Source organism: Mustela nivalis (assembly GCF_964662115.1).
Source record: "Mustela nivalis genome assembly, chromosome: 10".
NCBI lineage: Eukaryota > Metazoa > Chordata > Mammalia > Carnivora > Mustelidae > Mustela > Mustela nivalis.
The window spans coordinates 79904940-80049118 of NC_139029.1; the positions used below are offsets into that span (position 1 = coordinate 79904940).

The 144179-nt window shown below is 36.1% G+C and overlaps 1 long non-coding RNA gene across 1 annotated transcript; it reads right to left on the minus strand.

The window, feature by feature from the left end:
* Positions 1-3372: 3372 nt before the first annotated feature.
* LOC309841777 lies at positions 3373-120990 on the minus strand. Its single transcript, XR_014299306.1, has 4 exons — positions 120776-120990; positions 51504-51595; positions 25702-25772; positions 3373-3505 (listed from the first exon to the last, which is right to left on the minus strand). It is a non-coding gene; the product is annotated as an uncharacterized lncRNA (long non-coding RNA).
* Positions 120991-144179: the final 23189 nt, after the last annotated feature.

Sequence of the window (144179 nt, forward strand, 5' to 3'; positions counted from 1 at the left end):
ACTTTTTGGGTGGAAATGATAAATGACAAGTAGGAAGCACAAAAGAAGTAAAATTAAATATATCTACAAATATCAGTTATGGGATTCACAAAATGATGTAAAGTATGACACCTTATAACTAAAAGGTAAGGGGAGGGGAGTAAAGAATGGGTTCAAACTTAAGAGACAATCAACTTAATATAGATTTCTCTATATAGTAGATGATGTATATAAACCTAATGGTAATCATGCATCAAAAGACAGTAACAAATATGTAAAAAATAAAAAGAAATCTATATATATCTCTAACCAGTGTACCATGAGAAAAGAATGCAAGAGAACAGAGAACTATAAAAACCAGTGTAAAACAAGTAACAAAATGTCAGTAAGTATATACCTATCAATAAATAATTTGAAAGTAAATCAAAAGACATAGGGCATCAGAATAGATTAAAAAAAAAAGGAAACCCATCTATGAGCTACTTATAAGAGACTCATTACAGACCTAAGGACAGATGCAGATTGAAAGTGAAGGGATAGAAAAGCATTTATCATGCAAATGGAAATGAAAAGAAAGCAAGGGTAGCAATTCTTATATTGAACCAAATAAACTTTAAAACAAAGACCATAACAAAAGAAAAAGAAGGAACTTCTTTGTATAAATATTTATTCACCCAACATGGGAACACATAAAGGAAGTAATCAATAAAGAAAGTATTCAATAGTAATATAACAATGGTAGGTGACTTTAGCACCCCACTTACATCAATGGATAAATTATCCAAACAAAAATCAACAAGGAAACTGTGGCTTTGAATGACACGTTGGGCCAGAGGAACCTAACAGATACATTCAGAACCTCCACCCAAAACGAACAGAATACACATTCTTTTCCAGTGCACATGGAGCATTCCCCAGAAGCAATCACATATTAGGTCACAAAAAAAATCTCTACAAATACAAAAAGACTAAACTGATTCCATTCATCTTTTCTGATCACAATGCTATGAAACTAGAAATCAACCACCAAAAAAAAGGGCAGGGGAGAACAATACATAGAGGTAAAATAACACGCTACTCAACAATGAATGTGTTGACCTAGAAATCAAAGAGGAAATAAAAAAATACAGGGAGATGAATGAAAATGAAAACACAAGGTCAAAAATCTTCAGGATGTAGGGAAAACTGTTCTTAAAGGGAAGTTTACAGTAATACAGGTCTACCTCAAGAAACAAGAAAAAATCTCAAACAACCTAACCTTACACCCAGAGCCTAGAGGAGGTTAAAAAAATAAAAATAAAATAAACCCAAAACCAGTAGAAGGAAGGAAATAATAAAGATCAGAACAAAAATAAATGAAATAGAAACTAAAAAGATACCATAGAACAGATCAATGAAACCACGAGCCAGTTCTTTGAAAAGTTTAACAAACTGGACAAACCTTTAGCCAAATGCTTCAGAAAGAGAGAGACAGGATTCAAATCAGCAAAATCATAAATGAAAGAAGAGAAATAATTGACACCACAGAAATACAAAGAAGTAGAAGAGAACATTATAAGAAATTATATGCCAGGGAGCCTAGGTGGCTCAATTGATTAAATATCTAACTCTTGGTTCTGGTTCAGGTCATGGTCTCAGGGTTGTGGGATTGATCCCTGAGTTGGCCTCTGCCTTCAGTGTGGAGTCTGCTTGAGATTGTCTCTCTCCCCCTGTTGCTCTATTTCTAAAATAAATAAATAAAATCTTTTAGAGCTCCTACCTGGTCCTTTTTCCAGATACCACCACTCAGAAAGAGTCAAATTTCTCTTCTGGTCTAAAGCTCACACCTAAAGGCTTTCTTTAGTTTGAACGGCAGGAAACCTTTCTGTTGGTTCCAACCAGATTGAGGTAGTGAGATAAAGGCCTGCCATATCATGGCTCACTTTCATCCCATGTGAAGCAGAGTCCCTTGCGGACCTTCAGTGCTGTCACAGTGCATCCCTTCAGCTATCCCACTGATGCACTGCCCGAGTTCTCATCCCTTTTTCTTCTACTCTTCTCCCCAGGAATCATGTTATGATAAAATGCCAATGATATTTTGAAATACTAGCTGATATTCTTCCTGGAATATGCTATTGTTATGCTTTTATACTCTCCCAGTATACTCTCTTCTTCCTGAAGTGCAATAGATAAGAGAGTCAAATACTTGACATTTCTTAAAGCTGAGATACAAAGATAAAATAATAGATTTGGAAGAGAAAGTCATCTGTTAAAGCCAGGATTCTCTTGTCCCCAAGACTTGGGACAAAGAAATGATTAAAGGAAAAGTAAAGAGATTAGAAAGTTAGAAGGGCACAATAAGAATTATGTATCCTGCCCCTAAAAGTAAATTGAGATTTGGGGATAGGAGAGCCAACCTCTATAGATTTGTGGATTTAAGAATAGAGAATTTCTGTCTTTTAATCCCCAGGAAAAAAAAAGGCAGAGTCTGCAGACTGCCCCACAAGCCAGTTGTCTGTTTTGTAAATATATACCCATTCATTTATATATTACTTATTGTTGCTTTTATGTTAAAATGGCAGAGTTGAATAGTTGCAACAGAGACCTTATAGCTTACATATAGCTTGCATAGCCTAAAATACTTACTACATAGCCCTTCACAGAAAACCTTAGCCAACCCTTGGCCCAGGGCATTGGCAGATTCCAGTTCCCAAGTAGAAGTGCAAAGTATTTTATGGGAATAGAATAAATGGTTAGTACACTTAGTTGAATGCGCTTAAAACAGCTAGCATGGTACATAACAGTCAAAAGATTTACCATGACTAATATCATTATAGGTGTCAGTCTGGACTGAGAAGTTGTACCACAGACCAGATGCCCCTTCATAAACTTCCTTTAACAAATTGCAGGGACAGGAGGATGGAGGCCTACATCCATTCCTTCATTCATTCATTCAATAAATTCTTACAGAACTCCTGTTATTTTTCTATAAAAACAGAATTAAACAAAATAGTGTTGATTTTCCCCCAAATATCACCAGGCATCCTGTTAGCAAAGCAGAGATAAATTTGTTAGAACTTGCTGCAGTAAGGGAGTAAACTACCTTGATGGAGTTTTAAGAGTGTCTCAATAAAGAGAAGTCAAACTAAAATGGTATTAAGACTTTGGGGTCTGAACTCGAGTAGTTTAAGTAGGCCTTTCAAAGTGGTGAATGGAATGGAATTTAACAGAGATTGTGTTATAATCTTTCAGGATTGCTTATCACAGAGAAGTCCAGTCTTGAAGCGAGTCTTGCTAAGTAAACCATCACTGATGAGTAAACTGTTTGTCCAGGTGAGCAGGCCATTGTCTTTGATAAATTGTTCTAAGGGAATTTTCTGAAGTAAACCATAAAGTTATTTATTGGCTTATATATTTGGCTTTTCTGGGCAAAGTTTTTCAGTAAAAAAACAACTAAGTCATGCTGACATATATGGTCTACTGTCATCTAAGTTGTACTGCCACAGGTGTTCTTGATTCTCAACACAATCTTCATGAGGCTTCAATTCTAGTGGGGAGAGATAAACAAAAAAAAAATTATATAGAGGTATATCAAGTGGTACTAATGCAATGGAAAAAAAATAAAGCAGAACAACATAAAAGGAGATTGGAATAGGGTTGAGGCTGATATTTTATATAGTGTGATTAGGAAAGGCTTCATTGATAAGGCAGCATTTGGGAAATCCCTGTAGTGTGTATGTGAGAAAGCCACAAAGACTGGAACGGGAACTACTTGAGGGTATCTCTACCACTTTTAAACTAGGGGCTCAATAGTTAGTTCAGTGAGAGAAAATACTGTTGCATTTCTTTTTCACCTCAGTTGGTGGTGAAATTTTTACCAATAAAAGAGGTAACCTGCTATTTCTTTTTCCTTCCCTTCCTATGTAACATTCTCCATCCTGCCTCAACTGTTGATCTTTTTCTGAGTATATCACAACCCTCCCAGGTCTACTGCTGGAAAAGCAGCTCTGGCATTGCAGACTCCCATGTTTATATTTTACATTTCGCCAAGTTTCATTCTCTTCCACTTCTTGAACTTCTTGCAGGTATTCTGTACAGATAACACTCCTGTTCCCTTGGGAACAAGTAGCCTCCTTGCCTATACAAATCACTGGATGAGGCAGCTAAAGCCATGATACTCTTGAAAGAAGACGAGACTGAGGCACAGATTGGTGAAAGAACTTTCCTATCACACAATATTAGAGCTGAATAAGCAGATGGGCTTTCCTGATATCTAGCTTCCCACCTTCTGAAAGAAGACTCTTCCAAGCCATGTGTGGAGTGTGGTACCTCTCTCTAAGAGCTACTTATTATGGTTTTACATAGTCTGGGATATCTCAGACTCTCAGATCTGAACTTTTTATTAAAAGTAATTATAACTTACATTCATGTAGTTCTTTGCAGTTTGGAATGAATTTCTATACTCATTTGTGCTTTACACAAAACTCTCAGGGATAGTCCGGAAGATAATGATAAATATCTGGAAGATATTTGATTAGATAAAACTAACCTTTGATGGACCACTAACTATAGGTCCCCATCAGTTCTAAGTGATTTATATATATAATCATTTCATCTGCACAGCATTCCCTATGATTATTACATTCCTGCTCTATTGGCTAGAAAACAGAAGTCACTCATGCCAGTTATGTTAGCTGTATGTGATTCAGCCAGGAATTAAACACAACGTTTGATCTGAAGCCTGCAAATTCTTGATTCTATTGTAGGTCTCTATAGTGTCACTGTTTCACAGGTTTGGAAACAGATTCCACCATGCTGTTATATTTCTATCTATAATGATGTTATATTTCTATCTACAATGATGTAGATAGAAATATAATCCTAGTTTTGTACTCTTTCAACTTCCTTCGACTTCCTGTTTAAAACCTAGTACTCTTTTTTTTTGGGGGGGGGGTGTTAAGTTCAGAATGGAAGCCCTAGGAAACTGCTTTGTTTAACCTGCAAGAAGAGATACATGTGAACTTAGAATAAAGGTAGTTTTTCACTATTATAGACAGTGGAGGAAGTGTACAACTTCACTATCTAGTGCCTTTCATCTTCCCATAGCTTTTGGTAATGAGTCTTTGCTCATGTAAACTACTGCATTTTATGAGCTTGGTGTAAGGGCTGAAATCCCCTGAAGGAGAACCAATATCCTTGAGGTAAAGTCAAGATATTTAAAAACACCGGGGAAGGGAGGGTCCAAGATGGTGACATGGGAAGTTACTGAACTCATCTCCTCCATGGATACAACAAATCTACCTCTACTTATAAAGTAAATCCTCCTGAAGAACTCAGGGCTGACCGAACAGTTTCTGCACAACAACAGATAGAAAGACCACATAAAGAATGCTAAGAGAGATAGAAAGATGGTTTAAAAAAAAAAAAAAAAAGGGGAACCCTGCCCTGGGGTTGAGCCCACTCCTGGCTCATATCTCTTTGGCTCTGGATGTCAGGAACCCTAGATGCACAGTGCCCTTGACACCCTGGCCTGAGCCTACCTAGGTTCCCATCAGCATGCCCACTGTGCAAAGTGCCTAAGATACTCAGAGTTGCATCTACTTCAGCTACAGCTGTCTTGCCAGGGTACCTTTTTCTGGAGAGCCCAGTACTCCCAGAGTTGCACTTAGTTCAGATTCAGCTGTCCTGCCAGGGTGCCCTCTGTGCTAAGAGCCACAAGATCACCCTGACCCACTTATAATTTAGCTCTGGTCCAGCACTGTATGCCCTGAGACTCTCAGCCAGCCAGCAAGCCAAAGTCACCAAGTACTCACAGTCTACATGGGGGATGAGCATACACAAAACCATTCCTTTAAGTTTAGGAGAAGTAGGTGTTCAGCCTCATTCATAGAAACAAACCCAGAAAGTCAAGCAAAATGAGACAGGAATATTCTGAAAATGAAAGAATAAGACAAAATGAGAAAGAACTAAATGGAACAGCAGTCTACCAGATAAAGAATTCAAAGTAATGGCTATAAAGATGCTCATCAGACTGGATAGAAAAATGAATGAGTTCAGTGATAACTTCAGAGATATAAAATATAAGATATATTTTTGGAAAAAAGCAACCAGAGTTGAAGAATATAATAACTGAAATGAAAAATACACTGGAGGGAATAAACAATAGATTAGAGGATGCAGACAAATGGATCAGTGTTCTAGAAAACAGAGTAATGGAAAGTGCATAGCTAAATTTAAAATAGAAAAAATTAATTAAAAAAGAGGATAAGTTAAGAGTTTTTTTGGACAACATCAAGCAAACAAACATTCATGTTATAGGAATCCCAGAAGAGAAAAGAGAGAAAACTAACTTGAAAAAATAATAGCTGAAAAATTCCCCAGTATGGGGAAAATAAAAGATATCCAGTCTCAGGAATCACAGGAAACTCCAAACAAGATGAACCTAGAGAGATCCATGCCATGAAACATAATAATTAAAATGTCAAAGATAAAAAGAATTTTAAATACAGCAAGAGAAAAGGAAACAGCTATATACAAGGGAAATCCCCTAAGGTTTCAGCCAACTTTTCAGCAGAAACTTTGTGGGCCAGAAGGGAGTGGCCACATTATATATAATATTCCACCAAAAAGCAATATCTTTTTTCATGTGCACATGGAATATTCTCCAGGATAGATCACATGTTAGGAGACAAAAGAAATCCCAGTAAATTTAAGTAGACTGAAATAATATCAAGCATCCTTTCTAATCACAAATGGTATAAAACAGGAAACCAATTATAAGACAAAAACAGGAAAAAACACAAACATGTGGAGGTTAATCAAATGCTACTAAACTACCAATAGGTCAACCAAGAAATCAAAGGGGAAAGAAAATAAAATACATGGAGACAAATAAAAATGAAAACACAACTGTCTAAAATCTTTGGGATACAACAAAAGAGAGAAATTTGTAACCATACAGGCCTAGGTCAAGAAACAAGAAAAATATCAAATATAAAAATCTAATCTGACACTTAAAGGAACTAGAAAAAGAGAATAAACAAAGCCCAAAGTTAATAGATAGCAGGAAGCAATAAAGATTAGAGTGAAAATGAATGAAATGGAGACTAAAAGCAACAATACAAAAGATCAAAGAAACCAAATTTGGTTCTTTGAAAAGATTAATAAAATTGATAAACTTTAGCCCGACCCATCAAAAGGAGAGAGGACTCAAATAAATCAAGTCAGGAGTGAAAGAGAAGTAATCACCACCACCACAGAAATACAAAGGTTTATATGAGACCATATTGACAAATTATATGCCAACAACCTAGAAGAAATGGATAAATTCCTAAAAAATACAATCTTCCAAAACTTAACCTGGAGGAGGTATAACATCTCAACAGACCAATTACTAGTAATGAAATTGAAGTAGTAATAAAAATTCCCAAGAAGCAGAAGCCCAGGACCAGATGAATTCACAGATGAAGTCTCCCAAACATTTAAAGAAGAGTTCATACGTGTTCTCCTCAAACTATTAAAAGAAGAAGAAGAAGACAGAGGAGGGGGAGGGGGAGGGGGAAGGAAAGCTGCCAGATACATTCTATGAGGCCAGCATTATCCTGACAGCAAAAGCAGACAAAAATATTACAAAAAACAAATTAAAAAAAAAAACCTACAAATCAATATCCCTAATGAACAGAGAACCAAAAATCCTCAACAAAGTAAGCAAACTGCATTCAAAAACACATTAAAGGATCATTTACCATTATCAAGTGGGATTTATTCCAGGGATAAAAGGGTGGTTCGATATCCACAATTTAATCAAGGTGATATACTACATAAACAAAATGAAGAATAATCATATGGTCATCTCAATAGATGCAGAAAAAGTATTTGACAAAATTCAACATCTACTTAACAAAGCGGATTTAGAGGAAACATACCTCAACATATTAGTCCCAGAATGACAATCCTACAGCTAATGCCATATTCAATGGTGAGAAACAGTTTTTCCTCAAAGATCAAGAATATGACAAGGATGTCTACGTCAGTCATTTTCATTCATCTTGGTATTAGAAGTCCTAGTCATAGCAATCAGACAAGAAAAAGAAACAGAAAGCATCCAAATTGATAAGGAAGAAGTAAAACTGTTAGTATTTGTAGATTATATGAAGTAGCAGAAAGGGAAATTAAGAAAACAATCTCATGGGACGCCTGGGTGGCTCAGTTGGTTAAGCAGCTGCCTTCAGCTCAGGTCATGATCCCAGCGTCCTGGGATCGAGTCCCACATCGGGCTCCTTGCTCAGCAGGGAGCCTGCTTCTCCCTCTGCCTCTGCCTGCCATTCTGTCTGCCTGTGCTCGCTCTCTCCCCCCCCCCTCTGATAAATAAATAAAATCTTTAAAAAAAAAAAGAAAACAATCTCATTTGTAATTCCACCAAAAAGAATAAATTACCTAGGAATAAACTTAACCAAGTTGGTAAAAGATCTGTACTCTGCAAACTATAAAACAGTTAATGAAAGAAATTGAAGATAGCTCTAATGATAGAAAGAAATAATATGTTTATGGATATTGTTATAATATCCATACTACCCAAAGCAATCAGCAGATCCAATCCAATGCATACCAGTAGCACCTTTCACAGGAGAACAAATAGTCCTAAAATTCATACGTAACCACAGAAGACTCTGAATAGCCAAGACAATCCTAAGAAAGAACAAAGCAGAGGTATCACATCCCAGATTTCAAACTATACTATGAAGCTATAATAATCAAAACACATATAGCACAAAAACAGACACATAGATCAATGGAACAGGATAGAAAGCCCAGAAGTAAACCTATGCACATATGGTCAATTAATCTATGACAAAAAGAGGCAAATATACATAATGAGGAAACTAAAGTCTCCTTAATAAATGGTGTCAGGAAAACTGGACAGCTTTGTTCAGAAGAATGAAACTGTGCCACTTCCTCCAGCCATATGCAAAAATAAAATCAAAATGGATTAAACACTAAATGTGAGACCTGAAGCCATAAAACCCCTAGAAGAAAACATAGGCAGTAATCTCTTTAGCATTGGCTTTAGCAACATTTTTCTAGGTATGTCTCCTCAGGCAAGGGAGACAAAAGCAAAAACAAACTATTGTTAGCTATACCAAAATCAAAAGCTTTTGCATAGCAAAGGAAATCATCAATAAAATGCAAAGGTGGGGTGCCTGGGTGGCTTAGTGTGTTAAAGCCTCTGCCTTCGGCTCAGGTCTTGATCTCAGGGCCCTGGGATCGAGCCCCTCATCGGGCTCTCTGCTCAGTGGGGAGCCTGCTTCCTCCTCTCTCTCTGCCTGCCTCTCTGCCTACTTGTGATTTCTGTCTGTCAAATAAATAAATAAAATCTTTAAAAAAAATAAAATAAAATGCAAAGGTAACCTAATGAATGGGAGAAGATATTTGCAAGTGATATATTTATTAAAGGGCCAATATCCAAACTACACAAACACCTTATCTAACTCAATGCTAAAGAAAAACAATCCAATTAAAAAATGGACCCAAATAGACACTTTTCCAAAGAAGATGTGAACGTGGCCAAGGGACACATGAAAAGATGCTCAACATGACTCATCATTAGGAAAATGCAAATCAAACCACAATGAGACAACTTACACCTACCTGTCAGAATTGGTAGTATCAAAGTAACAGTGAAATAACAAGTGTTGGTGAGGATGTGAGAAAAAGGAAGCCTTGTGTACTCTTGATAGGAATACAAATTGGTACAGTCATCATGAAAAACAGTTTGGATATTCCCTAAAAATTAAAAATAGAAATACTGCATGGTCCAATATTACCACTACTTGGTATTTACCCAAAGAAAACAAAAACACTAACTCAAAAAGACTTACACACTCTTATATTTTATTGCAGCTTTATTAATGATAGTCAAGACATTGGAACAACTAAGTGTCTGTTGTTTGATGAATAGATAACACAGATGGGGTATACACACACACACACACAATGAGATATTACTCAGCCATAACAAAGCTTGCCATTTGTCACAACATGGATGGATCTAGAGGGTATTATACTAAGTGAAATTCAGCCCAACATGCAATTTCACTTATATCTGGGATTTTTAAAAAACGGCAAAGATAAAAAGCAGAAACAGACTCACAATACAGAGAACACACTGGTACTTGCTAGAGAGGAGGAGGTTAGGGTGGGGATGAGCAAAATGGGTGAAGGGGAGGCAGGAGCGATCTTACAGTTATGAATAAGTCACATATAGGGAATAGGCAATGGTATTGTGTGGTGACAAATGGTACGTACACTTGTGGTGAGCATAGTACAAAAGAGTTGTCAAATCACTATGTTATATACCGGAAACTAATGTAACAATGTGTGTCAATTCTTCAATAAAAAGAAAAAAGAAAAATCAACAATGCAAATATAAAACATTTGCCTGGTTGAAAAAAGAGGCAATGGTTGACTAATACAAATTTTCTGGTTTTGTCATTGTACTCTATCAAAGATTATATAAGTAAATACTGTGTTCTCATAGACTGAACATGAACCATGCTCCTCCCTGAGGACTGCTTGCTCTATGACTGTTGGAATTCTAATTTCTGTCATTTGTGTTTTCTTGCCATAGGAATAGTTTGAATTTAGAAGTTAAAGCAAAAAAGTTGGGAGATAGATATATAGAATAAATTTATCCGGGCATTGGCTTCAATTTGGAATACATAGCTTGTCAGTGAGCAGCTTTAGTTTTAGAGTAAGCTGCTTTATTATCCTGAGTTTTCTTTTGCTCTCCTGGTTTATGAGTGCATGTACTTCATACGTAGCACCCTGAGCTGCTAGAATGGAATGAACACTGTCCTTACATAATTCCACTTGTGCATGTTCTCCCTCTGTGCAGGCTTTTGCTCACAGGTGCAAGTGTTGCATTGCCCATTTTTGTCTTCAAATAACTTTTCTAAATAGTTAATGACTAATCCTTAAAACCCTTAGAACTCTTTTAATTCTCTCTCTTTCGTGGGTAAAGAAACAGAAGTAGATGAGTTAGGAAATTAAGACATTTGCCAAAAGCTAAAGAGGGTGTTTTAATGAGAGTTGAGATTAAGATGAGGCCAGATCTCGGTCTCAAGTTCTGTGGTTATAGTTCTCCTGCTCCATGAAAAATACATGCCATTTAAATATTTACATTTTGCTAACAGGAGCAGAAGTAATGCCAACAAATGTTAATTAAGCAGCCACAAGATGATTAAAACACTGGTACGGGCCTCCCCAGTGAGAGGAAATCTATTAGCATTTTCTTATTGACTTTCGAAAGCCTCACTGTGATCTGTCTCCATGAGCTGAAACAAAACAAAATTTCTGATCAAAGAGATTGGTCTCAAGGGGGATCAACTTTGCCAGAAGATACTGATCAGGAGACTGGTAGGGAGTGGATGTTTATCTGATGGCAGTCAGAAATAGCAGCATGAGTCTTAGAAGGATTTGTAGTCAAGAACAGCAACCCTCTGGGGGTCAGGCGACAGCTAGGGCCTCCTGGCTTCTGCCATTATTTATTTCTACTGTTTTTCAGAAAGGGGCCATTTTTGTTTGTTGCTTTCATAGATGAGGTCTCTACAAATACAAGTAGTCTTATGTTCCTTACCTGGGGCCACAAGATACCAGGTGAGGACTATGCACAGGGGTGTGTGTGTGTGTGTGTGTGTGTGTGTGTGCTGGGGTGGGGGTCAGCTTTATCTCTCTTCCTTTGTCCAGTTCTTTATCTAGTCCCCAGCAAAGTTGGAAACTGTCTTCATTGCCCCCACTAAACATAGAGGCTAACTGCCTGCATTCTGTTTCCTGTCCAGAGATTTTCCCCAGACCTTTTTCTTTGCATTCCCACATGTTACTACTGCATCTTTGCTTTCCTGCTCCCTCCTGCCCACACTGGCAAAGACACCATGGGGAGTCTTTGTTTCCTCTTTAAGGCAACCCTGTGAACATTGTCAGATGAAGACCTCCTTTATGGCCTGGAGTCTCTTCTTTGCAGTTTTACACTGAGAATTCAGGGGTGTGCTTGGTAGATAGGCAGCCCCTGGTTTGCATGCCAGGAGATCACTCACAGGCTGGCATTCTAGCATTGCCTAAGGCCACAGACTCTTGTTGTTAAAGGAAAGGGAGCTTTTCTAATAGAAAAGATTTGTTACAAGCAAGAATCTATAGGAAGAAGAATCTTAAAACAAGAAACACCTCATTTATTCAGTCTGAAAGTATTCTCACAGATGCTGGGACTAAAAATGCCACAATGCCGACACTAATCAAACTCATAAGAGACATAGGTAACCCATGCTCACAATGCAGAAGGTGGGTGTCCTGACAGATGGATCCATCAAGGGCACCAAAATAAAACTATTGGGTTCGGGAAGCCTGCCTGGAGGAAGTGATGCTCCAAATGAGTTTTGAAAGATGAAGGGTAACTATAGATAAGATTGTACTTAGGAGGTCTTTACACTTATCAGGTGAAACAATAATCTAAGTGGGCTGATTATAGTCATAAAAAACCTGTATCTTATGGTTCACTGCCTTGGAGAGGAAGTGGGGTCGGTAATGAGAGAGATGGGAACATTAGGAATGGCTGTTGGATTTTCTCTTTTGAGTATCTGGCTGCTGAAGGTACCAGTCATTGAGGTGACGATACAGGAAGGGTATTGAGCTAGTCAGAAGAAAGGAATTTGGTTTTGGATGTGTTTTCTTTGAGGCAATTGATGGTCATCAAGAGAAGACATTCTACTCGCCTGTGTGTTTCACAGACCCAGGTGCAGACTCAAAGTAAGGGACATATTGCCAGCTCCTAGCAAGGAAGCTTCCCATTAGCAGGAAGTCTTAGCATTTCTTGAGCAGTAGAAAAGTTTTCAAGTTCTTATGGATGTGTAGACTTTTAGAAATGGAAGAATCCTTAGAGAACAACACCTAGCCTCATTTTGTAGATTTGTCTAACCTTAGCTGCCAATACTGGGGCACCATTAGAAGAAAGAATGACTGCTCTAGGAAGGATGAAAAAGATCAAACAAATATTTCTGCTGCCCATAACACAGAATGCTAGGGATAATGAGGTCTTTTTGTGCGCCAGTTCTGAGCTTTTTATTCATACATGAATAAGAATCCAGAAAACACATATTTACGAAAACATGTCATGAATAAATGACTTTGAGGAAAAGAGACCATTCTTTGTTTCAGTGCTCTGAGTTAGAAATCCTCAATAGTCTAGGATAACCTTTAGGCTCCTGGGCAAGGTCATGGAGAAATTAGAATCAGAATCTGAATAACTGGGACTATCACCCAGATATTTTACCTCATACTTAACTGTATAAAATAAAGCAATTCAACACTGAGAATCTCTTCTGCACTGGTCATTGTGCTAAGTCCATAACTCAGAGACAGGAAGGAAAATTACAGAGTATCATCTTGACCTTCAAGTTGCTTATGGCCTAGAAAAAGAAAGATGTATTTAAAGAAAACATTATGACATTAATCTTTGACTTGTTCTTTCAGCGGTTTTATTTACCAAAAGGTTAAGAAAGCAATGAGAAGAACCAATGCTTTGGGTCTACCTGTGAGAGATACAAAAAAGAATCATTAAACTAATTTTAGCCTCTTTTTATTATTTTATTTTATTGTCCACTCAAAGAAAATGAATCTTACCAGAAAATATTAGATTCAACATATGCAAGAGGGAATTAGGACTGAGGGAGAGAAAAGTTCAAGGGTTCCAACATGGAGGAACTTCAGCCCAGATTATTCACAGAATTTACAGATATAACCCTCCAATGCTACTCAGTGATTTTTTGAGGAAATGAGAAGTCCTAGAGAGATACCCCAAGCTGAAGGCAATAGTATTGGATTAAAAAAAAAGGGGAGAGAAGGGTAGGTTTTCAAACTATAAGCATTGAGCTTAATGGTTGATGTAGGAAACTAAGACAGAAGAATAATTATTAAATTTCCTTACTACATACCCTTGAAACAGATGGAGTGACGTTCCTCTAGGGACTCAACTGCCTCGATGTTAATATTTTGCTAAGGGCAAAAGGCAATCCTAGACTGACACCCCTCCTCCTTTCCCCCCACCCCAGTCACCAGGATCCTGTAAGTCTACTTTAACATACAAAAGTTCCTTTGGAAGCTTCTTTTATTTCTAAAGCCCCCCAAGGTATGTGCTGGCAATCATCCCCCAAGCATATGGCCCACTGAGATACATCTGAAGGGTCTCATGACTAAGGGTTTTTTTTTTTTTTTTTTTTTAAAGATTTTATTTATTTATTTGACATAGACACAGAGAGAGAGAGAGTGAATACGAGCTTCTTGCTGATCAGGGAGCCCGGTGCAGAGATCAGTCGCAGGACCCTGGGATCGTGACCTGAGCTGCTGCAGATGCTTATTAACAATGGAGCCACCCAGGCGCCCCTCATGACTAAGGTTTTATTAGACAGGAATAAATGACCTCTTCCCAACAATAGCTAGCTCGCTCAAGGTCCTAGAAACCTTGCTTCAAAATTCCCGAGACTTATGCTCTCCCTAACCCCCTCCCAACATGAAAGTATGTAATGAGCCACTCCTCAAGACCCCCTTGCTGCTCTTTCTGCCCCTGAGTTCTGTCCTGGTGATTTAATAAAATCACCTCTCTGCACCAAAGACGTCTCAAGAATTCTTTCTTGGCCGTCAGCTTCAAACCCTGACATTGTCTTTCCTACATCAATAGCAGTGCAGGGCAATGTTCTAGACTGAATTTGATTTTTAAAAAATGCTTTCAAATCTCAGAAAAGAAAGCACAATTAAAGTGAATCAACTCTGCTAATTAAGAGTAAATAATGCCAAGCTCATTCCACTTCCTTTTTGATATGGCTATTGTGCTAACACATCATGAAAACACAGTAGACATTGTGTATCCAATTTATTTGGGAACACCACATGTGGTTTTAGAGCCATATTGCAAGAACATTAAAAATTCTCAGAACATAGCCTTTTAGAGCCCTTCTTTTAGGTGTAATTAAATTCCCATGTATTTGCAATGTCCTAGTACCCAATCAACTGAGAGCCATCATACAGCCCAGGAGGCTATTAGAGAGAGCCCAGCAGTTACATTTTAGTTATTTATTCACTTTATCTCATGCTACCCTCTCTCAACTCTTCAACCTTTCCATTAATCTGTTAGCCTGTCCTCAGACTCTGTTTGCTTTAAGTTGCTTTTTTCAGACCCTGGAACTTGATTAAGGAAAATATCTATGCAATTCATCAAAGCCGGAGGAAAAGCCAGGCAGTCTTTCAAGTCTTAAGTATAATGTCACCTTTTGCTTTTCCTCCACATTTATTAACTAGGTCAAGTGGTGGACATGGGCCTCTGAGGGTCTCTGTTTGACCTTGCTTTGGGCCTGGCTGCCTTGAGAAAAACAATCTGGACTCTGAGAATAGATTGCTTTTGATTTTGGTGACACGAAATCACTGGCTTTCCAATTTTTTCTGCTTCAACTCATATTGTAAATAGCCTTTATATGGACCACCCTCTAATGGTTGTACCCTGATCATAGGGTGTCAAGGCAAGAGTCAGACTGGGGGCAGTCCAGTTCTGGGCAGCCTAGTTCTAGGTCTCCTTTTTTTTTTTTTTTTTCTCCTTTCAAGAGGACATATTGAGTTATGAGTGAAAATCATGTTATTTTGGTGATATAATCTTGATTCTGGTTTAATGTTTATTAAAAATCTAATTGTCCATATACCTTGGTATTTATTGAAGGTGACAAATTACAGCCTCTCTTAACTGAACCAAGTGAGTTGTGATAGTAGGCCAGAGAACTGGGCTAAATACAGTGTTGCAGCCAGTGGTTTAAATCTGCAACATAAATTCCCTATTTTATTACAGGGGCAGGGAAGGAATATAGTTCCCTTTGTTTCAAATAGTTGATCACGTCCCAACACACTGGTGAAAAAGATGTCTTTATCTACCTAATTATTTTTGAGATTGAAGCAAATGAACAACAAACACGCTTATCTTTGGCCTTTCTATTAACTAAACTACCCCATGCCTCTACTCCCTTTTCTTCCTCCTATCAATCTGCCCTCATCAAAAGATCTGACATCACTCATAAGCACTGTAGTATACATTTAAGTGTACTTTGTTTTTCCAGAAAATTTCATATCATTTGCATTTTTGTCTTGTTTCAACTGTAGAGGTAAAAGTATTCCTATCCAAAAGTTGTAATTTTGTGTCCCTGGCCTAAAATCAGACTGTTTGAAGCGTCAATCTGGAGGCAAGATGAGTTACCCTTTTTTGAAATCATACAAAACAAGCAGCTGCCAAGGAAGTCACCCTGAGTCACAAACTCCTCTGCTAGTGGCTTTTAGAGTTTGCTGGCCTAGATCAGTTAGTTACTCCTTTCCCACTGCTGCAGTAAGCCCTCAATAAAACGTCCAGTTCACTGAAATGTAAAAATCACCCCTCTTTCTAGGAAGAACACTTTGATTCTGCCCATTTCCCCAGACTAACTCTTTCAGATAAGAGTATTATAAGTTGAATAATGAAAGCAAATCTCAAAGAGAAAGAAAGAAAAGAAAAGAAAAAAGAAAAGGAAAGAAAAAAAAAAAGAAAATTGAGGCTTATATCAACTCCAACCCATACAGGGACATAGGATCTCTCCTCAGTAATCCTTTTATAATTCTATCTACAACTTTTCTGAATTAAATACATGTGGTAAGCAACTAATCATGGTTTTGTTTTTTAATTAAAAATTAGGGCTGGACACGAGAGAAATCTCTCATTGACTCATCTAAGCACTTAGACACTCAAATTCAGTTTAAAACAAAACATACTCTGATTAGATATTTGATTCATTTTAATTCCTTTAACTTGAGAAGTCAAATTGGAGATAATAACCACCATTTAAATTAAAAGAGTCTAAAATATTCCACAGACATTTCTGAAGAAGATAAATACAACACAGAATTTAAAGGAGTAAGTATCAAAGTTTCCCTCTGGTGTGCCACTCTCAAGCCTGCATGCCTGTGTTACTTTTGAGGAATCCAGTTAGCATATGTAACAGGACTGTTTCTGGCAGTGTTTCTAATCTGTGAAACTCCGTTCTGTTCAGTGTAGCTGCGGACCCCCTGTTCTGTGCGTCAGTACTAGGATCGCGGGAAACCCAGAAAAGGTTGAGGCCTGGTGGCTGTTCTCCTGGTGCCCGGACAATCGTCCTAAAACACAAATTCATTCATCAGCTCAGGCTACCGTAACAAAATTCTTCAAACTGAATGACTTAAACAGATGTGGTGGCTGTAAGTCTAAGATCGGCAGTCAGCGTGGTCAGGTTCAAGTGAGCTCTCTCTTCCTGGCTTGCAGGTAGCTACATCCTTATTGTGCCCTCATGGGACTCTTCTTCTTCTAAGAGTGCTAATCCCATCACGGGACTCCACTCTCAGGATCTCATCCAAATCATATACCCTCCCAACTGCCATGGCAGACCCTAATACTATTACAGTAGGGTTTAGGGCTTCAAGGTAAGAACTTTGGAGGGAGGCGTGTCATAGACATTCAGTCCATAATAACCACCTCTCTTAAAAGCCCTTGAAAATATCTCTCACCTTGAATTAGAAACCTCACAACTGCTCCCTGACTCTTCCCCTACTTTCCAGCCCATCTCTCATCCCTTATCTTACAGGTAACTTTGATCTATTCTAAACCATCTGCAATGTGTTTTCTGGTGATCTTTTTCTAAATATTTATTTATTTATTCTGAGCGAGCGAGAGAGAGAGAGAATGCACGCACATGAGTGGGGGTGGGGACATACAGAAGAACCTCAAGCAGACTGAGTCCATTGATGAAGCCACCAGAGATGAGTTATCTTCTATTTGGGAAGGATGGAGTGGAGCAGACATGAAGAGTGAGTAAGCAGTGGGGGAGGGTCCCAGGAAAAGGAAAGATGGATGGGGGAAGCAGATCTCTTAGAAAGGTGTATGTGTGTGTGTGCCTGCTGAGCTGGGAGTCTGATGCAGGGCTCTATCTCACGACCTTGAAATCATGATCTCAGCCAAAATTAAGAGCTGCTGCTCAATGGACTGAGACACCCATGTGCCCCTCAATGATCTTTTATACGTCATGTTCCATCAGCCTGGGATCCCTTCCTTGTTTACCTGAACAATTCTTACTCTTAAAATATTGAATATAGCCTCTCTCTTCTCCTATTTTACTCCATGACTTTTCCTTATTCAGTCAGCTGGGCCATTTGTTCTCAAGAATAAGTTATCTCAGGCATTACTGTCTCAGGAAAAGCAGAAAATAAAAGACAAAGAAGTCCATTCTTGCCTTTTGATTTTTAAAAGCCTTAGCCCCTAAGGGGAAGAGAAGCCATGGGTTTGAGAAAATAATAAAGCATAAAAGCAGTTTTCCCCCTGTCACAGATGAAGCCACCAGAGATGAGTTCTCTTCTATTTGGGAAGGATGGAGTGGAGCAGACATGAAGAGTGAGTAAGCAGTGGGGGAGGGTCCCAGGAAAAGGAAAGATGGATGGGGAAAGCAGATCTCTTAGAAAGGTGTATGTGTGTGTGTGCCTGAGAGCCTAGGAGGCTGTGTCTCACCCTGCAGGGAGCAGCTGTAAGGTCCGTCTCAGCCCAAGAGGCCACAGGAGCCTCCAGTCCAAGGAGCTGTAGTATCTCAGAATGGTCACATGAAGGAAAGTGCCATAGGACTTTAGGACGCATAGTTTCCCATAGTGCAGCAGCAGGAAGGCCATTGCCAGAGGAAGTTCCTAGATTGGATATGGCCTTTTACTGGACATGAAGGATGGCCTACCTGGCTGTGACCTGCATGTACTCAACCTTTGGAGCAGGTATGAAGATGAATGCCCCCATGGATACCAGCTACCCTCTCCACCTCTCTAACGTCTAGACACTATGAACATTCCCAGAAGGTGACTTCATTCCTGAACTGATAGAGAGGAAGTTTCCGTCATCTGGCAGAATGGGCAAGAAAGTTAGAAATTAAGTTGAATTCCTAAAAAAAATAAAATGTTACTGCACATCAGAGTTTGTGGACAGAGATTCCAAAGCATACAAGTATTTAAGACTCAGCTTTGACAATATTCTTAATGAATCACCTTCTGATAACTCTCCTTGAGAAAGCGAGGGGTCCTTTCATTTAAAAAAGGAAGAAATCCTTCTTCAAAAGGTTATTATAAGGTTTAATGATAGCATGTTTATAAAAGACATAGTATAGTGCCTGATTTTTTGATAGCCCTCAGTAATTGGTGGATTGTATTCCAGTGTTTCTGGCTCACCTTTGCATAGTGCCTGGCACAAAGCAGACACTCATATGCTCACCAAATCAAATCAATCTAATGCTCTAATTCATAGAGAAGTCGGCAAATATATAAAAAAAAATCTATTATCGGGGCACCTGGGTGCCTCAGTGGGTTAAAGCCTCTGCCTTCGGTTCAGGTCATGATCCTAGGGTCCTGGGATCGAGCCCTGCATCGGGCTCTCTGCTCCATGGGGAGCCTGCTTCCTCCTCTCTCTCTGCCTGCCTCTCTGCCTACTTGTGATCTCTGTCTGTCAAATAAATAAATAAAATCTTTAAAAAAATCTATTATCTATCTATCTATCTATCTATCTATCATCTGTCTATCTTCTAAGGTGCTACTCTCTATATATTTGTAGATATATAACCTGTATGCAGTAATAGTACAGAATGGAAGGAGAGATTAGTTTTGTTAATCACCAGTTTTCTAAAATCTGAACTGCAGGGAAGAAGAAAGTTTGCTTGGTGAAGAAATCAGATACCCTTATTGAGAATATGAAATCAATGATTCCCCCATTTCCTGGACCAAAGAAAACTTAGGCTCTGATCCCAGCTTAAGAATGTACAATAACTTTTAGTGATACTCTTTTCACACATGGATCTAGACACCCATCAAAATTCTTTCTGGCATTTAGTTAAATTTGAAAATAATATTTAGAGAAGACTGTGAGAAATCCAAGGCTATATCACAGTGGGAGATGTCAGTGGCTGTTAAAAGATGACAGGAAGCAGAAGTCTTATGTTGACAGGAGAAAGAAAGGAACGGCTGTAGATCCCAGAAAGAGGGAGTAGGAGAACAGCATCTTCCCTCATGCTACTATCCACCCCTCCTGGCTCTGAATCACAGGTTGCCCCCCGCCCCCTTCTGGGGTACCTGCTGGGACATGAGACCATAGTGCAGGATGTTAAACTCCTTGGAGAGTACTGGCTGTGATTGTTTGGCAGCAACAAGGAAAGTAACACCAGTACCACTAATCAGATACTTGGTGTCTTTATCTGCATGAGGTAGAAAATTAATTGGAGAACAGAACCACAGTGAAGGTGTGAGAAAACCAGGTGGGTGACTTGATGTATGCTGCACTTGGTTAGAAAAGAGAAAAAAAATCTGTGAATTAATTGCTGGGTAGGAATGAAATGAAATGCTCTATCTGATCCAGCAGCACTTCCCTTCCCTCTCCTCCTCATTCTTCTCCTCCTCCCTCTTTTCTCACCAACCAGCCCCCTCTACCCCTTATTTGATATTCATTAGTTGAATAGCTTTGGAGCAGCCACAGGTTAGGGAACTTCTGTCCAAGGGTGACCCCCTAAAACCTTCAAAGGGATCCAGAAGAGAGAAAGGGGAAAGAAATGATTTTTGTAAAAGGCTCTAGATCTACAGAAATGGAAATTAAGAGACTCTTAATGAATCTTTAGTGCTAAGAAAGGGTTATGACTATGTGGAGTGGTGGCATCTATTTTTTTTCCACAGGGAGTAGGAACAGGATGTAATAGGCAATTACAGTGGGGTGGAGTGGAAGATTAGGTAAAATACTATGAGTTTGGTGGGAGACACTGAGAACTATAGCACTGAGATTTGTAGATTCAGTTCAATTGTCTTGCTGGGTGTTTTTTGTTTATTTGTTTTTAGTAGTGTAATGTTGCAAAGACATTAGACAAGGTTTCTCATTGTTGACATTTTGGGACATAGGGCTGTCCTGTGTATTATAGGATGTTTAGCAGCATCTCTGGTCTCTACCTACTAGATGCCAGAAGCACTCTCCCAAGTTCTATATTAGAGTATAGGCTAGTTGGACCTACACTGAGGTTTTTAGCCTGTGATTTCTATAGTCTAAAGTGGAGCAGGAAACTTCTTCATAGTAAACAGGCACTGATTCCAGGTTGTTTCAAGTTCCGCAGTAGAGTGAATTGAAATTTTATACCGTTTGTTGAGAAATTCCTCAACTTCTCTAGATATAACAGGTACACTGATAAAACTGCATCTCAAATGAATGTTGTCAAAAACAATTATTTAAAAAGTCTAAGGAAAAGGGTGTGAAAATGCCAGAGATGTGGATTTTAAATAGAGAATAAAGATTGAAATAAGAGCCATTTCATTTCTTCTGTCAAAATTTATAGATCAGCAATGTTAATATCCATAGAAATTAAAAATGCTACACAATACTAAAAATACTATAAAATCACTACTCAATATTAAAAAAATTCAATTTAAAAAAAGCCAAAGTATCTGAATAGACATTTGTCCGAAGATATTCAAATGGCCAACTAGTATGTGTAAAGGTGTTCAACATCACTAATCAGCAGGTAAATGCAAATCAAAACCACAATGAGATACCACTTCACATCTGTTAAAATGGCCATTATCTGAAACACAAGAGATTAACAAATGCTGATGACAATGTGGGAAAAATGGAATCCCTGTGCACTATTGGGAGGAATGTAAATTGTACGGCCATTAGGGAAAATAGTATAGAAATGCCTCAAAAATTAAAAATAGAAATTACATACAATCCAGTAATTCCTCTACCAAGAAAATATGTGAGGAAACAAAAACACTATGTTGAAGAGATATCTGCATTCTCATATTTATAAATGTTATTATTTACAGTAGCCAAGACATGGAAACAAGTTGTGTCCATCAACAGAAGAATGGATCAAGAAGATGTGATACACACGCACACACACAACATGCACATGCAGAGGAATATTAACAGAGTATAAAAGAGAGGGAAATCCCACCATTTGTGGCAACATGGATGGACCTTGAGGGTATTATGCTAAGTAAAATAAGAAAGACAGATACTGTATGATATCACTTATGTGTGGAATATCAGTTATGTATCTCCTCCCTAAAACCCCAAACACATAGAAAAAGAAATCAGATGTGTGGTTACCACAAATGGGGAATGGAAGTCTGGGGGAATTAGGGGAAGGTGGTCAAAAGATACAAACTTCTGGTTTTAAGATAAATAAATCCTAGAGATTAATGTACAATATGATGACTATAGCTAAAACTTCCATATAGTATATTGGAAAACTGCTAAGGGAGTAAATTTCAAAAGTTCTTATCATAAGGAAAAATACTTTTTTTCCCTTTTTTACATTTTTGTATCTATAGGAGTTACTGGATGTTAACTAAACTGTGATAATCATTTCACAATATGTGTAAGTCAAGTCACTCATTATCCTGCATACCTTAAATTTATATAGTACTGTATATCAATTAATCTGAATAAAACAAGGACAAAAATAAAATACAATTCAAAAAAATTACTACAAAGTTCACCTTCATGGCAAAAAAAAAACACTCAATGTCCCCATGACAGGGGAGAAGAAGGAAGATGAATGGAACGGAGGCCACAGCAATACCCAATCACAGCCTGTTGTCTTTAACCCCTCCAGCCACTGAGGACAGGCTAGAGCTCTGCTTCCCAATCAAGGAATTCCAAGTTGCATGTAGTGCTACCAACGGAGGCCACAGCAATACCCAATCACAGCCTGTTGTCTTTAACCCCTCCAGCCACTGAGGACAGGCTAGAGCATTAAAGGAAATACAGTAGCAGAAGGAATTGATATGAGAATTCCCAGTTGCAGGAATTCCAAGTTGCATGTAGTGCTACCATCTTCAGACTCCAAATGCACAGGGAAAGAAAGAGCATTTGAATTGGATTTGGAAATTGGAATACACCTGAGATAAAGTGATAAACACAGCAGATAAACACATCTGAGGAGTAACATAAGCATTCAGCGTCAAGTTAATCCCATGATGGCCTCTAAGAGAAGAAAGTACAGATCCTGAATTTTAAAAGCCGAAGAGTAGAGTTAAAGCAACCAACACATGAAATGGCCTTAACAATGACCTAAATGGTGTTCATTCTTATAATACCTGTATTGAGAGGTTAAAAACAGTTTGGACATTGTATTCCACTTTGTCCATTTCACTTTGGTTCTTGTAATAGTTTTGATGCTTTTCTACTTTCCCCAGGGCATTTGACCCCTGATCACACACAACTTACTGAGAGATTAGAGAAGTATTGTCTGGAGAACAATAAGAGTTGGTGGATAATCTGGGAAGGTTTACAAAGAGAATACAAAGAGTGGTTATCATAGGGGTAGCACAGGAGTCGGATGTAGGTCCTGTGTGTTCCATCAGGGTACGAGCCTGAGCCCATTATTGCCATCTAGCCCTTTCTACAATTGACCTTGAATAGAAGGTCAGTGTGATATTGACCAAATTTGCAAGTAGCACAAAGCTTGCAGGTAGGGGAGATAAAACACGATGACATATTACAAACCCAGCAGGATACAGATAATTCAGATCACTGGTTGAACAAAAGTGAGATGAGGTCTAATATAAAGACATGCAAGATAATATATGCACCCGAGAGAAAATAACTCTCAGCACAGATTCAAATTACGGGGGTATTACTCAGGAAGCTGTCATGCTGACCGAGATTTGGGGAGGATGGTGGATAACAAATTGAATAGAAGTTCACAGTGCAATGCCACAGCAAAAAAAGGGCAGTGCTATTTTGAGATGTTTAGACAATATAAAATGATCTTTGAAAATACAAGAGGGGACAGAGAATTGCTTTTTACACCAGTAAAATCTCACCTTGAACTCCCTGGTCCCCTGACTTTAACAAAGACAGCAATGAGAAGGGAGATTAAGCAAAGATAGTTATTTGAATGCTATTCAAAATGATGCACAGGTCTCCCTAGGAGAAGCCGAATTGTCTTCTTATGCCAGGCAAACACGCATTTATAAAAAGTTTTCTCATATCAATTCCTTCTGCTACTGTATTTCCTTTAATGCCTTGTTGACTTTCAGAAAGGAAAAAAAATAACCAAAAATTCCTATAGGGAGCATAAAATTTAGGATCTTTCATATGTTTAGTAATATGTATTAGGTATAAATTCTTGCCTGCTAAAATCTTTGACTCTAATAGAAGAGAGATGACAAAATTATGCATACAAGGACAAATCAGTCCTTATATTAGACTAATATTAAACTCATCCCAGAACAATAAAGGTTCAAAAGGGAAGTCAATTAGGGAAGATTTCAAAGTGATCTCCCCTCCCCATTCATACTACTGAAAGATGAGTAGCAGCGAGAGGGGACAGATGATTCAATGGAGAGAAACTGGAGCCTGGAAGGCACATGAGAGGGAAACGCTTGGCACCTGAGCTTGTCACTGGAGGTGTCAGGAATGGAAAAAACAGAAGAGTAGAGAATGTGTGAAGGAAAAAATTAGTAATACTACAGAAGATAAGGTGTTGGCATCAGAATAACTGGGTTTTAATCTAGAATCTAGTACTCTGTAGATACACACATACCATTTATTTAATCTCTGTGACTGAAATGTTTTAAATCCAATTATAAAAACTACTTTGCAAGGCTATTTTGAGAACTAAAAATAATATATATGTGACTCACTTAGAGGTCAAACATGTATTAGGTTCCTGATAAATGTTTACAATTTTAGTGACTGATTAGTTGTTGAAGCAATAGAGGAAAAAGAATAAAAGAGTCTGAGGTTTTATTCCTGGGTGGATTTTTATACAATTTTTAGAAATACAGCAGATAGGAGAGGAATTTATTACTTTGACAAGGCAGTAGAATACTGAGTTTCACCCATGTTGAGTTTGAAGAGATGATAGAATGCACTGGATTTTGAATTTTGCCAGAGTATGCCTCTTGAGGTGTTTTATGCACTACCAAATGTGGTGAGAGTAGAATCATTAAAATAGTACAGTTGCGTAAAAATTCTGAACCCGGTTTTCAATACTTGGAAGAGTAGGGATGTATTAGCATTTCTGTTGAACAGATTTTGAATGTTTTGATGAGCCTAGGTCAATCTGAAATAGAACTCAGGGCTAAAAATTCTCAGCTCATTGGACCACACATGATTTTTTTAAAACACAAGTATCTAGCTAAAGTTATAGAAATTACTCATGCTCAGTTTCTAATTCACATTTAATTCCACACATATAATGGCAATGTTTTTATGTAAGCAAAGAGTATGTATAGTGGGAAAATTTCCATATGACTGTAACCAGATAAATAAACAAAACTATAACAACAATCCAAATGGAGGATGTAGTGAGCATATCTACCTTGCATTACGATTTATCTTGTCTTAACTTCTATGTCTAGGAATACTATTGGTTGTCATTGAATGGTCTATAGCCACAGGAACAAGATAGAAATACCTTAAAATAGTCACAGTATGATGCTTCTTTGCACACGCATTTACTTCATTTTGTCATCATTCAAAAGACATTTTATTTCTGTCATTCAAACTAATAATCACCTCTAAAACTTAAAATGTTATATTAAAATATTAAATATAACAAACACCATGTTGGCTGAAGCATACCTAATTTTACTGATAACAGCTTACTGATAAAAAAGAGAAAGGTTAACATTAATACTTACAATTATCTTCCCAGTTACCCAAACTTATTCTCACACCTTGATATTCTAGAGCAGAGATCAGCAAACTTTTTCTGTAAAGGAGCAGATAGTAAATATTTTATTTTGTGGGCCAAGAGCTAAAATATAGGATATTATATAGGCACTCATATAGAGAAAATAGATGTCCACAAATTTTTAAAATAATAATTGAATATTATTAATCAATATAACTCAGTTGGTATATAATCATAATTAAATACAATTTTTTGTAATATAGGTCTTTTAATGAGAAAAATGGAATTTTGGAGTGAGGTGACAGTTTGCTTAATTGGGGTTCAGTTAGTATACCCTGTCATCCTGGTAGGAATGTGACTTATTCCTTCTACAAAGCCTTCCCGGGCCTCTTTGAACACAGAGATCTTTTTTTTCAAGGAATGCTCCAGAATGTGTCGCCAGTACCTCTCTTTTGGCACTTTTTTACTACTCTCATAGTGTTGAACACTTTTCAATGCAGGGAGGCAGGTTTAGAGCACAAGCTCTGGGCTAAGATTCCCTGAATGTGAATTCTAGCAGAATTGAAATTTTTGAGTTTTATGATCTTTGACTACTTCATTTTGCTTATCTATAAAATGGATATTAGTGCCTACTTTACAGATTGCCATGAAGATGAAATGAATTAATAAAAGCAAAGATTTAGAAGAATACATGGCATATTATAAAGCTCTTGATATATTATCCTTTTAATTTTTTTTTAGTTTTTAAAAATTTTTAAATTTTATTTTAAATTCCAGTAACAAATTTCTTTTGCTATTTTTCATTTATGATTGAAGTATGATTAAAATACAAGATTGTATTAGATTCAGGTGTACAACATATTAATTTGACAATTGTGTACAGTACTCAATGCTCACCATACAAGATTATCATGATGTTGACCATATTATCTATGCTGTACTTTTCATCTCTGTGACTTATATATCACTGGAAGTTTGTACCCCTTAATAGCCTTCATATATTTTGTGCACTGCCTACCCAATTCCCCTCTGGTAAGTTTCAGTTTTTTTCCTCTGTATTTAAGAGTCTTTTTTGATTTTTGTTTGTTCATTATTTTAAGATTCCACATATAAGTGAAATCATATGGTATTTGTTTTTCTTGGACTTATTTCACTCAGCATAATACCCTCTAGGTCCATCAGTGCTGTGGCAAATGGCAAGGTCTTGTTCTTTTTTATGACTGAGTAATAATCTATCCATATATACAAACCACATCTTCTTTATTCATTCATCTATCAAATAGACATTTGGGTTGTTTCCGTATGTTAGCTGTTGTAAATAATGGTGCAATAAATAGAGTGCATGTATTTTTTCAAATTACATTTTTAAAAAAATTATTTATTTATTTGAGAGACAGAGAGAGAGGGAGAGAGTACATGCATGAGTAGGGGGAAAAGGCAGAGGGAGAGGGAGAAACAGGCTCCCTGCTGAGGAGAGAGCCTGATGCAGGGATCTATCCCAGGACCCTGGGATCATGACCTGAGCCAAAGACAGACACTCAATGGACTGAGCCACCCAGGTACCTCTCAAATTAGTGTTTTTTTGTTTTTGTTTTTGTTTTTTGATAAATATCCAGTAGTGGAATTACCTGATCACATAGTATTTCCATTATTAATTTTTTGAGGAACTTCCACACTATTTTCCAACGTGGTTGCACCAATATCCATTTCCAGAAACAGTACAGAATGGTTTCTTTTTCTCCACATCCTTGACAGTATTTATTATCTTATTGTTTTGATACTAGCCATTCTCTCAGGTGTGAGAGGATATCTCATTGTAGTTTTAATTTGTATTTTCCTGATGACCAGTGATGCTAAGCATCATCTCATGTGTCTGTTGGCCATTTCTATGTCTTCTTTGGAAAATGTCTATTTAGGTCCTCTGCCCATTTCTTAATTGGATCTTTTACTGGTGTCGACCCTTATAAGATATATTATTTAAAAATATCTTTCCCCATTTGGTAGGTTGCTTTTTCATTTTGTTAACAATTTTCTTTGCTGAGCAAAAGCCTTTTATTTTAGTGTAATTCCAATATTTATTTTTGCTTTTATTTCTCTTGCCTGAGGGACACATTCATAAATACTTTGCTAAGGCTGATGTCCAAGATGATTGCTTGGGTTTTCTTCTAAGAGTGTTGTGGTTTCAGGTCTCACATTTAGGTCTTTAATCCATTTTGAGTTTATTTTTGTGCATGGTGTAAGAAATTCTCAGTTTTATTCTTTTGCATGTAGCTGTGCGATTTTCCCAAAACCATTTATTGAATAGACTGTCTTTTCCCTATATTCTTCTCTTCTTTGCCATAGATTAATTGGCTATATATGCATGGATTTCTGGGCACTCTATCCTGTTCCACTGATCTATGTGTCTATTTTTGTGCCAGTACCATACTGTTGTGATTACTATAGATTTGTAGTATAGTTTTAAATCTGGAGTTGTGATATTTCCAAATTTATTCTTTTTCAAGATTCTTTTAGTTATTTGAGATCTTTTGTGGTTCAATACAAATTTTAGGAGTTTTCATTCTAGTTCTGTAAAAAAAAATGCTGCTGGTATTTTGATAGGGATTGTACTGAATCTTTTGATTGCTTTGGGTAAAATGGATATTTTAATGACATTAAATCTTCCAATCTATGAGCATGGCTTATCATTCCATTTGCTTGCATCATCTTCAATTGCTTTCTTCAGGTCTTATAGTTTTCAAAGTATAGATCTTTCACACCCTTGGTTAACTTTATTTCTAGGTAATTTATTATTTTTGGTACAATTGAAAATGTGATTGTTTTCTTATTTTCTCTTTCTGATATTTTTATTAGGGTATAGAAATGTAAGAAATTTCTGTATATGAATTTTGTATCCTGCAACTTTACTGTATTTATGTGTTCTAATAGGTTTTTTTGTTTTGTTTTGTTTTGTTTTGTTTTTTGGTGGAGTCTTTAGTTTTCTACATACAGTATTACATCATCTGCACCTAGTAACCATTTTACTTCTTCCTTATTATTTGGTATGTCTTTTATTTCTTTTACTTATCTGATCATTGCAGCTAAGACTTCCAGTACTATGTTAATAAAAGTGGTGAGAGTGGACATCCTTGTCTTGTTCCTGGATCTTAGAAGAAAAGCTCTCAGTTTTTCACCTTTGAGTATGAAGCTAACTGTGAGTTTTCCATATATGTCATTTATTATTGAGGTATGTTTCCTCTAAACCCACTTCATTGAAAGTTTTTGTCATGAACACATACTTTACCAAATGATTATATTGAATCTACTGAGATATTCTTCTGATTTTTATCTTTCCTCTTGTTAATGTGATTTATCATATTGATTGATTTGTGAATGTTGAGCCACCCTTGTATCCCTGGCATAAATCCAACTTGATTGTTGTATCAGTAAATTTAATTTGCTAATATTTTGTTGAGGATTTTTGCATTCAAGTTCACCAGAAATATTGGTATGAAGTTTTTTTGTAGTGTCTATCTGGTTTTGGCACTATGCCTTCAGAATGTATTGGAAGTTTTCCTTTTCTAATTTTTGGAATAGGTTGAGAAGGATAGGAATTAATTCGTCCTTAATTGTTTGATAGAATTCACCTGTGAAGCCATCTGATCCTGAACTTACATTTGTTGGAAGTTTTTATTACTGATTCAATTTTTGTTACTAGTAACAAGTATGTTCAAATTTTCTATTTCTTTCTGATTTAGTTTTGGGAGATTGTATGTTTTCTATTTCTTTCTGATTTAGTTTTGGGAGATTGTATGTTTTCTATTTCTTTCTGATTTAGTTTGGGAGATTGTATGTTTCTAGGAACTTATCCGTATCTTCTAGATTGATGAATTTGTTGGCATATAATTTTTCATAATACCCTCATAATTCTTTGGATTTCTGTGGTGTCAATTGTTATTTCTCCTCTATTTTTAACTTTGAGTTCTCTCTCTCTCTCTCTTTTTTTTAAATACTCTTGCTAAGGGCTTAACACTTTTATCTTTTCAAAGAATTAGCCCTTAGTATCAGTGATCTGTTCTACTGTTTTGTTTTTGTTCCGTCTGTATTTATTTCTACTCTAATCTTTATTATTTTCTTCCTATGTCCTTTGGCATTGTTCTTCTTACTCAGTTCCTTTTGTAGTATGATTAGATTGTTTGAGATTTTTCTCATTTCTTGGGGCATGCCCATATTGCTATAAACTTCCCTCTTAGAACTGCTTTTAATGTTCAAAGTACAAAGATCTTGGACTGTTTGCCTTTATTTTCACTTATCTCCATGTATCTTTTCATTTCCTCTTTGATTTCTTCAACGACCGATGTTGATTAGTCTCCATCTGTTTGTGGGGTTTTTTTTCCCCCTCAGTTTTTCCTTTTAATTGATTTCTAGTAACATACCATTGTGCTTGATATTATTTCAATCTTCTTAAATTTTTGAGACTTGTTTTATGGCCTATTATTGATCTATCCTGGAGAATATTCCATATGCACTTGAAAAAGAATTTGTATTCTTCTGTTTTTAGATGAAATGTTCTGTATATGTTAAGTCCATCTAGTCTAATGTGTCATTAAAAGCCACTGTTTTCTTATTGATTTTTCTGTCTGGACGATCATCCTTTGATGTGAGTGGGGTGTTAAACCCCTACTATTATTGTATTACTGTTCATTTCTCTCTTTATATCTGTTAATGTTTGCCTTATATATTTAGATGCTTCTATGTTGGGTGCATAAATATAACTGTTACCTACTTTTGTTGGATTGATCCCTCTTTCATTGTGTAGAGCCATTTTTTTGTCTCCTGCTACAGTTTTTATTTTAAAATCTACTTTGTTTGATATAAGCATTGTTACCCTGGCTTGTTTTTGCTTCCATTTCTGAAGTGTATGTTTTTCCATCCTCTCACTTTCAGTCTGTATGTATCTTTTAGTCTTGAGTGTTCTATAGGTAGCATATGTTTGGGGTTTGTTTATCTATTCAGTCACCATACCTCTTTTGATTTGTCTATATATATTTAAAGTAATTACTTACAAGTATGTACATTGCCATTTTGTTAATTTTTTTCTGGTTGTTTCTGTAGTTTTCTGTTCCCTTCTTCTTCTCTTGCTCTTTTCCCTTGTGATTTCCTAGCTTTCTTTAAGTGTTATGCTTGGATTCTTTTCTCTTTATTTGTGTATCTATTAGAGGCTTTTGATTTGTGGTTACCATTGAGTTTGTATATAACATATGTGTACAGCAGTCTATATTAAGTTGATGGTTGTTTAAACACATATAAAGTACTAAATTTTATTCCCCCTCCATGTTTTATGCATTTGACATTACATTTTACATCTTTTAATTTTGTGTTCCCCTTGACTAATATATGTAGTTATAAATGATTTTACTACTTTTGTGTTTTAATCTCCAAAAGGGCTTTGTAAATGGTTAAGCTTCTACCTTTACCATATGTTTGCTTTTACCTACCAAAACTTTTCCCTTCCTAACTTTCTTATTTCTATTTATGACCTTTTCTTTCCACTTAAAGAAAGAAGTCCCTTTAGCACTTCTTGTAGGCTGGCTTAGCAGTGACAAACTCCTTTACCTTTTGTCTGGGAAACTCTACCCTTCAATTCAGAATGATAACCTTGCTGGGTAGAGCTTCCTTGGTTGTAGGCTTTCCCCCCTCCCCTTTTTTCTCCTCCCCTCCCCCGCTTTCAGCTTTGAATATATCATGCCACTCCCTTTTGGCCTGGAAATTTTATGATAAAAGATCATCTGATAGTTTTATGGGATTTCCCCTGTATGTAACTATTTTCTTTTCTGTTTTTAAAACTATCCTTATTATTACACTTTGTCATTTTAATCATTATGTATCTTGGTGGACCTCCTTGAGTTAATCTTGTTCAGGATTTTCTGTGCTTCTTAGATCTGGATGTCAGTTTCCTCCCCCAGGTTAGGGAATTTTTCAGCCATTATTTCTTTGGATAACTTTTTACCCCCTTCTCTCTCTTCTTCTTCTTCTTCTAAAACCCCTGTAATGTGAATGTTATGCTTGATGATGTCACAGAGTTCCCTTAACCTAATCTCAGTTTTTATTATTCTTTTTTCTTTTCATTATTCACCTTGGTGGCTTTCCATTACCCAGTCTTCCAGATCACTGGTCTATATTTTGCATTCTCTTATCTGCTCTTTATTTCTTATAGTGTATTTTTTTCACTTCAGTTATTGTATTTTCAGCTCCGACTAGTTCTCTTTTATATTTTCTTTGTGCAGTTCTCCAAGTTCTTTCACTCTTTCCTCAAGTTCCATGAGTATCTTTAAGACCATTACTCTGAAATTTTTTAAAAATATATATTTTTTTATTTATTTGACAGAGATCACAAGTAGGCGGGGGTGGGAAACAGTCTCTCTACGGAGTAGAGAGACTGATGCAAGGCGTGATTCTAGGACCCTGAGATCATGATCTGAGCTGAAGGCAGAGGCCTAAGCCACTAAGCCACCCAGGTACCCCTTGAAATTATTTTTAAGCGAGAGAAAGAACATATGAGTGGGGGGTGGGGGAAGAGGGAGAGGGAAAGAGTAAATCTTAAGCAGACTCCATGACCAGCTCAGAGCCTGACACAGGGCTTGATCTCACAATCCTGAGATCATGACCGGAGCCAAAATTGAGAGTCAGATGCTAAACCAACTGAGCCACCCAGGTGTCCTGCTTTGAAAACTTTATCACATATATTGCTTACCCTTGTTGCATCTAGCTCTTTTTCTGCGGTTTTGCCTAGCTCACTGTGTTTGTTTATATACATTAGGTATGCTATCTTCTGGCCTTGCAATAGTGGCCTTCTTTAGAAGAGGTTCTGTGTGCCTCAAAATACTATTCCCCATGGTCACCAGAAACGGGTTCTATGGGGTATGCCCCATGTGGGCTAGGTGGGCTTTCTGCTGTGACTAAGTTTTGATTGCTTTCAGTCCAGCTGGTTGCAATGACTTGCTTTATCTGCTCTGAACATAGTGAATGGGGTTTGTTCCCCACACTTTTGAGACATTTGTCTATGGCTGTCACAGGTTCATTTGTAGGGGGACCAACACTCATCCTGGCTGTCTGTAATTCCTTCTCTGCCATTGCTTAATCACACTCAAGGACAGGACTTATTTTCTGCATAGCAAGCTATGAGGCCCGGGGATAACAACTGTGAGTGTGCTAGGGTGTAGGGTTATAGTCCCCTTTCCACAGGAAAGGAGTCATTTTGGAGTGGCACTGGTTTAGTGAGGCCTATCTGGTAGAGATGGCAGGGCAGGAGCTGCTTTTGAGGTATACATGCTGAGGTGGGTAGTTGGATGGTGTGAGTCTACAGGTGAATGAAGGGCCCACTGTGTTAGCAAAGTAGATGGAGAGTGTTAGTGCTGGCCCCTGTGAGAAATGCAAGGCGTGATTCTAGGACCCTGAATGCACTTGGGGAAGGGAAAGAGAAATGGTACCTGCCAGAAACAAAGTACCTTCAGCACTTTGTTTCTGAAAAAGCTTCTGCACATCCCTGCTATTCTAACATACATCCTAAGATTAGTAAATAAATCTGCATCACTATATGCCAGGTGTCTTTCAAACTGCTGCTTCTGTGCTATGTCTTGGGCCAGGTTATTTTGTATGCTGGCTCTTTAACAATAGGCACTAATTTTTCTATTTCCCGTTGGCTTTCCTGGAGTTAAATCAGCTGCTTTTTAAAGTTTCCAGAGTTAAGTCCCTCTGGTTTTCAATACGACGTTGTAGAAACACATCTTCTCAGTGTGGGTCCCCAGTGCTGGACATGCCTGGTGTGGGTTCTGATCCTCTTGCTTTTCTGTGCTTGTGATGATGCTCCTGTTTGTAATTAGTCATGCTGGGGGTTTGATTCCCAACCATATCTCTGTCCCTCTTATCCTTGTTGATGTGGCTTTCTATAACTAACTGTGAAAGGTTTGTTCTGTCAATCTTCAGGTCACTCTCAGCATTAGTTATATAGATATAGCAGCTGCCTGGGGTTTCTGTAGAGGAGCTCAGAATCCTCCTACTTCACCATCTTCTCTCCTTTCTTTTGATTTTTAAAATGCCATTTAAAAATGTAAAACTATTCTTAGCTCATGAGTTGTATAAAAAGAGGCAGTGGCTAGATTTGGATCATGGACCATATTTTGCCAGATTTTTTTCTTTCCCTTAAACCATCACTATCTGTGTATTAGCACTGAAATATAAGAGCCAGAATATATCTTAGCTGTTGTCAAAGTTATCTCACTCATTGTATAGATAAACTGAGACCCAATAGTAAACCAACATGCCCTTACAAAGTCAGGGTCATAGGTCCCATAGTGGAAACTACATCCCAGAGACTTCCTACAATTGCAAGTCAAAGAGGGCAGCCTGATTTGGTGGTGAGAACACCAAGGCAGAAGTTGACTAGAGTCTGAACTGGTTAGTTCAACATTTAAGTCTTGCTTGGCTTCAAAAAGGAGATCCAATGTGCTAGACTCCTGCCTGAATCAAAGCAAATGTGAGGACTTTGGAATTACTACTTCAGACTACAAGAATCTAAGGAGAAGTCAAGATTTACAATATACAACTCTTTCTGCTTCAGGATGCAAACTTCCAGAGTGTTAGTGTGCTAGGGATGCCATAACAAAATACCATAGATCAGGTGTTTTAAGCAACAGAAAATTATTTAGTCACAGTTCTGGATCCTAGAAGTTTGAGATCAAATTTTTGGTGGGGTTAGTTTCTTGGCTGACCTCTCTTCTTGGCTTGTAGATGTTTTTACCTTCTCCCTGCTTTACATCTGTAAAAGTCTGTTTTACATCTCTGTAAAGTCTGTTTCCTAATCTCCTCTTCTTATAAGGATACCAGTCATATTGGGTTAGAGCCCATCCTAATGACCTCATAAAAAAATGAAGTTAAAATTAAATTACCTCTTTAAAGGCCCTGTCTCCAGATAGAGTCACATTCTGAAGGACTAAGAGTTAGAACATCAACATTGAATTTTAGGGGGACACATTTCAGCCCATAATAGGATCTGAACTCTGATACTTTAGAAAGGTATTTTTTGTACCTATGTAGTTCTATAACACCTGAATCAAGCATAGGAAGGTAGATTGATTTAAAAAAATGAATGTGAATAACTTTATAAAATCTTCTCCCTTTCAGTGTTAGAAGTAAGAAGGACTGTTATGATTGAGTCTCTCAAATACTCCATTGGTCTTAGTTTTCTCATCAATAAAACAAAACCTGACCTGACTTATAGAACCAGAGCAGAGGTGAATAAATGTTTGCCAAGTACCTTGAGGTCCTAGAGGAAAGTAATTCCATCTGCCCAAACATTCAGATTATATATTACAGTTTCAGAATTATATTTTTAACCAAGTAATATTTCACAGGGATAACATAATCACCTAATGAATGCCCCTTGAATGTTAATTATGCAGCAGTATTGAAATGCACCAGCATGATTTATTTTGTCTGAAATATCCTTTACTTTTTCATACTATGCAATTTAGAGAACATTGTGACTACAGCACTCTATTCAAAGTCACCTTCACAAAATCCTGTCCTGCTAGAAAAATACTCAAATTAGTGCATGGTGTTTAGATTTTCACCTGACAGAAGTGTCTGTGCCTTTCTGATTGAATTATGAGTAGAGATAAGCATTTCTAGGGAAAGCATCAAATGGCAAAATTTGTCAACATTGCTCTGCACTTCTTTAATAAGAATCCCTGATTTTTGTCTAAACGTACTTATCTTCATTTGAAATAGGGTAGATATCTTACAGATGAGGAAACTGACATTCCGAGATATTTAGTAGCTTGCCGAAGACCACAGAGTTTGTAAGTGTTGGAGTCAAAACTAACATATAAGTTTGTCTGACTCTAATAGTTTTATTATAGCACTGCTTTATCTTTCAGAAGCCCTCCCTTTTACCATAAAAACCTAGTAATAACCTGAAATATAAATAATTTTGTATAAGTACTTTGGATTTTTTTTAGTATACTTTTGTCTGCAAGTAATAAAAACTTAGCTCAAATTGATTTAGCTCCTTCCCAGCATGGCAGCTGGATAGCTGCCAGTAACAATGGAACTAAATTGGACAAAATTAAGGATGGCTCTTTTAGAGTAAAGGAAAACTATCTTTTACTATTCTAGCAAACCTTTCCATTTGTCTTATTGGTTGGAATTAACTCACATGCTCTAAATCAATCAAGTGATGGGATTAAACTCAAACACCTCAGGTTCAGCCTTCATGCTCAGATTAATTTCCTAATCTATATAGATTCTGCTCTGTGGAGAACCTGTCAAGACTGGGGAGTAACTTGCAGTTCTGCTCCTTTCCAAGAGTCCTGGTGTTAACCAGGCTCTTAATATTTTAAGATTCTCTTTCTGCATATTTGAATTTACCATGACTAAAACCCATGTACATTATCAGCATCCTCCAGTCTCCCCTGCTTATTATTCCTTCAGTGGAAAAAGAGGGCCCAGGGTAGGCATTCAGCTCCCTCAGCACTGTGAGTCATTCTTGGGAACCTCCACTCGGGTCTGGCCCCACAGAGATTCCAGGGGAATCTGTGTGTCTTGGCCAATAGCAATCTGATTATGAAGGAGAAATGGAGGACTTGCAGCAGCCAGGATCTGGATCTTGGCACAACATGTTCCTACCTGCACACACAAGTAGCAGTCCTAACCAGCAATTTTGTTCATCTGCAGAGCCAAGATGGTGGCTGATTAGGGAAATTGTTAGTCTACAGATTTGGCTGATTCAGATCCTCAAAAAAAAGAACATTGCTCTCCCTACAACTTGACTTGTCCCTGCACAGCAGAGGAGCTGAGTGATAGTCCAGCCTATTACTGAGTGTAGTTCACAGCTCCACCTCCCCAAAATGATTGGGCTGAACAGTTGGAAACAGTTGGCAACTGAACAGTTGGAAACTTGAGTTGAGAGTATGGCAAATAAGGCTGATCATCTATAGAGCAAAGCCAGTGATCTTGTTTGGTTAGGGAACTAGCTTGATTTAAGACCGTAGACAATAAGTTTTGCTGGCCTTGTAGCCAGTTCTCATGCTTTGCTGGGGCTCATGCTAACCAGAATACATGAGGAACTATGTAGTCTATCTAATGGCCTTGCTTACAGTGGCACTTGAACACAGAACACAGCCTGTGGCTTTCCCCATGTACAGATCAAAACTAGTGGCCCCATCTGGTCTGGAAATTCAGTGCACAGTTTTGCCGATTCAGGTTTCAAAACAATGAGCTGTGCAGGCCTGGGGCCCATCCTGATATCCCTCCGACATGCCCAGGGCAGAGAATCTAATTCATAACATCATCTGCTACTGAGTATAGTACATAGACCTGGCCATCTAGCATGTCTGACGAGAGGACACAGGCCACCACAGAGCACATCCTGCAGCCTTGCTTAAGGAAGAAACCAAGGCATCTGTCCTATCCAACTGTTCTCAGCCCAGAGCAAGCCACCTAAGCTCAGATTTCTGGCAGTGGTCATGGAAAACAAAACAAAACAAACAAACAAACAAACAAACCAAAAAACCCCACTGATATCAAGACATACCTACCCAGGCCATTACTGCAGATATGTCAAAAAAAAAAAAAAAAAAAAAACAAACAAAAAAAACAAAACAACAACAAAAAAAAAACGAAACAACTGACTGGTAAAGAACTTTTTCTGCCAAATAAACCTGTAAAGTCTGGAAGAGAAAATTGCTTACATAAATGCATAGATACAAATTTAAGAAATCAAGGATCTTGAAAAATTAGGTAAATATGACAACACCAAAGAAAATTAATAAAGCTCCACTAACTGATCCTAAAGAAATGGAGATCTAGGGGCTCCTGGGTGGCCCAGTCATTAAGCATCTTCCTTTGGCTTGTGATCCCAGCGTCCCAGGATTAGGCCCTACATCTGGCTCCCTACTTAGCGGGAAGACTTCTTCTCCCCTCACCCCATCCTGCTTGTGTTCCTTCTCTTGCTCTCTCTCTCTCTCTCTCTCCTGTCAAATAAGTAAAAAAAAGAAAAAAAAAAAAGAAATGGAGATCTATGAATTGTTACATAAATATTTCAGAATACCCCTCTTAAAGTAGCTTAGTGAACTACAAGTACACACAGACTACTAAACAAAATTGGGGAAACAATTCATGAACAAAATGAGAAGCTCAATAAAACTTTAATTAACATCATAAAGTCACAAGAAAGTAGAATAAAATTCACTGACAATGCTAAATATCTAGTCAAAGTTAGCTTCTGTAATATGGTAATAGAGGCACATAATTAACTTACAAATGAAGTTTAAAAGTAAAAAAATAAAGGTAGTAAAAATAACCATAGCTAGAATAATCTGTTATTGATTGCACAATATAAAAAATATGAAAGCTCTGCCATCAATAACTCATATTGTGAAGGGAGACACAAAAGTTTGGGAATGCTATTGAAGTAAGGTTGTTAACAGCTGAAAATAGGTTGTTAGAATTTTAAGATACTTTTTGTATGCCTCATGGTAACTACAAGGAAAAAACCGGAAGTAATCACACAAAAGAATATGATAAATAAACCAAAGCCTACTGATCAAAAGTCATCAAAACATAAAACATAGCAGAACAAGAAACATGGAACAATTAAACTATAAAACATCCAGGAAACAATTAACAACATAGCAATAATAAATCCTTTCCTAACAATAATTACCTTAAACGTAAATGGATTAAATTTTCCAGTCAAAGACATAGAATGGCTAAAGGGGTAAAAGAACAAGATCCCACAATATCTGCCTATATGAGATTCACTTTAACTTGAATTGGCTGAAATGAAGAGATGGGAAAAGGTATTTCAAGCCAATGTCAACCAAAACAAAGCAGAAGTAGATATACTTATAGTAGACAAAATAGATCTTAAGCTAAAATGGTAAAAAAGACAAAGAAAGTCATCGTATAATGAAAAGTGAATCAATCCTTTAAAAACATATAATAATTGTAAATATTTATGCACCCAACATTGGAGCATCTAAGGGTATAAAGCAAAAAGTAACAGAGATTAAAGGAGAAATAAATGGTAAAACAATGATGGGAGCTTTAAATGTTCCACTCTCAACAATGAACAGGTTATGCAGACAGAGAATCAGTAAGGAAAGAGCAGTTTGAATAACACTATAAACCAAATGGACCTAGTAGCCATATACAGAATATTCTCTCCAACAACAGCAGAATACATTCTTCTCAAGTGCACATGGAACAATTCATAGTATAGACCTTATGTTAGGCCACAAAACAAGTCTTAGGAAATTCAAGAAGATTGAATCATACTAAGTATCTTCTCTGACCACAATGGTATGAAACTAAAAATCAACAAGAGAAAAACTGGAAATTATATGAATACATGGAACTTAAACAACACTCTCCCTAAAAGACAATGGATCAAAGATTAAATTAAAGGGTAAATAAAAAAAATATTTGAAAACAAAAAAAATGGAAGCAAAACATAACAAAACTTATGGAGCACAGCAATAGCAATTATCAGAGGGAAATCTATAGCAAAAAATACCCACATTAAGAAACAAATAAGCAACCTAACTCTATACCTTAAGGAACTAGAAAGAAGAACTAACTGAGCCCAAAGTTAGCAGAAGGAAAGAAAAATAAAGATTAGAGCAGAAATAAATGAAATAGAGATTTGGTTACATCAGAAGACTGAACTCACTTCCTCCAGAAGACACACCAAATTACACTACTAACAAAAAAATTCCTCCTGAAGAACGGATGGCTGACTGAACAGATACTGAACACCAAAGAGAGAGTATGACAAAAGAATGGTAAGAAAGGCAGACATGATAACAAAGGGAAGACCCACCCCCAAAACTGTGAACAGCAATGGGCAGGAATTGTACTGGGGAAGAGGAAACAGATCCTTCTGTCCTTGCACACTGAAAAAAAGGCACAGTTTAAAAGAAACTCATATATTTAAAAAAGGTGATACTAGAACTCTGCCAAGTGGTGGAGGAGCTATGGGAAAACTGTCTTGGTCAGAGGCAATGGAAAATAAAATGGTTTATATTCCCACCCCACCTTAAAAGCCTAGACTGTAGCAGGGTATGGAAACCATAATGGGTGTGTCCAGTCCTCTCATGAGCTTTCAACTTAAGTGAGTCTAGGGTCCACAAGCCCATATCAGCACTAATTGCACTGGAACACAGGAGAAGAAGCCACAGCTTAGAAGGGTAGAAGAGCTATGGAATCACTCTCTACCCCTCCACCTCAAAAGCCCAAACTGGGTCAGGGTCTATGCCATAATTAATGGTTCCTGATATAACTAGCAGCTTAGATTGGCATAGAAAGTTTGCCACCTCCAGGATCCATAGATCCATACCTGCCTTAGCAACACTAAAACAAGAAATAAAGCTGCAGTTTAAAAGGGCTGAGGAACTGCAAGATATTCTCTCGCCCTTCATCTTAAAAGACCAGACCACAAGGGGTTTGCAACCTCACAGTGAGCCCAGGGTTCTCAGCCCACACCAGCAACCCTGTGGTGCTGGGCACAGAAAACATGCTATGATTGTGCGTGCATGTGTGTGTGTGTATTTTACATTTTTATTTATTTATTTTGTAGGATTTATGTTTTGTTTTGTTTTGTTCTCTCTTTTCTCAAATTTTAAATTAATTAATTAATTTTTATTTTAAGTAAACTCTATGCCACACATGGAGCTTGAACTCATGACCCTGTGATCAAGAGTCTCATGTTGTATTGACTGAGCCAAGAAAGAGCCCTTTTCCTTCTTGTTCTTTTTCTTCTCTTCTTCTTTTTACTTCCCTTTTTTTTCTTTTTTTTCCTCTTTTTTCTTCTTCTATTATTTTTCTTTTTTCTTTTATTCTTTTTTCCTTATTCTTTGTATTTAAAAAAAAAAACATAGTTTAAAAGAGTAACTAGCATATATAGACACGGCTCCAGCTAGCCAGCAAAAGTCAGCAAACATATATAATCCACATCGTTGACACCATATGCAAGAACATTCCTTAAAGTTTAGAAGTAGCCATTCTGCCTAATCCATATAAACAAACAGAAAATCATGCAAAATGGGTAGACAGAGAAATATGTTCTGAAAGAAAGATCAAGGAAAAAAAACTCAAAAAAAGAACTAGATGAAACAGAGATAAGCAACATGCCTGATAAAGAAGTTAAAGTAATGATCATAAAAATACTCACTGGACTGTAGGAAAGAATGGAAGAACTCAGTGAGACCTTCAATAAAGGGATCAGAAATATTAAAATGAACCAATCAGAGCTGAAGAATACAATAAATGAATTGAAAAACACATACACTAGATGAAATCACTAGCAGATTAGAAGATGCAGAAGAATGCATTAGTAATCTGAGAGACAGGATAATGGAAAGCACATAAGCTGAAGAGCAAAAGAGAAAAGATTTTTTTTTATGAGGATAAATTAGAAGATCTCTTGGACAACATAAATTGAACAAACATTTGTATTATAGGGTCTTAGAAGAAGAGAGACAGCTGTAGTAAACTTATTTGAAGAAATAATAACTGAAAACTTCCCTACTCTAAGGAAGGAAATAAATATCTGAGTTCAAGAAGTATAGAGAGTTCCAAACAAGATGAACCCAAAGAGATCCATACCTTGACATATAACAAGTAAAATGTCAAAGTTTAAATATAAAGAGAGAATCTTCAAAATCACAAAAGATTAAAAAAAATTACCTACAAGTGAAAACCTATAAGACTACTAGCTGATTGGGTGCCTTGGTGGCACAGTTTGTTGAGCAACTGCCTTCAGCTCAAGTCATGATCTTGGGGTCCCAGGATAAAGACCCACATGGGCTCCCTGCTCAGTGGGGAGTCTGCTTCTCCCTCTGACCGTCTATCCTCTCGTGCTCTTTCTCTCTCTCTCATTCTCTCACATATATAAATAAAATCATTTTTTTAAAAAAGACTATTAACTGATTTATCAGCAGAAACTCTGGAAGCCAGAAGAAAGTGGCATGATTTATTGATGGTGCTGAAAGGGGAAAAAAAATCTATAATCAAGAATACTCTATCTGGTGAGGTTATCATTTTAATTTGAGGAAGAGATAAAAAGTTTCCCAGACAAAGTAAAGATAAAGGAGTTCACTGCCACCATATAAGTCTCATATATATATATTATATATAGTGACAATAAACCAGCCTTGTTAAAGACATGTTAAAAGGACTTCTTTAAGTGGAAAAGAAACAACCACAATTAGACATAAGAAAAATGTAAACAAAAATATGTAAAATATGACAACATATACATAAAATGTGGACAAGAGAATAAAAAGGGAAGAAAAGAGGAAAAAAGTAAAAAAGAAGGTTTTTCTTTTCCTGTTTTTGTTTGTTCTTTTTTAGGAATGTGTTTAAACTTAAATGACATCAAGTTAATATGGACCACTATTTACTTAGGATGTTATATATGACTTTATGGTAACCACAAACCCAAAACCTATGATGGATACACAAAACATTAAAAGAAAGAAAACTCCCAAAAGATAACAAAAGAAGGGATAAAGAACTAAAAAAAAAAAAAAAAACCCCAAAAAACAGAAAATAAATGTAAAAAAGGGAAAAACATAACTACCAATAATTACTTAATTATAAATGACCTATAAACTTTAATTAAATGACATACAGTGGTGGAATGGATTTAAAAAAAAAAAAAGACCTCTCTATATACTTCCTACAAAAGATATATCACAGACCTCAAGACATACACGGACTGAAAGTGAAGGGATGGAAAAATATTCACTATAGAAATGGAAGTGAAGAAAAAGCCTCGGAAGCAATACCTATCTGAGACAAAATAGACTTTAAAACAGATTGTAACAAAAAACAAATGGCATTACATAATGATAATAGGATCAAGAGAATATAACAATTGTTTATATCTATGCACCCAACACTGGACCATCTAAATTCATAAAGCAGATATTAACAGACATAAAGAAAGAGAAGTGGGCAATAATATAATAATATTAAGGGACATTAATACTCCACTTTGAGCAATGGACAGATCATCCAGATAGAAAATCAATAAGGAAACAAACAATGTCTTTGAATGACACCTTGGACTAGATGACCATAAAAGATATATACAAACATTCCCTTCAAAACCAACAGAATACACATTCTTTTCTTTAAAGATTTTATTTATTTATTTTATTTGGAGGCACAAAAGGGGAAGGAGAGTAGACATAGCAGACACAGAGAGCCTGATGTGGGGCTCAATCTCATGACCCTGAGATCATGATCTGAGATGAAACCAAGAGACAGTTGCTTAACTAAATGAGCCTCCCAGGCACCCCCAAAACACACATTCTTTTCAAGTGTCCAGGAGAGATCACATATTAGGTTATGAAACAAGTCTCAATAAATTTAAGAAGATTGAAATCATACCATGCATCTTTTTGACCAAAGCAGTATGCAAGTAGAAATAAATCACAAGAAAAAAAAAGAAGGAGGAATTGGAAAAAAAAAACATAAATATCTGGAGACTAAACAACATGATTCAAAACAGTGAATGCATCAATTATACAAGAAAATAAGAAATTAAAAAATACATAGAGACTAATGAAAATGAAAATACAACAGTCCCAAATCTATGGGACCCAGCAAAAGCAGTTTTAAGAAGGAAGTATATAGCAATACAGACTTACCTCAAGAAGCAAGAAAAAACTTAAACAATATAGCCTTATGCGTAAAGGAACTAGAATCAAAGAACAAAACAACATCCAAAGTGAGAAGAAAGGAAATAATAAAGATCAGAAAATAAATAAATGATGCAGATGCTAAAAAACAAACAAACAAAAAAATTGATGAAATCAAGATCTGGTTCTTTGAAATTATAAATGAAATTGACTAACACTGAGCCAGACTCATTAGGAAAAAATGAGAGAGGACTTAAACAGATAAAATCAGAAATGAAGAACAGAAATAACAACTGATACCACAGAAATACAAAGTATTATAAGAGAATGCTTTGAAAAATTATATGTCAAGAAACTAGAAAACCTTGAAGAAATGGTTAAATTACTAGGAATATATAATCTCCCAAAACTGAATCAGGAAGAAGTAGAAAATCTGAACAGAACAATTATAAGTAACAAAATTGAATCAGTAAATAAAAGAATACTGAAAAAAAAAAAAAAAAGGCCAGGACTAGATACATACACAAATGATTTCTACCATACATTTAAAGAAGAGTTAATACCTCTTTTTTTCAAAATATTCCAAAAAATAGAAAAGAAAGGAAAGCTTCCAAATACATTCTATGAGGCCAGTATTGTTCTGATACTAAAATAAGAAAAAGACACCACAAAAAAATAAAACTACAGGCCAATATTCTTGATGAACATACAAGCAAAAATCCTCAATAAAATGTTTCCAAACTGCATAAGATACAGTAAAAAGATCATTCACCATGATCAAGTGGGATTTATTCCAGGGATGTAAGGATGATTCAATATTTGTGAGTAAATCAACCTCATACGCCACACCATCAAAATGAAAGATAAAAATTGAAGGACATCTGAAGATGCAGAAAAAGCATTTGACAAGATTCAACATCCATTCATGATAAAAACTCTCAACAAAATGGGGCTGAGGAAAGATAACTCAATGAGATAAAAGTTATATATGAAAACTCTACAGCTAACCTCATACTCAGATGAAAAACTCATAGCTTTCCCTCTAAGGTTAGGAAGAAGACAAAGATGTTCATTCTCATCACACAGTACTAAAAGCACTAATCACAGAAATCAGACACACGAAAAAGAAGTCAAAGGCATCCAAATTGGTAAGGAGGAAGTAAAACTGTCAGTATTTGCTGATGACATGATCTGTAGAAAATCCCATAGATTCCACCAATAAAAACTATTAGAATTGATAAATGAATTCAGTAAAACACAAAATACAAAATCAATATACAGAAACACATTGCATTTCTATTTTATTTATTTATTTGTATTTAATTTTATTTTAAATTAACTTTTAAATAGTAGCCTCCATCCTGGGCTTGAACTTACTACCCTGAGATCAAGAGTCAGACCCTTAACCAACTGAGTCACTGAGATACCCAACAAGTTACATTTTTCACAGAGCTATAACAAACAATCCTAACGTATATGGAACCACAAAAGACCCTGAATAGTCAAGTCAACCTTGAAAAAGAAAAGCAAAGCTAGAGGCATCAAAATTCTGGACTTCAAGCTATAGTGATCAAAACAGTATGGTACTGGTACAAAAATGGACATGTAGATCAAAAGAACAGAAAAGAAGACTCAGAAATGAATCCACAACTACATTAATTAATCTTAATTAATGAAGTAAATTAATGAAGTAGATTAATCTCCAAAAAAGCAGGAAAGAATATCCAATGTGAAAAAGACAGTCTCTTCAGCAAATGGTATTGGGGACACTGGACAACAACATACAAAAGAATGAAGCTGCACAATTTTCTTACACTAAACACAAAAATAAATTCAAAATAGATTAAAGACCTAATTGTGAGGCCTGAAACCATAAAGATCCTATAGGAGAACATAGGTAGTAACCTCTTTGACATCAACTGTATCAACTTCTTTCTAGATATGTTTCCTGGGGCAAGAGAAACAAAAGCAGAAATAAACTACTGGGACTATATAAAAATAAAAAGCTTCTGCACAGTGAAGGAAACAGTCAACAAAACTCAAAGGCAGCCTGTCAAATGGCAGAAGATATTTGCAAATGACACATCTGCTAAAGAGTTAGTATCTTAAATATATGAAGAACTCAACAAACACAACATCCCCAAACCAAATAATCCAATTTAAAAATGGGCAGAAAACATGAGTGGACATTTTCCAAAGAAGACAAACAGATGGCCAACAGACACATGAATAGATACTCAACATCACTCATCAGTAGGGAAATACAAATCAAAACTACACTGAGATATCACCTCATAAGAAACAACAAGTGTTAGTGAGAATGTGGAGAAAAGGAAACACTCTTGTACTGTTGGTGAGGATGCAAACTGACACAGGCACTCTGGAAAACAGTATGGAGGTTCCTCAAAAAGTTAAAAATAGAACTACCCTACCATCCAGCAACTGCACTACTAGATACTTACCCAAAGAACACACACACACACACACACACACACACACACACTCATTTTCCTTATGCATTTATCAGTTAATGAACACTTGGCCTGCTTCCAAAATTTGGCAGTTGTAGATAATGCTGCTAGAAGCGTTGGGGGTACATATGTCCCTGTGAATTAGTATTTTTTCTATTCTGAGATGACAGGCATTAAGGAGTGCACTTGTGATGAGCACCAGGAATTGTATGAAAGTGTTGAGTCACTATATTGTATACCTGAAACTAATGTTACACTGTGTAAACTACCTGGAATTTAAAAATAAAACATTAAAAAAAGAGACTCCCATTTCTAATAGCATCAAAAACAAATGAAGAAAAAAAGTTAGGTATAAATTTAACCAGAACATGAAAGATCTCTACTTTGGAAAGTTCAAGACATTGATGAAAAAATTGAAAATACAAATAAACAGGATGGTATCTTACATTCATGGTTTGGAAGAATTAATATTTTTAAAATGTCAATATTACCAAAAGCCATATATGGATTCAATGCAATTTTTGTAAGATTCCAATGGTAATTTTTACAGAGGTAGAAAGAACAGATACTAACATTTATATGGAAACACAAGAGACCCCAAATAGTCAAAGTAATCTTGAGAAAGAACAAAGCAAGAGGCATCACACTTCCTGACTTCAAGTTATTCTATACTGCTATTGTAAGCAAAACATGGAAGTGGAATAAAAATAGACACATAGATCAATATAGAATCAACATCCCAGGGGCGCATGGGTGGCTCAGTGGGTTAAAGCCTCTGCCTTCAGCTCAGGTCATGGTCCCAGGGTCCTGGGATCAAGCCCCACATGGGGCTCTCTGCTCTGCAGGGAGCCTGCTTCCTCCTCTCTCTCTCTCTCTGCCTGCCTCTCTGCCTACTTGTGATCTCTGTCAAATAAATAAATAAAATCTTAAAAAAAAAAAAAAAGAATCAACATCCCAGAAATAAACTCAAGAATATACCACCAACTGGTATTTGGCAAAGAAGCTAATATTCAGTGGAGAAAAGACATTCTCCTCAATAAATGGCACTGGATAAACTAGATAACCATATGTAAAAGAATAAAACTACACCTTTATCTTACTCCACTCATAAAAATTAACTCAAAAATCTGTAAATATTTATGAGGGCCTGGGTGGCTCAGTGGGTTAAGCCACTGCATTCGGCTCAGGTCATGATCTCAGGGTCCTGGGATGGAGCACCACATCGGGCTCTCTGCTCAGCAGGGAGCCTGCTTCCTCCTCTGTCTCTCTACCTGCCTCTCTGCCTACTTGTGATCTCTGTCAAATAAATAAATAAAATCTTTTAAAAAATCCAAAAAGACTTAAATATAAGTCTGGAAACCATAAAATCCCCAGAAGAAAACAGGATATAAGCACCTTGACATGTGTCTTGGCAATCATTTTTTGGACATGACACTTAAAGCACAAACAACAAAATAAAAAATAAGGGGGACTACACCAAGCCAAAAAGATTCTGCAGAGCAAAAGAATCAATCAACATTATGAAAGACAACCTATAGAATGTGAAAGAATATTTGCACATTATATATCCAATAAAGGGTTAATATCCAGAATAGATAGGGAAGTTATATACCTCAACAGCAAAAAACAATCCAATTTAAAAATGGACAAAGTATCTGAACAGATACTTGTCCAAAAAAGATATAAAAATGCCTAATATATATACATGAAAAAATCCTTGACATTACTAAGCAATAGGCAAATGCAAGTCAAACCACAGGAGATATAACTTCACACCTGTTAGAATGTCAACATCAAAAAGAGAAGAGATTTAAAATGCTGACAAGAATGTGGAGAAAATGAAACTCTTGTATATGTTTGGTGGGAGTGTAAATTGGTACAGCCACTATCAAGAACAGTATAAAGATCCCTCAAAAAATTACAAGTTAGCTATCCACATGATTAGCAATATTACTTCTGCAAATGTATCCAAAGGAAATGAAATGACTGTGATGAAGAAACATTTGTACCTCATGTTCATAGCAGCATTATTTACAACAGTAAAGTATGAAAACAATCTAAGTGTCCATTAATAGATAAATGATTAAAGAAGAAGTCATGGCATATACATACAATGGAATATTATTCAGTCATAGAAAAATAAGGAGATCCTGCCATTTTTTTCAATGTGTATGGATCCTGAGTGCATTATACTAAGTGAGATAAGTCAGGCAGAGAAAGACAAGATATGATCTCCTTTGTATCTTAAAACACACACACACACACACACACACACACACACACACACACACACACATACACACAAAACCTCACAGAAAAAGAGATCAGGCTTGTGGTTATCAGAGGCTGGCCTTGATAAGAATTGGATGAAGGTAGTCAAAAGGTACAAATTTACCTTTATAAAATAAATACATGCTGGGGATATAATATTCAACATGATGACTATAGTTAACACTGTTATATGATATACATGAAAGTAATTAAGAGAGAAAATTGTATGAATTCTCATCACAAGGAAAAAAATTTTATATCTATATGAGATGACAGATGTTAACTATACTTGTTGTGGTGATCATTTTATGATATATGTAAGTCGAGTCATCATGATATTCACCTTAAACTTCTACAGGGCTGTCAATTATATCTCAATAAATCTGGGAAAAAATAAAGGAAAAAAATTTCTTATTCATGATCCTTCCCCAAAGAGGAAGTAGAGACAAGACTACTCAAATTTTTTTTTTTTTCTATGACGCGATAATGCTTATTCAGAGGAGGAAATTTGTCTTTTGGGCTGTCATGGTTGAAAGGTATGGAGTGGAGCAAATGTCACAGAAACACAAAAGCAAAGAATGGTATAATTAAAGGTTGTTCATATAGTCCTGTATTTATAACACTTTTCTGTTGAGAGCCCTACTGCTTTTAGGCACCCTCACTGGCAGTGGGAGAGGATGAGTTGGGAAGCCTGCAAGATTTCCCATCAGTTGGGGAAGGTCTACTCTCATCTCTTACACATGGAACTTTCATTAAATATTCTTTTAGATATAGTATGCTCCATCTTAAAAAACCACTGCCAAAACAAATAAGCAAAAGAAAAATAGAATGAAAAAAAGTTCCCATTCTATTCCAAACTTCAGACAAGGTAAATAATTTGCCCCAAATCACATAGCTCATAGAAGCATAGAAGCAGCAAGGCCATAACCCAGTTCTCCCAAGTACCATCCCAGGGCTCTTTCTACTACCATGATAAATGCTACCTTTCTGAAGAAAAAAGTCATTTAAAAGCCCATTACAGAAATGACAAACTGGGAACCAGAAACAAAAATCTTAAGGAAAAAAGTAGGCCAAGTGCTGTATTGAGGTCTGAGAAGGCCATTTTAGCCTACTCAGGAACTGATTCAATTTTTCATTTTGGCATGATTTGAGCTTTCTTCTTTTTCATGTCCAGGTACAACTCTTTTTCAGGAAATTCACTATGGACAATTATCTACTTGGGGAAATAAATGAGACCCTTTTAAGTAGTGCTTCTTGCCCTGCAATGCAGAAAGATAAATCAGAATTTGTCCCCAAAACAATTTAATGAAGACATGAAAAATATATTTTAATATTCACGCACAGCTATGGGTAAATGAAAAATAAAACATACACATGATAAACACGGGAAATATAAACGATCAAATGTTAGTAACAAATATAATGTAATAAAACACTTAATTTACCAGATTACTCAGGTAATGGAATATGCACATGAATGTAATTTTCTAGTCAACTCAACGAATCAAAAATTGATTATTTTAGCCCTAACAAATTTTTATGAAATTTTACTCTCTCAAAAAGTAGCTATAATATTCTTAATGAAGGTTATTTGATAATTTAGAATATTGCAGTGGTTCTAGATCATCATTCTGAATATGAATTTTCATTGAGTTCTATAAGGTAAAGAAAATTGGATTTAAGTAGGTTAACTCCCAAAGCCTTATTTTAAAAATTCCTAAAATTTTTTCCTTAAAAATTTCAATTATTTCTATGTCTGGCCACGACCATGTATTTACTACTTGAGATTCTTGTCCACAGTAAAGAACTAGAAAACTGGAAAAAACGTGTTGAAAAATGTTTTTTAGACACTGGGTAATGGGCATATCAGGTCTGTGGCCTCAACCAGAGGTGAGGAAAAGAAAACAGATGAGATTATCTCTACAACAGCCCTAGATTTGCTGAAGTAGTGGCAGCATACAGGCAAGTAGAGAGCTTTCTAAAGTAAAAAGCTTCAGAAATCAGCATGGGAATCCCCTGTGTCTTTGCTGGACTACTAAATTACATATACACATGATAAAATTCTACTAGAAGAAGCAAAAAACTACAGACTATCTGAGACAAATAGTTCTCAGACCTCAAACAGGGCTGCAAAATATTCAAGCTCTGACTAGGTTTAGTAGACACATCTCTGTGAACACCTAAAACATTCAGTAGGGAACCAGAAAGATCAATACTTAAGAGCAGGGTTAAACCAGGCATATAGTATAAGCTATTTATACCTGCCCTAACAAAATAAAAAAAGTTTCAAAATGATCAAGCTGATCTCTGTAACTGAAGTGTCTACTAAACACTCTTAATTCCAGCTTTTAGAAAAGGGGAAAAAACATGCAATGAAATAATATGTCCAATGTCTAGATACTAATAAAAACTTACCTACTATATAAAGAAACAGACAAAAAATATGACCCATGGCCAGAATAAAAATGAGTGAAATCAAACAGATCCAGAAGTGGCAAAGACAATGCAGTTAGCAAACTAGGACTTTAAATTGCGCCTTCTTAACGTGCTCATAGATTGAGGGAGAAATATGAACATAACAAGAGAAATGGAAGATTTTTAAAAAGGAATTCAAGAGATTAAAGATAAATCTGTCTTGGATTTCAGGGAAGATGGTAGAGCAAGAGGATGCTTAGTTCACCTCATCCCACAAACACACCAGGATAACAAATATACAACTAACTCTGGAAATAACTTGCAGACTGACAAAACAGATATTTCACAGCTAATCATAGAGAGAAGGACATGTTGAAAAGGGTAGGAGAGATGGGGACACAATTAGGAACCAAACCCCCAGTAAGACTAACTACAAATGATAGGGACATTACAAGCATGGAGAAGCAAGAGGATCAGACACCACACTAGGCATTCCTAACACATGAGACCCATATTGGGAACATGAGTCTCCATTACATCTGGCTTTGAAAACCAGAGGGACTTACTTGTAGCTTTTAAAATCAGAGGGGCATAACTCAGGACACTTTAAAAATCAGTGAGCTTAACTCCAGGTAACCAAGAGGTCAATAGGCAGCTGAGTCCATGCCCTTAAAGAGAGTAATAAACACCTTGACCCAACACTCAACACAGAAGCAACAGTTTGAAAAACACCTGGGGTGTGCATGAAGATTGACTGACTAATCTCAGAACATAGGCTTGAGGGGTAGGGATTTTTAGATTTCTCTAGGAACAAAAGTGCTGGTGGGTTTTTTCTTTCCCATTTTTCTTTCCCTCACCAAACCTAGATGGCCAGAGGCTTGTGGGAGCCACTGCTAACACTCTTTATCTACTTTGCTAGCACCATGTACCCTCGCTTGCATGCTTTTCATATCCAACCTGCCCACCTTGGCTGACATTGCTCCAATATAGCTTCTGCTCTGTTGCACCCTGCAGGATGCCCCAGCAGAGGCTGGACCACTCCAAAGTGACTCTTGTCCTGAGTAAGGGGAGGGAGAAATAACCACACACATTAGTGCATTCACAGTTCCTGCAGCCAGGCCATTTAGCAGGCTCTTCAAGGAGCTAGGACTACCTTTGGTGTGCCTCCTGCTATTAAAACAGAAAGAGAATTGTAGTTAGCAAGGCTGTGTGCTAGCCCAAAACACCAAAAAGCCCATGGCAACCACAGCCAAACCTCTTAATAGCACAGAGAGCAAACCCTCCCCAGGGTACCCACAGGAGGCAAATTTGGTCACAACAAACAGGTGGGCTTAAAAAATTGCAACTTTGCCAAAATAGGATTGCACACCTAGCACATAGGAGACATCTCTGGAGTGCCTAGGTTTGGTGACAAAGTGGTTGTGCAAGAGGGCACAGAGAAACTCTTCTACACAGGGCTACTGTTTTCAAGACCAGAAGGTGTAGGAGAATAACTGAAATTAAAAAAAAAAAAAAAACCAACCAACATTAGAGGGAATCAAAAATAGCTTAGAGGATGCAGGAGAACAAATCATCAATATGGAACACAGGGTAAATAGAAAGCAACCGAGCTGAACAGAAAAAACAAAACAAAACAAAAAAACTATGCAATTAGGTTTAGAGAACTCAGCAACATCATCAAGCATAATATTTGCTTTATAGGGTATGCACAAGAAAAAGGGACAGGAAAATTATCTAAAGAAATAATGGTGGAGAACTGACATCCACGTCTAGGAAGCACAGAAAAACCCTAATGGAATGAACCCTAGGAAGTCCACATCAAGACACATAATATCTAAAATGGCAAACAAAATGATAAAGAAAATTTTAAAAGCAGCAAGAGAAAATAAAACAGCTAATTCAAGGGAAAACCCATAAGGATATCAGCAAATTTTTTTAGTGGCAACTTTGCAGGCTACAAGGGAATGGCATGATATAGTCAAAGGCTAAAAAACCAAACCACACCAAACCTACAACCCTACAACCAAGAATACTTTACCTAGCAAGATTATCATTCAAATAGAAGGGGAATTAGTTTCCCAGCCAACAAAAGTTAAAGGGATTTATCACCATGAAACCAGCATTACAAGAAATTAACTAAAGGGAGTTCTTTAAGTGGAAAGAAAAAAGGGAAGAAAATTATGAAAGAAAAAAATTCCACATATATAGTCAGTTAAATATATATATTATATGTTATATTATATTATATACTATACATATATACTATACATATATAGTATAGTTAAAATAGTAGATTAATCATTTATAAATCCAGTATGGAAGTTAAAAGTCAAAAATAATAAATCAATTATATCTATAAAAATTAGGCTGGATAAAAACTATGGCAACATATACATAAAATGTGTGTTTGGAGCATAATTTAATGCTTTTAGACTGTGTTCAAACTTAAGCAACCATCAGCTCACTAAAGACTGATATACACATAAAATGTTATGTATGAACGCAACTTAACCAGAAATCAAAAACCTATAATACATACACAAAAACTAAAGATAAAGGAATCTAAGCATAACACAAAAGAAAGCTGTCAAGCCATGGGAGAAGAGAATAAGAAAAGAAAGGAATAGAGCAGAATTACAATAATCAAAAAACAACTAACAAAATGGCAATAAGTTCAAGTATATCAATAATTTCTTTAAATGCAAATGCACTAAGTGCTCCAATCAAAACATAGAGTAACTAAAAATATAAAATATTTTTTATATTTTTATAAAATATAAAATATGAAAACATTTTATATTTATAAAATATAAAAACAAGGTCCATATATATTCTGCCAACAAGAGACTTGCTTCAAGAACTAAAGATATACAGACTGAAAGTGAAGGGATGGGCAAACATGTACTTTGCAAACAGAAGTGAAAAAGAAAAGGCAAGTATCAATGCTTATGTCAAACAAAATTGACTATAAAACAAAGACTGTAGCAATGCTTTATAGAGTAAATAGATGTTAAAACAAGAACTTTAACAAGATAGAAAGAAGGCCACTCCATAATGAAAAAGGGATCAATCCAGTAAGAGGATTAACAATTATAAATGCCTATACAAGCAACATAAGAGCACCTATATACATAAAGCAAATGTTAGCAGACATAAAAGGAGAAATGGAGAGTAATATAGTAAGCAAAGGGTATTTTAACACCATACTTACATCACTGAATTGATCATCCAGAGAGAAAATAAAAAAGAAAACTATAACTTTGAATGACACATTAGACCAGATGGACCGAACAAATGTATACAGAACACTTCATCCAAAACCAAGAAAACACATTATTTTCAAGTGCACATGAAATATTTTCTAAGATAGATCATATATTAGGCCACAAAACAAGTGTCAAAAAAGTATAAGAATTGAAATCATTAAAGGGAAGTTCATAGTGATATATATTAAGAAACGTGAAAAATATCAATCTAATCTTACCTCTAAAGCTAGAAGATGAAGAAAAATCAGAGCCTATAGCTAGTAGAAGAAAGGAAATAGGTTAGATCAGAAATAAATGAAATAGAGACTAAAAGAAGACACTAGAAAACTAGCCAATAAGGAAAAGTCAGTGCCTGGCTTCCAAGTTTCAAAGGAATGGCTGACTTTTGTTAGGGGCTAACACAGTGACTTCAGTTGAAGCCAGTGCTTATTTACCACTCTGAACACCCGAGGGCCCTTAGAATTATGCTAAATCTACTCTGTCATGCTTTCTAAATGGAAGAATAAAGATCGGATGACAGCACATTTGTTTACAACTGGTTTACTGAATATTTTAAGGCCACTGTTGAGACCTCCTGCTTAGAAAAAAAATATTTCTTTCACAATATTACCGCTCACTGACAATGCACCTGGCCACCCAAAAGCTCTGATGGAGAAGTATAACAAGAGTCATGTTTTCATGCTAACACAATATCCATTTTACAGCCCATGGATCGAGCAGTAATTTTGATTTTCAAGTCTTCTTATTTAAGAAATACACTTTGTAAGGCTACAGCTGCTATGGATAGTGATACCTTCTGACAGATCTGGGCAAAGCAAAATTTAAAACCTTCTGAAAAAGATTTACCATTCTAGAGGCTATTAACATTTGTGATTCACGGAAACAGATCAAAATGTCAACAAGGACAGGGGTTTGAAAGAAGATCATTCTAACCCTCATAAATGACTTCAAGGGGTTTGAGACTCCAGTGGAGGGAGTAACTGTAGATGTGATAGAGCAAGAGAACAAGAAGTAGAAATGTGGGCTAAAGATGTGACTCAGTTGCTGAAATCTAATGATAAAACATAAATGGATGCAAAGTTGTTTTTAACAGATGAGCAAAGAAAATGACTTCTTGAGATGGAATCTACTCTTGGTGAAGATTCTGTGAAGATGATTGAAAACACCAATGAAGGATTTATACTGTTACATAAACTTAGTTGAAAAAGCAGCAGCAAGGTTTGAGAGAATTGACTTTAATTTTTAAAGTTCTATGGTGTGTAGAATGCTATCCAACAGCATCACATGTTACAGAGAAATTTCCTTGTGAAAGGAAGAGTCAAAAGATGCAGCAAACTTTATCACTGCCTAGTTTTAAGAAATTGACAAACCATCCAATATTGGGTAACCATCACCCTGGTCAGTCAGCAGGCAACAACACTGAGGCAAGACCCCTCACCAGTATAACATTACACCTCACTGAAATCTCAGATGATAGCATTTTTTTTTTTTTGCAATAAAGTGTTCTTAAGTATTTAAAATAAGCTCTTTTAAATAAAGCTGTGTACATTTTTGTAGACATGAAGCTATTACACACTTAACAAACTACAGTATAAACATTTTATGTGCACTGGAAAAATCAAAAAAATTCATTTGACTCGCTTTATTGGGATATTCATTTTATTGTGGTGCTCTAAAACCCAACCTTCAGTATCTCTGATGTATGACTGTGTTAAGCCATTGCCAACACCTCCTTTAATCTTAGAATTTGGTCTCATTAGAATTTTGTCTCATGAAGTCTTTTGGGTTTTCCATATATAGTATATCATCTGCAAAGAGTGATAGTTTGACTTCCTCTTTGCCAATTTGGATGCCTTTAATTTCTCTTTGTTGTCTGATTGCTGAGGCTGGGACTAGTACTATGTTGAACAGCAGTGGTGATAAAGGATGCCCCTGCCATGTTCCTGAACTTAGCAGAAAAGCTTTCAGTTTTTCTTCATTGAGAATGATATTTGCGGTGGGTTTTCATAGGTGGCTTTGATGATATTGAGGTATGTGCCCTCTATCCCTACACTTTGAAGAGTTTTGATCAGGAAGGGATGCTGTACCTTGTCAAATGCTTTTTCAGCATCTATTGAGAGTATCATATGGTTCTTGTTCTTTCTTTTATTAATGTATTGTATCACATTGATTGATTTATGGATGTTGAACCAACCTTGCTGCCCAGGAATAAATCCCACTTGGTCATGCTGAATAATCATTTTAATGTATTGTTGGATCCTATTGGCTAGTATTTTGGTGAGAATTTTCGCATCTGTGTTCATCAAGGATATTGGTCTGTAGTTCTCTCTCTCTTTTTTTTTTTTTTTAAGATTTTATTTATTTATTTGACAGAGAGAGATCACAAGTAGGCAGAGAGGCAGGCAGAGAAAGAGAGAAGAGGAAGCAGACTCCCTGCTGAGCAGAGAGCCCAATGAGGGACTCGATCCCAGGACCCTGAGATCATGACCTGAGCCAAAGGCAGCGGCTTAACCCACTGAGCCACCCAGGCGCCCTGTAGTTCTCTTTTTTGAAGAGATCCTTGTCTGGTTTGGGGATCAAAGTTATGCTGGCCTCATAAAATGAGTTTGGAAGTTTTCCTTCCATTTCTATTTTTTGGAACAGTTTCAGGAGAATAGGAATTAATTCTTCTTTAAATGTTTGGTAGAATTCCTCTGGGAAGCTGTCTGGCCCTGGGCTTTTGTTTGTTTGGAGATTTTTTTTGATTGTTTCAATCTCCTTACTGGTTATAGGTCTGTTTGGGTTTTCTATTTCTTCCTGGTTAAGTTTTCCTTTCTTCTGGGGTGTCCAGATTGTCAAATTTGTTGGCGTAGAGTTGCTCATAGTATGTTCTTATAATTGTCTGTATTTCTTTGGTGATAGTTGTGATCTTTCCTCTTTCATTCATGATTTTATTTATTTGGGTCCTTTCTCTTTTCTTTTTGATAAGTGTGGCCAGGGGTTTATCAGTCTTATTAATTCTTTCAAAGAACCAGCTCCTAGTTTTGTTGATTTGTTCTATTATTTTTTTGGTTTCTATTTCATTGATTTCTGCTCTGATCTTTATGACTTCTCTTCTGCTGGGTTTAGGGTTTCTTTCTTGTCCTTTCTCCAGCTCCTTTAGGTATAGGGTTAGGTTGTGTATTTGAGGCTTGTACCGCTATATATTTTCCTCTTAGGACTGCCTTTGCTGTGTCCCACAGATTTTGAACTGTTGTGTTTTCATTATCATTTGTTTTCATGATTTTTTTCAATTCTTCTTTAATTTCCTGGTTGACCCATTCGTTCTTTAGAAGGATGCTGTTTAGTCTCCATGTATTTGGCTTCTTTCCAAATTTCCTCTTGTGATTGAGTTCTAGCTTTAGAGCATTGTGGTCTGAAAATATGCAGGGAATGATCCCAATCTTTTGATACTGGTTGAGACCTGATTTAGGACCCAGGATGTTATCTATTCTGGAGAACGTTCCATGTGCACACAAGAAGAATGTGTATTCTGTTGCTTTGGGATGAAATGGTCTGAATATATCTGTGATGTCATCTGGTCCAGTTGTCATTTAAGACCTTTATTTCCTTGTTGATCTTTTGCTTGGATGATCTGTCCATTTCAGTGAGGGGAGTGTTAAAGTCCCCTACTATTATTGTTTTATTGTTGATGTGTTTCTTTGATTTTGTTATTAATTGGTTTATATAGTTGACTTTTCCCATGTTAGGGGCATAGATATTTAAAATGATTAGATCTTCTTGTTGTACAGACCATTTGAGTATGATATATTGTCCTCCCTCATCTCTTTTTATAGCCTTTGCCTTAAAATCTAATTGATCTGATATAAGGATTGGCACCCTGGATTTCTTCTGATGTCCATTAGCATGGTAAATTGTGTTCCACCCTCTCACTTTAAATCTGGAGGTGTCTTTGGGTCTCCCAAACTGCTAGAACTTGTAGAGGAATACAGTAAAGTGTCATGATATAAAATCAATGCACAGAAATCAGTTACATTTCTTTACACCAACAAAACAGAAGACAGAGAAATTAAGGAGTCAATCCCATTTACAATTGCACCCAAAACCATAAGGTACCTAGGAATAAACCTAACCGAAGAAGCAAAGAATCTATACCCAGAAAACTATAAGGTACTCATGAAATAAAGTGAGAAAGACACAAAGAAATGGAGAAAATGTTCCATGCTCATGGATTGGAAGAACAAATATTGTGAAAATGTCTATGCTACCTAAAGCAATCTACACATTTAATGCAATCCCTATCAAAATCCCATCCATTTATTTCAAAGAAATGGAATAAATAATCCTAAAATTTATATGGAACCAGAAAAACCTTGAATAGCCAAAGGAATATTGAAAAAGAAAGCCAATGTTGGTGGCATCACAATTCCGGACTTCAAGCTGTATTACAAAGCCGTCATCATCAAGACAGTATGGTACTGGCACAAAAACAGACACATAAATCAAACAGAATAGAGAGCCCAGAAAAAGACCCTCAACTCTATGGTCAACTAATCTTCGACAAAGCAGGAAAGAATGTTCAATGGAAAAAAGTATCCTCTTCAACAATTGGTGTTGGGAAAATTGGAGAGCCACATGCAGAAAAATGAAATTGGATCATTTCCTTACACCACACATGAAAATAGACTCAAAACGGATGAAGGGCCTCCATATGAGAAAGGAATCCATCAAAATCCTTGAGGAGAACACAGGCAGCAACCTCTTTGACCTCAGCCATAGCAACATCTTCCTAGGAACATTGCCAAAGGCAAGGGAAGCAAGGGCAAAAATGAACTATTGAGACCTTATCAAGATCAAAAGCTTTGGCACAGCAAAGGAAACAGTCAACAAAACCAAAAGACAACTGACAGAATGGGAAAAGATATTTGCAAATGACATATCAGATAAAGGGCTATTATCCAAAATCTGTAAAGAGTTCAGCAAACTCAACACCCAAAGAACAAATAATCCAATCAAGAAATAAGCAGAGGACATGAACAGATATTTCTGCAAAGAAGATAACTAGATGGCCAACAGACATATGAAAAAATTCTCCACATCACCTGGCATCAGGGAAATACAAATCAAAACCACAATGAGATACCACCTCACACCAGTCAGAATGGCTAAAGTTAACAAGTCAGGAAATGAAAGATGCTGGCGAGGATGTGGAGAAAGGGGAACCTTCCTACATTGTTCGTGGGAATGCAAGCTGGTGCAACCACTCTGGAATACAGCATGGAGATTCCTCAAAAAGTTGAAAATAGAGCTACTCTATGACCCAGCAATTGCACTACTAGGTATTTACCCTAAAGATACAAACATAGTGATCTGAAGGGGAATGTGCACCTGAATGTTTTAGCAGCGATGTCCACAATAGCCAAACTATGGAAGGAACCTAGATGTCCATCAACAGATGAATGGATAAAGAAGTGGTATATATATACAATGGAATACTATGCAGCCATCAAAAGAAATGAAACCCTGCCATTTGTGACGACGTGGATGGAACTAGAGGGTATTATGCTTAGCAAAATAAGTCGATCAGAGAAAGAAAACTATCATATGATCTTCTTGATATGAGGAAGTGGAGATACAACGTGGGTGGTTTCAGGGGTAGGAAAAGAATAAATGAAAGAAGATGGGATTGGGAGGGAGACAAAGCATAAGAGACTCTTAATCTCACAATACAAACTGAGGGTTGCTGGGGGTTAGGGGGTAGGGAGAGGGTGGTGGGATTATGGACATTGGGGTGGGGGTATGTGCTATGGTGGGTGCTGTGAAGTGTGTAGACCTGGTGATTCACAGACCTGTACCCCTGGGGCTAATAATATGTTATATATTTATTTAAAAATTTTAAAAAAAGGTATTTTGTCTCATGAGAAAAAGTGTTAATTAAAATTGTTACAGAACATAGTATAAAGAAACATGGTGTCAGACACTGATGTTCTGTAAAGTAAGCTCCTTGAGGGCAGAATTTAAATCCAATGGATTATTATATTTTCAGTCTGGCACAGTATCTAATGTATGATGGACACTTGATATAATTTATTGAATAAATGAGTTAAATGAAATACATTACTCCAACACAATGGACCAAGGCTGCTGATTTATCAATTAACATTAGAATTTCAACTTCTCTAGTTCAATAAAAAACGTTTTTTTACCATTTTCCCTTAAACATATATATATGTCTCTGCATTAACCCTGTAAGAGTAGAATGGTCTCTTATTCCATAAATAAATTTTAGTGATCACATTCAGGAAATTAAACTCTGATATAGCACTATTATCTAATACACACTCTGTACTTAGATTTTATCTTTTGTTTAAAAATTCTAGGATGGAGTGAAGAGAGGGAAGATGGCAGAGTAGGAGACTCCAGAGCTCACATCTTCCCACAGATACACTTAAAGCAACTACACACATTGCAACTCACTCTGCAAACAATCTGAAGATTTGAACAGTCTGCCATAGCTAGTTGTAGAGAGAAGGCCACATTGAAAATAACAGGAGGGACAGAGATGTGATCAGGAAACAAACCCCCAGTCTAATTACCCAAGAGAGGGATGGACAAGCTTGAGGAGTGAGGGCATCAGACCTCAAACTGGGCACCCCCTGATCCTGGTGACTCACACTGGGAATCTGAGTCTTCACAATGTGTGGCTTTGAAAATCAATATGCTTAATTCCAGGAGAGCAAGAAGGCTCTAAGAAACCAAATCTCCACATTTAAAGAGACAGTGTGCTAATAAATAAGTTGACCTGAGACACAGCATCAAAGGCAGTTTGAAAAGTACGAGGGATATATGTGAGGATGTAGTGGTTAATTTTAGGATATGTGCTGGAAGGACAGAGATATTCAAGAGCTTTCTTCAAGAACAAAAGTGTTGGTAATGCTATTTCCCTTCCCATTTCTCAGTCTAGATAACCTGAGGCTTTGTGGAGATAGTTCTGAAACTCATCATGTAACTTCATAGTATCATGTACCCTGCCCTAGCATTCCCCTGTGGACCCACTTCATTCAAAGTGCCCATCCAAGCAGGAATCCCTCAAAAGTAGCTCCACACTGCCATACCTAATAGGCAGCCCAACATGAGACCAGCACCCCTCAAAAGTGACTTCTTCTCAGGGGAGGAGGGATAGAAACTCTGCCCACCAGCATTCCCACAGCAATCTCAGCACCTCATTGTAGACAGCTAGACTGGGTGCTAGTCCTTTTAGGCCTGGGACTGAGGTAGCAGGGAAGAAATTGCCTACAAGCACACCCCCATTAACTGCACTTAGGCCTCAAAGCCAGACACACATGGTATAAGCCCTGCCACCAGTGCACCCATAGTGTTAGTCTCAGCCACAACAACGCAAGAGTAGCCCTGCATAACGAGGGGGTTCTGCCCTACAGATCATCATAGAAACCCTTAAACACAAGACCCTTGGAAAATGTAGCTGTCCTACAGAAACATAAAATTAGTCAGACAAAATTAGACAGAGAAATCTGATCCAAATGAAAGAACAAGACAAAAACTAGAGTAGAATTAAATGAAACAGACAGAAGCAATTTGCCTCATAAAGAGTTCAAAGTAAGTCATAAAGATACTCTTCTGACTTGAGGCAAGACTGGATGAACTCAGTAAGGACTTCAACAAAGAGACAGAAAATATAAAAAGAACCAGTCATAGCTGAAGAATATAGTAACTGAAATGAAAAATGCATTAGAGAGAATCAAAAGCAATTAGAGGATGCAGAAGAATGGATCAGGGATCTAGGAGACAAGGAAAGGAAAGTAACCAAGCTGAACAGCAAAAATAAAAATAAAAAATGAGGGTGAGTTAAGGTACTTCTGTGACATTATTAAGCATAAGAACATCTGATTTATGTAGGTCCCAGAAGTAGAAGAGAAAACAAGGGGCAGAAAAATTATTTGAAGAAATATTATTTGAAAACTTCTCAAAAATAGGAAAGAAAACAGATATCTAGATCCAGTAATCAAAGAGAGCCCCAAACAAGTTGAACCAAAGGAGATATACACCAAGACACATAATAATTAAATGGCAATTTTAAAGATAAAGATAAATACCATTTAAAGATTAAATGGTATCTTAAAAGTAAGAGTAAAGTATATAGTTACATACAAGGGAAAACCCATAGGATATCAGATGAGTTTTGAGCAAAATTTTTGCAGGCCAGAGTGGTGTGTGTGTGTGTGTATGTGTGTGTGTGTGTTTTTTTTCATATATTCCAAGTGCTGGGGGCAATAAAATCCTACAACTAAGAATACTCTCCCCAAAAAGATAATCATTCAGAATTGAAGGAGAGATAAAGCTTTTCCCAGACAAACAAAATTTAAAGGAGTTTATCACCACTAAATCAGTCTTACAAAAAATGTTAAAGGGATATTTTAAGTTGAACAAAAAGGCCATAACTAGAAGTAATTATGAAAAGAAAATATTTTATTTGAGAATGTTAAAATATATTAACTATAGCCAATCAATCATTTATAAAACTAGGAAGTTAAAACACAAAAATAATAAAATCAATTCTAACTACAAAAGTTAGTCATGGTATTCACAAAAGAAAAAGATGTAAGATGTGATATTATAGACATAAAACAGAGAAAGCAACATTTAGTGCTTTTGTGTTAAAAGTTAAGTAACCATCAACTCATTATACACTGCTATATACATAGAATAATACATATAATCCTCATGATAACCACAAATCAAAAATCTATAATAGATCCATACACACAAAAGAAAATTATCCAAGTATAACACTAAAGAAATCCATTAAACCACAAAAGAAGAGAGCAAGAGGAGAAACAGAACCAAAAAAACTACCAAAATACAATTTAAAAATGGTAATAAGTACATACTTACCAATAATTACTTTAAATATAAATGGATTAAAAGCTCTAATAGAAAAACACAAGGTGGGTGCCTGGGTGGCTCAGTGGGTTAAACCTCTGCCTTCAGCTCAGGTCATAATCTCAGGGTCCTGGGATCAAGTCTTGCATCAGGCTCTCTGCTCTGTGGGGAGCCTGCTTCCTCTACTCTCTCTCTCTCTCTGCCTGCCTCTCTGCCTACTTGTGATCTCTCTGTCAAATAAATAAATAAAAATCTGTAAAAAGAAAAAAAAGAAAGAAAAAAAGAAAAACACAAGGTAACTAAATGAATACAAAGACATGACCCATCTGTATGCTGCTTATTAGAGATTCACCTTGGACCTAAAGACATACAGACAAAGTGAAGGAATGGAAAGACATATTCATGCAAATGGAAGTGAAAAGAACTGGGTAGCAATACTCTTATCAAATAAAAGACTTTAAAGCATAGACTCTAACAAAAGAAAAAAAAAGTCATTATATAACAATAGGGATCAATCCAAGAAAAGGATATAATATTGTAAATGTCTATGGATGCAATATAGAAGCACCTAAATATATAATAAGCAAATATTACAGTCATAAAGGGAGAAATGGACAGTAATACAATAATAGTAGGGGAATTTAACACCCCACTTAAATCAATGGATAGATCATCCAGGCAGAAAATCAATAAGGAAGTAGTGGCTTTGAATGACACATTAGACAAGTGGATATATATAGAACACTCCACCTAAAAACAGCACAATACATATTTTTTTCCTTTTTTTTTTTTGCAGTATTCTCTAGGATAGGTGATATGATGGACCACAAAATAAATTTCAAAATTTAAGAGCTTGAAATCACACTGATTGTCTTTTCCAATCACAATGGCATGAAACAAGAAATCAATAAAACAAAACAAAACAAAACAAAAAAACCTGAAAGAAACTCAAACATATGGAGGCTAAATAACATGTTACTAAACAACTCATGGGTCAGTGAAGAAATCAAAAAAGACATAAAGAATACCTGGAGATAATTTAAAATAGAAACACTACAGTTCAAAATTCATGGGGTTCAGTAAAAGCAGTTCTAAGATGTAAGTGATACTATCAATATAGTAACAAAGTTCTGCTTCAAGAATAAGGAAAATGTCAAGGAATCTATTCTTACACTTACAGGAACTAATAAAGAACAAATAGCCCAAGTTAGTAGAAGGAAGAAAACAACAAAGATCAGAATAGAAATAAAGACAGTATGGAGATTCCTCAAAAAGTTATAAAAAAAAAAAAAAAGAGTGCTATTGCTGAACCATAAGCATATGACTACTAGGTATTTATCCAAAGGATACACTATTACTAGGTACTTATCCAAAGGATACAAACATAGTGATCTGAAATGGGACATGTACTTCAATGTTTATAGCAGCAATGCCCTCAATAGCCAAAATATGGAAAGATCCCATCAACAGATGCATCTATAAAGATTTGGTATATACAGTGGAATATTACTCAGCCACCAAAAAGAATGAAGACTTGCCATTTCTGATGGCATGGATGGAACTACAGGGTATTACGCTAAGCAAAATAAGTCAGAGAAGGACAGATACCATATGATTTCACTCATATGTGGAATTTAAGAAACAAAACAGATGAACATAGGGGAAGAGAAGGAAAAATAAGACAAAAACAGAGAGGGAGCAAACCATAAAGGAATCTTAACTTTAGGAAACAATGAGGGTTTGTGGAGAGAAGGTAGATGGGAGGAGGAGTAACTGGGTGATGGGAATTAAGGAGGGCACTTGATGGAATGAGTACTGGGAGTTGTATGCCAGGTGATGAATCACTAAATTCTACCTCTGATATTATTAATACAGTATATGTTAATTATATTGAATTTAAATTTTCAAGAATGCAAAAAAATAAAGTGAGGATGAAAAACCACAAAAAGATCAAAGAGACTAATAGCTGATTCCTTGAAAATATAAATAAAATTCATAAAACTTTATCCCAACTAATCAAGAAAAAAAAAAGAGGACTCAAGTAGATAAAATTAGATGAAAAGGAGGTTACAACTGACCACAGAAATATAAAAATTATGAGACTACTACAAAAATTATAAGCCAAAATATTGAACAACTTAGAAGAAATGAATAAATTCTTAGAAACAAATACAACCTCCTAAGATGGAATCAGGAAGAAATAAAAAATCTGAAAAGACAAATTACTAGTAACAAATTTGAACTAGTAATTAAAAAGCTTTCAACAACAAAAGTTCAGGACTGATGGCTTCACAGGTGAATTCTACCACACATTTAAAAGATACCTATCCTTCTCAAACTATTTGGAAAAAAAAATAGAGAAGGAACAAATGCTTTTAAAGTCATAATATAAAGTCAGCAGTACTCTAATACCAAATCAGATATAGAATATATGCTGCAAGAAAATTATAGACCTTTATCCTGAATGAACACAGATTCAATAATCCTTAGCTAAATATTAGCAAACTGAATTCAGAAATGCATTAAGAGACTCATTCCTTTTTAAAAAAGCAAGTGGAATTTATTCCAGGGATGTAAGGATGGTTCAATATATGCAAAACAGTCAATGCAGTACACCAAATTAACAAAATGAAGGATAAAAATCATATGGTTGTCTCATTAGATACAGAAAAAGCATTTGACAAAACTCAACATCGAGTAAAATAAAAACTCTCAACAAAGTAAGTATGGAAAGATCGTATGTCAACATAATAAAGGCCACATATGACAAACCCACAGCTAACATTATACTTAGTAATAAATAATTGAAAGCTTTGGTCTAAGATCAAGAACAAGTCAAGGATGTTCACTCTTAACCACTTAACCACTTTATTCAACAATACTGGAAATCCTAGCTATAGCAATCAGATAAGAAAAAGTAATAAAATGTATCCATGTTGGTAAGGAAGAAGTAAAACTCTATTTCCAGATGACAGGATACTGTCATGTATAAAACTGCAAAAACTCCATAAAAAATTTACAATTAATACATGAATTCAGTAAATTTGCAGAATACAAAATGAATATACAGAAATCCTATTGTGTTTCTATATGCTAGTAATATACTGGAAAGGAAATTTTTTAAAACAATCTGATTTATATTACATCAAATAAAAAATACCTAGAAATAAATTTAATGAAAGAGGATAAAAGACTTATACTCTGAAAACTACTCTGAAAACTATAAGAAATGACTGAGGGAAATCCAAGACACAATGGAAAGATATACATGCTCATGGACTCAAAGAATTCAGATTAAAGTGTGATTCTGTATATGAATACAGATACAATTCAATTATTATCCAAATACCAATAGGATTTTTCATAGAACTAGAACCAAAAAAGAAAGAAAGAAAGAAACAAAAAACCCTAAAATTTGTATGGAAGCACAAAAAACACCCCGAAGATCCAAGACAATCTTGAGAAAGAACAAAGCTGGAGATATCACAACCTCAGATTTCAAGATATACTACAAAGCTATAATAATCAAAACCGTATGATACTGGCACAAAAGTAGATACATAGAAATGAATAGATACAAATGAAAAGTAGATACAATAGAAATGAATAGAGAGCCCAGAAATAAACCTACACCTATATTGTCCATTAATCTATGACAAAAGAGGCAAGAATACGCAATGGAGAAAAGACAGTCTTTTCAATAAATGGTTCTGGGAAAACTGGACAGCTACATGCAAAAGAATGAAACTGAGCCACTTTTTTATACAATACACAAATATAAACTCAAAATGGATCAAAGATGTAAATGTAAGACATGAAATCATAATCTGCTAAATGAAAACATAGGCCATAATCTCTTGGACATAATCTTAGCAGTATTTTTCTGGATATGTCTCCTCAGGCAAGGAGAACAAAAGCAAAAATAAACAATTGGGATTACATCAAACATAAAAGCTTTTGCACAGCAAAGAAAATCAGCAACAAAATAAAAGGCAACCTACTGAGACATGAGAAGGTATTTGCATATGATATATCCCATAATGCCCTAATATTCAAAGGATATAAAGAACTCCTATAACTCAACCCAAAAATTAAACAAAATAATCCAATTAAAAATTGGCAGGGGATCTCAATGACATTTTCCCAAAGAAGACATACAGATGGCCAAAAGACACATGAAAAGATGCTTGATATTAATGAGCATGAAAACAGAAACAAAAACCAGAATGAGATGTCATCTTTAATCAGTCGGAATGGTTCATATCAAAAAGACCAGAAATAACAAGCATTGGCGAGGATGTGAAGAAAAGGGTACCTTCACGCACTGTTGATAAGAATGTATATTGGTACAGCCATTACAAAAAAACAATAAGGAGGTTCCTTGAAAAACTAAAAATTGAAGTATCTAATACAATAATTCCACTTCTGGGTAAAAACAAACAAACAAACAAACAAACACTAATTTGAAAAGATATTTGTACCCTTCCGGTTTTGTTTTTTGTTTTTTGCACCTTTATGTTTATTGCAATACTATTTACCATAGACAAGATATGGAAAAAACTTAAGTGTCCATCAGTAGATGAATGAAGATGTGATATACATGTACACAATAACATATTATTCAGCAATAAAAGAGAATGTGATCTTGCCACTGGGACAACATAGATGGACAGAGAGGGAATATGCTAAGTGAAATAAGTAAGATAATGAATGACAAATACCATGTAATTTCACTTATACGTGGAACCTATAAAACTAAGCATATGATAAAACAAATAACAAGAAAAGAAACTGACTTATCAAGATAGAGAACAAATGAGTGGTTGACAAATATTTGGGATGGGAGGGTAAGTGAAGTGGGATTAAGAGGTACAAATTTCTGGTTATAAAATAAACAATTCACAGAAAGGAAAAATACAACATAGGATATATAGTCGATAATACTGTAATAATTTTGTATGGTGACGGATGTTAAATAAAATAAAATGATTCTACAAAAAAATCTAGGATATACTTAAGGATCACATATTTAGTTTTCATTTCTCTAGATTTTTTAAAATCTAAATTGCCTAATCATTATTTAATTATTTGTATATCTATATGTTTATTTTCATCTTTCATAATACTGGCATTTTTCTTGAATCCTGGTATTATTAGTCTGACTGTTCCCCTATAAATGAGAGTCAAATTTTATGTACATTTTGGTTAGGAATACTATGTAGGTGATGGGTATCTTCAGAGCATGACGTCAAGAGGTACCAGACTTAAATTTTATGTACATTTTGGTTAGGAGTACTATGTGGATGACGCTTGTATCTTCAGAGCATGGCATCAAGAGGTACCCAAGGTCCCCTTATTGGTGATGTTATGTTTGAACAATTATTTAATTCGCCATTAGTACCTTGATTTTTTTTTTAAGATTTTATTTATTTATTTGTCATAGAGAGAGAAGCAAGAGCAAGCACAGGCAGACAGAGTGGCAGGCAGAGGCAGAGGGAGAAGCAGGCTCCCCGCCAAGCAAGGAGCCCGATGTGGGACTCGATCCCAGGACGCTGGGATCATGACCTGAGCTGAAGGCAGCCGCTTAACCAACTGAGCCACCCAGGCGTCCCTAGTACCTTGATTTTGAGTTTGCATTCTGTTACTATATTCCATTGTACTGAATGTCTCCTACTGCATGGATACTTTGCATGTACAAAGGTATAACTACTTCCAGCAATATTGGGGAGTAAAGAAAATTTTCCTTTTCATCTATTTTCCCAGGATGTTGTCACCCAGTAATTACAGTGATATAGCATTATAAATGCAACAGATAAGAGACTGAGTAAAGCAAAAAATATTATGGGGTCTGCGTATAAAGCTCTGGGCAATGCCATGAAAATCATTGTAAATGATTAAGTAGAGGTGAGCCTTCTTGGCAGCTTGTTTCTTGATTTCGGATTTTGCTGCTTGCCTCAATATTTAACCTGAAGTGGTAATCTGCACTGAATTTATAGACCCCAGCAAAGACATAGCTAAGGTCTGTAGCACTTTCCACTCATGTAAATTTTCTCTAGATAACTCTGATCACCTTAATCCAGAACTAAATTGTGATTACCCTCTCTCTCTCCCTTTCTTTCTTTCTTTCTTTGAAAATCCTTGGGGAAAATAGAAGTTCTCTTAAATAAAGGGAAAAAGGTCATTCATTCAGTTTAGCCATCAAGCACATAGGTTGGTGAACTAGAGATATTTGTGGACAATAATTCTAACACAACAGGAAGAGAAGGATAGAAATTGTTCCATTTCACAGAACCTGTAGTCAGATTCCCCTGGCTGTGTTTGCAGAATACCTTTGTTTAAGAACAGGTTGTGGGACCAGTAGCTACATAGCAATTTCTGGCTCTCCATCTTCTAACTATGAGTCTGAACTTCCTGATCTGTAAAATGGAGATAATACATACTTTCCTCACAGACTATGAGGATTAATTAGACAATGTTCCTAAAGTATGAAGAGCACTTCTAACTATACTCAGTGTCAGGCATGTGGATACCAAGAGTAAATATTTTTACAGTGATTACCTTCAATTTAGATTATATTTCACAAGAATGTGAATGTGGCATATCCAAACTCTGATAACTCAAGTATCTCTTATATTACTAGTGATATTGTGCAAGGGAAAAGCCCATGATTTTAGGGGAACAGAATGTGGCTGTTCAGGGGAAAGAGAATGGGTTTTGAATCTGACAATTTTAAGTATAATCTTTACCAAAATGTGTTTGGGTACATTATTTAACTCTCAGTCTCAGTTTCCCAATCTATGTAATGTGCATAGTTGCTCTAAAGATTCAAACTACTGCATTGGGAAGTAGAGAGGAAAGACAGCTTCTGAGGATCTGGGCTTTCTTCTTCTTCACAGATCAGTAGGACTTTGGACCCCCAAGTCTTGAAGCCATTCCTGACCCCTCAGACCCTCAAGTTCCTTGACAGTGAGAGTAGATAATATAGGGCTGCTCACTTCTTTTCTCTCATATCCAATCCTGTGCTGGCTTTAAAAAGAAAAAAAAAAATGGCTTCATTATGATAGCACCCAATACTATTTTTGTGTTCCACCTGATTTTTTATGAAATTATTGTTTTCAGTCATAAACTTTCAATGGTGGAATAAAGTCTGCTAACAGATATTGTCTCTCTTAATAAAGATTAATTCAAGTAGTACTTATAGGAAGTATCAAGAGGAAAACAATACTTAAAGTTTGTTTCTCTGATTTTCTGGACTGTGGTCAGCTCTTAGTGGTTCAGTTATCTGATACACACACATACACACACACATATACATTCATATGTATATATATCTCTCAGATATATATATTATATATGTATACACACAAGTTCTACTAGTTGTTAGTTTTGTGAAAGTTAATTACATTATACATCTGAACATTTTTAACAATGTTCTTAGATGTTCAAGAGTCTTTGTATATATATTGTATTTAGGCAAGTCCCCTAATAATGTTTGACTTTGGATTTTTACAGGTGACTTAGATCATTTAAGTATTTTTAACCATTTATATATTGCAAAGGATTATTCTATGTACTAAGGCACAAAAGGAATTATGAGACAGTGTCTCTCCTCAAAGACCTTCTAATACAATTAAAAAGAAAGCAAACAGAGGCAAAGGGAAGGATATTAGAAAATCCCAAGTAGTAAAACTTAATGACCAAAGTAGACCAAACCGTATTGCTTAAAACAATGCAATAGGAAGATAACTTCCAAATAGGGCGATTAAAGAATGCCTCATGATTATTAAGGACATTTATTGAAAGCTTATTATATGTTAGTCACTGTTCTGTATGCTTTACACCTTTTGTCTTGCATAAGTCTTACAACCCTGAGAGGAAGGTGCTATTATTCCCATCTTACACAGGAAGAAACTGAGGTACAGTGATATTAAGCATCTTGATAAAGATAATGTCATGTGTCTAGTAAGCAGTGGAACCAGGATGGAAGTCAGTCAGACTGTGGAACTCATGTGTTCCTAGGTTTTGTGCTAAATACCTCGTGAAGGGATTGAAGTGAGCCAGACCTCAGAGGATGAGGGGAGCTAAAATGGAAGACAGTTTGGGGAAGTCACTGAGATCACAGGCTTAGAGCAGAAAAGTACAAGTTACTTTTCCAAAATGTAAGTAGTGGATGCAGTCAAGAATTCCTGTAAGAGTAAAAAATGTAAGAAGAGGAAGGGAAAATTTGGGGGTTCCATTGTAGAGGGACTTATAGGTTCAGGTTTCAGATAAGCTACATCAATTCTATGATCACCAGGAACAAACGAAGCATTTTTAAAATGTGAGTTAAGATTCTGGCATATATTTATCCATAGTCCCTCAAGAAGCCAAGAGAATTATAACTCTCTGTGCAAGACCTGTGGTTTCCCATAAAACCTGTACCTGACTCCACCTACACTTTCTATCCTTGATTTTTTTCTTGTGCCAGAGATAGACAGGGTAATGCCAACAAACTATATCTTGACTGTTCTCAGTCCCTGTTCCTCTGTAGTTTCCTGTGGATGTCTTTGATACTTAATCATTTCTTATATCCTGGAACATTCTTTGTTCCTGGGCTCCTGTGCTTGTATAACTTTTTCTATTTTTGAAGGTGCATTTCCTGTGTGTGTGTGTGTGCAGAACCTGAATATAGGTTCTGTTCCAGTCCACTTTACTTCATTCTCCCTCTTTACCCTATTGCTTCCACAGTACAGTAGATAACTTTTTTCTTTATTTTTTCAGTGTTCCAAGATTCATTTTTTATGCAACACACCCAGTGCTCCATGCAGTATGTGCCCTCCTTAATACCCACCACCAGGCTCACCCATTCCCTCACCCCCTCCCTTTCAAAACCCTCAGTTTGTTTCTCAGAGTACACAGTCTTTCATAGTTTGTCTCCCCCTCTGATTGCCCCCAATTCACTTTTCCTTTCCTTCTTCTAACGTCCTCGATGTTATTCTTTATGCTCCACAAGTAAGAGAAACCATATGGCAATTAACTTTCTCTGCTTGACTTATTTCACTCAGCATATAATCTCCACCAGTCCCATCCATGGTGATACAAAAGTTGGGTATTCATCCTTTCTGATGGAGGTATAATATTCCATTGTATATTGGACAATATCTTCTTTACCCATTCATCTGTTGAAGGGCACCTTGGCTCCTTTCACAGTTTGGTGATTGTGGACATTGTTGCTATGAATATTGGGGTACATATGGCCCTTCTTTTCACTACATCTGTATCTTTGGGGTAATTACCCAGTAGTGCAATTGCATGGTCATAGGGAAGCTCTATTTTTATGTTTCTTAAGGAATCTCCACACTGTTTTCCAAAGTGGCTGCACCAATTTGTATTGCCACCAACAGTGGAAGAGGGTTTTGAAGCACAATTTTTTAAGCCAACCCCATGCACAAGAAGGGAAATAATCACGATTAGAGCAGAGATCAATGAGTTATAAACTAAAGTTATAAACCAAAATTAATAAAGTTATGAATGAAAGGGGAGCAATTACAACTAACACCAAGGAAATAGAAACAATTATCAGAAATTATTATCGACAGTTATATGCCAATAGATTAAGCAACCTAGAAGAAATGGATGTGTTCCTGGAAACCTATAAGCTTCCAATACTGAAAACAGGAAGAAACTGACAACCTGAATAGACCAATATCTAGTAATGAGATTAGAGATGTGATCAAAAACTTCCCCCAAAATAAGAGCCCGGGACCTGACAGATTCACTGGGGAATTCTAGCAAACATTCAAAGAAGAAATAATACTATTCTCCTGATGCTGTTTCAAAAAATACCCACTTGCACAACAAGGATACCCACTCTCAGCACTGTTGTTCAACATAGTACTAGAAGCCCTAGGAACAGCAATCAGACAAAAAAAGGAAATAAAAGGCATTCAAATTGGCAAAGAAGAAGTCAAGCTCTCTCTTTTCACAGATGACATGATATTTTATATGCAAAACCCAAAAGACTCCACCCCCAAACTACTAGTAATGTGGCAGGATACAAAATCAATGTACAGAAATCAGTTGCTCTCTTATACACTAACAATAGAGTAGATAACTTTAAACCTAGACTTCTGACTGTTTTTCTGTGCTCCAGAGCTCCCTGACCATCTACTAACCTTGTGTAGGAGAAACGTACCTTGGAAGTATTAAGCCCCAGGATGACTCTTCAGGCCCAGAGCTCTTTGAATTTGGCCTTTATTTATTTCCACTGGCCACAGGGGTTTGGCTTTATTTATTTTCCTTTTTATCTTTTCCTTCCCAATCTGTCCATATGGTATTTTCTCCCACTACTTCAAAGAGTGGTTGCAGATAGGCTATGGTCTAAATTCCTCTGTTAATGTTTCTGAACACAATAACATAGGCTTTTTTTCAGTATAAAGCATAATACAGACACAGCTTGAGATAATGAACTTGGAGTAACAGAGATTAAGAAACCTTTCACAGTTTAGCATATTGTAGTCCATGTTTTATAATTGTTAATTCCCTTACTAAGGTGATAGCGTCTAGAAATTGGAACCTCTTCTCTTCCTACTTCCCTTCACAAATCCCACCACCCATCCATCATGCAGCTACTATTTAATGTTCCAACACAGAGTCTCCACATTCCTATTTCACTGCTTTCATAACTACTTGTGCTATATCTCCTTTGAAAATGTCTAGATACCCAAAACATTGTTCATTAAATGACCATTATATATGGAACACTGTGCTAAATGCAGATTACAGATACATTAGCTCTACTTCCTCATGGAGCCTATAGTACCATTTTTAAATTGTGTGTGTTTGACATCTATGTATATATGTATATGTTTATGTGTATATATATGTATATATGTATATGTATATACAACTATGTGTATTATGGTTTGTCTACTGCAGTTTTCCTCAACTATGATGAGTAAGGTGGGTCACATAACAACCATATGCCTCCCCAGAGTCTTCCTCATTGTGTTAGAAATGGGACTACATCAAAATAAAAAATTCTTGCACAGTGAAGGGAATCATCAACAAAGCAAAAAGGCAACGTACTGAATGGAAGAAGATATTTGCAAATGACACATCTGATAAAGGTTTAGTATCCAAAATATATAGAGAACTTCTACAACTTAACACACACACACACACACAAATCTGACTTAAAATATTCTGACTTAAAAATGGGCAGCAAACATAAACAGACATTTTCCCAAAGAAGATATACAGAAGGTCAACAGAAAAATGAGAAGATGCTTGACATCACTAATCATTAGGGAAATGTAAATCAAAAGCACAGTAATATATCTCTTCATACTTGTCAGACTGGCTTGAATCAAAAAGAGAAACAAGAAATAAAAAGTGTTGGCAGGAATGTGGAGAAAAAGAAACCCTTGTACACTGTTGGTGGGGAAGCAAATTGGTACAGCCATTGTGGAAAACAGTATGGAGTATTCTAAAAAAATTAAAAATAGAAATTTAATGATACAGTAACTCTGATACTGAATATTCACCCAAATAAATGAAAACACTAATTCAGAAAGATCCATGCACCCCTGTTTATTGCAGCATTATTTACAACATCTGAGCTATGAAAGCAACCTAAGTGTCCATTGTCAAATAAAGAAGATGTATACATATACAATGAGATATCACTCAGCCCATAAAAAAGAAGAGATCTTGCCTCTTGTGACAACATAGTTCTAGAGGGTACTATACTAACTGAAATATGTCAGAAAGACAAATACCATATTTTTTCACCTATACATGGAATCTAAAAAACAAATGAATAAACAAACAAAAAAGCAGAATGAGACCTTAAATACAGAGAACAAGCTGATGGTTGCCAGAGTGGAGGGAGTTGGGAGATTAGCAAAGTAGATGAAAGAGAATGAGAGGTACAGGTTTATACTTATGAAATGAATAAATCATGGGAAATGTGGAGTATGGGAAATATAGTCAATGGTATTTATGTAGCATTGCATCATGACAGATGTTACAGAAGTAATAAGGTATAGAGGTATTGAGTCACTTTTGTATACCTGAAACTAATGTAACATTGTATATCAACTACAGTCAAATAAAATAGAAAGAAAGAAAGAAGAAAAGGATGAAGGAAGGAAGAAAGGAAGGAAGGAAAAATAGATGGATGGATTTAGGGAGGACAAAGTAAGGAAACTGCAGACTTATCCATATATACTGATCATATTCTGCATTTCTGAATAGAATAATAACAATATATTATGGAAGCAGAGACACCTATGAGAAATAATTTGTTGGATCCTTCTCTTGGCATGAGAGCCCTTAGAGCCTGTTTCTTGGCCAGGAAATCTGACTCCCTGCCCCAAACTGGCTAGGTAGATTTCTATAGTTCAGTCTTCCTTTTAGGTCCCTTATTATCACCAGGAAAAAAAAAATTCTAAGTGTATATGTGTGCCTACATTCTCATAGCACTTGTTTTGGTAGCAGATCTTCACTGCACTTTGTTCTGATTTTTGCCTGGGTGATACTCCTAGTGGGCTTGAATCAAACAAGCCACTATGCTCTAAGCTTAAGGTTTTTTTCTGATGATTCAATCCACTTGAAACCTCTCCATTCACTTTAGAAACTCCATTTAATTTGTTAAGCGCCAATTCTAGGGATATCTGCCTCTTAAGCCATCCTTCCCAAACTCTGTTTACCAAGTTAATTTGTTTATTTTGAGGATCAAGCCCACTTGCGTTGGATTAATCTCAGCTATTTGGGACCTGTTCATCCACACAGCATGTTGTTCTGTGCTTAATGGCCCTTGTCTCAGGGCAGGAATGAAGAAAAATGGATTGGGAAGAAGCAGATGGGGCTTTTTCTTTCCTGATTTGCCTTTGTTATATCACCCATTATTGCACTGGAAATTTCAAATCCAGAGATAGAATAAGGTAGTAGAAGATTATTGCCTATCCTCCATTCTCTCTTTCCTGCAGGTGGGGCACATCAGGTAGAAGGATACAATATGTTTAATTTGAATATTTTGAATTTGAGCTTGTAACCAAATTTCCAAGGGGAAGTGGCTTGAAAATAGTTGAAAGAAGAAAGTAGAATAGACATAGGTGATCTGCACTGGATAGGTAGTTTTGCAATCTAATCTCAACAGTTTAATGGATGAAATCCTAAAAACATTTAAGCTCTGTAAGGAAGTAATGGGGAGAAAGAGCATTTAAAGGTCAAGTAAGGCAAATAAATAACAATATATTACTTGCTAAAATTCTACAAAATATTCATTTTAAATTTTATGATCATTATCAATATTTCTATTAAAAAGAGGAGAAAGACACAGAGATGTGTTATTTATAGTGTTGGTGGAAGATAATGAAATTAAAATACCAAGGAAGAGGAATGTTTCCCATAGAGTCTCAAATATGTATCAAATAGGTGTGTCAAATATTTACCACATAGACTATTACATATAGTCCAGAAAGAACAATGATACTGACTGATAGAAATTCACGGGACTTGGCAAACAGAAGAGGTCATTGGCAATGATGGTTATAGGTTGGTAGAAGGTGCAATCAGATCATGAGAAATTATGATGAAAATAAGTCAGGAATTGGGGAAGTTTGTTTACATTGTTGGCATAAAAAGAAAGGGTGCCAAAAAGAAAGAAAGAAAGAAAGAAAAGAAAAGAAAAGAAAAGAAAAGGAAAGGAAAGGAAAGGAAAGGAAAGGAAAGGAAAGGAAAGGAAAGGAAAGGAAAGAAAGAAAAAAGGAAGGGTGCTATTGATTGCTAAGTAGAAAGAGCACTAAAAGAAGTGGAAAAGAATTATTAACCAAGGGAAATGAAATATTTTGGAGTTGGGGTGGAAGGGAATGGATGGACTAGAGCTTGTATTGAGAAAAAAAAATTGAACTGTTGGAGGGTGGTAAGGGTGGGTGGTAAACATAAGGAAAAAAGGAGGGAGTATAAGAGTTTTCTCAAGGTTTGTTCTTTGTGTGAACTCAGTCTAAAAGGGTGTGGAGCCTTCAAGATCATACAAGAACTCGCCCATCTTCACCTCTTAATAGCTCTTACTAGACTTTGTTTATGTCTCCATTTCAAAGGTTCTATCTTCTTTCAAACATCAGTTGAAACTTTCCATTTTTCTTTGGCCCTCTATTTATGTTTTATTTTCCTATACATCTCACAATGTGGTTTACTATCACATATAATTGTGTCACAAGAATAGGGTCAAGCACTATGAGCCTCATGACCAGTAAAGCTCATGCTGCAGCAATGAAATGATCATTCTTATTCAATGCTTAAATATATATAAGGAAAATTCTTTTCAAAGCTGTCCATAAAATCTTTATGATGAATTATACCAGAAATATAAGTTGGATAAAAAGAAAAATAATATTTTATTCTGTTAAAGGTGAGGGTTTTAAAAATAAGATTATTTTTCTGAATTGATTTATCAGGTAAAGGGTTTTGGGTTTTTGATTTTTTTTTTTTTTTTGGCTCAAATTCAATAGACTGCATAAAATCAACTTCAAATTCAATTTTTGTCATCTCTCTCCCCCTCCCCCCCTACAAGTGTTAAAAGATGTGACTAAGACAGATTTTGTTATAAAAACACAGAAGGTGTGATCAAAGCATCTACAGAGATTACTAGAGGAGAATCTTATTGTTAATAACCCTCTCTGATTTTTGTACATATGCAGTGGACATGGGATTTTGACTCAATGCAAGTACCTTCCCAGTTACAGTTAGAATTGAACAAAAACAGTGATCAATAGTCCCCCCCCCCCCCCGCACCAACTGGGGATATGAGAAGTCTGTAATAGGAATTATATTTTGGGATAAGAGTGCAAGGAAGTTATTTGGAAAAAAAAGATTTAATCATAGTCATTATGATAATTTGATCTGGGTGAAAGATGGTCTTTTAAATAAGCTTTTTATTTAATCTACCTGATTCAGCTTGTGTGTGTGTGTGTGTGTGTGTGCGTGTGTATGTGTGTGTGTGTGTGTGTGTAATCCCCACAGCAATGTTTGGTGTGATTTATGTTATTTTCTTGTGTTTCTAATTTTGTGACTTTGTGATATTTATGTCAGTACCAATAACCAGAGAGAAACATTTGTTCACTCTATTCTTTCTCACACTATGGACTGATTCATACAAATTGAGGCAGGATGTAGAAAACGTTTCATTAATTTCAGACAGGTCATGAGATTGAAGAAACATATATGGTGTTAATTGAAAATATCTTCTTGTATGCTGTCTCCTTCTTAATTTCCCAGGCTAAAACCTTGCTGGTTTTTTCTCTATTGTCATGTAATGCATGTCTCATGTTTTTTTGTTTTTTGTTTTTTTAATTAGCTTTGGGTTCCTGAGGAGTTGAAACATTATACTGAAACTTGCCTTAAACTAAATTATTATAAAGCATTTGACTGTGTGAATGTTTTATTTCTCTGCCACATCTTTTATTTAGTTTATTTAGGTTGAAAAGATTAATTCAAGTTCACCTGGATTTTAGATATTCTGCATGAAATAGCTAACAGAAAGTCATGGCCTATTTCTCAAATTTCTTGTGTAATTTCATAATGAAAAATATCTATGATTCTCAATTTTAAGAGCTATGGCATATAATCCTCATATGTCATATACTCCTCATATATAAGATTGGGAAAATAACACTATTTGACAAATGCATATAATAGGCTGTTATATGCATGGAACTTAGATCTGATAAATCATCCTAAAGAGATGAGCGTGTATAGAGCAACTTTCAAGATAACCATATAAGGGACTATAAATATGAGTCTTTAAAAAATTGTTTTATTTTGTGTATTTGTTTCTGATGGAATTTTTGTGGGACTATATTTCACAGAAAGTAGAAATTTTGGTAAACTTTGTGATTAAACTATAAAATGTATAATAATCATCATGTTTACTCATTTTTCATCTTCTGTATGTAAATAATTGAAACTGCTACATATGTAACAGAAATTGGATTGAATGAAATGCTAGAGAATTTGGAAGCTGGGACTAGTGAAATGCCTTTTGTTTGCATTCTAGCTTGTGGAACTCCAGTCATTTTAACCAAAATGAAGTGACTAGTTCTTAGAAGCGTGATCAAATCCTACAATTCTAAAGGATCATTCATCTTATGGATGTGGACTTCCAGAAACAATACCCTACTATCATCTCCTCTGTCAGTACAAGTAAACAGAGAAGTTTCCTTTCTTTGTTTTTTTCCCCCTCATCTACCTACTTATCTCTGGACCTCTCCTCTTTGTTAGCACAAGTAGAAACATTTCAAGTTTCTCACTTCCCCTTTAGCTTCTACTTGAGACATAAAATTACTTCTGGAACTTTCTGTAGAGGAACAGGGGCCACAAAAATGGCCTGTTTCCTACTCATGCAATTTGCCTTCTCAAAGATTACTCATATGGCTGTATAACACTTTACTAATTTACTTTTAAAATGCACACAATTTTATGGTTTAATAACTAAAATAATATGTGCTCATGGCAAAACAGGCACAAATTTTTAAAATTAAATTTGTAAAATAAAAAAAGTTATATTTGAATTTAAACTATTATCACCTTAAAGTGTTATAGATAGGATATATTTTACATAAACTTACAGTGACCACAAAGAAAATGTCTATAGAAGATACACAAGGGAAAATAAGAGAAGAATCAGAGTATGTTGCCACAAATAATCAATGAAAAACAAAGGAAGACATAAAGACAGGGGAAAGAAAGACAAAGAAAAAGCTGTAGTACAGAAAGAAAACGATTAACAAAATGGCAATAATAAATCTTTCCCAGTTAGTAATTACTTTAATTCTAAATGATTTGAACTCACTAATCAAAAGATATAGAGATGCTAAATGAACAAAATTGCATGATCCAATTATGGCTGTTTATTAAAAAAAACTCACTTTATTTATTTATTTTTTTAAAAAGATTTTATTTATTTATTTGACATAGAGACAGATCACAAGTAGGTAGAGAGGCAGGCAGAGAGAGAAAAACTCACTTTAGATTTAAGGACACACATGCTGAAAGTGAAAGCATAGAAAAAGACATTCCATGCAAATAGTAACCAAAAGAGATCAGGATCAGCCATACATATATCAGACAAAAAGGCTGTAAGCCAAAAAGTGTCACAAGAGACAAAGAAGTACATTGGGTAATTACAAAGGGTCAATTCAACATAAAGATGTAACAATTATAAATATATACCCATCTAATACCAGAGCACCTACATATATGAAGAAAACACCAAGAGAACTGAAGGGAGAAATAGACAACACAATAATAATGGATTTTGATACCCCACTTTCAGCAATACCCTACTTTCAGACAGAAAGTAAATGTCGACATATACAGAATATTTCACCTAACAGAGACAGAATACACATTCTTCTCAGTGCACATGGAAAATTTTCCAGGATAGATCATATGATATGTGACAAAATGAGTATTAACAAATTTAAGGGGATTGAACTCATACCAAGTATCTTTCCTGACCACAATGGAATGAAGCTAGAAATCAACCACAGAAGGAAATGCTGAAAATCCAGAAATAGAAATTCAACATATTCTTTTACGATCAATGGGTCAAAGAAGAAATCCAAAAGGAAATTAGAAAATATCTTGAGACAAATGAAAATGAATATACAATGAACCAAACTTTATGATACAGATAAAGTAGTACTAAGAGGCAAGTTTAGAGTGTTAAATGCCTGTATATATATTTATATACACACACATGTGTGTGTGATATATATATGTATATACATATATATACATAAATGTGTATATATATGTATATATATACATAGATGTGTATATATATGTATATACATATACATGTATATATAGGTTTATGTATATACATATGTATATAACTCAATCTAATGTAATAACTCAAGGAATAGAAAAAGAACAAACTAAAACCCAAATTAGCAGAAGGAAGAAAAATTTAGAAAGAGCAGAAATAAATGAAATAGAGAATATAAATCAATAAAAAAAAGTTGGTTTTTTAAAAAGATTCACAAAATTGACAAATTCTTCACTAGACTAATTAAAAATGAGAAAGAACTAAAACAGAAGTGAAAGAGGGGAAATGGTAACTGGCGCCACTGAAATTAAAAAAAAAAAGGGTTCAAGAAACTACTATGAACAATTATATGATAATAAATTGTGTAGCCCAGGGACGCCTGGGTGGCTCAGTTGGTTAAGCAGCTGCCTTCGGCTCAGGTCATGATCCCAGCGTCCAGGGATCGAGTCCCACATCGGGCTCCTTGCTCCGCGGGGAGCCTGCTTCTCCCTCTGACTCTGCCTTCCACTCTGTCTGCCTGTGCTCGCTCTCGCTCTCTCTCATAAATAAATAAAAAATCTAAAAAAAAAAAAATTGTGTAGCCCAGTTAAAAAATGGATAAATTCTTAGAGCCATACTATCTGAATCAGGAAGAAATAAATAATCTGAGCAGATCTATAACTCCTACAAAGATTGAGTCACTAATCAAAAGCTCTCCAACAAAGGAAATATAATGATCAGATGTCTTCACTGATGTATTCTACCAACATTTAAAGAATGAGTACCTATATCTTTCACACTGTTCCAAAAATTGAGGAAAAAAACACTTGCAACTCATTTTATCAGGCCAACACTGTACTGACACCAGAGAAAAACAAAGAAGAAAACTATAGACTAATATCTCTTATGAATATAGATGTAAAAATCCTCAACAAAACAATAGCAAATTGAATTCAACAGCACACTAAAAGTATCTTATATAATGAGCAAGTTGGTTTATCCCTGGAATGCAAGGATGACTCAACATATAAAAATCAATGTGATACACACATTAACAGAATGAAGGGAAAAAATCACATGATGATGTCAAAAGATTCAGAAAAAAGCTTTTGACAAAATTTAACACCTTTTTATGATAAAAACACCCAACAAAGGGGAATAGAAGGATATTATCTCAATGTAATAAAAGCCATATAAGAAAAGCTACAACTAACATCATACTCAATGGTAAAAAACTAAAAGCTCTTCTTCTAAGATCAAGAACAACACAAGGAAGATAACAAAGGTACCACAGAGGGGGCAAGAGAAAATGACAGAGTAGGAGGATCCTGAGCTTACCTCCTCCCATGGGAAACACCAAGGCAATAACTATATATGAATATGATTTGAGACTGACAGAGCAGATCTTCCGCAGCTAAAGTCATGAAGAATCCTGCATCAAAAAGGGTAGGTATGGAGGAGACATAGCTGGGAACCAAAACCCTGGCACTGCAAGCAAGCAGGAGAATCACAAGAATGAATGAGGGATCAAGTTCCACACTAGGGTCTCTGGCCCTGGGGTACAGAACTAGGAAGACAAGTCCTCATAATGTCTACCTTTGAAAATCATGGGTACTTAACTCTGGGAGTTTTAAAAATCAGTGGGGCTTAATTTTCTGAGAGCTGGAGGACCACAGGAAACCAGGGATTTGCTCTTAAAGGGCCAGCACACTTTTTCACTAGGCCTGAGACACAGCACAGAAGTAGTAGTTTGAAAAGCAGCTGGTATTTGTTATGCTTCACAAATAAGTGAAACCATATGATAATTGACTCTCTCTGCTTGACTTATTTCACTCAGCATAATCTCTTCCAGTCCCGTCTATGTTGCTACAAAAGTTGGGTATTCATCCTTTTTGATGGAGGCATAATACTCCATAGTGTATATGGACCACATCTTCCTTATCCATTCATCTGTTGAAGGGCATCTTAGAGAGGAGAAGGGAGTTGGGGGAAATTGGAAGGGGAGGTGAACCATGAGAGACTATGGACTCTGAAAAACAATCTGAGGGGTTTGAAGGGGTGGGGGGTGGGAGGTTGGGGTACCAGGTGGTGGGTATTATAGAGGGCATGGATTGCATGGAGCATTGGGTGTGGTGCAAAAATAATGAATACTGTTATGCTGAAAATAAATAAAAAATAAATTAAAAAAATAAAAATGTAAAGCATGTTTTAAACTTACTGGGAATTGCTAACTTAGTGAGAATAATTCAAAAATAAATGTCTACTCTAAATTAAACATTATACCCAAATTATATAATTTTTTAGGAATTTATGCTTGTCAGTTTATATAAAATTTACCACACTTCATTATAATATATCTAATTTCTAAGCCAATGTTCTTCTACAAACTGCCAAATAAATTAATGTTTATGTGTTATTGTTATGTAAAAAAAATCGTAAAAAAAGAAAAAGAAAGAAAAGAAAAGCAGTTGGGTAATACATGAAGATTTATTGATTTAGGGCATGTGCCGGAGGGGCAGGTATCTGCAGGTATTAGGTACCTGTTTTTATAGAAACAGACGTGTTGCCAAGAACCATTTTTCTTTCATTTTGTTTTTCAGTCTAGCTAGACAGATGCTTGCAGGATCCCATTTTGAAACTCCATCTACCTTGCTAGCATCACTTGCCCTGCCCTACTATTTTCCCTCAGGCCCATTCCACTCAACCCACCCACCCCAGCAAGGACTATTTCAAAATATTTCTTACCAATCACATATGGTGATATTCTTGGTCAGAACCAGCATCCCCACAAAACATCTATCACCCCATGACACCTGATGGGCAGCCCCAGCTTTGATAGCTGTCCCTCCAAAGTGACTCATGGTGGGGGGGAGAGGTGCTAAATCTACACAGGTGCATGCATGGAGCAAGGTCATTGCAGATAACTGACCTTGGGGTCAGGCAAGAAGACTAGACATACCCACCAGCAAAACAACAGGGGCTAGAGCAGTGCTAAACCAGTTATACAAAGGACAAGCCCTCCCCACAAGTGCCACCACAGCAGATGAGGCAGGTCACTGTATGAATCTGGGCTGAGGGCCAGCACCCACCAATAGCATGTCCACAGCAGTTCCCACTCAACTACAACAGGACACAAGCATCCCATGCAGGTGAAAACCCTGGTGCATCTGGTTCTGGTGATCAAGGGGAATTGAACTACAGGGCTCCACAAAATTCCTTTTTCATAAGGTCACTATTTTCAAGACCAGGAGAAATAGCTGCCTACCAAGTATGTATAAAACAAACACAGAGAGTAAGACAAAATTAGTAGACAGAAGAATATGTTCCAAAAGAAAGACCAAGACAAAACCACAGCAGAAAAGCTAAATGAAATTCAGTCTGCATTTATAAAGATAGTTCAGGGTAATGGTCATAAAGATACCAGGCTTGAGAAGACAGTGGATGAACTTGGTGAGAACTTCAACAAAGAGATAGGAAATATTGAAAAGGAGCAGTCAGAGCTAAGGAATAAATTTACATGAAAAATACACTTGAGGGAAACAACAGTAGAACAGAGGATGGCAGAAGAATGGATTAAGGCTCTAGAAGACAGCATAATAGGAAGCAATGAGGTTGGACATCAAAAAGAAAAAAGAATTTAGAAAATGAGAATAGATTAAGTGACCTTTGTGATAAAAGCAAAAAAACAACATTTGCAATATAGGTGTTCCAGAAGGAGATGAGAGAGAGAAGGGGGCAGAAAACTTACCTGAGGAAATAATAGCTGAGAACTTCCCTAATCTAAAGAAGAAAACAGACATCCAGGCCAGGAAACACAGAAGTACCGAAACAGTATGAACTAAAGGGGTCTATACTACAACACAGTAGTTAAAGTAAGAAAAATTAAAAAGAAGGGATACCTGGGTGGCTCAGAGGGTTAAGCCTTTGCCTTTGGCTAAGGTCATGATCTCAGGGTCCTGGGATTGAGCTCCAGGTCAGGCTTTCAGCTCAGCAGGAAACCTGCTTTCCCCTCTCTATCTCTGCCTGCCTCTGCCTACTTGTGATCTCTGTCTGTCAAATAAATAAAATATTAAAAGAAAGAAAGAAAGAAAGAAAGAAAGAAAGAAAGAAAGAAAGAAAGAAAGAAAGAGGCAATCTTAAAAGCAGCAAGAGAAAAGCAAACCGTTACATACAAGGGAAATTCCATTAGGCTATCGGCTGATTTTTCAATGAAACTTTGCAAGACAAAAGACAGTGGCATGATAAATTCAAAGTACTGAAAGAAAAAAAATCCTTCAACCAAGAATACTCTACCCAACATGATTATCATTCAAAACTGAAAGAGAAATTGAGTTTCCCAGACAAACAAATGAGCTCATTATCATGAAACTGGCCTTGTAAGAAATGTTAAAGGGACTTCTTTGAGTGAAAAGGCCATAACTAGACATAAGAAATTATGAAAGAAAAAAAAAAAACTTCACTGGTAAAAAGAAACATACAGTAAAAGTAGTAGATCAATTATAAAGCTGGTTTGAAGATTAAAACAAAAAAGAAGTGAAATTAATTGTATCTATAAAATTAGAAAAAGAATACATAAAACCCAAAGGTATAAAATATGGCTTTTAGAATGTGTTCAAACTTAGGTGACCATTAAATTAATATGGATTGCAATATATTTAGGATGTTAGATATAAACTCCATTGTAACCACAAACCCCAAATCAATAGTTCACAAAAGAAGAGGAAGATAGTCACACATAAAACTGTAAGTCATTAAACATAAAGAAAGAGAACAAGAGAAGAAAGGAAAAGGATTAAAAGAAAGAAATAAAAAACCAACCAACCAACCAAAAAACAGCCACAAAACAAATAACAAAATGGCAATACATACAATACCATCTTGAATGATAGCCTTTTTGGATAGAGTATTCTTGGCTGCAGATTTTTCCCTTTCAGCATTTTGAATACAACATGCCATCCTTTTCTGGTCTGCAAAGTTTAGGCAGAAAAAATTGCTGATAACCCTGTGGGGTTTCCCTTGTAGGTAACTATTTCTTCTGCTGCTTTAAAAAAATTTTTATCACTACTTTCTGCCATTTTAATTACTATGTGTCTTGGCATTGACCTCCATGGGGTGAATATTTGGGGGATTTCTTTGCCTCCAGGATCTGGATATCTGTTTCCTTCCCCTTATCTCTCTCCTGAAATCCCTGTAATGTGGAAGTTATTATGCTTGACAGGTTCACTGAATTACCTAAGACTATTCCCAATTTGCACATTTTTTTTCTCCCCTTAGCTTAATTTGGTTATATTCCATTACTCTGCTTTCCAGGCCATTAACTCATTTCTCTGCTTCATATAGCCTTCTACTTATTATATTTAGTGTATTTTTAATTTTACTTATTGTGTTATTGATCTCATTATATCGAGTGTATTTTTAATTTCACTTATTGTGTTACTGATTTTTAAATCTCTGTTAAGGGTCTCACTAGTGTCCTCCACTCTTTTCTCCAGTCCCATGAGTATGTTTATGATCATTACTTTAAATTTTCTTGTTTTTAAAATATTTTATTTGTTTTATTTGTCAGAGAGAGAGAGAGCGAGCACTCATACAACAGGGGGAGCAACAGGCAGAAGAAGAAACAGGCTTCCTGCTGAGCAGGGAATCTGATTTGGGACTCAATCCCAGGACCCTGGGATAATGTCCTGAGCCAAAGGCAGATGCTTAACTGACTGAGCCACCCAGGTGTCCCTACTTTAAATTTTCTATCAGGCATATCACTATATTAATTTTGTTTTGGTCACTTGCAGTTATTTGGTCATTTCATTTAGGAGATGTTTCTCTGTCTCCTTTTGACTGACTTTCTGTGTCCATTTTTATGTGTTAGGAGTCTAGAGATAAAGGACCCTAAAGATAAAGGGTTTCTCAGACAAAGAAAAAGTAGAGGAGTTCTTGACCGTTAAGCCAGTCTCACAAGAAATATCAAAGGGGAGTCTGAGTGGAAAAGAAGAACATAAGTGAGAGAATGAAAAATAAAAAAACACAGAAGCAATAAAAATAAACATTTTTGTAAAAGCCAAGGTATTTATAAAACTAAAGGATGTAAAATATGACACCATATACCTAAAACATGGGAGAGAGAGGAAAAAGAATGGGACAAAACTTAAGCTACCATCAACATAATATAGACTGCTATAATGCAGAAGATATTGTATATAAACCTAATGGTAGCCACAAATCAAAACCACAAATAAATAAAAAAGTAAAATTAAAAAATGGAAAAAAAAATGAAAAACCCCACTAATGCAAAGAATACAGAGAAAGGAATCCAAGTATATCACTAAAGATAGCCAATAAACCATGAAAGAGAAAGAGGAGAAAGGATCAGAGAAAACCTATAAAAACTGCTACAAACAAAACAAGTTTACAGAATGGCAATATATACATATCTGTCAATAATTACTTTAATGTAAATGGACTAAATGCTCCAAAAACAAGACATAGGGTGACAGAGTGGGGGGTGGGAAGACCTATCTATATGCTGCTTAGAAGAGAAATATTTTAGATCTAAAGATACCTGCAGATTGCAAGTGAGGGGATGAATAAACATTTATCATGAAAATGGTGTCAAAAGAAGGCTGGAATAGCAATACTCACATTGGATGAAATAGACTTTAAAACAAAGATTGCAAAAATCTCCCCAAAAAACCAGAGTCCAGGGCCAGATGGCTTCCCAAGGGAATCATACCAAACATTTAAAGAAAAACTAATACCTATCTTCTTAAAGGTATTTCAAAAATAGAAATAGAAGGAAAACTTCCAAATTCATTCTACGAGGTCAGCATTACCTTGATCCCAAACCAGGCAAAGAGCCCATCAAAAAGAATTACAGACCAATATCCTTGGTAAACACAGATGCCAAAATACTCACCAAGATACTAGCCAATGGGATCCAACAGTACATTAAAAGATTATTCACCCCAACCAAGTGGGGTTTATTCCTGGGACATAAGGGTGATTCAACATTCACAAATCAATCAATATGATAGATCATATTAATAAAAGAAAAGACAATAACCATATGATCTTCTCAACTGATGCAGAGAGAGCATTTGACAAAATACAGCATCCTTTCTTGATTAAAACTCTTCAAAATGTAGGGATAGAGGAAATGTATTTCAATATCATAAAAGGTATCTATTAAAAGCCCACAGTGAATATCATTCTCAATGGGGAAAAACTGAGACCTTTTCCCTTAAGCTCAGCAACATGACACAGATGTCCACTTTCACCATTATTGTTCAACACATAGAAGTTCTAACTTCAGCAATCAGACAACAAAACAAAATAAAAGGCACTCAAATTGGAAAAGTCAAACTTGCTCTTCACAGATGACATAATACTTTATGTGGAAAAGCCAAAAGATGCTACCCCAAAATTTCTAGAACTTACACAGCAATTCAGCAACATAGCAGGGAACAAAATCAATGCACAGAAATCAGTTGCATTTTTATACACTAACAATGTGGCTGAAGAAAAAGAAATTAAGGAATCGATCCCATTTACAATTGCACCAAAACCCATAAGATACCTAGGAATAAACCTAACCAAATTGGTACTCTAAAAACTACAGAACCCTTATGAAATAAATTGAGGACACAAAGAGATGAAAAAAAAATATTCCATGTTCATGAATTGGAAGAATATACATTGTTAAAATGTTTATGCTGCTCAGAGCAATCTACATATTCAATTCATTAACAAGAGAAGGAACAACATATGGTGGCGAGGATGTGTATGGAGAATCCTCTTACAATGTTGCTGGGAATACAAACTGGTATAGCTACTCTGGAAAACAGTATGGAGGTTCCTCAAGAAGTTAAAAATAGAGTTACCCTATGACCCAGCAATTTCATTATTGGATACAGTAGTAGCAAAAATAAGGGACACCTGTACCCCAATGTTCATAGCAACAATATCCACAATAGTCAAACTGTGGAAAGAGATGAGATATCCTTAAACAGATGAATGGATAAAGATGTCGTTCATATGTATAATGCAGTATTACTCAGCCATCAGAAAGGATGAATACCTACCATTTATATCAACATGGATAGAACTAGAGAGTATTATGCTATGTCAACCAGAGAAATAAGTGAAATAGTCACTTATTTCAGAGAAATACAATCAGAGAAAGATAATTACCATATGGTTTCAATCATATGTGTAACATAAGAAATAGTGTAGAGGATCATAGAAGAAGGGAGGGATTCACCAAGTAAAAGAATGTAAAATATGACACCATATACCTACAATGTGAGGGGAGAAGGGTAAAGATTAGATACAAATGTAAGTGACCATCAATTTAATATAGACTGTTATATGCATAAGATGTTATATTCAAACCTACTAGTAACCAAGAATCAAAAACCAGTCATTGATATGCAAAAAATAAAAAGAATCTGAATATATCACTAAAGAAAGCCAGCAAACCATGAGAGAGCAAGAAAAGAAAGTAACAGAGAACTGCAAAAATAACAATAAACAAGGAATAAAATGACAATAAATCTTACCAATAATTACTTTAATAAATAATAATAATAAAAGAGATAATCCAACATGAGGATATAACAAATGTAAATATTTATGCACCCAACATGGGAGCATCCAAATACATAAAACAGTTAATAACTTACATAAAAGAAGTAATCAATAGTAATACAATAATAGTAGGAAACTTTAACACCACACTTGTATCAATGAATAGATCACGCAAACAAACAAAACAAACAAACAAACATCAACAGTGAACAAACTGGCTTTGAATGACACATTGGACCAGGTGGATCTAAGTGATACATTCAGAATGTCCATCCAAAAAGAGCAGAATACCCATTCTTTCCAAGTGTGCATGGAACATTCTCCAGAATAGATCACATATTAGGCCACAAAAAATCTCTAAAAATTCAAAAAGACTGAAGTCACACGTCTTTTCTGGCCACAGCACTATGAAACTAAAAATCAACCAAAAGGAAAAATCCTTAACATACTATTAAACAATAAATGCTATTGAATAACATGCTATTAAACAATAAATGAATCAACCAAATCAAAGGGGAAATAAAGTAATACATGGAGACATGAAAATCCAATGGTCCAAAATCTTTGAGAGGCAGGAAAAATTTCTGTAAGAGGGAAGTTTATAGTAATACAGACCTATCTCAAGAAGCAAGAAAAATCTCAAACAAAATGAACGTATACATAAAGGAGCTAGAAAAAAAAACAAAATTCCAAAGTAGTAGTTAGAAGGAAATAATGAAAATTAGAACGGAAATAATACTTACATTGGATAAAACAGACTTTAAAACAAAGACTGTAAGAGGCAAGGAAGGACACTATATAATAATAAAGGAGAAAAATCCAACAAGAGGATATAACAGTTTTAAATAATTATGCACCCAACATGGAAGCACCCAAAAATGTAAGACAGCTAATAACAAACATAAAGGAGATAATCAATCATAATATAATAATAGTAGGGGACTTTACCACCCCCACTTACACCAATGGACAAATCATCCAAACAGAAAATCAAGAAGGAACTAGTAGCTTTGAATGACACATTAGTTCAGATGGATTTAACAGATATATCAAAACTTTCCATCTTAAAAACAGCAGAATACACATTCTTTTCAAGAGATCATGGAACATTCTTCAGAACAGGTCACCTAGTAGGCCACAAACTAAACCTCAGCAAATTCAGAAATAGCAAAGTGATATCATGCTTCTCTTCTTACCACAACACTATGAAACTATAAATCTACCACAAGAAAAAAAAATATGGAAAGAGAATAAATACATGGAGGTTAAATAAAATACTACTAAACAATAACTTGGCCAACCAAGAAATCAAACAAGAAATCTAAAATTATATGGAAACAATTGAAAATGAAAACACAATGGTCCAAACCCTTTTGGATGCAGTAATAGTGGTTCTAAGAGCCAAGTTTATAGCAAAACAAGCCTACACGAAAAGCAGGAAAAATCTCAAATAAACAAGCTAACCCTACACTCTAAAGGAGCTAAAAAAGAACAATCAAAATCCCAACCGGAAGAAGAAAGGAAATAATAAATATTAGGACAGAAATAAATGATATAGAAACTAAGAAAAAAAAAAACAATAAAACAGGTCAATGAAACTAGGATTTGGTTCTTTGAAAAGTTCAATGAAATTGACAAATCTCTAGCCATATTCATCAGAGAAAGAGAATGAGAAAGGATTCAAGCAAAATCATAAATGAAAGAGAAGTTAACAACCACCACCACAGAAATACAATTGCATAAGAATAATATGAAAACTGTATATCAACAGATTAGACAACCTAACAGAAATGGATAAATTCTTAGAAACACATTTACCAGCAAGGAGATTGAATCAGTAGTCCAAAACATTCTCAACAAACAGAAGTTCAAAGCCAGACGGCTTCACAGCCAAATTGTACCAAACATTTAAAGAAGCATTAATACCTATTGTTCTTAAACTACTCAAAAACTATGTGAAGGGAAAAATTGCAAATTCACTCTATGAGGCCAGTGTTACCCTGATACCAAAACCAGGTAAAGACAACACAAAAATAGAGAACAGGCCAATATCTCTGATGAACATAGATGTAAAAATCCTCGACAAAATTTAGCAAACATTAAAAATGTTTGCTAAATTCATCATTCATCATTCATCATCAGTCATTCAGTCATCAGTCATAAGTGGGGTTTATTCCTCGATGCAAGGCTGGTTTAATTCTCACAAATCAACATGACACATCACATCAACAGGAGAAAGGACAAAAACCATATGATCATTTCAATAGATGTAGAAAAAGCATTTGATAAAGTACATCTTTTCACAATAAAAACTCTCAACAAGGTAGGTTTAGAGGGAACACACCTCAGTTTAATAAAGGCCATATATGAATTTCCCCTAAGATCAGGAAAAGAAAAGGATGTCCTCTTCCATCACTTTTATTCAACATAATATCAGGAGTTCTAGCCATAGCAATCAGAGAAGAAATAAAATGCATCCAAATTGGTAAGGAAAAATTAAAACTGTCATTATTTGCAGATGACATGACATAGAAAACCTAAAGACACCACCAGAAAACTACTAGAGCTGATAAATGAATTCAGTATTATAGCAGGATACAAAATCAATATAGAGAAATCTGTTGCATTTGTATAGACTAATAATGAAGTGGCAGAAAGAGGAAAACTGAATGGGAAGAAATCAGAGAGACAGACAAACCACGACAGACTCTTGACTCTGGAAAACAAATTGAGGGTGTGGAAGGAAAGGTGGGTGGGAGGATGTAGTAACTAGGTAATGGACACTAAGGAGGGCACGTGATGTAGTGAGCACTGGGTGTTATATACAACTGATGAATCACTGAACACTACGCCAAAAACTAATGATGTACTATATGTTACTAATTGAATTTAAATTTAAAAAATAAAGAGAAATTAAGAAAAAAGTTTCATTTATAATTGTACTAAAAAAGTATAAAATACATAAAATAACAAAGTTGGTTTAAGACATTTACTCTAAAAACTATAAAAAAGTTTATAGTCTAAAAACCATATAAAAGAAATTAAAAAAAAATAAAGATGACACACATAGAAGGATATTCCATGGTCATAGTTTGGAAGAACCAATGCTAATCCATACTACACAAAGTAATCAACAGATTTATGCAATCCCCATCAAAATACCAACAGCATTTTTCACCGACCTGGAATAAATAATCCTAAAATTTATGTGGAACCACAAAAGACCTCAAATAACCAAAGGAATCTTGGAAAAGGAAAATACAACCAGAGGTATCACAATCCAGATTTCAAGATATACTACAAAGTTGCATTAACTAAGAGAATATGGTACAAGCACAAAAACAGACCCGTAGACCAATGGACAGAATGACAACCCTAAAATAAACTCACAATTATATGGTTAAATAATCTTCAACAAAGGAGGAATGTATATGCCATAGGAAAAGGACTTTCTCTTCAATAAATGGTGTTGAGAAAAACTAGATATCTACATGCAAAAGAATGAAATTAGACGACTGTCTTACACCATACACAAATATAAATGCAAAATGGATTAAGGACCTATGTGAGACACTTAAAACATCAAAATCCTAGAAAAGAGCATAAGCAGCTATCTCTGACATAGACTAAAGCAACATTTTTCCGGATGTGTCTCCAGAAGCAATGGAAGCAAAAGCAAAAATAAACTATTGGGACTAAATCAAAATAAAAAGTTTCTGTGCAGCAAACGAAACAATCTACAAAACTAAAAGAGAGTCTACTGAATGAGAGAATATATTGCAAGTGACATATCTGATAAAGAGTTAGTATCCAAAATATATAAAGAATTTCTGTAACTCAACATACACACAAAAATCAATCTAATTTAAAAATAGGCAGAAAACCTGGCTCAGTGGGTTAAAGATTCTGCCTTCAGCTCAGGTCATGATCCCAGGGTCCTGGGATTGAGTCCTGCATCAGGCTTTCTGCTCAGTGGGGAGCCTGCTTCCCTTCCTCTCTCTCTGTTTGCCTCTCTGCCTACTTGTGATCTCTGTCAAATAAATAAAACCTTTAAAAAATAATAAATAGGGGGGAGGAGTCAAGATGGCGGAGAAGTAGGAGGCTGAGACTACTTCAGCTAGCCAGAGATCAGCTAGATAGCTTATCTAAAGATTGCAAACACCTGAAAATCCATCGGCAGATCTAAGAGAAGAAGAACAGCAATTCTGGAAACAGAAAAACAACCACTTTCTGAAAGGTAGGACCGGCGGAGAAGTGAATCCAAAGCGACGGGAAGATAGACCCCGGGGGGAGGGGCCGGCTCCCGGCAAGCAGCGGAGCAACCACGCACAAAATCAGGACTTTTAAAAGTCTGTTCCGCTGAGGGACATCGCTCCAGAGGCTAAACCAGAGTGAAGCCCACGCGGGGTCAGCGTGGCCTCAGGTCCAGCAGGGTCACAGAAGGATTGGGGGTGTCTGAGTGTCACAGAGCTTGCGAGTACTGGAATGGGAAAGCCGGCTACAGAGACAGAGCCGACAGTAAACTCACAGCTCCGTGTAACCTTGTCCAGGCTCGGTGAGCTCGGAGCACAGCTGGAGGTCAGGCAGACGGGAGTAACTGGCGCTGTTCTCTGAGGGCGCACTGAGGAGTGGGGCCCTGGGCTCTCGGCTCCTCCGGGCCGGAGACCAGAAGGCCGCCACTTGTATTCCCGTCGTCCGGATGTCTACCGAAAGCGCTCAGGGAACAAAAGCTCCTGAAAGCAAACCCGAGTGGATTACTCACCCCAGCCCCTGATAAGGGCGGTGCAATTCCGCCTGGGGCAAAGATACTTGAGAATCACTACACCAGGCCCCTCCCCCAGAAGATCAACAAGAAATCCAGCCGAGACCAAGTTCACCTACCAAGGAGTACGGTTTCAATACCAAGGAGAGCAGCAGAATTCCAGAGGAGGAGAAAGCCAAGCACGGAACTCATGGCTTTTTCCCTGTGATGTTTTTTAGTCTTGCACTTAATTTAATTTTTTTCTTTTTCATTTTTTGTTTTTTTTCTCTTTTCTTTTTTTTTTCTCTTTTTCTTTTTTTTTTTTCTTTCTTCCTTTTTAAACCTCTTTTTATCCCCTTTCTCCCCCCTCACGATTTGGTATCTCTTCTAATTTGGTTAAAGCATATTTTCCTGGGGTTGTTGCCACTCTTTTAGTATTTTACTTGCTCCTTCATACTCTTATCTGGACAAAATGACAAGAAGGAAAAATTGAACACAAAAAAAAGAACAAGAGGCAGTACTGAAGGCTAGGGACCTAATCAATACAGACATTGGTAATATGTCAGATCTAGAGTTCAGAATGACAATTCTCAAGGTTCTAGCCAGGCTCAAAAAGGCATGGATGATATTAGAGAAACCCTCTCGAGAGATATAAAAGCCCTTTCTGGAGAAATAAAAGAACTAAAATCTAACCAAGTTGAAATCAAAAAAGCTATTAATGAGGTGCAATCAAAAATGGAGGCTCTCACTGCTAGGATAAATGAGGCAGAAGAAAGAATTAGTGATATAGAAGACCAAATGACAGAGAATAAAGAAGCTGAGCAAAAGAGGGACAAACAGCTACTGGACGACGAGGGGAGAATTCGAGAGATAAGTGACACCATAAGACGAAACAACATTAGAATAATTGGGATTCCAGAAGAAGAAGAGAGAGAGAGGGGAACAGAAGGTATACTGGAGAGAATTATTGGGGAGAATTTCCCCAATATGGCAAAGGGAACGAGCATCAAAATTCAGGAGGTTCAGAGAACGCCCCTCAAAATCAATCAGAATAGGCCCACACCCCATCACCTAATAGTAAAATTTACAAGTCTTAGTGAGAAAGAGAAAATCTGGAAAGCAGCCCGGGAAAAGAAGTCTGTAACATACAATGGTAAAAATATTAGATTGGCAGCTGACTTATCCACAGAGACCTGGCAGGCCAGAAAGAGCTGGCATGATATTTTCAGAGCACTAAACGAGAAAAACATGCAGCCATGAATACTATATCCAGCTAGGCTATCATTGAAAATAGAAGGAGAGATTAAAAGCTTCCAGGACAAACAACAACTGAAAGAATTTGCAAATACCAAACCAGCTCTACAGGAAATATTGAAAGGGGTCCTCTAAGCAAAGAGAGAGCCTACAAGTGGTAGATCAGAAAGGAACAGAGATGATATACAGTAACAGTCACCTTACAGGCAATACAATGGCACTAAATTCATATCTCTCAATAGTTACCCTGAATGTGAATGGGCTAAATGCCCCTGTCAAAAGACACAGGGTATCAGAATGGATAAAAAAACAAAACCCATCGATATGTTGCCTCCAAGAAACTCATTTTAAGCCCGAAGACACCTCCAGATTTAAAGTGAGGGGGTGGAAAAGAATTTACCATGCTAATGGACATCAGAAGAAAGCAGGAGTGGCAATCCTTATATCAGATCAATTAGATTTTAAGCCAAAGACTATAATAAGAGATGAGGAAGGACACTATATCATACTCAAAGGGTCTATCCAACAAGAAGATTTAACAATTTTAAATATCTATGCCCCCAACGTGGGAGCAGCCAACTATATAAACCAATTAATAACAAAATCAAAGAAACACATCAACAATAATACAATAATAGTAGGGGACTTTAACACTCCCCTCACTGAAATGGACAGATCATCCAAGCAAAAGATCAGCAAGGAAATAAAGGCCTTAAACGACACACTGGACCAGATGGACATCACAGATATATTCAGAACATTTCATCCCAAAGCAACAGAATATACATTCTTCTCTAGTGCACATGGAACATTCTCCAGAATAGATCACATCCTCGGTCCTAAATCAGGACTCAACCGGTATCAAAAGATTGGGATCATTCCCTGCATATTTTCAGACCACAATGCTCTAAAGCTAGAACTCAACCACAAAAGGGAGTTTGGAAAGAACCCAAATACATGGAGACTAAACAGTATCCTTCTAAAGAATGAATGGGTCAACCGGGAAATTAAAGAAGAATTGAAAAAAAATCATGGAAGCAAATGATAATGAAAATACAACGGTTCAAAATCTGTGGGACACAACAAAGGCAGTCCTGAGAGGAAAATATATAGCGGTACAAGCCTTTCTCAAGAAACAAGAAAGGTCTCAGGTACACAACCTAACCCTACACCTAAAAAAGCTGGAGAAAGAACAAGAAAGAAACCCTAAGCCCAGCAGGAGAAGAGAAATCATAAAGATCAGAGCAGAAATCAATGAAATAGAAACCAAAAAAAAAAAAATAGAACAAATCAATGAAACTAGGAGCTGGTTCTTCGAAAGAATTAATAAAATTGATAAACCCCTGGCCCGACTTATCAAAAAGAAAAGAGAAAGGACCCAAATAAATAAAATGATGAACGAAAGAGGAGAGATCACAACTAACACCAAAGAAATACAAACTATTTTAAGAACATACTATGAGCAACTCTACGCCAATAAATTTGACAATCTGGAAGAAATGGATGCATTCCTAGAAACATATAAACTACCACAACTGAACCAGGAAGAAGTAGAAAGCCTGAACAGACCCATAACCAGTAAGGAAATTGAAACAGTCATTAAAAATCTCCAAACAAACAAAAGCCCAGGGTCAGACGGCTTCCCGGGGGAATTCTACCAAACATTTAAAGAAGAACTAATTCCTATTCTCCTGAAACTGTTCCAAAAAATAGAAATGGAAGGAAAACTTCCAAACTCATTTTATTAGGTCAGCATCACCTTGATCCCAAAACCAGACAAGGATCCCACCAAAAAAGAGAGCTATAGACCAATATCCTTGATGAACACAGATGCGAAAATACTCAACAAAATACTAGCCAATAGGATTCAACAGTACATTAAAAAGATTATTTACCACGACCAAGTGGGATTTATTCCAGGGCTGCAAGGTTGGTTCAACATCCGCAAATCAGTCAATGTGATACAACACATCAATAAAAGAAAGAACAAGAACCATATGATACTCTCCATAGATGCTGAAAAAGCATTTGACAAAGTACAGCATCCCTTCCTGATCAAAACTCTTCAAAGTGTAGGGATAGAGGGCACATACCTCAATATCATCAAAGCCATCTATGAAAAACCCACCGCAAATATCATTCTCAATGGAGAAAAACTGAAAGCTTTTCCGCTAAGGTCAGGAACACGGCAGGGATGTCCATTATCACCACTGCTATTCAACATAGTACTAGAGGTCCTCGCCTCAGCAATCAGACAACAAAAGGAAATTAAAGGCATCCAAATCGGCAAAGAAGAAGTCAAATTATCACTCTTCGCAGATGATATGATACTATATGTGGAAAACCCAAAAGACTCCACTCCAATACTGCTATGACTTATACAGGAATTCAGTAAAGTGTCAGGATATAAAATCAATGAACAGAAATCAGTTGCATTTCTACACCAACAGCAAGACAGAAGAAAGAGAAATTAAGGAGTCAATCCCATTTACAATTGCATGCAAAACCATAAGATACCTAGGAATAAACCTAACCAAAGAGACACAGAATCTATACTCAGAAAACTATAAAGTACTCATGAAAGAAATTGAGGAAGACACAAAGAAATGGAAAAATGTTCCATGCTCCTGGATTGGAAGAATAAATATTGTGAAAATGTCTATGCTACCTAAAGCAATCTACACATTTAATGCAATTCCTATCAAAGTACCATCCATCTTTTTCAAAGACATGGAACAAATAATGCTAAAATTTATATGGAACCAGAAAAGACCAAAGGGATATTGAAAAAGAAAGCCAACGTTGGTGGCATCACAATTCCGGACTTCAAGCTCTATTACAAAGCTGTCATCATCAAGACAGCATGGTACTGGCATAAAAACAGACACATAGATCAATGGAACAGAATAGAGAGCCCAGAAATAGACCCTCAACTCTACGGTCAACTAATCTTCGACAAAGCAGGAAAGAATGTCCAATGGAAAAAAGACAGCCTCTTCAATAAATGGTGCTGGGAAAATAGGACAGCCACATGCAGAAAAATAAAATTGGTCCATTTCCTTACACCACACATAAAAATAGACTCAAAATGGATGAAGGACCTCAATGTGCGAAAGGAATCCATCAAAATCCTTGAGGAGAACACAGGCAGCAACCTCTTCGACCTCAGTCGCAGCAACATCTTCCTAGGAACAACGCCAAAGGCAAGGGAAGCAAGGGCAAAAATGAACTATTGGTATTTCATCAAGATCAAAAGCTTTTGCACAGCAAAGGAAACAGTTAACAAAATCAAAAGACAACTGACAGAATGGGAGAAAATATTTGCAAACGACATATCAGATAAAGGACTAGTGTCCAGAATCTATATGAACTTAGCAAACTCAACACCCAAAGAACAAATAATCCAATCAAGAAATGGGCAGAGGACATGAACAGACATTTCTGCAAAGAAGACATCCAGATGTCCAACAGACACATGAAAAAGTGCTCCATATCACTCGGCATCAGGGAAATACTAATCAAAACCACAATGAGATATCACCTCACACCAGTCAGAATGACTAAAATCAACAAGTCAGGAAATGACAGATGCTGGCGAGGATGTGGAGAAAGGGGAACCCTCCTACACTGTTGGTGGGAATGCAAGCTGGTGCAGCCACTCTGGAAAACAGCATGGAGGTTCCTCAAAATGTTGAAAATAGAACTGCCCTATGGCCCAGCAATTGCACTATTGGTTATTTACCCTAAAGATACAAATGTAGTGATCCAAAGGGGCACATGCACCCGAATGTTTATAGCAGCCATGTCCACAATAGCCAAACTATGGAAAGAACCTAGATGTCCATCAACAGATGAATGGATCAAGAAGATGTGGTATATATACACAATGGAATACTATGCAGCCATCAAAAGAAATGAAATCTTGCCATTTGCGACAACATGGATGGAACTAGAGCGAATCATGCTTAGCGAAATAAGTCAAGCAGAGAAAGACAACTATCATATGATCTCCCTGATATGAGGAAGTGGTGATGCAACATGGAGGCTTAAGTGGGTAGGAGAAGAATCAATGAAACAAGATGGGATTGGGAGGGAGACAAACCATAAGTGACTCTTAATCTTACAAAACAAACTGAGGGTTGCTGGGGGGAGGGGGGTTGGGAGAAGGGGGGGGTGTGGTTATGGACATTGGGGAGGGTATGTGCTTTGGTGAGTGCTGTGAAGTGTGTAAACCTGGTGATTCACAGACCTGTACCCCTGGGGATAAAAATATCTTTATAAAAAATCAAAAATTCAATAAATAAATAAATAAATAAAAATAAAAATAGAAGACATGAACATACATTTCTCCAAAGAAGACATATGTATTGCCAAGAGGCACATGAAAATATGCTAAACATCACTGATCATCAGGGAAATGAAAATCAAAATCACACTGAGATACCTCCTCATACCTGCCAGAATATCTAAAATCAAAAATACAAGAAAACAATTGTTGGGGAGAATGTGACAAAAATCCTCTTTCACTATTGGTGGAAATGCAAACTGGTACAGCCTTTAGCAAGAAGAGTATGGAGATTTTTCAGAAAATTAAAAATTGAACTATCATAGGATCCAGTAATTCCACTGCTAGGTATTTACATAAAGAATACAAAAACACTAATTCAAAAAGATATACATACTCCTATGTTTATTACAATACTAAATACAATAACAGATATGGAAGCAACCCAGTGCTCATCAATATATAAAATGGATAAGGAAGATCTTGTATATATACACAATGGAAAATTACTCGGCATAAAAAAAAAAAAAACAAAATCTTGCCATTTGTAACCACATGGTTGGAGTTAGAGGATATAACACTAAGTGAAGTCAGTCATTCAGAAAAAGGCAAATACTATGTGATTTCATTTATATGTGTAATTGAAGAAACAAAATCAATGAACAAAAGAAAAAGGAGTTAAACCAAAAAAGACTCTTAAGTATAGAGAACAAATTGATGGTTATTAGGGGGATTATGGGTTGAGATATGGGTGAAATAGGTGAAGGAGATTAAGGGTACACTTACATGATGAGTACTAAGTAATGTGTAGAATTATTCTACCAGTATATTGTACACATGAAACTAACAATGCACTGTATGTTAACCATACTGAAATTAAAGTTAAAAACAAACACTTTAAACTCTTTAAAAATGGATTAAAGATCTAAATGTGAGACCTGAAGCCATAAAGCTCCTTAAAGAAAATGTAGGTAGTGATCACGTAGACATTAACCTTAATATTTTTCTGGCTATGTCTTATCAGTCATAGGAAACAGAAGCAAAAATAAACAATTGAGACTACATCAAACGAATCAGCTTTTTTGCAACAAAGGAAACCATCAACAAAATGAAAAAGCAACTCACTGAATGATAAAAGATATTTGAAAATCATATATACCATAAGGGCTTAATAGCCAATATGTATAAAGAATTTATGCAACTCAATGCCCCCCCCAAATTCTAATCTGATTGAAAAATGGGTAGACCTGAACAATTTAGCAAAGAAGAAATACAGATAGCCAACAGACACATGAAAAGATATTCAACATCACTAATTATCAGGGAAGTGCAAATCAAAACCACAATGAGATATTACTTCATGCCAGTCAGAATGGTTAGTATCAAAAACAACAAGAAATAGGAAATGTGAGCATGTGCAGAAAAAACAATCTTTGTGCTCTTCTGGGAACCTCCAAATAGTATGGAGGTTTCTCAAAAAATAAAAATAGAAATATCATGTATTAGGGAAGTACAAATCAAAACCATAGTGAGATACCACTTCACATTACTCAGAATGGCTAAAATTAAGTCAGGAAACAACAGGTATTGGCAAGGATATAGAGAAAGGGGAACACTCCTACCATGTTAGTGGGAAAGAGAGCTGGTACAGCCAGACTGGAAAACAGTAAGGAGGGTCCTCAAAAAGTTGAAAACTAGAGCTACCCTATGACCTAGCAATTGCTTTACTGGGTATTTACCCTAAAGATAAAAATATAGTGAGGGGCATGTGCACCCCAATTTTTATAGCAGCAATGTCCACAAAGCCAAACTATGGAAATGCCTAGATGTCCATCAACAGATGACTGGATGAAGAAGACATGATATACATATATGATATAAGAAGATGTGATATATATGTATATCATGTCTTCTTCATATATATGTATATCATATATATATCATATATGTGTATATACATATATGATATAAGAAGATGTGATATATATGTATATCATGTCTTCTTCATCCATATATATATGTACACACACACATAGTGGAATACTATGCAGCCATCAAAACCTGAAATCTTGCTATTTGCAACATGGATGGAACTAGAAGGTACTATGCTAAGCGAAATAAGTTAATCAGAGAAAGACAATTATCATATGATCTCACTGATATGATGAATTTGAGAAACAAGATGGAGGATCATAGGGGAAGGGAGGGAAAAATGAAACAAGATGAAACCAGAGAGGGAGATAAACCATAAGAGACTCTTAATCTCAGGAAACAACAGAAGTTTGCTGGAGAGAAGGGGGTGGGAAGGATAGGGTGGATGGGTGATGGACACTGGGTTGGGGGTAAATGCTATGGTGAGCGCTGTGAATTTTGTAAGACTGATGAATCGCAGACCTGTACCCCTGAAACAAATAATACATAATATGTTAATAAAAAATACCATGAATCCCAGCAGTTCCAGTACTGCATATTTACCCATAAAAAAGGAAAATCAATTCAAAAAGAAGCTATGCTCCCCAAATTATAGCATTACTTACAAGAGCCAAGATATGGAAGCAGCCCAATTGTACATAGAGAGATGAGTGGATAAAGAAGATCTGGTGTATTACTCAGCCACAAAAAGAAATGGGATCTTGCCCTTTGTAACAACATGGGTGGACTTTGAGGGTATTATGTTAAATGAAATAAGCCCTACAGAGAAGGAGGAATGCCATATGATTTCATTCTATATGGAATCTAAAAAACAAGTGAGCAAACATAAAATATTTTAAAGCTCATAAATATAGAGAACAAACTGGTGGTTGCTAGAGGGGATGGATGTAGAGGTTAAGTAAAGTAGTTGAAGTGGATTAAAAGGCACAAACTTCTAGTTATAAAATAAATCAATCATGTGATTCAAAGTACAGCATAGGGAATGAGTCAATAATGTGCTAATAACTTTTTGTTGTTTATTGTTTTTTTTTTTTTTTGATGAATGGCAACTATACTTATCATAGTGAGCATTTTGAAATGTATATAATTCTGGAACCCCTATGTTGTACACCTGAAACTGACCTACTATTATAAGAAGAAAAAAAGAGAGAGAAGGGTGCTCACTTTTACCACTTATATTCCACATAGTACTAGAAGTCCTAGATGGAGTGTTTAAGCCAGAAAAAGAAATACAAGGCATCCAAATCAGAAACTAAGAAGTAAAATTATATCTGTTCATGAATGACATGATTTATATGTAGAAAATCCTGAAGATTCCACAAAGAAGCCTGCTAAAACAAATCAAAGTTTCCAGCAAAATTGCATCATATAAAATCAATATACCAATATCAGTTGCATTTCTATACACTAAAAATAAATAATCCAAAGAGAAAAGATAGAAGATAATCTCAATTTACAGTGGCATCAAAAAGAGCAAAATTCCTAATGAACTTAACAAACAGTTGAAAGACAGCTATATTGAAAACTAAGATATTGGTGAAAGTAGTTAAACACAAATAATGGAGACATCCTGTGTCATTGATTGTGAAAGACTTAATACGGTGAAATTATGAAAATGATCATGCTATACAAAGCAATCTAAAGATATGGTCGAATCTCTATCAAAATCCCAATGGCATCTTTTTTGCAGATATAGAAAATAAATCCTAAAATTCACATAGAATCACAAAAGACCTGAATAGCCAAAAACAAAAACAACCCTCCCCCCAGAAAACCTTGAGAAAGAACAATATTGGAGGCCTCAAATTTCTTCACTCTGAAATATGTATAAAACTATGAGAATCAAAATATTATGATACCTAAAGACAGATGTATAGAACAAGGAACAAAAAAGGAATCCCAGAAATAAAACCATGCATCTACAGTCACATGATATTTGACAAGGCTGCCAAGACTACAGAATGGAGAAATAATATGCTCTTCAACAAATAGTGGTAGGAAAACTTGATAGCCACATGTAAAGGAATGAAATTATCTCACACAGAATCACCCAAAATAAATTAAATGCTTAAATATAAGATCTGAAACTCTAAAACTTGGAGAAAAACACCATGGGAAAGCTTCTTGACACTGGACTTGCCAAAGATTTCTAGCTATAATACCAAAAGCACAAGCAGCAAAAACAAAAAACAGCTAAGTGGGACTACATCAAATTGAAAAGCTCCTGCACATCAAAAGAAAAAAAGTGAAAAGCAGTATGTAGAATGGGAAATATATTTGCAAACCGTATATATATATACGTATATATACCTTATATATATATATATATAAGGTTAATGTCTAAAGTATATAAGGAACTCCTCCAATTGAAAAGTAATTAAAAAAAAAAAAACACCTTAAAAGTAACCCAGTTTAAAAAAGGGCAAAGCACTTGCATAGTCCTCTATCCAAGGAAAACATACAAATAGTCAGCAGGGACATGAATAGATGTTCAACATCCCTCCTCATCAGGGAAATGCAAATCAAAATCACAATGAGATAGCATATCACACTTTTCAGAATAGGTAATCATCAAAGAGACAAGAGCACAAATATAGGTGAGGAGTAGGGAAAAGGGAGCCCTTGTGCCCTGTTGGTGGAAATGTAAATTGGTGCAAACATGATGAAAAACAGAATGGACGTTCCTCAAAAACTTAAAAATAGGACTACCATATAATTCAGCAATTTCACTTTGGGGTATTTATCAAAAAAAATTAAAAACAGGACTTCAAAAAGATACTTGCACTTCCATGTTGATTGCAGCATTATTCAAAATAGCCAAGAAATAGAAACAATATGAATGGGTCATTGGTGAATAAATAAAGAAAATGTAATATAAACATACAATTCATCCGTTTTTAAAAATTATTTCATGTATTGTCCTTCAACCTTAAAAAAAGAAGGAAATTCCCTCATATGCTAGCACATGAATGAATATTGAGGACACTATTTTAAGCAAAATAACTCAGTTACAGAAGGACAAATACTGCATGATTCCATTTATGCGTGATCTAGAATAGTCAAATTTATAAAACAGAATAGCATAGTGGTTTGCCAGGTACTGGTGGGAAGGGGAAATGGGGAGATGCTATGCAATTGGCATAGGATTCAGTTTAGCAGGATGAGAACGTTCTAGAGATGTGTTGTACAATGCACATACAGTGAATACTGTATTGCATACTTACAAAGGTGTAAATAGGCTAGATTTCATGTTATGTTTGTAACACAATAAAAAAGACTGCTATATTTGAATTTTGTTGATTTTCTTTTGTAGTTTCAGTAAGTATGTAGTGTTCTGTAGGAATGTTCTATGGATTTTGAAAATTTTTATTTTTAAAAATATCTTATTACTTAATAAATCCTGTTATATTATTTGAACCATGTATGTCATAATTCTGGCAACCGTATCGTCTACAGATTGACAAGGACTTGTGAAGTTCTACAATTGTATTTGTCATTTTCTCCTTAGATCATCAAATAACCTTTCTTTATATATCTATTCAAGTTAATGTTCTGTTTTGGCTTTGTCTTATGTTTCATAGTTGTACTGTGATACCAGTTTCTTTCCTCCTTTTCTCTTATGTTTTTGGCATTTTCTCAATATATCTTAATTTTTATTTTAAAATCTTTTTGTTAATAACATATATCCTGTTTCATTTAGTCATTTAATATTTTACTTTTCCAGCTTGTTTTGTGCTTTCTAGTTTCTATTTTTCAGTCTTTTGACTAAGAGATGTTTTTCTTTAATAACATGTCAAGTACATATTCTGTTCTAACTTCCATCTCTGGTTACTTGTAGTTTATCAAATACATAATACTTATTTCTTTACTAAAATCAAGAATTAAGCAGAGATGGTACTTCTTATGTACTGAGGAATTTCTCATCATTCTATTTCTCCTCCCAGTGAAATCTTAGGATGTAAAAGTATGGTGTGTGTCCTTATAAATATTTTAAGCATATTTGCAGATATGCTAATTGGTTTTAACACTAAAACTTTCCTGTTCTTGATCTCTTTTGATTATCTAATAGCAAGCAAGAACATGGCTAAGTAACTTTTTCTAGAGAGATTTGTGTAAATTTGAGAATGTTGTTCTGCTTCAGGATCTTTAAGTGTTTAACATTGTAAGTAAAGTTGAAGGCCAAGATTATTGTTCTGAGTCAGAAGCTTTGATATTTGTAGGGTTTTTTTCATTATCTCATATTTAGCTTTACTAGTCTGTCTACAGCCAGGTATGCACCTTTTTATTAACCATAACTAGAACATAGTGAGCTCTTTCAATTTACACACTTCTTTACACTTGGAGAAAATTTCTTTAAACACATCTTTGCCTCATGTGTTTAATGATGATGATGGTATTGATAACAGTTATATACTGAGTATTTAAAATGCTGGTATTAAATAAATGGCATTCATTATCTAATTAAATCATACAATAGCTAGTATTATCCTCATCTCAAAGATAAGCAAATTGAGGCTCAGAATGTTAATCAACTTTCCCAAGCCCTAGTAAATAGGGCTTTAGTAACTAATATAAACTAGTAAATAGGAAATTTGAACCTCAAATGGCTCACTCCAAGTTCTAAGCCCTCAGCCACTAATTTGCACTACCTCCTCAAGGGTTTTAAAGTTTCAAATTCTTTTCTTTAGGTAATCTACATGTCAGATTGTATCTCAGTGCTTTATCCTATATATTTATCATAGTCACTTTTTGTATTCTAGGAGAGTAATTTGAGTTGGACCAGGTCATCAAAGATTTGATTTTATGCAATGTCAACTTGGCTTTTTATTGCCTAATTTAAAAAAATTTATAATATATTTTAGGACTCATGAAAAACACTTTCTGCTTTTATCTAGTATCATTTTTGTCTTTTGCTTTAGCTCACTGTATTCTCATTATGCTTTGGAACCAATGTCATGAGAATTTTGCCATCTTGCAACTATTTGAGAACACTAAATAGATGTTTTTCTAAAGTGGTCTGTTTTCTGCATGCATTTTTCTGAGTATTTAAATACTCTTCCTTGGGCATTGCTTTTTGATGTCTACTCTTTCTTGGATGGGAAGAAAACTCTCTAGGTCTCATGTTTGTAGACTTGGGAAACAGGTTTCTCACAACTCTCCATGTCTTCTAGTCATTGGGAAATTTCTACTTTGGGATTTAGGTCCCAAAAGCAGTGTGGTTTGTACAGTCCCTACATTCAGTTTCTAGCAACGTTGTCATCCAGGGTGGACCTGTTTGGCCAAGATGGATATTTTTCTGTAGTCAGGCTCTCTACCCATGCTTGTGAGACAGAGGAATCTGCAGTGATACTTTTTTTTTTTTTTTAAGATTTTATTTATTTGACAGAAACATAGCAAGAGAGGGTACACAAGCAGGGGGAGTGAAAGAGGGAGAAGCAGGCCTCCCACTGAGCAGGGAGCCCAATGTGGGGCTCAAACCCAGGACCCTGGGATCATGATCCAAGCCAAAGGCAGACACCCAATGACTGAGCCACTCAGGTGCCTCTGCAGTGATTCTTAACACAAAGTTAGAATAGAGAAGACTGCTCGCTACCAGCATGACTTCTCCCATCCCATTTCATGTCCCCTCACAGTAAATGATATGGGAAATAAGGGCAAAAGAAAAATTATTAAATTTACCCACTACTTAGAGCCTATCAACAAGTCCTCGAAACAGGCAGAGTGACATTTCTCTAGGAAATCAGCTGCTTCCATGTTGATACTTTGCTAAGGGCAAAAGGAAATCTTAGTCCAATCCCCAGGACCTTGTGAATCTACTTTAACATATAAAAATTCCTTTGGAAATTCCCTTTATCACCACCTCCCCCATAAGGTATATGTTGGCAATCATCCTCAAGCATATGACCCACCAATATATATCTGAAGGGTCTCATAACTCAGGTTTTATTAGACAGTAATAAATGACCCTTTCCTGACAATAGCTAACCCCCTCAAGGTCCTGGAAACCTTGCTTCCAAAATTCGTTTGAGACGTACATTATCCCTAACCCCTCCCAACTTGAAAGTATATAAGGGACCACTTCTCATGACCCCACTGCAGCTCTTACTGCCCACAGGACTTAATAAAATTACGTTTTTGCACCAAAGACATCTCAAGAATTCTTTTGTGGCCAGCAACTTCAAACCCTAACATCTTTCCTACATCAGTAAATAACACTTTTGTCAGGCACCTATCCATCTGAAGATGCTGTATACCAGTGAGTGTACTCCTCTTTTTCTGGTGATATTTATTGCCTTTTGCAATCTCTGAATATGCAGACAGAGACAAGTGTATGGAAGCAGGGAAAGAAGCATTATTTTAGTCAGTTGATTTGGGGAAGAGCATATATCCCATAGCTGAGGACAAGGTTGTTTTCCTCATCATAGTGGTATTGGTCTTCTTTGTTATTCTTGGTTGGCCCACAGAATACATGTAACCTAAAAATGTGTTTATTAATACATAAGTCTCAGTGATAGACTTTTTTGGAAAAAATCCCCAGACTCTAGTATGTGTTCTCTTAGAAGTTTTGATTTACTCTTCTGTTGCTAGTTTTTGACTCCTCCTCCCCCTAGGTGATACTTTAATTGCAATTTGCAAGGATGCCATTTTCACTTGGGTTCCCTAGAACATACAGTCTAGGACTTACAGTTAATTCAAAATGTAACTCCAGGTGCAGAATCTGAAGCAAGGAAGAAGAGAGAGCTACTTTGATGATGTGGTACAGAGTTGGTCTCCGCTATGGGGGACTGGTTGATCAGATCCTGTCAGACATCTGAGAAACAACATGCAATGTGTCTCAGCATCTAACATTAGTGGTAGTATCCATTAGTTCCCATCTCTCCTTAGTCAAAGGTATCACACATGAGGGATTAACCCATAAGTTGTACGAGTGTCAATACTAAAACGTTTCCTACAATCAACCCCCAGGAACCTCAAAGCAGAAGGCCAGGACATGCAGGCCTGAAGCCACGTGCTATTGATCTGCTTCTCCTTTAAGCTGGTCAGGGTCCATACAGAGACAATTACTGAGCTGTGGGCAGAGAAATATACAACTGAGGCTGAAAGGATATGGACTAGTGGGTAAGAGGGTCCTACCAGGGACATAACAGGCTCTTAGTAAAGATTTGAAAAAGCTTCACATGTAATAATCTGGATAGAATATAATTGTTTTCAATTAGATTTATCATTACCCTAAACTCTAATAAAAATGAAATAGCTAACATTACTCAGAAGTTTACTGATGTTCTATTTTTCATTTCTGGATATTGTGAGAAATAGAGACTTAGCACCAAGCACCACATCTATTAACTTCCCTTGAGTGAGCCCACATATGTCACAACTTGACAAATGACAAGAGGCCCCATCTTATTTTCTATGTGAAATACATTCTGTCTTCATGAAATCTATTAAATGGATAGAGATAATACAGACTCTATGTAAGGACGTTTAAGTGTAACTAAGGACGTTTAAGTGTAACTTATGCAAAAGTCTGGTAGGTAAGAAGTAAGGACACTGGGCTCTTGAGAAAGATGAGCAGAAAGACTGAAGATCTCTGCATGCACCCTTCTAATGTCTGTACCACCCTGCTGCCTGTCTTTTCACAACAATGAATTAATCCCAAAGATTAGAGAGCTGTTTTACATCTGGTGTTTGGAGCCATGTGAGGAGACAGATTCATGAGTGACAATGAAATATTGAAAGATATTTGTATATTGTTTGCTGCTTTACCATCAACATTCAGCTATTTCTTATTGGCCCTGATACTTGAAAATGTCATTATGCCCCAGATATAATTTTATGGCTGTCATTATTGTGTGAAGTAGGCCAAAGGATTGGTAAGAATCTACCCCTTTGTAAATCCATACTCATATGTGTTATAATAGTGATTCTTTTTATATTGAATTCATTTTAGAATGAATTCTCTTCACTTAATGTTAACACCTCAAATAACCATTATCCAGTTATCAAAGCCAGAAAATTGTTATGGGTTAATACTATTAACTCAACTCTATACCATATTTTATACTATTTGCCATTTCTTAACTTCCCCCAATTCTCCCAATAATATTCTTATTCTGTTCTAGGATCCCACATTGTAGTACGCTGTCCTGTTTCTTTAGTCCCCACCAGTCTGTGGCAGTTCCTCAGTCTTTGTCTTTCATGATTTTGACACTTTTGAAAAGTATTAATCAGTTATTTTGTAGACTGTTTCTCAGTATGTGTACATCTGATATTTTCTCATGACCGGGCTTAAACTTATGCCTTTTTAAAAATACCAAGGAAGTGATATTGTGTCCTTTTGAATGCATAAAGGTGATTTTTAATCTTCTCTGTCTAGCTATAACTCATAAAGTTGAGTTCTTATTTACAGAAGTGCTCAAACTCTGAGTACACAGCCAATGTTGTATGAAGGATTCTTGGCTTTGGATGTGAAAGTGAGGTAGATGATGTCTAAGATCCATACCTATTTATCAGACTCTATGATTCCACTTCATCTAGCCAGCTAGTAAATATTTATTGAGAACCTACTATGTTCCAGGCATTGGAACATAGATGAATACTTGTATTTAAAAAAAAGCACACTATTCCAAGCATATACATAAATAGATACATATATAGTAAAATAAGTCTATTAATAAAGGAATGACTAAATTTCTTGGGAAGCTCAGAGGAGTATAGGGTTAAGAAAATAAGGATGGGGAATTATGTTTCTTTTCACACCATCAAATAATGCTCCTATACCATCCAGGTGTCCTACATTTGATCTCAATTCTAATATTAGAATTATTAGAGATAGTTGGCACTGAGTTAGTGCCACAGGTTAGGGGCTCAGCTCTACTTCTCCTTCAGAGGCCAAATTCCAGATTGTTGTCTGTCTTTTGACCAACCAACCGGCTCTACATAGGTTTCTAGGACTCCCTTCTTTGGTTTAATTTGCCAGAGGAGCTCACAGCTAGAGAAGCTCGCATTTATTTACATCTACCAGGTTATTATAAAAAGATGTAACTCAGTAACAGCCAGATGAAAGAGATGATTAAGACAAGGTATGTGGGAAGGTTGTACCATTCTCCCAAACCTCCACATGCTTGCCAACACAGAAGCTCTCTGAACCCTCTCCTTTTGGGTTTTTAAAGGAGGCCCCTTCCATAGGCATGACTTAATAAATCTTAGGCCATTAGTGATTTAACTGAATCCCCAGCTATGCACTGCTCTCAGGAGATTGGAGAGGACACTGAAATTCTAAACCCCTAACCACATGATTGGTTCCTCTGGCAACCAGTTCCTATCCTTAGGTTACCTAAGGGCTTTCCAAAGGTCACCTAATCAATGTTAAAAAAAAAGACACATTTATAGCTCTCATCCAGGATACTCCAAGGGTTTTAGGAGCTCTGTGCCAGGGATGGGACAAAGAACAATAATATTTCTTATTATATATCACAGTATCACAGGAATAAAAGGAGAGACAATTCTTCTTTCCCTAATTTCCATCTTTACCTATGCAGGAAGTAATGTTCTCTAAAACTTAAGGGCTCCTGAAGAAGTTGTGGAGAGGGAGTTTCTTCCCTCTTCTCTCCCTTAATGGAGTTAACTCATTGGTAAGATTGATAAGAGCCTGACATTCACTAGGTCTCACTTTTTATTAGGCATTAATCAAACATTTATTAAGCATTGTTGTTTTGTTCATGTATGATCCACACACCTGATTTCTACGACAGTTGCCTTTGGAAACGACAAGCTTTGTTTTTAGTTCCATAAGGTCAGTCTCTCAATAGACAGAGCTCTGGGCTAGGATGAGGGAACTTAACTCTTCTCTATTTTGGTAACTGGTGTGTGCCTAAGTGTGTTTGTATAGGGGGGTAATTCTAAGAGGCACCACTGAATTTCCCAAATCAGTTTTTACCACTAATAGCATGGATACTTTTGTCCTTATTTTGACTCAGTGTGTCTAAGATCTATTGTTTTTAATCCAAAGACAGAAAGGTAAGTAACTAGCTCTACTAATACATCTAATACCTTTGATTGATAGGACAGACTTTGCAAAGGTGGAAATATTTGAACTTGGTGTTGAAGGTAAGACAGAGAATGTAAAGGATGGAAGACAGGTACATGTTTTGGACACATAAGTGTTGGAGCATTTGGAAAAGTCGCCAATTGCTGTATCTCTGTTCTCTGCCTTGGGTTTGGTACAAATTGTCAAATAAGACAATGGAGTAGCAGATGGAGAACCAAATATCATTTTTATTACTGATATATGCCGAGTTGGAGAATACAGCTCAGTGTATACCTGCTGAGTATGAAATAATTTTAATCTAAAATGGAACTGGAGGATATGTAATGGATAATCTCACATGTGCATTGTCAGAAAAACCAAACTTAACTGAAAGACTGTTTCTCATAAATGTCTGATTTACAGAAGGCTGAGACTTATCTCCTGACCGGTAAACACTTGCCAAGATCCTCTGATCCTCAAGCCAATGAACCTACTGCTAAGACTCTGGCTAGATATTCCCCTTTGTACTACTTGCCCATAAAAATAGCCTATTCTATGGGGTGCCTGGGTGACTCAGTCGTTAAGCATCTGCCTTCAGCTCAGGTCATGATCCCAGGGTCCTGGGATCAAGCCCTGCATTGGGCTCCCTGCTCAGCAGGAAGGCTGTTTCTCCCTCTCCCACTCCCCCTGCTTGTGTTCCCTCTCTTGCTATGTCTCTACTGAATAAATAAGATCTTTAAAAAAAAAATAGCCCATCCTAAGCCCTTAATGGACTCACCTATAGATTACTGTAGCATGGATCTCCCAAATTGCAATTCTTCTGCTATTAATGAATAAACTCTGGTAATTCAAGCTTGCCTTTTTCATTAGGTTTATATGAGCAATCCCTAGAATTACCCTGATTTACCCCCATGGTTATGGGCAGTGAGGAACTAGGGCAAGTATCCTGGTGAGTATCCTGGCAAGTATCTGGAGTGTATGCATGTGAACAGTGTGTACTGGGATGGTGGGAAGTAATAAAACATAATACTGGAAAGGAAAATTGGAATACATTTAGTACTTTTTTAGAGGCATGTAGCTTGTAGATCATTCTAGTTGCATTATGATGGATGTGTTTGCAGGAGGGGAGACAGAAGGCAGGCACCAAGTCAGTTCCCCATTTATTGAACTAATTTAGGAAATAATTAGCTTATGAACCAAGACCATGGAAGTGAGGAGAGATTGAACAAGATAGATTCAAGACAAATCAGTACAGTAGAATAGGCCACTTGGTGAACAATTAGATGTGGAAATAAGAGAGAATATCTGAAAGTCACCAAGTCTCTAGCATGAGGGTCTGAAATAGAGAATGTGGGCAGCAGTAGCAGATACTTATAGAGAAAGGACATTGACACTTTTTGAGCTCCTCATGTGTGCCAGAATGTGTTGGGCACTTTCCATACTGTTGGGGTTTAGTGAGCCAAGAAATAACATTCTTATTTCTCTTTCAAACTTGCAAACCATTGAAAGATACAACACAGTAGTTAGTCACAGGGAAACCAAATTTATGGCCAGGTGGGTTAGCCCATATTTTTCCACCTAAATCAAACAGATTTATCCACTGGGGCAACTGGACAATTATAGGCATTTATTACAGGCCTGGGAACAGATCAAGAACTCTTTCTAAAGGCAGACAGTTCTGAAAGACAAAGAACCTATAAGTTACTGACTTGAGCCTCCTTCAAGTCCTTCTGAATTCACCAGAGTGCTGCTTCTCCTGTTTTGGGAAGACATAAGTGAAGGGTGGAGAGATGGAGGCCGTGGACCTCATTTTTCTTTTTTATTCTAGGAAGAGGCATTGGAATTTTACATCCACAGAAATAAGAGGAGTAGAACGTAAACCTTTGCCCTAATACTTAGAGGACTCATTTAAATATTTTCAATACTGGGAGATAGGTATTTTTATCTACATTTTATAGGCAACAAACCTGAGGCACAGAGAAGTTAAATAATTTGCTAAATTCACACAGCTACTGAGTGATAGTGGTGAGATTTAAATATAGGTTTGTTTGAATTGAAATATGACATCTTTTGTTATTTTTATATCATGTTGCTTCAGGGGCTGAGTTAGGAAATGTTGAATTTTGGATGCTGACAAAGACCTCCAGTTGGAGAGGTACAGTGGAAACACATATGTGGGGTACAAAAAGGATCTTGGGTTGGAGTTATAAATTTAGGAGGCAGAAAAAATATATATGGAAATTGAGGCTTTTGAATAAGATATGATTCCATCGAAAACATTATTTAATAAGGAGGAATATGTGAAGGAGAGCATTATGGAAAAGAGAATGTTTAGAATAATCAACACTACTAGGGAGTTAGTTGCAATACACATGCACACAGAAATACATGCACACTGAAGCTCTACTTGAATTTTTTTTCTTGAAATCTATGACATGTTTTCAAAGACCTTTCTTTTCATAATTCTATTTATCAGGCTTCTAGCATAGGAGCTAATTGCAGCATTGGTTTTGATATTGGATTGACAAACACAGAAGACACCTTAGGCTTCCCTGAGCATTGTTTGAGCTTAGGAAAGCATACTGGATATAATAATAACAGCATGGATGGATCAGGAGAATAAAGGTACCATGTCTCTCGGGAACAGCTTTGGAGGTCCTCCTCATTCTGCATTTGGAATGTAGTGAAAATGAGTAGATATAGACAATTTCGGCTTAGGGAAGCCATCAGCTCAGAGTCTTTCTAAGCTTTATGACCAATCAAACTTATAATTCTTACTTTCATTCTCTAGGACTAAGCTGAGTCCTACCAAGAAAACTTGTTCATTATTTGACAATCTTGACAATAGGTTCTTGGTTCAGTATATAGTCCTTGATTAAATTCTCATTTATCTTGGATCTGGTATAAGAATACTCCTAAAATTTCTTTCATTAGTGGTATAGGGGGACTTCAGGATCATGTCCCCAAGTGTCTCTGAGACTAGAGAAGAGGCCACAGAATAATTTCATTATACCAATAAAGAGATAAAAATCAAGGGAAATCTACAGTACTTATGCTACCAACTATGTAACCTACTTATAAAATAATTGTTAGCACATGCAAATGATCAATGAACAATTACAACTGAAAAAAAACCCAAAACTTCAAGCTGATTTAAATTAAAAAAAAAAAGATTAAAAATCTAAAAGCAGGATATAGCTTCTAAAACAGGTTGTGATCTTAGGATCTCAAATAAAAGTGTTTATTCTTTCTCTCTCTCTCTCTCTCTCACCATTTTTCTGCTCTACTTTCTGATGTACTGCCTTCATAATTAGGCCTACCATGGCAGTCCCCCTAAACTCAATGCTCACTTTCTCTGATGTTCGTATCAAGTAAAGAACAGATTGAGAATTTTTTTAAAAAGATACATTCTGCCTCATGAGCTCTGATTGGTATACAGTCTCATTATTGAACCAGTCACTGTGGTTCAAAGGAATTTGATGCTCTAGGTAGTCATGCTTGTATTTGTAGTTGGAATCATGAAGCACCATGACTAAAAATTGGAAACAGGGTCTTTTCCCAGGGAAATTTGAGCTGGTGTTTAAAAAAAAAATTGTGAGTGGGTGCAGAGAAAGCTATCTATATTTAGGATTCTTTCTTTCTTTCAACTCATAGGAACCTAGCTTAAAATACCTTAAGGATAAAAGAACATTCATTGGCTCATATCCATGGGAAGTCCAGAGATGTAGCTGACTTCATTCAAGCCAATGATCAGGAACTAAAATGAGATTGGCATAACTCTTTCTCTTGCAATTTCTTCCTATTTGGCATTATTTTAGTAATTAGACCTTTGCACAAGGTGGGCAAAATGGCAATTGAAAATCTCATACTTGCTATGAAGCTGGAAACACTATTTCAGCATTTCTAGTAGATAACAGTTGTTCTTTCTGTTAGCTCCAGCCAGAACCTTTGGAGAAGACTTTCTGGCCCTCTTTGATTCAGCTTCCTATCCTTACTTTAATGACTAAACCCCAACGTGCACCATTAGTTTGGGAAGGTTTAGACCCACTATTGACCAGGTAAGAGCAGGACACTGGGATTAATAACCCCAAGTGGGATCAGAAGGTGAACATTTGCAAAAGAAAGTGCTATATGCCAGAAGAAGCAGACAAAAGCATAGCCACTATAGTCTACTATGGCTAGTCAGTGGCCTCTAGGGGATTTTAATATTGTGTCAATATTAATATTGTTCATGTGCCGTGTCACCCCTCTGAAAACAAATCTCCATGAAGAAATGTTTTAAAACAAGTCAGGAAATGACAGATGTTGGCAAGGATGCGGAGAAAGGGGAACCCTCCTACACTGTTGGTGGGAATGCAAGCTGGTGCAGCCACTCTGGAAAACAGCATGGAGGTTCCTCAAAATGTTGAAAATAGAACTGCCCTATGACCCAGCAATTGCACTATTGGGTATTTACCCTAAAGATACAAATGTAGTGATCCAAAGGGGCACGTGCACCCGAATGTTTATAGCAGCAATGTCCACAATAGCCAAACTATGGAAAGAACCTAGATGTCCATCAACAGATGAATGGATCAAGAAGATGTGGTATATATACACAATGGAATACTATGCAGCCATCAAAAGAAATGAAATCTTGCCATTTGCGACAACATGAATGGAACTAGAGCGTATCATGCTTAGCGAAATAAGTCAAGCAGAGAAAGACAACTATCATATGATCTCCCTGATATGAGGAAGTGGTGATGCAACATGGGGGCTTAAGTGGGTAGGAGAAGAATCAATGAAACAAGATGGAATTGGGAGGGAGACAAACCATAAGTGACTCTTAATCTTACAAAACAAACTGAGGGTTGCTGGGGGGAGGGGGGTTGGGAGAAGGGGGGGGTGTGGTTATGGACATTGGGGAGGGTATGTGCTTTGGTGAGTGCTGTGAAGTGTGTAAACCTGGCGATTCACAGACCTGTACCCCTGGGGATAAAAATACATGTTTATAAAAAAAAAAATGAAAAAGAGAAAGTAAAACATAAAACCTCAAATCTACTCATTGGAAATTCATATTCTTGTAATCAGATTTGGAAGAAATTTGGGAGGGATCATGAGATTCCTGGGAATAGGTCAGGTATTTTCCTCTGCAGAACTACACTCATCAAATTGGAGGAAATAAACGTGTTGCAATGAGTGGAGTTCAATGGTGAGTTTTCTTAATTGTTATTGCCAATGTTATTTCTTAACTATTAGAATAACAATAAATCTCTCTCCTTTGCACTTTAACAGTACCTTTGGCAAAATTCTTATTTAGTCATAATTCTTTCACATGTAAATCCTTTGGAGATTAGCATTCAAAAGGAGAGATCAATTAGTGAGTTCCTTTTAAATTGATTCAATTTTATGATTAGGTCCCAAAGTAGGGTGTCCTTAGTGAGGTAGATTAGAGATGACTCACTTTATTTGTTCACTATGTGCCACACATTTCTCTATGTGTGAGCAAAGATTTCTTCACTTTTATCACTAAGAATGAGTCCACCCAAGCTGATTAACTCACACCAAGGGCTTAAATGGAATGGAATAAAGATGGCTTATTTAAATCACACGCTTTTTGAGGATCATTAGAACTCTATGTCCTATGAATAAGGATGATTAAAATTCAACAGAGTTTTGTGTATTCTTAATATGCATTTAGTTTACACCACAACGTCTTCTTTAACATACCATTATGCTGTATGCTGTGACTGTTATTCATAATGGCACACACTTGGTAATATGCATGATGATACAGAATAAGTTTAAGTGTCTTTACATTATTCTTAATATAATAATGGTTCCTAGGGCTGCATGCAGCTGTGAGTGCATATTAACAGGGGTCGCCCACTGTGAATTATGAATCTATAACACAAGAATTTTCAGAAAAAGTACTTACTATGTATGTAAAATAGCTGCCTTTTAAAGCTTGAAACTTGGGCTGGTTAAAATTGCTCCTAGTAATATTTTTTAAAAGAAAATATTCTGGAGGTAATAAGTGAACTGAATGGATTTATGAGTGATTGCTGTAAAGTCTTCTTTTTAAGGTAATAACTCACAAAACTGCAAAAAGAATAGAAAAGTATCTTTTTATGCATGTGTAATATGAAATCAATTCAAATGAATTTCAGTGACAAATGTTCTTGATGTTTTTGCCATCTTAATGGATCTCACTATTTATCTTTTGTTCTTGTTGATTGAATGATACTGAGACACAAAAGATCCTATTTCTTTGTTAATTTGAACTAAATGTCTATAAATGTAGACATTCTAAAGAATTTTTAAATTGCCATTTTGACCTTATTTTGGTAATATCTATACCCACAGCAGCTCCTCCCTAAAATCCCTATCATCTTTATGAATTAGCTTAAACACTAGCCTCAGACATGGAACTCTTTGTGGACTGTCCACCATACTCTCTCCAGACTCATCTTCCTTAACTCCCATTCCCTAGACAATATAGTATTTTGCAAACATTCATTACTTCTTTGCTTTGAACACACTCTTTCTTCATCCTGGAATGTTTGACTTGCCCCTCTGGACACTTTTCAGTTTCAAAGCATAGATAAAACCTCATCTTCTCTGTAACATGGCCCTTGACCCTTGAGTTGTACCTGCTTGCCCAGCTCACATCAAGCATATACTTTGTTATTCCCTTTACAGGGCTATTGTTGAATTGTGTAGACTCACTTCCATTAGCACACTTACTGGGCAACATGATAAAATAGCTGAAATAATACTGATCCCATGGGACTGACATAAGCCTCAAAATAAGCGGAACTCATAGCATTTAGTACACAGTCTGTATGATATATATTAGCTACATTCTAATTGTTTAATAAACTGAATTTTAATTGTTTTTAATTAAGAGTCTGTCTTACTAAATTATAAACTATGAAGGCAAAGACTATGTCTTATTTTCAGGACCAAGCAATGCTAAGCATAAAAGAAGGTACTAATGAATGCATGTTGCAAAACAGATTGAAGGTTTCATTAAAGCACTTCATGAATTATACAACTATTTTACATGTGAATTATTGTCACCTATTACATTGATTCTAAGATTCACTTTTTTTGCACAATTTCCTCCTCTAAAATTGGGAAGGGTTGTCATAGCTTGACTGGTAGCATTTGTTCTTTCTTAGTCTCTTAAAAAAAAAGAGAGAGAGAGGAGAGAGAGAGACAGCATAAGCACAGGCCAAGGGGAGCACAGGGGGGAAAGGGAGAGAGAATCTTAAGCAGGATCAGTGCTCAGTGTGGAGCCCAACACAAGGCTCAGTCTCATGACCCTGAGATCATGACCTGAGCCCAAAACAAGAGTCAGATCCTTAACCAACTGAGCCACTCAGGCTCCCCTTATTCTTTCTTAGTAGAAAAATATAATGATGTGTCATACATTCGATGATGTCTTACATTCAAAGAAATATAGCATTAGTATATCTAGCTAGAGTTAGTAAGATCACTTAAGAAATATCCAAGTGTATCTAGCTAGAGTTAGTAAGATCACTCAAGAAATATCCAAGTGTATTGGTTAGAGTAGGCTGAGGGCTATAATAAATAACCACAATACTAGTGTCCTATCAAAGTTTAGTCTTCATGATCCAGTTTAGTGTGGGTCAGAGAAAGAATGAAAGAAGCCTGCTATCTATAATCTTTCCATTCTCACTGGGGTAGTAGCATCCTCTGCTGACTTTCTAAATAGAGGGAAGACTGAGAGCACTGAGGACCCTGCTGAAGGTGTAGGAAGCAGTCCTAGAAGTGGTCCACACCCTTGCATTCAAAACTCAGTCACAATGTCCAATGTAACTGTAATGAAGACTAGACATATAGTTTAAAAGTGTGCTATGAGGGAGCAGAAATGGAGTTTAATAAACATATAAAAATGTGTGGCATTCATCTAATACTGCACAAGGTTGTGTTGAAAGCACACACGAGATTTCCAAAACTCATATCTAAAAGCAGGTTGCAATTCAATCTTTGTTTATTTAGCCAATATATATTTATTGAATATCTACTATAAGCCATGTCATATGCTAAATGGTGTGAGGCATACCAGATTAATGAGATTTGGATCCTTATGTTGAGCATTTTATTATCTAAGAGAGGAGATAAAATAGACACATAAATATCTGTAATATTGAAAGTGAAAAGTACCACAAAATAGAAGACTGTATTTAGGAAGGTTTTGCAAGACAGAATAATCAAACAAGGGTTTTGCAAGAGAGATGTCTCTAGATACCTAGAATTAAACAAAGAAGACTTTGGATAAGGATATGAGCAGAAAGGATTCCAGGAAGAGGGACAGACAAACTCAAACTGTAGAAGACAAACACGGTATAGGCTTGATCTGAGTGTTCTAGAAATTTGTCTGGAACACACATATGGTCTTAAAGTGCAGAATAAAATTCTAGTGAATAGAAGTAGCTTATAAAGGAGTTTTAGCAATGTGTTGAGGGGCACAGGACATTTTGTTAGGTAAACCTTATGGAGGAGAGAGTGCAAAAGCGAATGCACAGAGGCAGTTTCCATAATGCCTACTTTGGCTTTATCATTTCAGTAGCCAAATGAGCACATACTCCCTTCTGCCCCTCTACCTTCCAAGCTAATTAAGATGTGGTAGGTCATGTTTCATGGGTGGGCCCCAAAGCACTCAAAGTCCTTTCCACCTATCTAGATATATGTATAGCATATCCTCAGTGCAGAAAGGTTTGTTCCTAAAAATCCTGCCACCCTACCCCAGAGGGTCCAGTAGCAAAAATTTGAGACCCAGTGTCACATCCTCACAACCATTTCTCACTTCAGTCACAGTAGGTTTGGAAAGTTCCACGGGAGTCCATCAGACTATCCTTATGTTCGTAGCTTTCCTCCCTTCTCAATGGCACCCGGCAGAGCCTATCAGTCTTGAAGTGGGGGAGTAATTAACACCTTTAGGGGTGACCCTGAACCCAATGAGGGAGGGTATTTGGAGAATAAATGCTTATATTTCTATTCAGATGTTTAAAAAAAATCTTTGACAAAATCAAAAGCTTTCCTTGTGGATTGCTAGGAAAAGGAAAGAGATATTGATAGTGTTCAGGGACTAAGGAAACATCCTGCAGGAGCCTGGGCTAAGAAACCTATTTTCATAGAGTTTGTACCCTTGTAGAGCTTTGGAAAGGTCACATATCTTCCAGGGAGTGTCACATTTGGTTTTTCATTAGGTTAGTATTCTTTACTTTAATAAATTCTGGCTCTGTAAGTCTCCTTTTTAAATATAAGAGATATCCCCTCTTTGTCTAACTATTATAAAAGATTATCAACACCTTAGTAACCTTTATAGGTTTATTTCTATTTAAATAACTTAATCTGATTTATCTTGATCTTTTTAAGAGAAGCAATATTTTCTTACAATAGAAAACTTTTGAAATTGATATGGTTTAAATCTTTCCACACAGACATCTCTGAGCTTACTTACTGCTTTCCTTAGTTGCCAACAGACTGAAGAGATACCAATAATAACAAAAGAAAATAGTCTTCCCTGGCTCTAAGTCATCTTAAAATCCCACAACTTCAAGTGGTTAAAATAAGAAAATATGATAGGGGATACCACCTAGTTTTTGTAATAGAATTTAACTGCATTTAAAATTACTTAGATGTGTACACTTCTATACTGACTTCTGCTTAGAGATGTCCTCATAGCTCTCATGCTGGTTGACAGAATTCAGAACATAACAACTTCACAGTTCCAGAATTCTTCCAAATACCACATTTGATATGGATAACAGGAATGACAAGAATGTCAACAAGTGATAGTACACATTCAGTAGGCATCCAATGAATACCTTAAGGTATTACTATGAAGTATGACACACACTTTATATGCAATTCACTTATTCCTCAAATCACCCCAATGGGATAGGTAACTATTATTCCAATTTTACAAATGAGAAATTAAAACTCTGAGAGGTTAAGAAATTTTCCTCAAAGTTACACACTATTAAATACACATCCATTCAAGGCAGACCTGTTTGATTTAGATCATATTGATCTCACTTTGTTGAAATGACCAACTGGGTACTTTCTCTCCCTCCTTATTTCTCCCTTCCTTCTGTCTACCAACTGTCAGTATATCACTTACTTTTGCAGACCCATACTGAATACCTTTTATGCACTAGATTCTGGCTTACAGGTTTTCATAGGCTCTTAAAACGCAGCCATTATATAAAGACATGGAGTTAAAAAAACCTAAAACATTATCTAAGTAGTAGCCTTCCTCCAGATATAAGAGGGGGGAGAAGCTACAACATTGCAAATAGTTTTAGTCCTATTTGAAAACTTTCTGGGATCAGGAATTTATGTTTTTGCAAAGCAACCCATTCCTCAAATCTCAGCTTTAATCTTATTTTTTTAAAAAAAAAGTGTCCATTGTAACTAGATTTTATCAACCCTGCTCTGCTAGAGCTGCCTCCAGAGGGAGAGCCTTTTTCTTCCCCCCACCTGCTGGAGAAAAGAGTTGATTTGGCTCCTGGCCAAGTGGATAGACCAGGTTGGCAATTCTGGTTGCCTTCATCAATTCAAAATGAAGATAGTTTGTGTCTCCTTTTTCAAACTGAGAACTGTGATTTAAAAATGCTGATCTTCCAGTAGATTTCCCAAATGAGTTGGAAAGCTATATCTCCCATCCTCCCTCTTTCTTTTCCTTATCTTCTCATCTTTTTCTCTTTGTTATTGTCAGAAACCAACATAGACTTCTTATCCAGCTATTTGCCTCTCTATTTTATCCACAATTCCTTTTTGGGTTTGGGTTTTTTTTTTTTTTTAATTGGAAAATTCTTTTGTCAGCTGCTGTTTGAGCCCATACTTCAGCACCACCTCCACTAAAGGGAACGCTATGTATTCTGATTTATTCAAACCCAATCAGTAAGAGTTAATGAATTCCTAAGGGCAGGAGATCAATCATGTTCTATTTATATTTAATTAATTTCATGTTGACTCACTTGTCTTTTATAACTACTTTAAAGCATATTTGGGATACAGTCTTATCTCAGAATTTTGTGTGGATTTTACTACACCAAATCATAAAAATTTTAGTTTCCTCAGGACTTTTAGGACATTCACTGTAACATTTTTATTAGCAAAAAAAGCATCTTCACAGATTTTGTTGTTCACACATTTCCTCACTTCTTCCAAGGTAGAATTGGTCCCACATTTTCATTCCAAAATGAAACCCAGTTGTAATAGTTTATCATATGTACTAGTTCACCTGTTTGCCTCTTTTTCTGGACTTCTTTCTTTCTGTACACTTTTGTTCCCTTGTGCTTTGCAGTATTCATGGTGCACACAGTAGATGCTGCAGTAATATGTTGTTTCGTTTGAAAGAATTGATGAATGAGTGAATTTAAAAAGCTGTGAAACTAGAGAAATACAGTAAGTACAGGACCTATCAGGGGGAGACTGGCTGATTGCACATGAAAAAAAAGTATGTGGCAGATGAAAAGTTTTTAGAGCGCAATATAATTAAATGATGAATAAAAGGAAAGTATGATATAATGTACGCGACTGGGCATAAGATCTTGATATGGAGGGTAAGAGGAGCTGGTTGGAGGGAAAAAAAAGAATTTTGTGGGGAAGTGGGTATGCTCTTATAGAGAGGGAAGATTGGGAAGTCAGAATTAGGGCAGGTGAGACCCATAACTTTCAGAAGCTGGTATAAAATGGACATTCTTCTATGCAAGACCCTCAGCCCTCTCTTTGGTGGCTAGGCCAGGTACTAATTTTTCTTCTTAACAAAGTAGGGAAACCATCTAGGGTAGGGTCAGTAGCCATTTTCCATAAAGAGCTGTACAGTAATTATTTTCCACTTTGTAGGTCATACAGTCTGTAAAAAATTCTCAACTCTGTTGTTGTGAAAATAGCCATAGACTATATGTAAAATGGCGTAATTAAACTTTATATACAAAATCAGATATTGGGCTGGATTTGACCATAAAGCATAATTTTCTTTTTTTTTTTCCTTTTCTTTTATTATGTTATGTTAGTATGTTACTCAACATACAGTACACCATTAATTTTTGGTATAGTGTTCCATGATTCATTGTTTGTGTATAACACCCAGTGCCCCACACAATACATGCCTTCCAATACAACCCATCACCAGCCTTGCCCATCCTCCCACCTCCTCCCCTCTAATACCCTCAATTTGTTTCCCATAGTCCATAGTCTCTCATGGTTCCTCTCCCCCTTTGATTGCCCCCACTTTATTTTCCCCTTCCTTCTCCTAATGTTCTCCCTACTACACCTTATGTTCCACAAGCAAGTGAAACCATATGATAATTGCCTTTCTCTGCTTGACTTATCTCACTTAGCATAATCCCCTCTAGTTCCATCCATGTCAATGCAGATGGGTGTTCATCCTTTCTGATGGCTGAGTAATATTCCATTTTATATAAGGGCCACCTCTTCTTTATTCATTTGTGTTGAAGGGCAACTCAGCTCTTCCCACAGTTTGGCTGTTGTGAACTTTGCTCAAGCATAATTTTTTGACTCCTGATCTAAGGCATACAGATCATAGTCTATTCCTTCTAGTCTTCCCTCTACCATGCTGTGTTTTCATGGCTTGTCTAATAAATTGGTCTAATGTGACATTAAGAACTTTCTGCCCTGAATGAACAAAGTACAGCTTTACTTGCTTACTAATTAATATTCCTTGACAGAATACAAAATCTTTGATTTCTTATTAGCTACAAACTTTTCACTAATCAAGTAAGTTAATGCAAAGTCTGAAATTCACTCATTAAAATATGCCCTATCAATAAGTCAAAAAATTCAAATTACCAATATTAGATCTATTCCAGTTTCCTAAAGTAAAAGAAACAAAGAGAAGATAATAGCTTGGAATATCTGAGCCAGAGAAATAGTAGACATGGAAGCGGTAAGTGAAGAAAGGTGGCATAAAAAGCTAATTGGGGGAAAAGAAAATGAATTTTTCTATTCTCATAATTTGAGTTAAAATTGGTTTGGCTTACTTTGTCTCAAGTTAGACATTGACAAATTGTGATTGAGTGGAAGGCACTCAATGTTTTGTTAACAATGACTCTTGACACACTAGTTTCCAAGATTTCTGAAAAATGTATACACTTTTTTGTTTAAACATGACTGACCAGACAAAAAAAAGGAATTAATTCTCAAATGATTCTAATTGTGGTGCCATTCTGCTCCTTGGGATAAAAGCTCAGATTACTAGAGAGGTGGTATTCTGATCAAAATTGGGTTATAAGCTTTGGTATAAAACTACCTTCTCCCAGACATAAACATATAGCAATAATATCTATAAGTTATATTTAGAGAGTCATTGTTGCTCTTGGAAAAAAAAAAAGATGAACATCTCTTATGACCCAATAACTGGAAAGAAACATCAGTAAGCTGGAGATAACTATGCTACAAGATAAAAACACAAAGAGATAGCTAAGAGTTCAGTCTCTTCAGGAAATGGGACCTACATTTTCCATATTCAATTCAGGAGTCAGAATAAGAAAAAAATTTAAAAAGCCAAAATCATTCCCAGTAGCCAAATCCTATAGTGTATTGCTAGGTAGTATGGCAGGAGGAAGTACAGATAGCTGGATATCACTCATACCATATATTGTCTTGGATACTTGAGTGGTTGTAACTCTCAGAATCGTCATTCTGAACTGCCAATACAAGACTTGTTTCTGACTGGACTTGGATAACCTAAAGAGAGGCAACTATAAAAAAAAAAAAATCATATCTGGAGCAGTGCATGGAATAGAAAGGAAAATGACAAAATAAACACAAGAAAATGTTTCTTTTATCTTGCAATTAATATTTTATGAATGAAAATTAAACTAATAGTCAATAAATCCAATACATGATAAAACTGATTACCAAGAGTATAAATCTTTCAATGAGACATTAAAAAGTATATGTTCAAAATTCTCAGAGAAATAAAGAAAAAATACATCTATAAAGAAAGATAATGTGAACAAAAGAGGAGTATAAGTCAAGGAAAAAGTTGTGTTTTTTTAATGTAGGGATTTGGGGAATGAAATATGTAATAACTAAAATAAACTCAGCAGATTGAGTACAGCCAAGAAAGAATTGAGAAACTTGAGGAAACTGAGAGCTTGACACAGGCTGTCTGCTCAGGGAGAAGTCGCCTTCTCCTTCTCACTCTGCCTCCTGCTCCCCCTGTTTGTGTGTTCTCTCTCTGTCTGTCTCTGTCAAATAAATAAACAAAATCTTTTTTTATTTTTTTAGGAGTGTAAAAGAAACTTCCTATAATGGAAAAGAAAAGGTCATAATTAGAAGAATATTAGGAAGGTGAAAAAATTCATGAGTAAAAGAAAACATACAATAAATGTAGAACAATCACCTATAAAGCTAGTGTGAAGATTAAAAGACAAAAATAGTAAATTCAACTATATTTAATGCATTAGTTAAGAGAACTCACAAAATAAAAAGATCATATATATGGTAGAATATTATTCAGCCATACAACATGGTATTTTGCAATTTGTTTTGACATGGACAAACCTAATGAGTACAATGCTAAGCAAATAAGTCAGTCAGGGAAAGACAAATACCGTATGATTTCATTCACATGTGGAATTTAAGAAACAAAACAAACAAGCAAAGGGAAAAAATAAGAGAGGGAGAGAGAGAGAGAGAAAAAAAAAAATCAAGAAGCATACTCTTAATTATAGAGTGAAACTGATGGTTACCTGAGGGGAGTGGTGATGGGGATTAAGGAGTATACTTGTGATGAACATTGGCTGACACACGGAAGTGTTGAATTACCATATTGTACACTGAAACTAATATAACACTATGTTAAGTAACTGGAATTAAAAACTTTAAAAAAAAAAAAAAAGAGTTAATACCTCTTCTCTTCACAGTATTCCCCGCCCACCCCCCCAAAAGGAAGAAAAGCTTCCAAGTCAATTCTGTGAGGTCAGTATTATCCTGATAACAATAGCAAAGATACTATAAAAAAGAAAACTATAGGCCAGTATCACTGAACATAAATGCAAATCCCTCAGCAAAATATCAAACCACACTAGAAGAATTGTGCACCACAATCAAGTACATTCAATATTGGCAAATCAAGCAATGCAATATAACACATAAAACATGAAGGATAAAAATCATGAGTATCCCAGATAAGCATCCTCATCCATACCCCCATGGAAATGCTGGCAGAAGCCATTTATGTGTTCTCCTCTTACCCTATTAGTACAAACAGACAGGCTTGTGTATGGCACCTTCCTGCTGCCTTGCTGAAGCCAGAGGATGTGGGTGATTTTATCAATCCTCTCCTCCCTGGCTAACATGAGTAGTCACAGCATATATCCATCCCCATCCTGGGGCCTGCATTCATGTGCATACCGGGCACTCTCCTGCAGCACTGATGAAGCTTACAAGCATGCACAGTCCAGGCATTTTCCTACTGCAGCCGGTGAATGTGCCCTGATCCCTACCTCTACAACTCCCCTGCTAAAACAAGTGGATGCAAGCAAACCACAAAAGGGAAACTCTGTTTTCCTAGGCCTGGTGGACATGAGCTCCAAGAGACTATAACAATCAGAAAGACATTTTTTTTGGCCAGCTACCACCTCTAGGGCATTACATAGATAGGGAATGTAAGCAGGGGGCATTATCCTTATGCAGTCAATTGGCTTTGCTGCAGCTTAATGAGACCTTCCAGAAAGTAGCTTGTATACTCATCTACAACCCCAGTTGTCACAATGGTTGCCCAGATCACACCTCCAAATTTCCCAATCAGGAGGTCAGTAGCATTTGGCATTGTGGCCCCACAAGACTGAATATATTTGCATACTTAAGAAGCTGCCACCTGAAGGTCTGATTTCCATCAGCCTCAATGAAGTGCTAAATGAGATTCCTTCTCTTGGATCACAGACAGGTCTTGCACAAAGTCAAAAATGGGGGGGGGCTATCAATAATAAATCAGACAGTTTAGACCTTCACAAAAATTTAAGACATAACCAGTAACTAGGGCACAAGTGAATAAGAAGAATCATCACCTACATAAGGTAACACCTTCAAGACAAAAAGAAGTAGCTATTTTGGAAACAAGCACAGAAAGTCAAGTACAATTAGGGAACAGTGAAATATGTTCCAGATAAAGGAATAGGACCAAATCTCAGAAAAAGATCATAATGATTCCGAGATACGTAATATACCTAATATATGTTTGAGGTAATAGTCATAAAGATGTCACAAACCCTTGGGAAAACTGAACGAACTCAATGAGAACTTCAACAAAGAGACAGAAAATACATGAAACTAGAATTATGAAGATGGTGAAAAAGGAGGACCCTAAGCTCACCTTTTCCCATGGAACACCTAGTAACACCCATATCAGGGTAAATAACGTAGGAATTGATCCAAAGTTTAGCAGAACTCTCCACAGCTAAACAGAGAAGAGGCCATATTAAAAATAGTAAGGGGGCACCTGGGTGCTCAGTAGGTTAAAGTCTCTGCCTTCGGCTCAGGTCGTGATCCCAGAGTCCTGGGATCGAGCCCCGCATGGGGCTCTCTGCTTCGTGGGGAGCCTGCTTTCCTTCTTTTCTCTCTGCATGTCTCTCTACCTACTTGTGATCTCTCTCTGTCAAACAAATAAACTCTTTAAAAAAAAATAGCAGGAAGGGCAGAAATGTTATCAGGAACCAAGGGCAGAAATGTTATCATAACCTGCAAGACTGTCTATGGGAGAGAGGGAGGGATGCCACAAGCACAGAGAAAGGAAAAGAGCAGACTCCACACTGGGTGACCCAGGCACAGGATACCCACACTGGGAAGACACATCCCAATAACATGCGGCTTTGAAAACTAGAGGGACTTAACATCCTGAGTTTTTACAATCAGTGGGGCTTAACACCTAGAACTTTAACCAGTGGCTTTGGTGCTGGAAGACCCAAAGTATGGGAGGAAACAGAGTCCCTGATCTTAAAGAGACAGCATAACAAACAACTCCACTGAGATATAGCAAAAAAGCAGGAGTTTGAAAAATGCCTGGTGTATATGGAGAGGAGATAAATTTACTAGTCCCCAAACATGTGCTAGAGGGACAAGGATCAATAGAAGACTTCTCTAAGAACAAAAAAGGTGGAAGATGCTCTTCCTCCTGCCCCTCAATTCCCTAACCTAAAGGGCACATACAGGAACCAGCACACTGTAAAGACTTTCCACCTCACATGATAAGAGTGTGCCCACCCCTGCATTCTTCTGTGGACTCACCCCCTCCAACCTGCCCTTACCAAAAGTCCATGCAAAGTGGTGCCAAAATGTGGCATTGTGCAAGCAGCCCTGAAAGAGTCAGCACCACTACAAAGTGACTTCTGAGTTAGAAAGAAGGGAAGATAACCACATACATCAGTTTGACTTTGGGATCAGAGTGGGCTGGAGGCAGAAATCTGTTCTGACTGCAGGCCCTGCCCACCAATGAAAGTCTCCCAGGTGACAAAACAGGGAGATAATGCCCCAGTTTGGTGCCATCACAACTCTGGCAAACTCAGCCCAAGCAGGCAAAGAGGGCCATTACAGCTAACTACACTGAAGGCAAATGCAGATCAGGAACAGTAGGACACACAACAGTAGGAAACACTCCTGATGTGTCCAGTTCTGTCGAACAGGAGAAAGGGCACCATAGGAACTCTTATTCATAGGTCACTACTTGCCAGAACAAGAAATGTAACTGGTTTTCCTGATATACAGCAACAGATACAGAGTTAGACATAATGATACAGAGGAATATGTCCCACATGAAAGAACAGGACAAAATCAAAGCAAGAGAGTTAAACAAAATGGAGATAAGTAATATACCTGATAGAGAATTTAAAGATACTCAACTTGAGAAGAGTGGAGGATCTCAACAAAGAGATAGGAAACATTAAACAAAAAAATCAGAGCTGAAGACCTCAATAATTGAGATTAAAAATATGCAAGGAAATAAATAGTAGAATAGAAGAAGCAGAAGAACAAGATCAACAACCTGGAGGACAGAGTAATAAAAACAATAAAACTGAACAAATGAAAGGAAAAAGATTAAGAGAAAATGAGAATAGATTAAAGGGAACTCAGCAAAGCATCAAGCATAATGACATTCATATTACAGGGATCCTCAGAAGAAAGAGAAAAGGAGGCAGCAAATTTATTTGAAGAAATAATAGGTGAAAATTTCCTGAATCTTGGGAAGTTAACAGAAATCCAGATCTAAGAAACAGACCCCAACAAAATCAACCCACACTGGTCCACAACAAGACACATAATAACTAAAATGGCAAAAAGTTGTGATAAAGAGAGAATTTTAAAAGCAGCAAAAGTAAAAAAAACAGATACGTACAAGAGAAACCCCAATAAGGTCATGGGTTGATTTTTCAGAATACACCTTCAGCCCACGGGAGAGTGGCACAATATATTCAAAGTGCTGAAAGAAAAAAAAAAAAAAACCTGTGGCCGAGGACACTTTATCTAATAAGCTATTACTCAATAGGAGAGAATGAGTTTCCCAGGGGAAAAAAAAGTCAAAGGTTTCATCATTGCTAAACCGCCTCACAAGTGTTATAAGTGATTCTTTGAATAGAAGAGCAAAAGTAGGAGCAAGAAAAGTAAGAAGCAGAAAAGCAGTGTAAAATTAAGTATATCTATAAAAATCAGTCCAGGGATTCACAAAATAAAAGGATATAAAGTATGACACCCTATATCTAAAATGTGGTAGAGAGAGGAATAAAATTTAGTGCTTTTAGAATGGGTTCAAACTTAAGTGACCATCAACTTATTATAGATTGTTATATGCACATGATGTTATACAGAAACTTAATGGTAAACACACACACAAAAAAACAGTAAGAGATATGCAAAAACTAAAGAAATATAAGTATATGAATAAAGAAAGCCAGCAAAATGTAAGAGATAAGAGCAAGTGAAGAAGAAAGAGCAAGAAAGAAAGACAGTAAGAAGAAACAGAACTACAAAAGAACCACAAAAACAAACCATAAAACAAACAAACATTACTTTAAATGTAAGTTGATGAAATGCTCCAATCAAAAGACATAGGGTGGCAGAATGCATAAAAAAGCAAGAATCATCTATATGCTGCCTATAAGAGGCTCATTTCACACTTAAAGACACACGCAAATGGAAAAGTAAAGAGAAGTGAAAAGAAAGCCAGGGTAGCAATACTTATATGGGAGAAATGGACTTAAAAAAAAAAAAAAGACTATTAACAAGAGACTAATCATAAAGGGAACAATCCAACAAGAAGATATAACAACTGTAAATATTTATGCACCCAACATTGGAGCACCCAAATACATAAAACATGTATTAACAGAAAAAATGGAGGTAATCCATAGTAAAAATAATAATAGTAGGGGACTTTAGCGCCCTACTTACGTCAAGGGATAGATCATCTGAACAGAAAATCAAAAAACAGTGGCTGTGAATGACACATTGGACCAGATGGGATCTAACATATATTTAGAACATTCCACCCTAAAGCAGCAGAATACACATCCTTTTCATGTACACATGGAACATTATCCAGACTAGATCACATATTGGGCCACAAAACAAGTCTAACAATTAAAAAAGACTGCAGTCTTACCATGCCTTTTATTTATTATTTTTTTCTTTTACCACAATGCTATGAAACTACAATTCAACCACAAGGGAAAATCTGGACAAAACACAAGTAAATGGAGGTTACATAACATGTTACTAAACAATGAATGGGTCAACCAAGAAATCAAAAGAGGAAGCAAATAATACACAGAGACAAATGAAAATGAAAACTCAATGGTCCAAAACTTTGGAATACAGCAAAAACTGCTCTAAGAGAGAGGTTTACATTAATACAGGCCTACCTCAAGAAACAAGAAAAATCTCAAATAAACACCTAACGGAGCTAGGGAAAACAACAACAACAACAACAACAACAAAAACCCAAACCAGTAGAAGGAGGGAAACAATGGAGATGAGAGCAGAAATAAATGAAATAGAAACTAAAAATTGTTAGAACAGATCAATGAAACCAGGAGCTAGTTTTTTGAAAAGATCAACAAAATTGATAAGACTTAGCCAGATGCACTTAAAAAAAAAAAAGAAAGGAAGAAAGAAAGGAGACTCAAAAAAATCAGAAATGAACATGGGACAATAACAACAAATACCACAGAGATACAAAGGACTGTAAGAAAATATATGCAGACATGAACAGACATTTCTCCAAAGAAGACATACAGATAACCAACAGACAAATGAAAAGATACTCAACATCAGTCATCATCAGGGAAATGCAAATCAAAACTACAATGAGATATCACCTCCTACCTCTCAGAATGGCTAAAACAAAAGACAAAAAACAAACAAACAAAACTAGTGTTGGTAGGAATACAAATGGATGCAGCCAATGTGGAAAACAGTATGGAGTTTCCTCAAAAAATTAAAAGTAGCACTGCCACATGAGTCAGTAATCACACTACTAGGTATTTACCCAAGGAATACAAAAACACTAATTCAAAGGGATATATGCACCACTATATAGCAGCATTATTTACAACAGCCAAACTATGGAAGCAGCCCAAGTACCCACTAATAGATGAATGGATAAAGAGGTGATGTATATATATTATATAATGGAATATTATTCAACCATAAAGAAGAATGAAATCTTGCCATTTGCAACAACACAGATGAACCTTGAGGGTATACTGCTAAGTGAAATAAGTTAGGGAACAACAAATACCATATAATTTCACTGATATGTGGAATTTAAGAAACAAAACAATGAGCAAAGAAAAAAAAGAGTGTGACAAACCAAGAAACGGACTCTTAACCTGAGAGAACAAACTAAACTGAGGTTACTAGACGGGTGAAATGGTGATGGGGATTAAAGAATACACTCGTCATGATGAAAAAAAAAAAAAGAAAAAGAAAATGTTATGGAAAAGCATATGCCAAAAAGTTGCCAAAAAGTTGAACAACCCTGAAAAATTGATATATTTTTAGAAACATAACGTCCCAAAACTGAATAAGGAAGAACCAGAAAATTTGATCAGATTGATTATCAGCAATGAAATTGAATCAGTAATCAAAAACTCCCAACAAACAAAAGTCCAGGACCAGTCATCTTCACAGGTATACTCTACCAATCATTTAAAGAAGACTTAATACCTATTCTTCTCAAACTATTCCAAAAAATAGAAGAGGAAGGAAAGTTTCCAAATTCATTCTATAAGGCCAGCATTACCTTGATACCAAAACCAGATACATTATAAACAAAACAAAACAACAACAACAAAAACAAAACTATAGGCCAATATCACTGATGAACAAGATGCAAAAATCCTCAGCAAAATATGAGCAAACTAAACATGTTTTTAAAAAAATCATTCACCACAATGAACCAGGATTTATTCCTAGGATGTAAAGGTGGTTCAATATTTAAAAATTAATAAATGTGATGTATCACATTAACAACAGAAAGGATAAAAACCATAGGATCATTTCAACAGTTGCAGAGAAAGCACCTGACAAAGTACAACATCCATTCATGATTAAAAAAAGAAACAAAAAACAACAACAACAAAAAAACACACCAAACTTTCAACAAAGTAGGGTTAGAGGGAACATACCTCAATGTATAAAGGCCACATATGAAAAACTCCACAGCTAACATAATATTAAACGGTGAAAAACTAAAAGGTTTTTCCCTGAGATCAGGAACAGGACAAGGATGTCCACTCTCACCACTATTATACAACATAGTACCAGAAATCCTAGGCACAGTGATCAGAAAAAAGAAATAAAAGGAAGGGTGGAATAGGTGATGGAGATTAAAGAGTATACTTCTCCATGATGAGCACTGAGCAATGTTTAGAATTGTCAGATTGTACTAAATTATGCACCTGAAATTAATTAACACTGTATGTTAACTATACTGGAATTAAAATTAGAAAACAATAGCATTTTTAGAAAGCATCAAAATTGGTAAACAAGAAGTAAAACTTTTACTATTTGCAGATGACATGATACTCTATCTAGAAAACCTAAAGACTCCAACAAAAATCTGCTTGAACTAAAAAGTAAATTCAGTAAGGTCACAGAAGATAAAAATCAATATATAGAAATCCATTGCTTTCTGTACACTAATAATGGAGCAGAAGTGAAATTAAGAAACAATCTGATTTATAATTACACAAAAAATAAAAACTCTAAGAATAAACTTAACTAAGGAAGTAAAGGACCTATACTCTGAAAACAATAAAACATTGATGAGAGAAACTGAAGATGACACAAAAAAATGGAAAGATATTCCATGCTTATGGATTAGAAAAAAAAATTATTAAAATGTCTATACTGCCCAAAGCAATCACAGATTTAATGTAATCCCTATTGAAATACCAACAGCATTTTTCACACAAATAAAAAAAGCAATCCTAAAATTTGTATGGCAACTCAAATGACTCTGAATAGCCAAAGCGATCTTGAAAAAGAAGAACAAAACTGAAAGTGTTACTATCCCAAATTTCAAGATATTCTACAAATACACAGTATCACAATAGAATGGTACTTGCATAAAAATGACACATAGATCAATAGAATATAATAGGGAGCCCAGAAATAAACCCATCCTATATAGTTAGTCTATAGCAAAGAAAGCTTTGGACTTCCTGGGGAAGTCCAAATGGGGGAAAATAGTCTTTTTAAAAAGATTTATTAGAAAAACTGGACAGCCACATGCAAAACAATGAAATTGGACCACTTTCTCACGCCATACATGAACAAACTCAAAATGGAATAAACACCTAAATGTGAGATCAAAAACCATAAAACTCCTAGAAAGAAAAGAAAGGTAAGCAGTAAATTCTTTGAAATTGGCCTTGGCAATAGATTTATGAAGTTTCCTCAGACATGGGTAGGAAAAGCAAAAATAAACTACTGGGACTATACCAAAATACAAAGCTTTTGCATAGCAAAGGAAATCATTAACAAAACCAAAAGGCAACATACTGAGTAGGAGAAGATATTTGTAAATGATATATTTGGTAAGGGATTCATATCCAAAATATATAAAGATCTTATACAACTCAACAGCAAAAAACCCAAACAATCCAATTTTAAAAATGAGCAGAGGACACGAATAGATATTTTTCCAAAGACATACAGATAGCTAACCAACCACATGGCAAGATGCTCAACATCACTAATCATGAGGGAAATGCAAACAAGGAGATATCCCCTTACACCTCTCACAATGGCTAAAATCAGAAGACAAGAAATAACAAATGTTGACAAAGATGAGCAGTCACTCTGGGAAACAGTATGGAGGTTCCTCAAAAAATTAAAAATAGACCCAGTAATTCCACTACTGGATATTTACCCAAAGAAAATGAAAATACTAATTCAAAAGGATATATACATCCCTATAAGCATTATTGACGATAGCCAAGATATGGAAGTAATCTGTGTCCATTTCATAGATGAATGGATAAAGAAAATGTGGTATATACTATACATAATGGAATATTACTCAGCCATAGTAAAGAATGAGATCTTGCCATTTGGACAACATGGAAAGGCCTAGAGAGTTTTATGCTAAGTGAAATAACTCAGAGAGAGAAAGAAATAGCATATGGTTTCATTTAAATATGGAATCTAAAAAAGGATACAAACAAACAAAAGCCAGATTCTTAAATACAGAGAACAAACTGGTGGCTGGCAGAGGGAAGGTAGCTGTGTGTGTGTGCTGCGGGGCACAAAATAAGTAAATGTGAGGGAGGTACAGATTTCCATTTATGGGATGAATCAGTCACAGGGATAAAGGTACAGCATAGAGAATATAGTCAATGATATTGTAATAGCATTGTCTGGTGACATTTTTGGTGAATATAGCATAATATATACAAGTTGTACACTCGAAACAAATGTAATCTTGTGTGTCAACTATACCTTGATAAAAAATATGATTTATCAATGTATCTAGATTTATCAATGTATCATTAGAGAGTATGATTTGGAGGAAGGCAAAGCAGAATAGGTAATTTCGGTGTCATTTTTGTTATTTGGAATTTATAAGACTTCAGTAGAGTTTACAAAACTAGAAATAATAAAAGCTGTTTATACTACTGAATTTGTCAGCACATTATTAAGCAGCTCTGCTTTTCAGGGTACTATTTTTTTTTTTAAGCATAAAATTTATTTATTTATTTATTTACTTAGATTCCCTACTTTATTTTTTTTTATTGTGTTATGTTAGTCACCATACAGTACATCATTAGTTTTTGAAGCAATGTTCCAAGATTCATTGTTTGCGTATAACACCCAGTGCTCCATGCAATCCATGCCCTCCTTAATACCCTTGGCCAGGCTTGAGAGATCCTGAAGCTTAAATCCTGGTTGTGACACTTGAGTTTGTACCCAGGACAAGTTACTTAAGACTTTGAGACTGCTTTCTCATCTGTAATATAGTTTAATGAAACTAAAGTGTTTATTAAAGTTCAAAATACATTAATACTTCTCTTTCTCTTTTCCCTTTATTCTTTAACATGCTCTATTTTGGGGTAAGATAAAACTAAACATTTGGCTTGATTTTGTTTCTATGAAGTAAACTTAGAGGAAGCAAATGTTCATTTACTCTCAGTCTCCATATGTAGATGGTGCTGAACTTGGAAGATATACAGGAAATGCAAAAGAATACCCAAGAAAGGAAGTTTTCTAGCTTGCATTTGCTATAAATCATAAGTGAGGACAGACCTTCATAACTATTCAGTCTAACTGTTTCATTTTATCAACAAGGAAAACATAATGCAAAAAGGATCAGTGCGCTGAAATGATATAGAACATCACCGCTCACACTTTGATGTACACATGCATATGTGGCAATCTAGTTAAAACGCAGATTCTGATAGATTCTGTAGATGTGGGTGAAACCTGAAACTTGGCATTTCTCACAAGCTTTCATGTGAGGTCAAGGCTGCTGTCCTGCAGTCCACACTGGGAGTTCCAAGGATAGAGATTCTGATGGCAAAATATACTTTAGAACCTAAATTTCTAGATATGTAATATACTTTAGAACCTGAATTTCTAGATATGTAATGTGCTTTCTGTGCCACACTTTAGGTAGCTTTCCATGGAAGCAAATAAGAGGTGGTATCTGGAATAAAATAAGGCATGCAATGCTAAGGTTTATGTGCAGGGAAGAATATAATTTATATCGATATATACTATTCTTGGCTTGTTATTAGAGGTCAGATGGCAATTCTATGTATATAAATCCAAATTAGTTTGATCAAAACATTCATTAGTGAAGAGAAATTTCTAAATTATATTACCTCAAAGTTCCCTTTTTATGCCTTTCTGCCAACCTCCTTGCCAAATTGAAAATATTTCTCCGAGTGTTCCAATTGAAAAAATAATGGATTTCAAAGCATCTTCTTTTTGCCATGACAATCACTGGAAATTAGGACACATATATAGGAGGCAAAATCGAAACCAAACCCCCTGAAAATAAGGCATTTATTTGTTGGGTTCGGAATTGGAGATTTTTGGCCCATTTTATTTAGGTGATATGCTTTCCCCCAATACTTCTTGCTTTTGGGATTTGAATAAGGCTCTTAGACCTTTGAGCTCAATTCCCTGTCTCTTCTTACACTAATTATTTTAAAAAATAACTAAACACTTAAAATTGTTAAGTGATAAATTCTTAGATTTATGGATCCAATAAAAAACAGTGCCTCTTCAATTTTTCAGTGCTTGTGCTGATTTATATGGGCTTTGCTGGCACAAATTTAGATTAAAATTTTTTTTATTGAATCTTGTCTAAAATGTTTAAACTTGAAGGGAAACTTTGAGGGAGAATTCATTCTCCCAATTGTCTCATTGGATTTGGCTTTAGCAACACAGAATGTGTAAGCACTGATGAGACTACTGGTCTATTTCTGGATATACACTAGTCTGCCCAGCCCATTAGAGGAAGAGATTTCTTATCCCATTCATAATCCCACCAGAATGGAGTGTTCTGCTTGGTATTTCAAGGTGTTACAGCCTGATTACTGTGTATGAAAACAGGGGTTTACATTTTCCAGGATCCTAGCAATTGAGCCAAACTCTTCCTGACTTAGTCATCAATAAAAGAATTATTGCCTCAAAAGCAAACAAAACAAAACAAAATTAAAAACAAAAACAAAAACAAACCCACAAACGATCTAGTTAAAAATGAGCAGAGGACCTGAATAAACAGTTTTCCAAAGAAGACATACTGACAGCCAGTAGATATACGACAAGATGCTTTATCTCTCTCATCAGGGAATGCAAATCAAAACCACAAGGAGATACCATCTCACACCTGTCAGAATAGCTAGAATTAAAAAGACAAGAAAAAAAAAAAGAGTTTGTGAAAATGAAGAGAAAAAGGGACTCTTGGGGCACATGGGTGGCTCAGCCAGTTGAGGGTCAGACTCTTGGTTTCAGCTCAGGTCATGATCTCAGGGTTGTGAGATTGAGTCCCGTGTTGGGCTCCATGCTCAGTGTGGCATCTGCTTGAGATACACTCTATCCTTCTCCACCTTCTCTTGCTTGTGTTCTCTGAAATAAATTTATAAAATCTTAAAAAAAAATAATAAAATAAAAAGAGGACTCTTGTGCACTGCTGGTGGGAATGTAATTGATATAGCCACTGTGGAAAATAGGATGGAGTTTCCTCAAAAAATTAAAATTAAAATACCATATGATCCTATAACTCCACTATGGAGTATTTACCCAAAGAAAACAAAAACACTAATTCAAAAAGATATATCCACCCTATATTAATTGTACCATTACTTATAATAGCTAAGAAATGGAAGCAAACTGGTCCATTGACAGACAAATGGATGAGAAAGATGTGATACACACATACAATGCAGTGTTATACAGCCATAAAAAAGGATGACATCTTGCCAGTTGAAACAACATGGATAGACCTAGAGGATACCATGCTAAGTGAAATAAGTCAGACAGAGAAAGGCAAATACCATATGACTTTACTCATATATAGATCCTAAAAGCAAACAAACAAACAAAAATCCAAATGACTAGGCAAGCAAACAAAAAGCAGAATTAGACCTGTAAATATAGAGAACTGCTGGTTGTCAGAGGGAAAGGAGTAGGGGATGGGCCAAATGAGTGAAGGGGAATAGGAAATACAGTTTTGCAGTTATGGAATGAATAAGTCATGGGAATAAAAGATGCAGAATAGGGATAGTCACTGGTGTTGTAAGAGTGTTGTGTGGTGATAGATGAGAGCTACACTTGTGATAAGCCCAGCATAATGCATAATGTATAGGGAAGCTGAATCACTGTTGTACACCTGAAATTAATGTAACATTGCATGTCAACTATACTCAAAAATTTTAAAAAGGAATTATTCAGAGACCTCTTTAGTGCATTTGGAAGAACGTGTTAGAGTTCAAAATTCAAATTTCTGGGTTGCAGCTTCCTGCAGCTTTAATCATAGCCTCTCTCTTTTTGGTCACGATTTTCCTCAGTTGAGCTCAGTTTGGTCTCCAGAAGTCCAGTAGTGTTCCATGCACCTGGACGGACACTGAATCGGGAGGACAATTAAATAGCTGAGAACCACGAACTCAAAGAACTCTGCCTTTCTTCTTTGTTTCAAGTCGGGAATTCTTCTAGGCTTTACTTTCAGGATGATCAAATCCTTCTGGTTTTTACCCTCCAGTTGCAGGCTACCAGCAAAGTGTGGAATTGGTTTCATTACCTTGTGAGATTGCTGGTGACGGTGACTCATGCAGGGATAGTTATTTGCTTCCTGTGATTTTCCTGCCATGCAGGTGGTTATATATATATATATATATATATGTATATATATATATATATATATAAACTTTTTTAAGAAGTTATTTTCAGATATGTCCTGAAATAATATCACCTCTGTTGGGTTGCCTAAGGTAACAGGACACTGAAGGAGGAGGAGTAGGGGGATGGTCTTGCATCAGAGGCAGTAAAATGTGTTAAAATGACAGTGCATGTTAGAATAGCTTTGCATAGAATATAATACTGTGATTGCTTATGGCTAAGAAATTTAAACAACGCAATAGCATAATTATCTAGTTGGGTGAATTGATAGATGGTTGTGATTTTATTAAAATATTATTCAAAATCACATTAACAGTAAAGAAATGTTTACCATGAAAATTAAGCAGGAATATTGATACCTATTCCATGCACCCTCACTCCCAGTCTTCTGTCAGCCAGAAGAGAGATTAGATTTTTGAAAAGCTTATTTTTGACAGGTAAATTGTACATAATATTTTTGAGGTGTAGATGTTAAATGGATTTTGAATATTTAAACATTGCCAGAACATTTGTCTATCCATACTATTAGTGAGTCAAATTTAAAAAAAAAAAAAAAGTCCCACTTGTCAAATTCATAGGTGTTTCATCCTGATACAGGTTAAATGCCTCATTTCCTAATTCCTGAACTTGTTAATTTAGTAAATGCACACTGAGCTCAGTTGTCCCTGTAAATTTAATCAATCAACAAAGGCTCCCTTTGAGGCATGCTTCCTTAAAAGAGCCAGGGAGGCACTGTGGGGGTGCTGGCTTCTGGAGATGACAGCAAGCTCTTTCGATCTTGTTCTGCCAGCTTCTCTTTCTCCACCCAGCCTGGAAGCACTGGCAACTACCTGGGGTTCTTTGTGAGGAACCGAGAGGCTATTCTGAATCAGGCAACAGCTTCCGTATTGGCATGGTCCTGCGGTTCTTCTGAGGAAGAACATAGCAAGGACGCTGCCTGCTTTGACAACCTGTCTGCTGCCCTGAACTTGCTATTTTTCTAAGCAGATTCCTTCTTCAATTCATCTTTATGCTTAGATTTTTCTAAGCATATAAGTTTATATGTGTTATATATATATATAAATATATAAATTAAGTTTTATAAGTTTTCTATAAAACTACAACTATCAGAAGAAGCACACATTTACTCTGAGAGGATATTACTGAGCTAATCTCATGAGATATCATGACTCCCATACACTTAATTTTGGCTGTTATCAATTGGATATTTCATATCAAGGAGGATAGGATTTTGCTGGAGAACCAATTGATGCTGTTGTCAGTTTTTCCTGGGGATGGTTCTATTTTCTTTTTAATTTGATGGCAGGAGTGACTCAGAATACGATCTAGGAAAAGGTGACATGATCTATATTCTTAATGTAAGAACCTGTTTCTAATGATCAATTTCCACATCAAAGGTTTAACTTTATTCTTTCACTTTAAATATAGGCCAGGCAGCACTTCTAACTCCTATCTTTTCCATTAAATATTTAATTATGTTTTTAAAAGCTTGAAATAGATGACCTATTACTTTATAGAAGAAAATGCATAACTTTTTTTATTATTGAATTTGAAAGCTGTTGGGAAGAGGCAACATATTGAGAGCTAAAATTTGTACACTTCAGCGGATTTTAGGTGAATGATAAGGTATTTGTGGTCATTGAAATAATAATACGGTCAGATTTCCAGAGAAGACCTAATCTATAATGAGATGATTGTTTCACTTATGGTAGAAACTTAGGGAAGGGAACTTCAGCATTCAGTGAAAATTGCAAATCTATGCTTGTCTTGGGGAAAAAATAAGAGCCACTCTACAGACTGAGTTAAGGCGAAATGAAAAGATTTATCTTATGAATTTTCCACCCACCAAACAAATGATACAAAAAAATTAAAAAAGAAAGAAAGACACCTTTATTAGTTCCCCAATTAATATGTTAACCACTTTCTACATTCCAGGCACTGTACTAAGTGAATGTGCTCTAGCTCATCTTGGTTACTGTCCAATACCATTAAATATTATCCCAACCCGGATCTTCACTGCTGTTCCCAACCCAGGTCTTCACTGCTGTTCTACAGCTACCAGGTTCTGGGCCCTGAAAAAATTCTCTCGCACTAGTTAATATTTCCTTATTTTGAACATTGGTGAGATTTGTTAGCACGAGCCCTCAGTCTTCCTGCTCCTCTCTCTAATTAACCATCCATGGGACCTGAATTTACCCGCATAAATGGTACTGATAATAATGGGTGTACCCATTCCTTTTGGGAGGAGATTGTACATTTCTGGTGTGGTTGCTGGGCTACCACAGAAATAATGGGACCTGTGACTCATCGTGTGAAACAAATACTTTATACTTGTTGAATCACACTTTAGTCCCATTAAATTGTCTAAATGAAATGGACTAGAGATGAAAGCTTACTTCATGGCATTTATTAGAAGAAGAAAAGCATTTCCTCTGAAGCAACTTTCTTTTCGGTATTGCCAGTGAACATCCATCTTCGGAGTACCCGGAGTAAAAGTGGGCATTAAGCAGAAAAAAATTCCCTCAGATTCTTTTTCTATATTCCTAATTTCTTTGACAAGTTTAGGATACTATGAGCTCTCTAAATTGCCAAAATGAATTTTTTTCCAATAGTAATTTTTGAGGATTCCTGGAAATTCTTATGGTCTTTTGTTAGATTAAAAGACAAGACTGTAATTCAAGACATTTTCAAATATTCACTCTGATCTGTGAATATTGAAGAATATTTGAAAAGTATAATCTTTCAGTTATTTGTATCTGATGATGGCCTGAGATCAGAAGGAAAAAAAAAAAAAAAAGCTTTTAGCAACTGTGAAGTTGGGGAGATCCTGTCAGGGCCAAGGACATTGAATCTCATTGTCCTTCTACACCTTGGACCTTTCTCTGAAACCCCTCAATAAAATGGTTTCATTCCCTCTCCCCAAAGAGAGAAAAAAAAAAAAAACAAAAGAAGAAGAAGAGATTGAGAATAACTGTCACACTCTAGTAAGCTAACATGTTCTGTTAGGGAAATAATCTAAAACAAAATCTTCTCTCAACTCAGAAAACTTCCTAAAGGTAATAATGAAAGAAATTAATTTTATTATTAAATAAACATCAAACCACAATGTGATACATATAACAGACAATCTGATTAGAAGATTGCAAAAATAGCAAGAAGCTGTATCCCCTTACATAGCCAAGCAGATTACATTATATATAATGTTTCAGGATAGACAATAACTATCATCAGTTAAAGGACTCCACCAATTACCATATACAGTTCATCTTAACTCTTCCTGATAGTAGGAGTGAATATATATGTTAGCTAATTGGCTTTATCTGGAGAAAAATAAACTCATTTCTTTATGGCAGGATAGTTTTATACTCGGGGCAAGGTGCCCACTGAAGTTAGGCTCCCACTCAAACACAGAATAGGAAGATAGAGGTGCTACCTCCCTTGGTGTTTACATTTCAAAGAGATGGCACCCAATTCTTCAGAAGGACATTCCTAAATCAGAAGGCTGACAAGAGACCAGTTGACCAAAGGCCTGTCTAGTCTTCAAATGGATTATATACATTTCAAAGAGATGAGAAAGTGCTAACAGTGTAAGTTTGCCAAAGTAAATACTGTGAGAAAAGGGAGGGGAGGGAAATTTTGTATTTTTAACCAGGAGAATTAAACCTTTTATTTTTAATTTATATTTGCTTTTACATGAGCAACTCTGCAGAAAAATCATTCAGTTTCACAATTATCTGCTAATAAGACCTCTTGTGTAAATATTTATTTCTGGGTATTATGCAATACCAGACTATGTGCAATATTATAGTCTTAACTCTAATGAATGTACCCTATGGGTTGAGTTCCCTGGAAATTTGTGATCCCTTCTGTAGCAAACTTCCTCTGCATGCTGTAAAGGAATAAAGTTGCTTGGGAGACAAGGGATCTGGCTTATGTATTTTATGTAGGTGCCATGACCCTTGGTTATAATTCAGTGACACGCCCAACTTTTGGGCTCCTTTAGTTAAGTTATAGAGTTAATAATTTCTCCTTTGGCCTTCCTCTCAATTTAGCTACCATTAATATATTCTTACAGTCCCTAGAAAACTCTTCTTACTCTTATCCACAACATTGGCTCTCACATTACACTCACCCATGGACCTTTTATAAAGTAAACAATGTCCAAGAACCCATCTTCAGATATTCCAATTCAATTGGTTTGTGGTGGTACTCAGACATCAACATTTTAAAAATTCTTTATAGTGCCATTAGAATTTAGAACCACTGATCCATAAAAAATGCTGGGTCTAACAAGCCAATCACCAACAATAATAATTACTCTCTGCCTGCAATCTAGCTCCACGCTCATCTGTTTAAAATGGTAGAGACTTCCATGCTACTGGACCCTTCATATAATTGAGGGACACCTTTTTGAAGTCATCATATTATCATTCTCACCATCATCACCAGCAACCATAAGCTACACATTTGAGTCCTTAGTACCTTGCGCAGAGCCTGGCATGCACTAGCGCTTGATAAATCTTTATTGTATGAATGAAATATACCTAGTTATTGAGCAGTATTTAAGACTCAAGGAGGCAGAACATGCAGTTATTTCATGTAAAGAAAGGTTTCTTCTGAAATTCCAATTGCAACTCCAGGGACATAGGATCATAGTAAAATTCAAGTACATGATTATTTGCTGTTGAGAATAATTAAGGTGTGATCATAGTAAGCTTTTAGGCTTTAGAAATGGGGGAAAAACTCAAAGCCAAAGAAATTTGAGTGGTAATTAATTCCTGGATTTTCAAACGTTTTAGTTATGAGATAGCAATAAAATCTTTTTCTGCTATAGCCTATTCATCTCTCCACTGAGAGAGGGGAAGAAAAAAAACACCCATATGCTCTGTGAATTATCACAATTTCTTGACTTGGGTGGGAGGGTAATAGAGAGGAAAATAGATAAAGTAGAAAAATTGAGGAAAGATCATGTCTTTAGGGGTGAGGAG